At 42.7% G+C, this 112,560-nt stretch overlaps 5 protein-coding genes across 8 annotated transcripts; 2 read left to right on the top strand and 3 right to left on the bottom strand.

Moving 5' to 3' along the window:
- Nucleotides 1–15,208: 15,208 nt before the first annotated feature.
- MTG2 (mitochondrial ribosome associated GTPase 2) lies at nt 15,209–21,078 on the bottom strand. Its single transcript, XM_057400851.1, has 6 exons — nt 20,869–21,078; nt 19,350–19,497; nt 18,658–18,773; nt 17,795–18,013; nt 16,421–16,559; nt 15,209–16,019 (listed from the first exon to the last, which is right to left on the bottom strand). The coding sequence occupies exons 1-6, from the start codon at nt 21,043–21,045 to the stop codon at nt 15,625–15,627; spliced, it is 1,194 nt and encodes a 397-aa protein (XP_057256834.1). The 5' UTR covers nt 21,046–21,078; the 3' UTR covers nt 15,209–15,624.
- A 960-nt stretch (nt 21,079–22,038) lies between these two features.
- SS18L1 (SS18L1 subunit of BAF chromatin remodeling complex) lies at nt 22,039–39,288 on the bottom strand. Its single transcript, XM_057400850.1, has 11 exons — nt 39,053–39,288; nt 35,497–35,573; nt 34,105–34,189; nt 33,124–33,268; nt 29,410–29,607; nt 28,291–28,455; nt 27,282–27,383; nt 26,821–26,913; nt 25,480–25,599; nt 24,426–24,553; nt 22,039–24,223 (listed from the first exon to the last, which is right to left on the bottom strand). Exons 1-11 carry the CDS (start codon nt 39,119–39,121, stop codon nt 24,197–24,199), a joined length of 1,209 nt encoding a protein of 402 aa, XP_057256833.1. The 5' UTR covers nt 39,122–39,288; the 3' UTR covers nt 22,039–24,196.
- A 179-nt stretch (nt 39,289–39,467) lies between these two features.
- Nucleotides 39,468–44,508, top strand: PSMA7 (proteasome 20S subunit alpha 7). The gene is made up of 7 exons (XM_057400846.1): nt 39,468–39,591; nt 41,065–41,191; nt 41,732–41,856; nt 42,799–42,921; nt 43,317–43,436; nt 43,950–44,012; nt 44,273–44,508. Exons 1-7 carry the CDS (start codon nt 39,496–39,498, stop codon nt 44,363–44,365), a joined length of 747 nt encoding a protein of 248 aa, XP_057256829.1. The 5' UTR covers nt 39,468–39,495; the 3' UTR covers nt 44,366–44,508.
- Nucleotides 44,509–45,785: 1,277 nt separating this feature from the next.
- Nucleotides 45,786–57,926, bottom strand: LSM14B (LSM family member 14B). 4 transcript variants are annotated; one of them, XM_057400842.1, is made up of 9 exons: nt 57,783–57,926; nt 53,150–53,313; nt 52,662–52,797; nt 52,088–52,204; nt 50,193–50,363; nt 49,993–50,073; nt 48,824–48,985; nt 48,501–48,654; nt 45,786–47,622 (listed from the first exon to the last, which is right to left on the bottom strand). In XM_057400842.1, exons 1-9 carry the CDS (start codon nt 57,901–57,903, stop codon nt 47,451–47,453), a joined length of 1,278 nt encoding a protein of 425 aa, XP_057256825.1. In that variant the 5' UTR covers nt 57,904–57,926; the 3' UTR covers nt 45,786–47,450. The 4 variants fall into 4 exon arrangements, with proteins under 4 accessions (XP_057256825.1, XP_057256826.1, XP_057256827.1 ...); XM_057400843.1 differs by having other exon boundaries at nt 49,993–50,070; XM_057400844.1 differs by lacking the exon at nt 52,088–52,204.
- A 15,725-nt stretch (nt 57,927–73,651) lies between these two features.
- On the top strand, nt 73,652–110,502 carry TAF4 (TATA-box binding protein associated factor 4). The gene is made up of 16 exons (XM_057400820.1): nt 73,652–74,014; nt 75,632–76,720; nt 94,403–94,569; nt 95,105–95,224; nt 96,745–96,864; nt 97,202–97,324; nt 98,219–98,308; nt 99,032–99,283; nt 100,624–100,768; nt 101,137–101,251; nt 101,882–102,051; nt 102,486–102,616; nt 103,220–103,345; nt 104,903–104,959; nt 105,041–105,160; nt 108,962–110,502. Exons 1-16 carry the CDS (start codon nt 73,699–73,701, stop codon nt 109,127–109,129), a joined length of 3,309 nt encoding a protein of 1,102 aa, XP_057256803.1. The 5' UTR covers nt 73,652–73,698; the 3' UTR covers nt 109,130–110,502.
- Nucleotides 110,503–112,560: the final 2,058 nt, after the last annotated feature.

Genomic DNA, 112,560 nt, shown 5'->3' with positions numbered 1-112,560 from the left:
ATCTGCGACATAAAAGCTATCAAACAGAAGCATGTAACCTAAACCTCCTGGACTACAGTCTACCTGTTTGCAGACCTGACTTTTTCCCTGTAAATGGGAGGGGTTTTTCCTTGCACTTTTGATATCACACGTATGTGATGATACAGAAAGAGAAGAATGAACCTCAGAAAGAAAACACTAATTTATCATTATTGCTACAGCAGCTATAGCTGTCATCTAGATCCCCGTGCATGTGGTGCAATGGATGTCCCTTCTGCTCCCCAAGAAGGGCCCAATCTCTGCCCTAAGGAGTTTACAGCCACTCAGAGGCATCAAGCATCCCGAAGCACCCTGCTGGCATTCCCTCCTTCCAAACTGATCTGATTTCTTTGTGTCCAGCCACACATTGACCAGTGCTCCCCAGCACATGGGGAGCTGTGCAGCAGGAGCAAGCCCAGCCTCTGTCCCCACAGGAGCCCCGAGGAAGAGGGCTGCTGCACCTACATGAAAGGTGCCAGCAGGTTATCAGCTTCTCCAGAGTCTCCTTCATGATCTCCCAAAGACATTTCAAAATCCCTTCTGCAGGATCCTAAAAATGCTCTCTTGGCAATGTGGTACCAAGGGAAGTGAATCTTGTGCTCCTTTTCAGTTAGTTTCAGACCTCACCGTTTTAGCAAGTTCCAGAACTCCTGCATGCTTCCTTTTAAAACACATCATTTGAACAGAGACCTGGTTGAGCTGAGCCAGGCAACACAGGCATCAATTTCTTTATTTTTAACACTTTAAAAGCAGTCAACTAATTCCACAGGCAGAGCACCACATTCCAGACCCCAGTGCTTTAGCCTCAGTCTTAACAGAAAGTCTTGTGTGTTTTATCTCTTCTTCCTACCTCATGCTTCATCACATTTGCCCATTTATCCTGTAACCTCTTTGGGAGGCAAAAGACTTCAACCACCCATCCCTGTTGGTACTGCTCAGTGACATAGTCATACAAATACATAATTAGTTGCCATAGAAAATCCTCATATGTAACAGTACCATACAGGAAGCTCAAGATCTTAAGCCTGAAAACCACATTTACAAATGGAAACCCAAATGCTGTAAAGTAGCACCCAAAAGCTTATGGTGTTGTGACCGCCATTTACACTTCACTGTTGTAAGCAAACTGCTTTTTGGCTGCTGCTAGGAATAAAAGAAAATGCTATCCAGCTTTCTCCCAGTGATATTTGTTGAGTATCGATCAGTATTGTGACCTGAAGTCGGGTTTAAAAGATGTTTTGTGTATGTGACATTTCAGTCTTGTGACACGTTCAGTCAGACCTTTATATATGGGTTAAAATATATCCTTTGAAGTGTAAGTGTACCAAGACTTGGCAGTCTGTACTGTCAAGCCTGCTTGTACCTTTCCTTGTGTCTTCTACCTTCCGAAAACTCCAATAAAGTATTTTTATACAAAGCCTGTCAAATATTTTATGGTAAACAGAGTGGAAATGATACAATCCCACTGAAGGCAAAACATCCATGGATTTGCCTGAGGAAACAGTTAAAGCCTATACTTTTTGCTGAAAAATAGCTCCTGAAACAGCTGAGTTCTCAGACCTCTGATGAGCAGATTCCTGACAGCTCTAAGGGAGTGATGAGTGCACAGCACTTAAACCTTTCCACCTTTTGTGCTTTACCAGAGCATGTTGCATGCAACTTAGATCTGGAAAGGCTACACCAACACCGACTCTTCCTGTGACTTACAAAATCCACTGACCTGCTGTCCTGGGTTCAGCAGTAGCAGTCATTTTTCTCCTTCTTGGTAGTTGGTGCAGTGCAGTGTTTTGACTTTCAGCCTGGGAACAGAGCTGAGAACAAGGATGTTTTGGTTTGGTCAAGGACTTTGTGAGCCTCATGCTCTGCCAGGGAGGAGGGGAAGCTGGGAGGAGGCAGACAGGACACCTGACCCAAGCTAGCCAAATAGGTATTCCATACCACAGCACGTCATGCCCAGGATGTAACTGAGAGTTACCCGGAAGGGCTGGGAGTGCAGGGCTGGAGGAGGCATTGGTCAGAGCTTGGTCGGGCTGGGGGGGGGGGGTGTTATTGGTCAGCTGGTGGTGAGATGTTGTATTCTCTTCCCTTGTTATTTCCTTTATCATTGTTATTACTGGTGGTGGCAGTAGTGATTTGTGTTATACCTTAGTTACTAAACTGTTCTTATCTCAACCCGTGGGAGTTGCATTCCTTTCGATTCTCCTCTCTGTCCCTCCAGGAGAAGGGCGGGGAGTGAGTGAACGAGCCCTCTGCCTGGTTTTAAATCACGACACCTGCCTACAAATGACAAAGTCATAATGTGAACAAGGTCCCAGTTTCCAGCTGTGGTTCTCTTCACTTGGTCATAAAGTAGGACCAGATAGTTCAGCCTGATGCAAAGGAAAGCTACTGACTGTGTTCCACCTTAACTAAAAGGTAGAGAAATTGTTGTCTTTCTATTTTATTTCTTTTTTAATCTGGTGTTAAACAATGGTCCCCTACTTCATGTTCTAGAAAAACAATTTTGTTTTCTTCTTTTAATGACTCTCCTGTTTGACCTTTGCTAGATCAATGGAAGGTGTTTGAAATACAGTAGAGGCCAAAGAAGTGTAAAAATGATAGTGAATTGGTTGCAAAATAGGCTCCATTTCATATGCGGTCTTCCATCATTCAAAGAGCCAGCTTTCTCCAGTGGGAGATTTTATCAGCTTCTGAAGTCATACCCACGACACCTGCTCCTGTAACCACAGTCTTTTGCCCCTAATGACACAAAAGCCTGTTTCTTGTGCCTTCAGAGCACATATCTCTTTGACATTTCTGCTCACCAGTCCTCAGCACGATTGCAAATAAATGTTGGTTGCTACTCATGGCCACCAGTATTCTGATGCTACAGGTAACTACTGAAAAGGCAGAACAGGTACCAGTTGTTTAATAAAGCTGGATAGGATTGCAGGATAATGCAAGGGGGATTCCCTCCCTTCTCCCCTTCTGGGGAGATTGTTTTCTCACATAAATACCCCAAAACATAACCAAAAGCCCAGGAATCTCATTAGCACAGACACTTCCGCTACTTAGAGAGACAGAAAACTAAACAGGAAAAATAAACGTTCATCTAAGGAAACTCTTGCTGCTTGCTGTGGTTACCAGCTGAATCTCTGACAGACCAGACCTGAGAATACCTTCCAGTCCCCAGGTTTGTTAGCTCCGACTAAACAAATGAATGAACAAAGTACTGATCAGTCTTTCCTATACAAGACATTTGCCTGAGCAGGGACAGGTAATTGGGCTTAACAGGAGAATAAACCAGGAAGATGCAGAAGGGGTGGTTTGGGCTTTCTTATTTCCTCCACATTCCAGTACCTGTCAAGAACACAATGACGTTACTGCACAAGAAGACCAGAGCCAAGCACAAGGGACCATGTACCAAGTTACTTTAGTAGGCTTTTTTCCCCCCCCTCTTTCTATAGAAAGATTCTTATAGAATCATCAGATCAGTTAGGTTGGAAATGATCCTTAAGATCATCAAGTCCAACCTTTGCAAAGCACATTAATATTCCTGCCTCCAGAACTGGTTTTCCTGCACATGATGGGCTGAGCCAGCAGATGCTTAAAAAAAGAGTTTCAACTGTTTGAGCCCTGAACATGCCTTTTTTCCAGTAGCCTGAGCCTCCCATCTCAAATTCTTAGCTTATGATGAAGCATTTACGTACTGAAAGCAAACAACAGGTTTTCCTCTACATCCATTAGCAGTAACTTTATTCAAAAGTGGTAAGACCAGCTTTGAATGTCAAGGTGACATTGCAAGTACACAGACTAGAAATTCCTTTCTTTTACATGTTCACACAGTCAATAAGCTGAAGTTGGAAGCAAAATACCCAGTTTTAAGAGCCTCACAACATTCATAATATTCACAGAGAGATGCTGGAGGCTGGTTTTGCTTTCAGTGATGCATAAGACCAGGCTGTACCTGTACTGATGTTCACATGCCATCCACACAAGCACCATGCTTCCCTAGAGTCCCACTAGTGACAGCAATATATTTCTGTATAATTTAAAGTCCTAATGGTACTTGCCTCTGAGCTTTCAGAATGTGCTTTCAGTCTTAAAGTCCTTTCCCAAAAAGTGAAGAAATGGATACGTGAGCTTTTTACACAGTATTTTTATGGTCTCTGACCTCCATATGGGCAGAATTACCTCAACTTGCCTGAAAGTAATTTTATTCATCGGAGCTTTTGCAGGGAACATACTTCTATTCCTTCCTGAAATAGGAGCTTTTGCCTTGCCAAATAAAGAAGAAAAATAACTACTTATGCCTGGACATGAGGTCAGGCCAGAGCCTGGGTTTCATACTGAAAATGTTATGAGCTGGTTTGAAGTTTCAGAGTAGTTGATGACTAATTCAAATATGCTTAGAAGACTATTTGAATTCCACTGATTTTTAGTGTTCAGAATATAAATGTCTATATGCATTTGGAAGAGGCAGGGACTGGGGAGCTTCTAGGCATAATCAAGTTATGAGATGTGAAAATGCATTACTGTTAGACGAGGTGGCATTCTTGGCAACTAGCATATGTATATTTTTTGATAACATACCTGCTAAAAAATGCCTCATTCCTATTGCCCAGACATACACCAAGCAGGCAGGACCTGTTCTCAAAACTCATGGAAGAAGACTTGCTGTAATTATGAATACGCATCTAATATCTGTGGAAGCACATAGGCTTCCACGCAGAGAAGAACCCAGCTATTGCCAGGGAGAAGTATGCAATTTATGCAGGAGTGAAGATAAACAATGTTCCTGCAGCTGTAAATTGTACCCAGGAGCTTTTTAAAGAAAGAGGCTTGTGATTTCCCACAAGACCTGTGCAGAGGTGATGCCAGTTCGCTCCTCTTCATACAGACCCACGCTCCATTAACTCAGAGGATGTAAAGGCCACCAAAACGAGGTCTGTGGTCCCTTCACTGAGCACCATCTGCGTATCAATAAGCTATCAAAGAACATTTTTCAGCACAGCTATAGTAATGCTTCCTCCCTAATCACCAGTAATGAGAGATCTCTTTACACACATAGAGGGACTTTGCTCCCACAGCCTCTTTCAGTGCCCTTCCTCAATTACCATGCCTTAGTTTTCTCTCCAACCTGCAGTTATATAAATTGCTCCATTGTTTCAGAGTCATCACTGAAGCTTCATTAGCTCAAGTAGGAAGCTAGAGATGAAGAGAGAACACAAGAAGGAGCTTTTGTTGAAAAACACCTGTCTGGGATAATTCATGGATTTGCCAAGAGGGATGGGTTTAGAAATCAGGAAGATATGATTATATTTTGATTTGAAAGAATACTGATGGGTTTTATTCCACAGTTGTAAATCAACATTCATTTTCATAGCAGAATTAGGATGGAAAGACAATAATATCCTTGCTAGAAGGAAGTTTAACAACATGATTTTGATGAGGGAGGATTAATTTTTCATAACCCCAGCTCCCATGCAGTGACACCAGCACAACTTTGCAGTACAGACCTGGTCTTGAAAGAGAAGAACTCACTCTGCAAATGGATGAGACACAATAAGGAGCATTATTATCCTTACTTCTGATGGGGGAATTGCAGACAAGAACAAAACCACTTTGCTAACTGCCCTGGCTGAGTGCCACAAAAGGGAAAAGCTCTCTTGATTTCTAACGTCACAGAGCTAGTCTCATGCAAGATGTCACTGATGCCCTTGTGGATAGCAGGGAGCTCACAGCACTTCTGTATTCCCTTAACTTTGACTTAAATCTCCTTCTTCCCTCCTTACACACTGTACTTTTCTGTCAATACAGTTGTATTTGCAGAATTAAGGGGTTTTGTAAAGTAACTAGGAATTCTGCAGCGTAAGAGGCATTGTCTATAACCTGGTGCTATGAAATTATAATCGGCATTCATTTCAGCAAATCCACTGCTACCTGGAAGAGGAAGACTTGCACACACCCCTCAAAGGTAAGAACGCCCTGATCTGTCCCTAAACCTCTTGTTGTGAGCTCAGGAATGCTGATGACTCATTGTATCACCACAATTTTTACTGCTATAGTCTAGGATGCATAAGCATTACTTATTACTAGGTATTTACAAGCCCCCCATTTTTACTCCATAATTTACAAGCTTCCTGCACAGTCTGGGTACAAAAGGGAACTATTATTTAATCTAATTAACAAACATTAGAGGTAGAGCTACACATGCACCTTTGTGGGGGAACAACACTGTTATTTTCCCATTTGTACAATTCTACAACCTGAAATGGCTTTTTAAGTGAGTCAGATGCACCAAGCCAGACTTTCTGTTGTGTTGTAAAGGCTTTTCTTGTACATCAAACACTTGGCAACAACTCCTAGGACCTCCTGCCATAGCATGCAATGATTATACATGAAGGATGGCAAGGAAAGGGTAGGTAGGGTGGTATGTCCTACAAATAGCACTCCTGTATCCCTCCTGTGCATGTAAATGCATAACTCATGATAAAAATAGTGTTTATAGGCAGACTGTGCCCACAACTGAGGAGTATGCTCTTTCAAGCACAAAAATGCACCTGACCTTTGAATGATTTTAAACCCAGTATCCTAGGATTTAGCAACACAATTAACACTGAAGAAAACTGACTGTGAAGCAGTTCATGATCTCACTCAAAGTATCTCTGAGCGCTCACAAACAACAGTTCTCTCTAGAAGAGAAGTGACAGCTCCCGCAAGTGTTTTAGCTGGCAAGTGACAGCTTACACACAGCTTCAGTCATTAGAAGCTGTTTATTTAACAACAATGGGAGTTACATACATAATTCCTTGAACATGAGGTTGCCCGTACACCCTGCAGTGATCATCAATTGATGGTGCATTGACAAGGCAGAGCAATTACCCTCCATTATGAAAATAATTTATACTCTGAGAAGCACAAATTTAACAGACCATTACAGCTAAAGTGCTCCAATACAGTTTGTATTCAAAATACACTGGGGTAAAATAATATGGATAATACCTGCATGAAGCTCACATGAAGTGCTCTGAGAACCAGGAATTAGGCTGTTATTCAAGAGCTTCCATGAACATTATAAGGAAGACCATCCTTTGTTGCTGCTGTTACTACTTTTAATCAAACGAAGGCTGCAAAGTATTTTACAGAACTATGTAGACAAAAGAATGCAGATAGATAGTAAAAAAAGGAAAGACTGAAGCCAAACAAGCATGGATGTCTGTCATTGCGAGAATATAGCAACAAGGTAAATACAAATAATTTCAATTAAAATAGTTAGTATTGAAGCTTAACCTGATCTGCCCAGAAACCAACCATGTCCTATGCTGCATCCCAAGAGCATGAGCAGGTCAAGGGAGGGGATTCTGCCCCTTTGCTGTGCTCTGGGGGGACCCCCCCCTGCAGTCCTGATCCAGCTCTGGGGCAACAGCACAAGAGGGACGTGGAGCTGTTGGAGCAAGTCCAGAGGAGGCCATGGAGCTGCTGTGAGGGCTGGAGCAGCTCTGCTCTGGAACCAGGCTGAAAGACCTGGGCTGGGTCAGCCTGGAGAAGAGAAGGCTCCTTAAGGGGAGACCTGAGAGCAGCTCCAGTGCCTAAAGGAGCTACAGGAAACCTGGAGAGGGGCTTTGGACAAGGGCCTGTAGGGACAGGACAAGGGGAATGGTTTTAACTTGCCAGAGGGGAGACTGAGATGAGCTCTTAGGCAGAAGCTCCTCCCTGTGAGGGTGCTGAGGCGCTGGCACAGGGTGCCCAGAGAAGCTGTGGCTGCTCCATCCCTGGCAGTGTTCAAGGCCAGGCTGGATGGGGCTTGGAGCAAGCTGCTCCAGTGGAAGGTGTCCCTGCCCATGGCAGGGGTTGGAACTGGATGAGCTTTAAGGTCCCTTCCAGCTCAAACCAGGCTGGGATTGTAAAACCTCAGCAGAGGACAAAAATGCTGAACAAATCCCTTATGAAGTTCTCACTGAGAATAACTCAGGAGACTGAAGTAAGCAGAACTGTTTGTCTATTTCACAAAGGTAAAGAGCTGAAATCCCTCAGAACCTCCTTCTCAGAAATCCCACATGCCTTTTACCTCTGCTATAAAGTGATCACCTCAAGAAGGGTTTCCAGGAACATGGGTCTTATAATAATTTCCTTTGAAAAAACTAGAAATACAACCTTCCTTCTTTCCTCTGTCGAGATGCTGCCCCAGCTGAAGTACTGAACAGAAGACCAAGAACTGGGAAATCAACTATTTATGGTTATTATGATCAACTCAATAACAATGTCTTCACTCAGCAATTAATTCCCATTCCCAATTAATGAGTACCATCACTGTGCACCTCTTCAGCAGAGTGCCTTTCAATCACCATTTGGAAATAGGAGCAGTTGCTAATCAATATTAATCACAACTGTGGCATGACAAACCCTCAAATCAGCAAGTAAAACAACAGCAGAATTGCCTCCTCCACACCAAAGCAACACAAACCCCAGTTAGCCTAAATGCTACTTGTACAACAATCTCTGATGAGGTAGCTGTGTGCTGGCAGGATCTACCAAACTGCCTCAGAAAAGCAGACACATCAACTAGCAAAGACAAGAACAAGCATGAAATGTTTCCTGAGAAAATCCAAACAAGTTCCCTTATTTATTCAGTCACATTTATGACCCTCTGCAATTATTTTCTCCATTAATAGATAAGCACTCAGCCTTTACCAGCATGAAAGTGGGAATACAGCTATTTTTGAGCCTGACTATTCACTAAAAGCAGATTTCCAACTGCGCACTCATTCATCAACCTGGTTAGTTAAATGTAGGATTGGGTTTGTTCCAGACTAAATACATTAGGAAATTAACTTCTGCAGCACTAACTTAATTTAGTCTTAATATTCCATTCTAGAACTGCTCTGTGTTGATCACTTTCATCTGCCACTTCAGCACATTTAGGAAGCATTTAAACATCCCTATCTTCAGAGCATTTAATGAGTGATCATCATTTATATGGATTAGTAACACCAGTTAATAAACTGCACACATTTCGTATGACAATTTGGTATTTGTCTACAAATCCAGTTTTATTTACTGTGAAATAAATCCTAAACACCTTCCAGAAAAAAAAAACATTAAATTCAAAATTCCTGAAATCCAGTGGGATGTGGCTTTTCCAGCCTGGCGAGATCTGGACCTCACTCTGTGATTCAGTTTCGGCCAGTGAAAGAAGGTGAATAAAAGTAACAGAAGGCACAGTGTGTTAAAAAAAAAACAAATTAAAAAGAAGGTAGGATGTAAAACACATTTTCACCCCTCAAAGCCATTTTCCTAATGGTGATAAATTAGTTAATGAAGCTTGAAAATGTCTGTTGAGATAGAAACAGCAATGACTTTGCTTAGCAAAATAAAATACATGTTTTTACACCTACAGTTCCAGGGGCCATAAGGACCTCACATGGCTGGAATGGGACTTAACCCATCACACTCCAAACCCACAGCTTCACAGAATCACAGACTGGTTTGGGTTGGAAGGGACCTGAAAGCTCATCCAGTTCCAACCACCTGCACAGGCAGGGACACCTTCCACTAGAGCAACTTGCTCCAAGCCCCTGTGTCCAACCTGGCCTTGAACACTGCCAGGCACTGAAGTTACTGAATGCTACCAGGTTTTGTTTTCCTGTCCCAGTAATTGCTGCACAACGCTTTTAAACTTCCATTCCATGTCTGCTGTGGGGGTGGGTAAGTGAATAAAATAACCATTTTCTAAAATAATGCAGTAAAAAATTACTGATTTAATACAATGACCTTTACCAGGTTCTTTTTTAAATGTGATAAATGTGTGTCCTGTCTGGACAAAGCAAAGTAGCTGCCCAAACATATCTCCCTGATTTGTAACAGAGGAAAGCAACAGGAAATGAATAGCCACAAACCAGTATGATTTCATGAATAAGATAATCAAAATATGGATACTTCATCCGTAATATCACAGATGTCTTCTTGACAACCAGTGTTTTAGCAATTACATTGCCTCATGCAAATGCTTTTCTTCATAAGCATTTTCCACTTTTAGTGGAAGATTAATTTCTCTACATTTAGACAGTGAATATCCAAGTTCCGTCAATGGCTGATTAGTGTGTGTACAAAGGATGTGCGGGGTAGGGATTCACATGCCTTGGGAAAACAGTGATGCTCCAATCTCAATGGTAGCTAAGCACCAAGGAACTGAATGTCAAGGTTCAAATGAGAAATATTTAAAGCTTAGCCCAAGCTTTTCCACATGCTGAAACTGATCCCAAGCCATAGATGTTTTGTAAAACATTGACTCTTACCTCCACATTAATTATCAATTTCTCCAGTTACAGAGACAAAAAAAGGCACCAAAGATTTCAATAACAAAAGATAATTTGTTCTGCAGTTAGTTCTAGTCCTGATTTTCACTCTGTGCTAATAAGCCTGGATCTAAGTGCATTTCTAAAGTGTGCATTTTAAAAGGTGATTTTGTCTGTATAAAACATTTTCAGCATACATGAATAAGCACAAGGCTCTTCATGGTTTGTGCCTTATTTTACCCAGTAATCACAACATCAAATAACAGCATTTGAACATACTGCAATGCTGCTTTCAGGTTAAAAAACTCCCAACAACCTGGGCCTTGGTCACCACTGCATTATGCCAGAGTCACTTCAATCAAAATTAATGGAATGTTACCAGAATAAAAGGGATTGTAACAAAGTAACCAGCCACAGCCATTACCTCTTACTGAAATTCAGCATGCAAGCTTGAGTTTGTTATTAAACCATGATTATATGGTGTAGTAGTATGGATGGTCTTTTCAGAAAGACTAAACTCATCATTCTGGAGATACACCTGTAATACAAAATACTTACACCCTGGTGATATGACAGTATAGCAATGAGCAAAGAACAGAGCCTAACGAAGGAATGCACACTTCAAGGAGTCAAAGTGAGGTTTCATATAAACAAGGGCAGAGAAAAAAAAACCTCTACAACCCTGTTGTTAAGGAATCAGATATTGTTAAGGCCTCCTTGGACCGTTCTATTTTCATCAGGAAAGAGGAGATGAAAAATTATTCTCAGGGGTAAAATCAAGGACAAACACAATCTCAATATTAAAACAAGACTGACAAAAATCTCTGTGCCTTTGTCCTGCCAGCTCTGTTTTATGCCTCAGAAAAATGAGCACATACAACATCATAAATTTCAGAACTGCACAGAGAAATATCAGAAGCGCAGCCTGAAAGCAGATTTGTTCATTATCAAGAGCTGCAGAATCATCCCTTATCGTTACTGGCACACATTTGTAACCTCCCCTCCAAATATTAAAAACTCCAGTCTTTGCAGACCTCTGCAGTGCTGGCACAATCAGGGGGAACTTTCTAATGGGGAACAGCACTGGAAACTGCAGTGTGGAAGACAAGAAGAGAACTAAGCTGTTCTTTAAAGGCCAGGCACTTATCAACATTAGGATGAACTCTAGCAGTATCAGGATGTAGTTTTAATCTATACCAAAGCCATTTTCACAGTGGCAATCTTGCTACCAGTGAAAGTGCATTTTACACAATAATGACAGTTGTAAGGAATCAAGTCATTGTCTTTTAACTTCCACTGCAGAGCTCACAGGCAACACAACACATGAGCATTCCAGCAGTCATTCAGTAACTCATGAAGCTGTACATCTGCAACACACCTAACCTCTCATCCCAACATTAACCTTACAGTACAGATACTATCCAGTGAGCCCAGTTAGCAGTATCCAGTGGAAGACAAGACAGCAAAGGCATTAGGTTGGTATTCTGTATCCAACAGCCTGGACAAACGTGCAGACTATGGCAAGGTCCCATCTATTAGCACCAGCATCTCTGGTTCAGAGACATGCCTGTAATTTGAATCAATGTTTTAAAACAACAGGTTATGAGTTTTTAACCATGTTCAGGTCAGAGTCCCTATTCCCTTACCACCAATTGACTTAAAACTAAAAAATCACTATGAAGGGGCTTAATAAATACACATACAATAGTGAAAGAGATTTCACTTGCAATGGAAAAAGAAACCACCTGCCCTGGAAGCAGGGTGGTGGTGTTAGGCCATGCTCTCCTCCCAGCATCTTGCTGCACTTGGAGCTTGAGCCACCAAGTGCAAGCTCAGGAAGGGTCTCATTTTTATTGCTGTCAGTTCAATCCACCACAAACACATTCTGATTCACTTTTAAATATATTCTGTAATCCAAAATAAAAGGGCTTTACAAAACCATAAATAAAGCAGATTGCAAAATACACCACGCTTAAACAAACTGACTCAGTGCTCTAGTTAATGTACTGCAGTGAGCCCTCAATATCTGTATGTTTAAAGTGTGGCCCTCTATAATGCTTTTTTTTTACATTAATATTTTCTTTTTTTCTGCTCAATTGATACCACCCACATTTTTCATGAATTTACAAAGAGGGAGAGGACTGCAAATAAATACAAAAAACCCCACAGTTAGCACTAAAATACTGTTATGATCATGTACTAAAAGATGTATTGAAAAGGTGAGCACTAGAACTGTAAAGCACTAAACAAAATCATGGCTCAAGCTTCACTAGGAAATACAAAACAGACAGGACTTCAATTCACATTAAAATAAGGCTTACTGTCGGCATGGGAAATAAAATCCCCCATCTCTTGCCTCTTGTCAACTTGAAAAGCAAGGACCGCAGCAAAGGTTTCAGCAGAGGAAAGCAAAAGCTCCTTAAAGTCATGCAGAAGAAAGCCACCAAAACTTCCCCAAAGCCTGAAACAAAACAAGTTCACACACCTCAACCAACAAAATAGTGGGAAGAAATCCTACAGAACACGGTTCTTCTCTGAAATGATTCATCATTCTCCCCCTTAACCTGGTTCTTTTTATTCTCTGGTCCTAGACATCAGTTTCCTTCATAAATATCTCATCTTCAGCAGAACCAGAGGTTAATCCTCACTACCTCATCATTAGAATTGCATGCAAGAGATCTTCATGCTAAGCCCAAAGGAGTACTGTGGAGAAATAACCCAAGCTATTAACTCAGGGCTGTGCTGAGCAGCACACTCCCATTTGCCATTACCACAGGGACCTCCAGCATGAGGTCAGTTCATTTGGTATAGCTGTGTGTCAACTACAGTAAGTTCAAGCTTCTACAAGCAGTTGTTCCAACACTAAAGCTTGAGCTGTTTGGTGCTTTTCATCGACAGATGAAGGAGTGTGTCCTACGGTAAAGCTTCTCTGAGCCCTGTAAGCATGTGGTTAGGAACTTGGTGCTGTCATCTCAGAACAGATGGCTGAAATTTTCACAAAGAAACCAATTACATGATCAATTGGAGCTGTCTAATAACCTGCTGTTCTTTTTGCACATCAGTACACATAACACTCTCCACTCTACAAACTGAGGTTGCATGAGCACTAAGAAGGGTGAAAGCTCCTGTGAGTACAGTGTTTATAAGAGCCCCTATCATTTTCAGACTGCCAAATACTAAAATACAACCAGAGAGATCACAAAGAGTTTATAGGTGTCAAATGTTCTGCAAAAAAGCTGCACCAGCTTTTGTGTTCAGGCCATCTTCTCTTAGTTTTATTAATTGTGTCTGAAAAACATGTAGCAATAGAAGGAAAAACAACAGCGAAGCCTAAAAATGCTGCACAAAACCAAACAAGGCAGAACTGAATGTTAACTTCTATATAATTCAGTTTGGTAAATGCCAGGGATGAAGCAAGTATGAAACAAAACATGAGAATGACTTTGGAAACTAATATTAAATCCCATTTTTTTCCCCGATTGTGTTTATACCAATATCACTGCTTACAATGCATAGATTACTTTCCACACCCGATCACAGGTAGAAATACTCAGAATGTGAATTTAGGAGAGGCAATAGCCTTTCTTGCCCATGTTTCTGTTTAATAATTCAGGTATTTCAATCAACCTTGTGCTTTTTCAGAATAAAACTCTGCTACTCTTAAGAAAAAGAAGGGTTATGTACTTTCTTTCTTACACAGGCAAAGTCAGCTCTAGTTCATAACCATAATAACAGAGCTGATCCCAACGCTCATACAGCAGGAGAGTGAAGGCTGAGCTTTAACTCAGAGATTGAACAACACTGCCCCTTCCCAGCCGGAGGCAGGCAGGGGAAAAGCTAGTCTGTTAAGGATGCACCATTCAGAAGCATTAGGGTACCAGATGAAATCAAAGTGTGCAAAGTGGTAGAAGCGGAGAGAATTAGCCCCTTCACTGCAGCGTGCAGAAAGAAGTTACAGACTACAGCAGACTTCTTCTTTAAACTCACCCAGTAATTCCCACTACTGCTGATACAGTAGAAAATAGCCAATTGTAGTTTAAACATAATGAAATCCTTACTTGCAAGCCAACAAAACTCCATCAAAGATAAGGGACAGGTGCATGTTTTATTATGTACCAGACTGTCCTTAAAACTATTGTATTTCCTGAAAAACAAATCCCAAAGCCAAGCTCACAAACCTCTTTCTATTTTATGATGGTGTTGGTGAGTTTACTTTGTACTTCATTAATGTGACAAAGTACCTGCAAGGTCTATAATTCCAGACTGCTGGTGCAGAAGGCAAAGTTAACCTGCTTTAAAAATCAAGAAACACATAAAAGCTCAAGAACAATTGTTTCTCTTGGCTACTTCAGTATTTGTGTCTCAGCAGTCCACAAGTCTGTCAGGGCCCCTTATGAAAAAGCTTTGATAAATACTGGCTTTTCACTATAAAGATAATATTTCACACAAAACACAATGGGAGTACACAGAAGCAGCTCGTCTTTTAGCATGAGGAGAGGGCAAAGACTCACTGTACTAAACAAAGATTTCTGAATTCCTAAAAACCAACATTTAAAAACAGGACCCACAAAATGACATAGTAAAAAATAAAAGGGGGGGGGGGGGGGGCAGAGAACTGTGTATTTCTTTAATTTGGGATATTTAAGCCTATTTCTCAGAACATTGCTTGAGATTCCTTGAGGAATCTGGAAGAAAAAGAAACTGGAGTACTCAGAAGTGAGTCTCAAATGACTGTCCCTGGTTAGTTTACAGAGCCAAGTAGCTGCTACCAGCATTTAAAGACAGTTAATTATTCATACTAAGGAGAAAATCATTTTAATGATTAACTGCAACTGTTTCACACTTCTCCCCCGTAAGACACAGAGCAGCTGCACCTCCTCTGAGAGCACAAAAAAAAAAAAACAGGAGAAGAGTTTAAGAGAAGACGACTAAAAGTGGTTATGGGACCACCTGATTTTTATTTCAGACTTTTTGATTAGTGAAAAGGAGGAACCACTTCACTCTGATCCAGAAAGCAAGGCAGCAGCTCCTGCAGATCCTGAGCTTCAGTCGTTTCTACTAGACAGTACTCTCTTCATTCCATAATTAACCATCCAATGCCAAATGAGATCCACATTTCCAATTCAACACCCAACATGATTACAGTTGTCAAATTTTGTTGTAAAACACCTGAGACATCTCAAAGAGGAACAAACATTTTCGCAATGCAACAGCCCAGAACAACTCCAGATGCTGGGTCCTTGCACTTAAAAAACCCAAACCACACAGATGCAATCTAATCGAATTATGGGGTTTTTCCTCCTTCCAGTACAGTTCTCAGTTCTGGTTCCTACCACTTGACTGGGCTTTCCCCTCGTGACTGTTCTGTCTTCACATAAGCATCATACAGTTCTCTCAAACAAAACAACAGTTCCTCTAGGTTGTCTCCTGTCAATGCAGACAACGCAATGACCCGGTCAGCTACGTGTTCTTTAAGGAGTGGCAGATTGATCCTGGACTGAGCAAGGTCAATCTTATTCCCAATGACAACACAAGGCCTCTCAGACAATCCTTTTCGATACTGTTCCAGTTCATATTTTAAGTCTTCCAGCTGAATCCATGGCTGAGACACAGAGAGATCCACTACATACAAGAGAAAGCGGCAGCGTTCAATATGCCTTAGGAAGGCCATCCCGAGACCCCTGTTTTGATGAGCACCTTTTATTAGGCCAGGGATGTCAGCAACTACAATGAGAGAAATTCCACAGTGAATCCAACATATCCAACAACGACAACAAAAGATCAAACAAAAAGAAACCCCAAGCCAGTTTTTTACTGGTCAGTACAAGTATTTCTAGAATTACATCTCAATGCACCAACACCTCACAATAAGTTTAGCTGCTCTTACCTTTTAAAACACCCAAATTGAGTTCATTCCAGAGAAGAGAAAACACACATTGCTAGTTTGCTATTAAGGGCACATATAAGTGAATGTGAAATGGATTTTCAGTATTGTTTTGTTTGAAGTTCCTTAGAACCAACAAGAATTCTACAGAACTACTAAACTTACTTCTGCAGTACTGCAAAGAACAACCACAGTGACACAAATTGCCATCAAGGTACACACAGTGTACTACAGTTCTGACCTGCTACTTGCTCATAGTCGTGATAGTGGACGACGCCAACATGAGGGTTGAGGGTTGTGAAGGGGTAGGCAGCCACTGCTGGCCTGGCACGGGAGATTGCTCTCAAGAGTGATGATTTACCAGCATTGGGAAAGCCCACCTGGAACACAAATACTTATTAAAGCCAAGGTTCTGGGCTAATCCTGATAAAAACCAACTGTAAGCTTCTACAGATGTGGCAAGGTTTTTCCAGGATGAACTTAACGTTAACTTTGCATACTTAGCTCTGAAAAGCACCTTGGTTTTCATGTTTTGTTGCTCCTAAATCCTGATTTATGATAAATATATTTGCTCATGAACATGAAACAGATCCCCTTAACTTTCTTTATGCCATCTTAAGTATTTACTTTGTCCAGAACCAAGAGGGCTCTTTTACCCTGAAATAACGTTATGACACTTCATCCAGCACTTCCCATTTTATCTGTGTTTTCTAACTCCTATTTATTATTTTCCATAAGAATTCAGAATTGGCTTTGTCCTTGACTCAGTTTGGCCTATAAGTAAGACACAAGTTTGGGATTTCACAGCTCTTCATAGACTCAACATCAAAGAATTAAATTGAAACCTGGCCTTCCAGGGAGAAGGCAAGAATTTCCATGTGTCCAACCAGTCAGAGAATTACACATACTGATCCACCAATGCCAACTCTTTTCTTAGTCTCTAAATATAAATTCACAAAATTCTGCTAGACCAGACAGTTATTCTGCAGTTGTTGAACTGCTGTTATGCAGCAAAGCATCATTTTAACAGCTTTACCAGCTGGCCTTAAAACATTTACATGCTTAGATAGGAAAACTGCATAAACCCTAAATTGATTTTGCATTCATGTCTAAATAGTGTATTTTATTTCAGAGGATGTTAACCCTGGAACAAACAAAGTAAAACATTAAATATCTGTAAAGAGAAAAACATAAGGATAAAACAGAAGATGATTTGAAATTTATCAATTTTGGTTTAAAAAAAAAAAAACACAAGAAAGCAGAAACTAATTTAGAAGAACTCTCCATACTGTGCTGTTACCTACAGAATCAGCAGACAGAGCCTCCTGTACACCAGCAGCAAGTCTGTTAATCACTGATCAGTCTCACACACTGCTTTTCTATACATAGTTTTGATTTGAGCAGAAGGAGGATGACATCAAGGATCAAGAGAGTGACAGCTCTGCAAATCACTCTGGACATCCTTCTACCAAGCAACAGCAAGAAAGCATCAAGCTGCATCTCTAAACAAGCAAGCCAAGTGACTAACAAAAACGTTATCAGACATTATTTCTTCAGTCAGTCAAGTGTCATCCTACAATGCTAAGAAAGTTGAAGAACTGACAGTGACACTCACCAGTCCTGCATGAGCTGCTGTCTTTAGTTCCAGATGGAGGATCCTTTCCTGCCCTGGTTCTCCTGGAGTAAATGTTGTTGGAGACCGGTTTTCATTGGAAAGAAAAAAGCGATTACCTTTCCCTCCAGCTCCTCCGTAAGCTGCAACATACTCTTCTCCATGTTGAGTGAGGTCAGCCACAACTTTCCCATCCTCCTTAACCAGTGTACCTACAGGTACCTTAAAGAGAAGAGAGATGCCAAGTGTTAAACTGAACTTGAAGTCTGCAGCAGAACTGTCTTCAGCAGATCCCTTACCAGCCGACTTCAGATTTGTTGAAAATCATTCCTTCATATTGTCAAGATTAGGAATCCAGAAAGAGAAGTGGATTTCACAAGACACCTTCTGAACCCAAACAGCACTGGTGAGACATCTGCAGTCCATTCAAATGTTAACAGAACCATAACCCTCTTTCTTTCAAGAAAGGAGAGAAAAGCAGCCTAAGCACAGTAGTGAGTTGAGAAACATACTGCCTCTCATAACCAAAACAGGCATGCTGGAGAAAAAAAAGTATGAAAGAAAAATTCTGCTCCCATTGAAGAAGTTCTGTGTTACGACTCCTTTAGGAGTATGACCTATAGAAGTAGAGCAAATCAGGACAGTATCTGTTTTGGCCAGATGTTATCTTCCAAAGAAGTCTTATTTTTAAAAACACCTTTACAAGCAGCTTGATCTGCCTGTGTGCCAACCAGCCCCGTCTTAGCAGACACAGCACACACAGCTCCCTGCAAAAACACACGAGATTCTCTCACAATAACCTTGAAAAGCAGCAATGTTAACACAAAGTTAACACAACAGCATGTGTTTAAACTTCATTTACTTACTTTAACATACAAATATGCACCGTTAGCTCCATAACAGTTTTTAATTCCTCCTCTCTCTCCATGGAAACCCTGATAAAAGGGGAGGACTGAAGAAAGTGATTTCATTTGCTGGTCAGCTGCAAAGCAAAATGCACATATTTTAAACAGCAGAACAGGCACAGAAGAGCAACCTCTTGACTATTCTTTCCCTTTAAAGTATTGCATGAATGAATATCCTATTTACTGTCTCAACATATGAGGTAACTACTAATATTAAGGGAAGTTAAGATGAAGTTTAACTGCCTTTACTATTTGTTTATTAACCATGCACTTTATTAAGTGGTCATTCAAAAAATCAACCATTGCAAAATGCTCTGGAAAATTCATGTTATAGATTTTGCAGCAGGGCAGAGGCAGAAGCAGCTTTATCCATCTTAAAATTTGCTCAGATCCCAGCCTTATCATAACATAATCAGGCACCAGCCACCAAAATGTCTGCAAAATACTCCGACTATGAAAATGCTTTCTAAGGCATTTATGTCCCTGTTACCACAGCTCAGGACAACGCTTAAAAAGCAAAACCATCTTATACAGAAACACCCATTTTCACATTTTTGACATTTACCATGCCTGTAGGGTTGTTTTTGCTGGGGTGGTGGGGGTGTGTTAAGGGATAAGACAACACAAAACAAAACAGATTTACTAAGTTTTACCTTTCAAAATGACATGACCCCCATCACCCCCGTTTCCACCATCAGGACCTCCAAATATTTTTCTGGGTTCACTATAAAAAGAATGTCCTCCTCCTCCTCCTCGTCCTCCAACCACATGCACTCTCCGGTGATCCACAAAGTAGCGGGTCTGGAAGAGAAGTACAGTTTATCAGAGTGATCTGCTAAGAAGTTAATGTTCTGGAAAACTCAGTAATATGCAGACTTGCTGTTCTGAGTCATGACGGGGGCCATTCAACAGTAAAAAAAAAACAAAGAAACTGGAATTCTGCTGCTACTCAGATATCAGCCAAATACAGCATACTAAGAAAAATAATTTTGCTTTTTAAGTATTTTTAAGAACCCCATTAAAAGTATGTGCCTGAGGCTATGTTGATATAACCAATGCAGCAGCTCAGATATCCGAGGTATAAAATTCACATGAAGGGAACTAACAACAGGGAAAGCATCCCGTTAATACAGTCATATAATGCTGGCAAGCAGCTCAAGGAAGGGCCCACACTATAAATAAAAAACACTCAGTAACTCATGAAAACAATCAAAAATATATACATGAACTTTTTACTTCTTTAAATTGAACTGAAATTTGCAAAAGGGGCATAGTGCATGTGTGGGAAGGATATTCTGACTGATTCACTGCTTTCTACAACAGGTGATGAAATTAAAGCAAACTTCAATCTTGTAACAACTAAGAAAAGTATTAAAGACAAAGAATAAAACACAACTGTAAATGCAAGAAGAGGGAATCTTAATTTATGCCCAACCAGTTGCTAAAAATATATAAAGAGAATTCTACGTCTTAGCACTATTTCCAACATTAACTTCAGATTTGACTGATTACACTGCACTATGTTTCAGCTTTTCTGTCAGCAAAATAGGTTTGATGATACTGACCCATCCCCAGGAAGCAGGCTGATATCCTCAAGGCAAAACATTAGATAAGTACACTCATATAGGCAGGTGAAATTGCTTACGATGGGGATGAAAAGAGATAGTATGACCTTGACTTGTGGTAACACCTGAATTCTGCCCATTACTAAGGGACTTCCTAATAATGGAAGAAGTCCAAATAAGTAATCAGGGTCACTTTAAACAGGCCAAACAGTATTTGAGGGAGGAAAAGTCGTCTTCATGTTATGATGCCGGAAAAATAACTACCGATAATCAGTTATACTGCGACCGGTGATTTCTTAAAAAGCCTTTTATAAAAGCATTTGGCACCACCACACGGCGAGACAGGAAACTAGTGCTTTAAATGGGAAGTACATAGGAAGAGCATTAGAAAACAAGATTTTCCACAGACGCTTAATTAGAAAACGAACATGAAGAAAAACGTTCCAGGGCCTGCCGTGTCTCTGACATAAAGCGCTGCGTGTTTGGCAGCTGACTGCTATGCGTGAGACACAAAACAGCCTCTTAGCTTTAAAGCTATGTAAGGCTTTTTGCTCCCTCGACCTGTGCACGCACTGCAAACTGACAGCCGACTCCCTTCAGGACTTACCAGTTTCCTTTCCGAAATGATTCTTTTTTGCCTCAGCCGCCTGTTCTTCGAGCACCTCACGCACGTTGTGGAGAAAGGCACCGGCCGGCCTCCCCTCGGCAGCGGCACCGGGCTGAGGAGAACGACTGGCTTCCACAGCGGCCGGCTGCCCAGCACGGCCCAGCACCGCGCCAGCATGGCTGGGCTCCGGGACCGGACGGGACAAGACGGAACGGGACCGGAGGGCTCCGGCAGCCGCCGGAACAGCCCGGAGCGCAGCCGCGACCTGCCCCGCCGCTGAGGGCCGAGCCCGCCCTACGGTCGCACGCAGGCGCAATCGCAGCCGCGCTGCTGTGGAGAAAGCGCGGGAAGGAGCATCCATGGCCGCGCTCCGCCGCTTCCACCCCGCAGCTCTCGGCTTCCCTTCACGCACCCGTTCGGGGAAAGCCCCATCCCGCCGTGCTCCCACAGGCCGCAGCGCTGCGAGGCTCGGTCTTGGGATCCCTTTCCTCCAGGGGCGCCAGGAGTGCCCTGCCCGCTTCCGTTTTACGGCGCTAGAAGTCGCTGTCCCCCTGGCAGCGGGCAGCGGCAATAACGCCTGTGCCCGGGCCGCCCGTGGGGCTGCGGGTGAGCCAGACCCGTGAGGAGTCCTCCCGCACCATCGGTCACCGTGGCACAGTGCCCCTGCTCCGCCCTGCATGTGAGGTGAGCTGTGAGAGGGACTTGTGAGTGAAGGGCCAAGGGGAATGGCTTTAACCTGCCGGAGGGGAGACTGAGATGAGCTCTTAGGCAGAAGCTCTTCCCTGTGAGGGTGCTGAGGCGCTGGCACAGGGTGCCCAGAGAAGCTGTGGCTGCCCCATCCCTGGCAGTGTTCAAGGCCAGGTTGGACACGGCCTTGGAGCAAGCTGCTCTAGTGGAAGGTGTCCCTGCCCGTGGCAGGGGTTGGAGCTGGGTGAGCTTTAAGGTCCCTTCAACCCAAACCATTCTATGAATTGCTCACATCCACTCGGCACACACGGAACGCCTGATCTTCACATATCAAATAATGTGAATTTGGGACGAGCTTTTGTCGTCTATAATCATTCAGGAAGTTATACCAGAGAAGCAGGGGAGAAGGTGCACCTCGAAAGAACTTCCCTGTATCTGTTGTTTCCATTCAAAACTCTGTGCCATAAGAAAAGTACCACCAACTTCATTCTCAGATAATATTTAACCTAAACAGTTTTCAAGCATTCTGTATTACAAACCAGAAAATGATACAATTAATGGAAGAAGTCCAAATGCTGGCATCACTTTGTTTCCACATTAATACATAAAAATGGACAACACATTAAATAAACATTTTGTTATTAACAATAAAAATATTAACACCAAAAATCATGTATAAATTAGGAAATAAATGTACAAACTATTTCCAAAGTGCTCTTTCAAATACATTATATACACAACATTCACGGAGTTCTTAATGTAAGACATTTCAGATTGATGTAATGTTGCTGTTTCATTTGAAGTGGTGTTCATATTCTCTCAACAGTATTTCAGTGCTTTCAAAAAACCACATAAAAGGCATATTTCCAAGCTGGCAAAGAGCAATATTGCATTCTTCTGGCTACCTGTAATATTAACATGGTAAAGAAAGCAATCTTCCTTGCTGTTCCTTGCTATTTGTATGAAAACACCAGCAGGAAAGATGAGAGAAATAAGGACCCACTATTTACTCAGTAATTAAAACTATTAATGTAGCATGGGCAGTGCTTGGACAACATTTAATAGTAAACTCTTTAGTTGTCCAGTTAAAGACTTTACAGAGAAAAATAAAAAGCAGTGAATTGGGAGATCTCTTCTTTTCCTTGTTGTCTTGGCTTTTCAAACCCCAAACTGAAATCCTATAAATACACCAGTTCAGGTAAAGAAAAGGAGAACAACCTACAGAGGGTGTATTTATATTGTAAATTTGCAGTTAATCTCATATTAAAATTGCTCACAGAGTGCGGTCATCCTGGCCTTCTGATCAGAGAAGTTTGGCCATGGTATTTCCGTCAGCACTTACATTAGCACTTCATAAGTGCTTTTTATCAACACTTCATAAGAACATATAAAACTGCCTAGAAGTGACTCACATTGTCCATACTGGCTTTTACATACCACTAGTCTTTATTCCTAAATTCTCCCTCTATAGATATTCTCTCACTGGGTGACCCCATTAATAGTCCCCCTCTCTATATGCATAACACTGATTCGCAATTAAAGCTGAATTCAGCTGCTTATTTGCCACAAAGATGGATTTTTTTTTCTTTTACTTTTGAACTATTTCTGTCAAAATATCAGAGGAAAATAAAAACTGATGGTGAACTGTAAGAACAACAGACCAAATCATGTGACAGTATTTATGGTCATACTTGTGGGAAAATCCGAACACGGGCAATGGAAGAATCAGAACTAAAGAAGGATGCCAGCCACCTGCTTGCAAAATTTGGCATGAAAATGGATATGGGAGTTACAGAATTTGGAGTGGTATATTTAAGACTGGAGTTTTGCTAGATGGTTTTCTTAGCTAAGCACAATATGAAGCAATACTGATGTCTAGGAGGCTGACGCTGCAGATATGAGAATTCCCTTCTGTTTTCCTTTCCACAGTAGAAATACCTTAGTTTACATGGATATAGAAGAGATGCCTCTAGTGATTAACATTTCCTTGAATATAGGCTTGGATCCTCTTTCTGTACCTTTTACAACAGAAATGTGGATTTAGCAGATTACCTAATTGTAAGACTTGGGCAGGTGTTACAGAAGCTGCAGTTAATTTTATCATATAGTATAGAACTGTCTTCACATAAGGAACATATCCATACCTTTATTCTTAGGAAGTAAAGAGCCATGGATTTCAGAGGCCAGCAGGTAATCTTCAATGCATTCAGTTAGAAAAAGATCAATAACCTGCCAGGACAGGATACTCCCTGTACTGAGACATGACTGAATGGCTCCGTATTGAGCCAGACTGCAGAATAACCTGGCTGTTTTCCAGAACAGGGCACAGCTGTGATCAAATGATCCTAAAGCTATTTGGAAACATCAAGAATGGGGCTAGGGAGGGGGGTAAATGAAAAACTTCTGCATTGTATCAACATACAGTACTATACACAGCACCAAATATCAAACCATTAAAGCACTGTCGTGTTACCAGTAGTGCACTGCTTCATATCCAGCATGAAATGAACACTGTTCACATACAGACGCTGCTTTGTGCTAAGGGGTAACCAACATATTACAATTAATCAAAACTGCCTGTACATCCAGTTCAAAAGATGAAGATACTATTGAAATGAATCTGGCACAGGAACATGCTCTTTTATTGCTGGTAATTTCCATATTGTCCCTATAAAAAAGAGAAATAAAAATGTTGGAGACTAATATATCAGAAGTTTACAAATAGTGAGCTAGGCAATTTCTTTTGGCCTATGAATTTTGAAAGACCCACCGAAGTATCACCAATATGCCTGTACCAAATTATCAGATAGGTTTATAGTGGAGCTAACAGCTACATCTGCTTTTTCATAGCAGAGATTTAGAAGATTTACCTGCTCATAGCCATAAGGCCTCTGTTGCTGAGCGGATGGGCCGGTCTGGGAAGCTCTGTAACTCCCGTATTGCTGCCCCTGTCCCTGTTGGTAGCTGGAATACTGTGAAGAGGCTCCTTGTGCAGGACCTGAGAAGACAGTGAAAGCTGCTACTAAGGCTTGAGGGGGAGTTCTTGTGCTTAACATAATGTAACACATGATGGTAACAAAGTAAGCTTTATGAGTATGAACTATGAGTGGGTTTTGCCCAGACCTCCTCCCCTCTGGCTTTACACTAGAAAGTGTTAGTAATAGTAATGATCTAGTCCCAGTTTGGTTAACATTGCCTCTTCACAGTCAAGTCCCATCACATCTGGGAGAGCCACCAGAAATCCCCTGCCTCAAAGCTCCGATTTAGATTATTCTGATCTCTCTGGACTCTGGTTTTGTACTGAATAGCCTGATGTTTGTATTTGGTTATATTGTACTAAATAAGCTGACAGTTTCTTTCTGATGAAGACTGAGGATACATACAAGATGCCTCTAACTGATAGGAAAGCTCAAAGACATCAAATTCGGATCTTTTTGATGATAGTGGGGAACTCTGCCACTGCTGACTTGAAGGGTTTGAAAGCCCCACACTGGTGTCCACTGCATGCTCAAGTCTCTTTTCTCCTTTCACGTCAGCCCCTCACTAAGGAATAAAACCCCTATGATGCTGCAAGAACGATTCTAAGCAAGGGAGCAGTGACTCTCCAGACTGTTGATGTTATTTTTTCCTGTCAACTGCAGAACTGAGATGTGCAGGAGGCCTGAGAATCTAGGCAGTATCCTCCTGCCCGCACTTACCAGGAAGACAACATGAGGCAAACCTGTATTTTCTAACTTTCTTTCAAAAGAGAGGGATTCAGGATAGATTCATGGAATGCGGTGCTATACTAATGTATGTTACTGCCCAGAATCCCTTCACATGCAATACCCAAGGTTAATCAAAGAAATAGTTTTCAGCATATGTTAGCTTAGGATGTGTCAGGATGAAGTACTGCAAACAGTTGGGCAGTCAGTGACTGCTTACCATATCCTTGCTGCTGTCCTGGGTAACTTTGTTGGTTTGGGTATTGCTGCTGGGAGTATGTTTGCTGTTGTGCAGCTCCCTGTTGGTATCCTGCCTGCTGCTGGCTGTACTGGGAATTTCCTAAAGAGGGAAACATTGAAAGAGTTGGGTTATAGGTGAGGCAGGTGTTTCACTGTACATGTGAGTCACGAGGAAGACAAAGACAGAAGTAGCCTTGGTCTGGAACTCAGACAAATACTCTTCTGAAAGAGCTGATGCATTTTTCCAAGCAGGATGTTTATTTCTGTAGTGAATTTTAGTTCATTTGAACAGGAGAGAGGTGTTTGTTTGTATCAGACTATACAGACAAAGAACCTGTTTCTCAAAGGATTTTTTTTACCCCAGAAGTAAACCACAGAGTCCCAAAGGTAAGGGAGCCAAGGTAAAGAGCTGGTTTCTCAAGAAGCCACCCTCCCACTGTATTTTCTCCTAGATACTGATGTTTATTCCCATACCCAAAAACACCACTTATCCAATTGTTACTGGTATGTTTTAAAATACCTTTGATAAAAACTCCATTTGCAGTATCCTGAAACAACCAAATGCACAGAGACTACACAGACGACACTGCTTTTCCTAAATGCCTGCTCACTGTATCATAATTAAGATAACATTTTGCAGCTAATTTAGACTTCAGATATCTTGACAATATCACTGAATTTATGATGTGCTACTGTTGAGAGGTTTTAGTGGTAAAATGGTAAACTCATAGTATTGATTTTCAAAGAGTAGTTTCATTTAACCCGTTGTTCTTCACCATTTGTAAGGTGAATTAAAAGATTAAAACCAGTTGGTTGGAATTAACCATTGGGCTTTCTTACTCCAGAGAATTATGACTGCCAGTTTTTGCCAGTTCTGACCCCATTTCTAGCTGCATTTTACCTTTGTCAGCATAACCATTTACTTTAATACAACCATTTTTATTCACATTATATAAACTGTTTGTTAATGTAAGGGAGAAGTCTTTTACTGCAAGAAAAGGTCAGTATCCGTAGCTCTAATTCCACCCTGCTCAGCTACAAACAAGGATCATTTTTGTAATGAATATGAGGCTACACACAAGTTGTTGGTGATCCCACACAGCTGCACAGCGTGACTGCCCCACAACACAGGTACCAACATGTGGACAGTCTGGTGTAGTCTTGGTATAAAAAATGCCATATATACCTAAATTCCATTTCCGGGACACTCCTTAAGGAACAGCAGTTAGTGATGCAGAAATTTCACTTTTCATAAGCATTTCACTAGTATTTTAGGGGATTCAGAGCTTGCTTTACAAAGATTGGCAATATATTTTCCTACCTCCTTCGTAATAGTGTTGTGTAGAGTCGTCAAATGACCTGTCATAGCTCTGCTCAGTATAGGATGACTGCTGATAGGCATAGTCACCATGTCCTACAAAGAATTGCAAAGATTTATCAGGCACACTGTTAATAGAACTACATATGTATTGTTGAATGATGTATCATAAAGCTGCACAAAGATGTGGCTGAGAAGAAATAGACTCCATAGGTAGGAGGTCAAATGTATGGGAAGGAAAGTCACATCTATGGATAAATCTCTTGCATTTACTAATCCAAACTTGGCTTCATGCTGCTTCTGAAGCAGCTTGGATAGCAGGGTGCACTGATGTGTGTGTTTATGCACCAGGCTGCCATGCCCTGGAATTAGAATTTTGTAGCATTTCACCTGGGAATGAATCATAATGGGCTTGCCACATCCTAGGACGTGGCAGTCACGGTACTACAGCTCAGAGGAGTTACCATCTGGGTAGTATTGCTGATTCATAGGTTCTGATGAGCCTTGTCCATGGCTGTACTGTTCACTGTAATATTCTTCCTGACCCATATACTGCTGCGAGGAACCTGCAAGGCAAAGACACAGAGAGCAAACTGAGTGAGCCCAGGGGCTCCTAAGGGATATTCTTATTTTCTATTCTTAATGAAGAAAACAGTGTTTACAACTGGAGAAGTGAACAAGCAGAGTATGTTCAGAGCAGTTGTAAAGATGTTACGCTCATTAGAAAAAGGAAATGGATTTGTATTTGCCAGAAAAGCTGCTTGAAATTGAAATCACGCAATGGTCAGTACCACATCCTAAACCCACTCACTTCTGTGGCAATAGGAATGGCTACATTTCATCTACTAATTGTTGTTATTAGAAAGCACAGGAATGTAGTCCATGCTCAAGAAAACAGTCAGGATTAAATAGATTTGAGTTAACGTATTAATTTGTTTCTTAGCAAAATTCACTTTATGTTAGAATCAGTCTAGCAGCTTTATTACCTCTTAGAACTTTTTCCAGAGAGGTCTTAGAGCATGGCAGTTATCCTCTGGAGTTTTCCTTTCCTTGGCCTAATTTTTCGTACTAATTGCTGGCAAACTATGTCTTCTTTGCAGAAATGTGTCCTTGTTAATGTGCCACGTTATGGCTGATCCAATACCATTTGAAAGAACTGACAAGATTCCCAGTGGCTGGAGGGAGCTGTACATCAAATTGTTCATCTTTTCTTTAGAGATATATGATCCCTTTTAGACAGAATTATGTTTTCTAAAGACCTGAAATAATTAAATAGATACATCTTGAAAATAGATTCAAGTTCATCTGATTGGCATCACACTTCCACCATCTGAGAGTTCCTGTGTTCCTGGATGGGATTCCCTGTTCAGAAATGTGACTTGGAAATTCCGGTGCCTTGCCTACCCCACAGGATGCACTGAATTATCACCAGTATAAAAATAACTCTATCAATAACCCAGTAATAGAGTTTACCTTGCTGGGAAGCTCGGTAGGGGCCCATCGGCCGCTGACCCATCATGCTGTTGCCTTGGTTGCTCTGACTCATCATGGCAATGGAGGACTGCCCCTGGTAGTGCTGGCTCCCTCCTTGTGCCGAGTTGTAATGTGACGTTGCTGCTTGCTGGTGCATCATGGACACTACAATGCACATGGAAAACACTGTTTCTAAAGGGATGTGACAGTTGTCTCCCTAGTCTCTTCAGAAGCAAGTTAAAAACCTTCAGCTAACATGCATCCCGATAAAGATGTGAATTTTCCACAGGGGCAGATGTTTTCCTACTGCATGTATTTAACTCTTCTGCACTGTAATCCGGAAAGGATGTCATTACATGGTCAGTTCTTGCCATTTGCTCCAGTTAGGTATTTAAAAATACATCTAGCTTTGGTTATTATTAGTTTATTTAAAATAATATACTCATTCTTCCAGTAGGATTAAAGAAAGAAATTAGAACTGATGCTACCTCCTAATTCATTGCTGCATTTCTTTTCTGATCAACTATTTCTTCTGCTTCCATCTTACTATATACCTGATAATTATACAGTTTAAATAAACTGACATTCTACATCTTATTTGATCTCTACATTTCTTATTGTCAGAAAGAATTCTTAAGCATTGGACATGCCACTCAGTACTCAGCAGTAAACACTTCTTACGAATGAAGAGGTTCATTCTGAGTTGCCTGCTAGTCTCTCTATGTCCTGAAAGCAGTGAGAAAGTAACAAAAAAGGGGTCATAATGTACAAACAGTAAATGTGTAATACTCTTTGGCAGGCTTTTCAGCTAGGATAAAGGGGCTTCTCAGATCCACAGTTGTGGGATTCGCTACCAGGGGCTATGGGATAGTGCTGGTGCACTTCCAGGGCACCCTCTTTCCCCCAGTTCCCTGCTAACCATAGCAAGTCAGTGTGAGTTAAAGTTCTGACGTGTGCTGGTGCCTGACACCCAGCAATTCAGAGATGTTAAAGTTGTCTTTTCCTCTTGGATGTTTGTCACCGTGTACAGAAAACATTTACAGAGCAAATTCCAGTGTGGTGAACCTCTGAGGTCACTGAAAAGTCAAGTTGGCCCAGAAGGAGGAAGAGGGAGTTTACCTGGATTAGACTGCATGTTGATGTTTGTTCGAGAGACATAATTGCCTATTGACCCCTGGCCTTGCATTGGCACATTCTGAGATGCAGGCACTGTATGGCTATAACCAGGCCCAGTTCCATGACTGCTGACAGTCATACTCAGAGAGGTCGTGGGCATGGTGTTCTGGCCTGACTGCTGCATAGACACGTGATTAGGACCTAGAAAAATTAGAGAGAGCAACAAGAATAATCTGTGCTATTATTGGCAATGTACAGTGAGCATTAAAGCCCTCATGCCCTTTCTGAAATACCTTCTGATAAGGCAAAACCAAAGAAAAAACTCCTTGTTATTAAAATTCCCTCTTATCTACAGACAATAAAACTGCACAGTTAGAGTGATCCTCCTTCTCCTGGCAGCCAAATCCAGTACAGAACTGCAGACAGGAAGACCAAAACCAGCAGCAATGCCCTAAACCAGTAATTGCAGATACTTCAGAAAACACCTGGACTCTGGATACATCCCAGCCCTCTGAAATTTGTCCTTTCCTTCCTCCTGTCCTGCTCTTGACTCCTCCTTCACACAGATAGTGACAATGGGAAGGAACAGGAGTGGCTGAGAAACACTTTGCACGTTGCTGCTTCTGTCCAGTTGCTCCATCACCAGCCAGCCCTCTTAGCTGGGGAGTAGGAAGTGACGAGGGACCCTCTCAGAGCACAAACCTGTCTCTCCCTGCCCTGAAGTTTCACTGGAAGTACCACAGACTTTCAGAAGATTAATTTCCCAAGTCACCAGAATAATCCCTGTCATTACAGTATTCCCTTTCCAGCATCATTGTATGGAACCATCAGACTGCTCCAGTTATGTCCTGAGTTTATCATGCTCTTTACTTGGAAGTATGCTTATTTTTAAAAATCCTGTTGTTGGGTAACTAAAATTGGGGGAAAACTGGTTCTTATTTTTTGTTGTTTGTGGCTGTAAATGCTTTTATGAATGAGTTTTTGGAAGTTGTTTTCATTGTGCATTGTTACTCTCTAAAATGTGATAGTGTGTATTGTTGTCTATCTAAAATTCAGCTGTATTGTTGTCAGTCTAAGTTAATGTAGGTAGAATGGAAGACATGCAGAATCCCAAGAAGAAACAGAATCATGTTGTAGTATTAGGTTCTGATATCTTAATTCACAGTTATCTAGTGTATCTACAGCCTCTGAAAAATGTGTTTAATTCTCTTAGTACAGACCTCATTAATTACTCTGAATGGTTTGTATAGACCTCAAAATGGGCAAATTTGCTGTAAATTATTATATTTTCCTCTTGTGGAGAGATACAAGCAGCATTTTCAACATAAGACAGACAGCTCTACTGAAACCAGTGGAGCCAGGTCAAGCTCTAGCTTCTGTTTTGCTCCAGGTTTTGTCTGTCTTCTAGAGCTTCTACTTCTGCTTGTACAACACAGAGCCACATGGTGTTTGACCAGAGCTAGAGCTGCTTTGTGTGAGAGATGGAGTGAAGCAAGTGTTGGTAAACCTCACCCTATGTGCGTGGGAAAACTTGGAGAATCTTGGCCTTTAGAGCCACAAAACAAAAAGTTTGACTAATTTGTGATTGTAAGGGAAAATAGGAAAGCATGGCCCAAAGTGTGTAAGTAAAAACACCAGAACAGTAGGATAAATACAAAGCACTGAACCTCTTTCATACTTTCATGGATCTAAGGCAGTTGGGGGTTGTTTTGGAAGGCTTTCTTCCTGATTTCTGAACAGTTAAAGTTCTCAGTTGAGCCCAATTCTGTCTGGAGGCAGCTGCATTTCACTGCTGGTTCATTGAACCGAATGGCTTTGCCTGCAGGGCTGTGGCAGGAAGAATCACTGACTTGGGGTTTACTTGAAATCCTGGTGGGTTGTTTTTTAGCTTGTCCCCATTGACAGAATTATCATTACAATTGACCTAGCTGCCCCTATGCAATTACCATATGTGTGGTTACATAGTGACTGTTCTACAGAGGTGATTCCTGTACAGTCCTGACTGAGGGCAATAAAGAATAAAAGGTAGCATCTTCTGTGGCTTCTTCCTTTTTCCTCCCCCTCTTACAGTGCTGTTACGTGTCCATGACAGACTTTCATCTCTACTGCCATTAGATGAGAAATCGCCACAAGTGCTAGAGCCCCTATATTGGAATTATTTCCGCATATTTATTCCTATTTCCCCCCAAATGCTGTCCAACAATTGTTGACCAATGTGAAAGAATCGCTCAGTCTCAAAGTCAACCTCAGGAATGCTGTGTCATGCATCATCACTGTGCTGACTCAATTCTGGCTGGCACAGAGACAGTAGCATTAGAGACTGGCAACCCAAGGGAGTGTCCCTAAGCCCAAGGGTGTGAGGGCCCTGTTCTCACAGCAGAGCACATGCCAGCACTGCTGCTGTTACCCAGGCTACTCAGAAGAGGCAAGCTCCTACATCCTCAGTTACAGCTCTGCTCTGAACGGTAGCTGTGTCCTCAGTCTGCTTCCCAGGGCTGGTATGTCTATGATAGAATAGCTACCACTACCCAAGTGATGGATTCTTCATGACCAGGCAGAGAATAAACTACCCTGAGACCCCCCACAACTCAGCCTGGGTTTTAGTATAAGGCTGGGGCAACATGAAGTAAACCTGCAACATGAGGTAAACTGCCCTGGCTGCTTCTGTTCTGAGGCTGGTTCTTTCAGTCAGCACTAACTTACTATGAAGAACACATAAGAAAAACCAGCAGCAATAACACTGAAAATGTAGATTCTTAGTAATATAAACCAATGTTTGACTGACTTATTATAGTAGTTATACTAGGTAATAAATCTCTCAAAAAAGAAGGCCCAGATAAATTCAGTAAGTTCACTTTACAAGCTGTAACTGTTTAAAGTAGGCACCTCATCCATTAGTTTAACAGGTACTATCAGCTTGACCACAAATGGATTTTTAAGAACTCAGAAGTCATTTCATGGCTTGCATCTGCTCTCGAATCCCCCTTCCAAAGTGATTTTACAATCAGGTATTTCTGTTCATAGGAACTGTTTTTTCTCTCTGTCACTCTGGGAAAGACCCACAGAAACCAGAACTGCCTAAAAGACTAGGAACTGCCAAATAAATATATTCATACCATAAAATGCACAGAGTAAAAACAATTGGTTTGTCTTTTGATTAGTTTCAGTTCCACAAACAAACACAAAGTATATTATCTTGTTCATGTGAAATGCCTGTGCAGGCTCTTTGGCTACGTAGTACAAGCTCTGCAAGCTTCTGTAGAGGACAAAGACTGATGCAACACCAAGTTATTGTTAGGAGGGCACATATCCTGGAAGGTCTTTGCAATCTAAAGGTTTGGTTGTGTGGTTAGCCATGCAAGCAATTCCATTTCACCCTGGCCAAACCCTCCACTTTCTAGAGAAAAATACCCCAAGATATCATTTTTCTGACTAAAAACTTGGATGCATCTTTACATGGTGATTTTCATTAGGCATTTCATGGAAAAGATGGTTTTCATTTCCCCTATAGAAACACAAAGCAGACTGGAGTCCTTGCAGAAGCCAGCATCATTATTGACTGTAGCCATTTTGTGATGATTTCAGCATGTGCCTGAAACCCCCGTATGCCTGAAAGGTGAGTTAGGAGAGATCTTTTACAGCTCTGTAAGTATATTCTGCATTAATGATTTTGTTGCCAAGCAACAGCAAAGCAGCACAAAGGGGACCAAAGCTCACCATTGCTAATCTGACTCTGCATGAGGGAGGAAGGAGGAAGGCCCGTCCCGATTGCATCACTGAGATTGCTCTGTGAATGGAGAGATTGGTTGGATGCACTCTGAGTCATTCCTCCTGGGCCCAAGTTTATGTTTTGCGTTGGTGGCTGCAAATAACAGGGAGGAGAAGCAAATGTTTGGTTAGGTTTGTAATTAGAAAAAATAATAGCCCCCAAATTAGCCTATGACTGAAAACTGCCTTAATTAAATATGTGTTTCTTTCACTTTCTGGGCTTCCTTGCCTAAACCTTTCTTCATCTGACTCCTATGTGTGAATGACATTCAGCATGACACAGAGAAGCCAGCAGGCAGCTCAGGGAAAATCTTAAAACTGTGCTTGTAACAGTTTCTGTGGCCATACTCCTGTACTTATCATAGCATCATAGAATGGTTTGCATTGGAAGGGACATGAATTTCATTTTGTGCTGGTCAGAACATAACTGCAGAAGGGAGATGCATTAGCAATGATGATACAGAAGCATGCTGGCAAGTTGACCTTTGTCAAACATAAAGCTATGCTGTATTTTGAGTTATACCTCCAGAATCAGTCCATTTAGCTGGAATAACACAATGTTTAAAGACAAACTGAGGCCCGAATGCTGAATTAGATTTTTCACATAAAATAGTGGCTTTTTTTTTTCCTGAGTAAAGAATACAATTAGAATAGGTAAAGAATAATGAACCTGGAACACATGGAGGCTGTTCAGACCTGCACCACTGCACCATTTATAGTATACAGAACTTCAGTTATGGAGACAGAGATTAACACAAATGTCCCAAAGAATGTGTTTTAAACACAGTAAAAGTAACTTTTGATTTGTTTCGGGGTCTACTTGACCACTTCAAAACTTGTAGCTGGAGAAACACTAAATAAAAGGCTTATTGACATGGATCAGTAAGAAAATCAAAGAACATTTCCGTATCTGATGGTATTGGTACTTACTGCAGGAAGCAAGGACTGCATATTCTGGTTAGAATCTGCTATTGTTGCCAAGTAAACCAGGTTTCTGTGCAAGATTTGTTGGTATCTACAGAATAAGGAGTAAAGCTCATTTGGAAAGGGTTAACATTACAGAAAATTCCAAACTTCCTTTTCTTTTTTTGTGCCATCTCTAACTGATCAGTTAAATTACATTATCCCACGTTTCAACCGTCATAATAGCTACAGTAATGAGCTGTATCTGTGCTGTCCTGCTTTTCATCAAGCATCAGCGTCTTCATCACCTCTTCTACAAATGGGTAAACCTGGAGGAGGGGAGAGGTAAAACACTCTCTCCACTGAAAGCACTTTGAGTGAATTGTGAAGCTGGGACCTCAGTCTCTGAGTACCGACACTGGGGCAGCTGCTCTAACAATTGGCCACTTCCTCTGTTTAACAAGGCTCTTAGGAGCAATGAAATTCCAGAACTCCCAAACCCAAAACCTCTGTGTTCTGCCAGCAAGCTGGGAAGAATAAGGGTTTTTTCAAGAGTGCTCCAACTGGAGTGTTTACTCAAGTAAGCACCACCTCAACCATTGATGCTTCTTCACAGTTCTCGATGAACTGGAAAAGCTCATAGTAAAGACCAGAAGGGCACCTGAAAGCAAACCGAGAGCTGTGCTACTGAGCAAAGTGAGGAGTCAAACCTCTGGAAACAGGGAGGAGGGTTCCAAGAACAAAAATGCTTTTTTAGCATGAGTTGTCTTCTGATTAGAGGAAAATGGCTGGGAAGTGGGGAAGAACAGAAAGGTGAAGCTAGAACAGTGACACGACTTCTTTAGCGAAGGGGCCTTTCTTAAACAAGTAGCTTGAAAGTACAGCCCCATGACTTGACCTTTCATGGGCAGATTGGCTGCTTTTCTGGCTGAGATTTAGCAGCTAAAGGCTATATCTATTAAATACTAAAGATTAGGAATAGTAAGCAGCGATACAAACTGGCACTTCTACATGCACATGGTTTTAACCACAGGTAACCACATGGCTGATCTTTAACACTGAATTACTTTCTGATGAAAATGTGTTATTAACTTTATACATGATTCTACTTTATTTAATGAATTAATATTATATTGCATATATAAATTTATTTAATGAATCTGCATAGAGCAAGTGGTCCAATAACCATCACTTTTTATAATTATTATAATAAATGACCAGTTAAAAATACTGTAAACACTAAATAATCAAATCCTTCAGGAAAAGCCCTCCCTTCCAAGAACAATATCCATTCATAAATACAAGTGAATCTAAACAAAGAGCCCAAGTATTCTCAATAATCAGAACTGTTCATAGGACTGTTCCTGACAACAAATACACCCAAAAGTTCTAACATGCTCCAAAACTCGTAATACTCACTGAGTACACTCTGCAGTTTTCCCCTTGCTCTGATAATCCATAATGCATTGTATTAGGTGGTGATTTTCATCTAGCATCTGCGTAAAAGAAATATGATCAAAAGACGTTACTATGAGAACCATACTGAAGTCCCATAGGTTTGTGCTGCCCCACAGTCACCTTTCACGGCAGTGGGTGTTCTGTTGCCTTGGGATGTTACAAGGTTCCTGCACATGATTTTGTTGAGTCACAAGGTTGTGTTTTTCATTCATTTATGAACAGTTCTCCTTAAAGGAATCGGTTGAAATACCCAACACAGAAGAATTAAGGGGCTTACCTTTTTTGCTCCTTCCCTGGCAGATGGATTTTGATGCTGAAGAAGGCAAATGCTTTCGCTATGAAACACCCCTGCCTCATTCTAAACCATCACTCGCCCTTTCCAAAACCGCAGATTTTGCTGACATGTCTACTTCCAAGTGATAAACACACTTTCAAGCAGTCTGAACCCACTACTTTTCCTGCATGGGACTACCATGTGCAGACTACCGAGCCTGAGGAAGTGTAAAATACACATTACTGGATCCACCGAAACCACATTTAAGACAACTACATCCCAACATGTCCTGTGGGGTTCAGTTCAGTCCTAATGCAGGGAGGACTTACAATGAAAACACAAAGTAGTTATATATCAGTTAATTTATGTTTATCAGTGGCCGCTAGCTTAGCTTCATACAATAAATTCTAGTGACTGACTTGTTCCAAGAGGAGCAGAGCCACTGGACAGAATGACCACTGACCTTTATTTCATGAACTTATAATGCAGTTATAAGCTTAAAATACCCTTTGATTTGCTTTCAAATTTCAACTACAACAGTTTGCCTCTTTCCCACAGCTTTCCTGTGGATGTGGGAGCCTTCTGAGGGTGAGTGAATGGAAAAACAACAACAGTATTCACAAATTTAGACTTGCCCCTGGCAAAAACTCACTACATAATACAGATTGTAGGTACCGCTGCTATTAAGTGCTTGTAAGATTGGGCTTTTGACCCACAGTGTCATCAGGACAGAAGAACTCTCAAGGAAAGAATAAGATGGTTTTGACAATGTGAATTAATCCAAGTTCTGATCAAAACCAGTTCTTGACCCATTCACATGCAAAGAGATTATAGGCAAATGAGCAGAGTCTTTCTGGTGCACTCTCAATCACTGCCTTAGAGAGCACAGCGGCTCCCGGTGCTTGCTTGTACTTTGCAGGTTGGGCTGAGCTTGGCTGGACCCCTCTGTCCATCACTAACTGCAGCGATCCCCTGGAGCTCCCAGCGAGGGGCAAGGAGCAGAGGCACTGCTGTGGTCTGCAGGCTGCGCCTCGCACCCTGACAGGGAACATAGGAACCCTGTCAGTCAAGGACCTGGCATGCTCACGTGGCAACCCAAGGTGAGCCTGGAATTTGAAGGGAAAATACTCCTGCCTGGTTCCCAGTGCAGCGTGCAGAATATTCACCCATCTCAGTGGAAACTCTGCATATTGAATCAGCAAAGAATACAAACGTGTCCTTTTCAGTTTCCACAACAGACATCACAGACAACGTTCCCACATTCAGTTAAGATACATATTCAATAGCAAGAGTCCAAGCAATATTACACATATCTTCCTCAGAAAAGGACTATGCTTCTACAATTAGCTGAAGAACATTTTCCTTACCAATAAAGGAATCAGGAACAGCTCTTTCCTGACTTCCTAAGTCAGTACACTTAGTAAACTCAGTAACCAAGTTCTGATTTCCATTGCACAGAAGAAACTGAAGTTTACTGTCCTGCAAATGCTGTTTGAGGAACTATTTTAAAGCATCACTGTCACTGCTCTATTGCCAACGGCTCTAACATTCTCCATGTGAAATTGATTTTATGAGCTGTTGGTACTGGAATAGTAACAGCTTTGAAAGGCTCTTGAAACTGAGCTAATAAATAAAAGTAAGATCCTTATATACCACAAATGCAAATAAGAATCTTTCAATTAAATAGGTATGTGTTCTACAAGGCTCACTTTAATACACTTTTGAAGCTTCTAGCATGGCATCTGCCCCTTTTCTACACTCTTCTGTCATTGCCCCATTTCTATACATGATTATAAAGCCCATCCCACTTCTGTGCCTTCAAGTCTCTTTCTCAGCACCATCACTTGCCAGAAATCACTGCCAACAGCCCAGCATCGACCAGCAGTCCTGAAGTAACATACCAGCAGCTGTACCCGAGACACAAGACGGTTTTGCACATTATTTGTAAAGAAATAACGTTTTGAAACTTCCATAAAGTTGATGAATATGCAAAAGGAAAGAGTTTGAAAATCCAACTGAATTACTTTGGCTGCCTTTGTCTGTGGCCACAACAGACAAAGCCCAAACTATCTGAATTAAGAACCCAACGTGGAGGTTAGGAGAAATTTATTCACCAAGACTGAAACATTTTAGTATTGAAAATCAATGACTCCACAATCCCACACGTGCTGTAAGAGCAGCACAAACGGGATCCGTTTCCAAACAGCCTCCAGAGACTCAAGCCCCCTCTCCAGCCTCTCTTGCGGCAGTTTCCCTGCCTTCATCTCTGCTCTGTCACAGGCTCCTACTGAGGGTTTGGGGTTTTCCTTAGAAGTCCTAACTGGGCACCAAAGCCCGGTCACTGATGGGGTAGCAATGGCGCTTCCCCCCGGTCCCTGCTCACGCTGGACCGCTCCGGGCACACACACACCTCGCTCCTACCGCTCCTCGCACCCGCACCCCATCCGCGCAGGGCACGAGCACGGGTGACGAGCAGCGGTGGCGGTGAAAACACGCACGTTCCTCACTGACATTTCCAGCCTCTTCGGCGCTGACCGTGACCGGCTGCGGGAGGAAGGGGCGCCGGGCATGTGCGTGCGGTCCCTGCTGCAGCCCCGCCGAACAGGAGACAATAACTTCCCAGCTGGGAGCCCTGGGCTCCGGCCTCCACCTGACACCCATGCGGAGAGCTGCTCTCCAGAGAAAACCTCTCCTAAACCTTTGTCTGTCACGAAATGTCCATAAGCACCTCGCAAATACCGCTGTGTGAGGGATGTCAGCGAGCGGTGCTCCCTCTATCTTCAGAGAGATTAACATTCCGCACCCAAATACAAAAGAAAACCTTTGCAAATTCACTGTTTTCTTTTAATTCATTTTTTTTTTAGGTTGGATTTGGGGGTTGGGGGTGCAGAAGTTGACACACCGTCCTGAATTAATCATATTAACTGCATTGCCATCTCCCAATGTATTATTGGCAGCCTTTCCCCCCTTACGAGCGGCAGAGATAACGTGCCATCCCGATTTTATTCCCAAGTCCTCCTCCGGCTCTCTCTTTGCAGCGATCTGAACACCTTTGCTTTGTTCCACCTCCTCCTCCTCCTCCTTCCCCCACCTCTCTCTCCAGCTGTCCATCTCTGCAGCCCTCGCAAATTCCCTGGTTCTCCTGATCGCCCCAGCAATCCGCCTCCTTCCTCAGCTCCGGGGGCACGGGCGGAAGAAACGGCTAAAATCCGCTGTATAAAAGCATGCTGTTTTTTTTTTTACCTTCTGGATAGTTTGCTGGGTGACCTCCCCTTTGCCTCTTGGGCGAGCAGAAGCAAAGGCAACCGACATGGTGGGGTTTTTTTATGTGGCTATAATATATCTGCTCCAGCCTCTAATAATATTGTTATTATCTGGCCGCTATTGCCGTGCAGGGATTCTCCGCAGTGCACGGGGAGGGGGGGGCCGCCGCAGATGGTACGATCTGCGCCCCGCAAAGAGCCACCGGCCCCGCACCGCCACCGCTCCGCGCCGCCCTCGCCTCGCTGCCCGCGCCGCCGGCCCGGGCCGGGGGAGCACCGGCGGGGATTTGGGGAAGGGGCGGGAAGCGGCCGCGCCGCCGCCTCCCCGCCGGCCGCACATGGTGCGTCCCTGCTGCCGGGCTTCCTGTCGCAGGCGAGCGGGTTTTGAGGGAGCGGCAGGTTCCGGCCCCGCGGGACGCAGCCATGAGCTACGACCGGGCCATCACCGTGTTCTCCCCGGACGGGCACCTCTTCCAGGTGGAGTACGCGCAGGAGGCGGTGAAGAAGGGCTCCACGGCGGTGAGTGAGAGCGGCGGGTGTGCCGGGCCGCTCGCTGAGGGAAGGCCCGCGGTGGGGCCTGCGCCTCCCCGTCACCGAGCGGGCTGCTGGGGTGAGGCCCCACGGGAGATGCCCTGAGGCGCTCGGGCTGACTTCGGGGGCTGGAGCTGCCTTAAACAGCGCCGTTTCCCTCAGTGGGTGCCGTGCTCCTGTCAGGCTCCGGCCGTGGCTGCGGGTTTTGGGGGAAAAGTCGGAAGTTTTGTGCGCTGAGCACGAAACGTGAGGCCCGGGGCAGGCACCGCGTCCTGGCAGCCCGGTACAGGCCGCCGTGGGGAGGAAGGTGCTGCGGAGCCCCGGACGGCGCTGGGCCTGTGCTGTTGCTCTGTGTGGTGGCAGTGGCTCCGTGCTTGTGCACTCGCGGGTCAGCAGTGGACTGGGAAACGTGTCAGTAAAAGCACATAGAAGTAACTTTATGGCTCCCAGCCTTCGCGTGTCCTGAGGTTTTGCTCAGTGAGGGTTTTTTTAATATTTGGGGAGAAAAAAAAAAGAAGTATTAATTTCCAAATTACAAAATACCCAGAAGAAAAATTACTGTCCTTGGGGTGGAATAAATATAATGACATTTAGTGCCAAAGAGGTGGCCTTCTTTATCTCACAGAAATGAAAAACACTGTAAAAGTGGAGCAGACATCAAATATAATCAACCTCTGCCTCTCTTGCTGAGTAGTTGGTTGGAAATGTCTGTAACACACTGACAGCCATCCCATAAGGAAAAATGATTCCCATCACCCCTTAGAGAACCACTGGGAATGAGTGAGAAAGACCAAGGGTTTCTTTTGTCCCTGATACTGGAAAAGGTATATCCAAAGTATGGATTAGGACATAGAATCATAGAATAGTTCGGGTTGGAAAGGACCTTAAGATCAGCCAGTTCCAACCCCACTCCCATGGGCAAGGACACCTCACACTAAACCATGTCACCCAAGGCTCTGTCCAGCCTGGCCTTGAACACCATCAGGGATGGAGCATTCACATGCTGACATGAAGGCAGCAAACTCCTGGCGGGCTGCTCATCAGGTTTTACTTGTTCTGACCTTCAGTGTTGTGGGGTCTGCCTTGAGCAGTACCAGGGGAACAGTTGTAGTGGTAGTTTTGTTGATCCTGCTTCTGTGGCTGCACAAACACTCTGACTGGTCTTGGGAAGGCAGGGTTGGTGACAGGAGTGGGATTGTATCTTTTAGAGCCACATAGATTTAAACGGTAATAATTGATTGTAAAACTGCACCCTGGAATCCACTGCAGGTTTTGTAACATCAGCCCTTTCCCCAGGTTGTGGCAATAGGAAATAAAATACTGGTTTCAAGCTGAAATAACACTTACAGAGTGGGGGGGTTTGTGTGTCCTGGGTTTTCCTACTAATTTCGGTGCACTCTGAAGCTCACCGAGGTTTGAGGCCCTAAAAGCTTAACTTGTTCTTCTTTTAATGTGTTGAAGGTTGGAGTAAGAGGGAAGGATATTGTTGTGCTTGGTGTGGAAAAGAAGTCTGTGGCAAAACTGCAGGATGAAAGGACTGTACGGAAGATCTGTGCTCTCGATGACAATGTCTGCATGGCTTTTGCAGGTACATGCTCCCCTCAGGGGGTTTGGAACACTTAGCATAAGTGGCTGAGAACTGTGGGAGGGAATATGGTCCCACTGTTGCTTATTCTTTGTAAACCAAGAGTAGTCTACTGTATGGATGAATATAGAGAGAGCCAGGGATCTAATGAGGGGAAATACATGTTAAAGTTCAACCAGGCAAGCTTTGCTGTGCACATAAAGCTGCTTTGTAGTTGGGTTGCTGCATAAGAAATAAAGCCAGTGTGTGTGAGAACTGAGATTGCTTTGCCAAATGCTGTCGCTCTGTCAGTAGCATTGCCATCACCTGGCTCAGAATTGTGTGTGTTCCCTGAAACTCACAAACATGAAAGCTGTGAACCGACCCCTCTGCTTGTTTTGGTGTGTTGGGTTCTGTCTGTTGCCTTAAAAATGCAGCAAACCTGAGGAAGTGTGATCGCGTTTGGTTTTTCCTTTGCTGTCACACTGACCTCGAGAGCCTTTGGAGGCAACAGGAGTTGTTGTGTTTGTGCAGGATGAGTCTGAGAATACTCTGTCGTTTCAGGGCTGACAGCTGATGCCAGAATAGTTATAAATAGAGCTCGGGTGGAGTGTCAGAGCCACAGGCTGACAGTGGAGGATCCCGTCACCGTGGAGTACATCACGCGCTACATTGCCAGTCTGAAACAGGTACGTTGGACCCCATAGGGATGCTTCAAGATACATCCCGATGAACAGAGCTCTAAACTTAAGTATGTCCAAGCCTTGTTCTACTCAGCTGGTCAAAATCAGCACAACAAAATGTGTTTATTGGAAGTAGGGATGTAGAAATAGAACAGGAGGAGTGATGACTGACTGGGTTCTCTTCCAAGATGAAGTTAATTAGCACTTGCGAGTTCTGCGCAGTGACTGTTGTGATATCATCAGGAGCACTGAGCTGATCCGCAGCTCTTATCTCGCCCTCATAACAATGGAGCTGTGTTATTGTCAGAACGTCTTCATGGCTCCTATTCATTTTTCCTCCTACTAAGCCATTGCAGGGAGGGATAAGAGGGGAGCAAATCAGTGCAGTCCTGAGTATGGTTTAGGGTTAATATTAATTAGAGCATCAAAATCTGCCCAACTGTGCTCTGTGATAAATTGTGCATTTAGTGTGTATTAAACTGCTCTGTCTGCCCCTTGGCACCACCCAGCAGCCAGGGTTGCTCCTCAAGAAATCTGGAGAGTAGCTTGGGACAGGCCAAGGGGAATGGCTTTAACCTGCCCGAGGGGAGACTGAGCTGAGCTCTTAGGCAGAAGCTCTTCCCTGTGAGGGTGCTGAGGCGCTGGCAAGGGTGCCCAGCGAAGCTGTGGCTGCCCCATCCCTGGCAGTACTCAAGGCCAGGTTGGACACAGGGGCTTGGAGCAAGCTGCTCCAGTGGAAGTCCCTACCCATGGCAGGGGAGTGGAACTGGGTGAACATTAAGGTCCCTTCAACCCAAACCAGTCTGGGATTTTAACTCTAGCAGGTAGGTTGGTAAGACCCTGCTATAAATATTTCTAGTGTTTTTTCTGGTTCATCTCCAGTGCCTGCTTCTACTCTCACAACGGTCTTAGAACTGCTTCTGAAATAAGTCTCTTCTCTTTGCTCAGAGATACACACAGAGCAACGGGCGCAGACCCTTTGGCATCTCTGCTCTTATTGTGGGCTTTGACTTCGACGGGACCCCGCGGCTGTACCAGACCGATCCCTCTGGCACGTACCATGCTTGGAAGGTGAGTTGGTTCTGCTTCGTGTGGAGATGGGATGGAGTATTTGTGAGTTAATGTCCCCTTTAAAGAGGGACTGGTGTAGGAAGGAGATCTCACTGACCAGATGGGGGTGGCTCACAGCTGGAGAAATCCTGAGTGATCAGATTGGCTGTGAATGGCAGCTGCAGCTGAGCTTTACAGGGAGATCTTGTCCTGTTTGCAACAGGAAAACCCCAAACCCACCACAAGTGTCTTTGTGTGTGACATGTGGGAACTTACACATTCGGTCTCCTTAAAAATAGAAGGGGATCACAGAATGGCTTCAGCTTATGTAATTGTACAACTCTTATTGCTTGCTTACTCTGTCAGTGAGGCTTTCGTGAACTTCCATTGTCTTTCCCCTCCCTCAACGTTTCCAGGCCAATGCCATTGGCAGAGGAGCCAAATCCGTGCGTGAATTCCTGGAGAAAAACTACACTGATGAAGCCATTGAAACGGATGATCTCACCATCAAGCTTGTCATCAAGGCACTTCTTGAGGTGCGTCCCTTTCACAGCCCTTCAGTCACTTCTCCCTGCAGGGCTGCACTCACTTCAGTGGGAATACAGGGAAATCTCCGTGCATGTCTGTCACAGGAGAGAACCATAGCAGGATCTGTGAAGCTGTTCCTTGCGGGATTAAATTCAAGGTTCAGAGTATTTGAGTAGCAGTTTCCATAGTTTACGTGGAATTTACTGGTAGTTTTCCGGGGAGGAAAACAGGCTTCAGTTCTGGGCATTCAGCCAAATGCACCACACAGGTGCTGCACCACAGGCAGAATGTTTTACTTCTGCATTGAAGAAACAGCAAATAGCAGGAGGTTGATGGTGACAAAGGGGGCTCCTGCTTGCTCCCAGAAGGAAGACCCTTACTTCTGTAGAGCTCCACTGCTGCTGGAGCAGAGTGTGTAGAGCCAGTGAGGGGAATGCTGCCCCTCTGTAGCCATTCTGACCTGGAAGGGGGTGGTTGGGAGCGTGTCCATTCATTAACTCTAACACTGACCCACTCCTAAGGTGGTGCAGTCTGGAGGAAAGAACATCGAGCTGGCCGTCATGAGGCGGGAGCAGCCACTGAAGGTGAGTGAGGGCCTTGTTCTGCTCTTCTCCCTTCCCACTGTCCCTGTTGAGCTGTGTTAACCTCCACCCCTCACCCTGCATCCTGTCCTGGCCAGAGCTTGTGTCTGTTGTTGGTGGCCAAGGAATGCTGTGTCTCCACAGGGTACCTGGGCCTGGATGAATCCCAGCTAACTCTCGTTCTGAGCGAGAGGTAGTGTTGCTGAAACAAAGAGCCCTGAGCTGTGTTAGGATCCTGAGGGTCTCCTGTGTTCCTGTTCTAGATCCTGAACCCTGAGGAGATAGAGAAGTATGTTGCTGAAATTGAAAAAGAAAAGGAAGAAAATGAGAAGAAAAAGCAGAAGAAAACAACATGATGGATGAAAGTCAATGGCTCAGCTGCTGCTTTTTAACTGAAGCAATGGGTTATTCTGTATAGACCATTGGTGTAGGCATTCCACTTGTCCATACTCTGCCCCTCGGGAGACCTACAATAAACCTACTGGGTGTTTTTTTTTTTTAAAGCTGTTAGTTTGGAATTGTCCATTCCTTGGATTTTCCTTCCCTGGGAGTTGTTGGTGGCTGCAGACCAGCAGCAGTGACCCATTAAAGGAAAAAGGCTTTGGCTCCAGTTTTCCTGGGTCACTTCATTCTGTTAATGGTTGGTCCCTGCACCCTCTCAGTTGGCAGTGCTTGGCTCGAGGGCTGGGTTAAAGCAGCAGCAGAACAGAAGCAGTGTGGAATTGAGCTTTTTTTTTCCCCTAATGCATCTTCAAATGTAAAGAGCGAGGCTGTGCCAGGGGGTGGTGGTTTCCCTCTGGGGGGCAGCACAGGGGTGTTGGGGGTGCAGTATGAGAACTGGCTGCACGGGTCCATTTGCACAGTGTGGGACAGGATCTGGCATTGGCTTGGAGTGGCTGTGTGACTCCTCTGGTTCACAATGAGGGGTTGCTGGTGAGATTGACCACCGGGAGTGACAGGCTGGTGGCTTCCCATAGCTAAATGGGACACCACCATTAAGCCATAAATGCACCAGTGCCCTGGGGCCAGCAGGAACAGTCCTAGCAGAAAAAGGCTCATGCTTTGTGAAGGGCTCCTAGTCAGTGAGCTGAGCCACAGCCACAAGTCCCCTCACTGTTCCCATGCACTAGTGACCCAGGTACAGCTCAGCTTGGACACATGCACAGTGCAGCAGCTTCCACAGCACCAGAAACAGCAACTCTTGTCTCCTGTACTGAAGCTGAGGATTTGCTGTAGAAACAAGGGGATCAACTGCCTTGAAAACAAACAAAAGGCCTTCATACAGGGAAGCTAACAGCAAAGTCACTTAGTGAACAAGTCACTTAGTGGCAGTACAACTCCATCCTTAACACTGCACATCACACTGGCTGTTGCACCAGCTGAGAAATGGAAGGCTCACAGCAGCTTCCACGGCAGCTGCCTGGTACAGCCCTGTTGTGCTGGTACAAGCCCAGACACTGAATCCATCTGTGACCACTGACCAGCAGTGCTGCCACCCAAAACAAGCTCCAGCCAAGCCCATCTAGGAGCAGGGCAATGTGTGAACATCACAACCCTTCCGGTGGGTGCTTAACAGGAGGGTGGAACAGAGGCTAACAGAGACCAGGGGTCAGCGTCTGGATTTGAGGTTTTAAGCCCTTTTCAAGTACTGTGTAAGGCTGCACAGAGCTCTGCAGCACCCTGAGCTCCAGCTTGGGTTAAGCCCTGCAAGGGCAGACCCGCAGACAGATCAGTGGTACCCAGCTCCATACAGAACAAAGCAGGAGGGCAACATGAAACATTTACATGTTTATTATAATTACAATTTACATTACTCCAAAGAGCATCCCCACTGCTATGGTCTAAGTCTTAGCAATAAAGTCCTACAAAAATAAATCCAAGCTTTGACAGTAACCTAGGTCAGCGCGTAACTAAAACTCTAGCTCTGTAAGGGGTTCAGTCGTCAAGGTGCTTTCCCAACAGAATTCCCTACCAACTGAAAAGGGACGCATGCCTACAGCAATTTAACCCACTTATTCATGCAAACAAAGGCTCCCCCCTCCCGGCCCCCTCCCCACATACAGCTTGCTAAAAACAAAAGAGAAAAAACCCAACTAAACTATTTACAGTATGGGGGATACAGAGGAAACAACTTAAACATGCCCATCGGTTAAGCTTCAGGAGATGGACTCCCATCCCCAGTTTAATGAAGACATTCCATAGTGTTCCACCACAGCCTATGAGTGTACAGAGAACTGTTTGCATTTGGTACTACCCAGGAGCAAGGTACAAACTGAAGCAAGAAGTCGGAGCTGCGGATTCCATCCCAGACAGTCAGACACTGCCAAAGCCTCCTTGTGCTGAGCACAGGAGAGATGAGTCCCACCAGGACACAACGCACTGCTCCCTGCACTGCCCCGACCCTGCAAGGAGCTCCGAGTTTGAGGAACACACGGTGCCCTTGAGCTCAAGGGAGAGCCATGGCTCTGTGTAAACCTGTAGTACCTCCACACTAGTACCAGCCAAACAGTTGTACAGTCTTTTACACTACTACATGATCAACAATCCAGTATTCCCAAGTGACAATATACACAACTCCTCAGCACCAGGAATCCATCCTTCCAGATACCAAGTGCTGCTTCACACCTACTGCTGAAACCAGCAGCACCAAAATCTATTTGGTTACTCAGAACAAAGAAATTAGAGCTGGTTTATTTCAAGTGAGCTTTGGTTCCATGTTAAAACAGCATGATTTCTTCAGGGTTCAGAAAAGGAGTCTGACTTTCAGCTTAGACTACAGCAGCCTTTGAGAGACCCAGAAAGAAGAACATGAAAGTTAATCTGCACTTAAAAAATCATACACAAAAAAAAGACACCCTGAAGAAGGTACCCCTGAACACATTCCCTCTTCCAAAGAATATTCCAGCTGACAGTTGCTGGTCCAAAATAAGTCCAGAATATAAGCAGTAGTACATGAAGTTCTGTCACTTGAGCTGAGACAGCAAACAATATGAACCATTTTCCCACATTAGTGCAGCAGTTGGGTGGTTTATTTCTATATACACTTCCATCCTCTCAGGGGAGATGTTAGAACCTAGTCAGGAAAAAAAGCAGGATTAGATTTGACGCCATGGGGATCTGCTCCCGGGAGACAGCAAAGTTCACTCCTGTGTTTCAACTGAAACGCTTGGCTGCAAAGCCTCTGCTTCAACAAAGCAGCTCTTGCTTCCCCAGACCAAAAGCCAGTCCAAGAAACAAACAGCACATTCAACACGTGAAACACCACACTGAAACCACTCCTATTGCCTTCTACCACTTAGAAGAATCAATCAGACACAATAAGGAACAACTCTTGGTGCCTCTGGGAGGCTGGAGAGCAAAAGAGGTTGCACAGAGAGCTCAAACAAGGAACAAGAGACAAACCTGGCTCGGTTTTGATCTCAGTAAAGAACTTGCCTCGAGTTACACTCTGCCAGTACCAGCTCTGTGAGTGGGTTGGTTCCGCCTCGCCGTGCCGCTGCCCCTTCCACCTCGAAAGCCACCGCGAAAGCTGCGGCCACGGAGGAAGCGGCCGGACACTCCGAACGTCTCCGTGTTGAGCTTCCTCTCCTCAGCCCACGTGGTGCGCCTGGAACTGAACCACACCGCGGTCAGGTCTGACGCCGACAGCGACTGCCACCACTCACCCGGCAGGAAGCCTCTCACCCCCCGGGTTGTTCAACTGCACGGCAGCAAGAACCGAAGTCACCAACTCGATTCCTCTGCAAAGCGTGGGTTTGCAATTGGCAGCTATTGGCTTTTGTAAGCCACTGTCATACTGGAAAACCAAACCTGGGCCTAAGAAAGGGTTGAACATGATCTTAGGAGCAGTTCTGTGACTGCTACTGAGGCAGCCCCACAGCACTGGTGTGTTTCTTCCTCAGCAGAGCCCGCCCTGCCCTCAGCACCTTGGAGTACACACTCAGAGGAAAGCTTTGCTGAAGGGAAACACAAGCCTTACACCAAGGGAATTCCACATCCTGACACCCCAAGGATGCCTGACTTCTCCAGGCAGGCGATACCATCAGCAGCCAAAGATGAAGCTTTTGTTTAACATCCCCAACGTTTAACTTAATGCATCTCCAGAGACAGAGCTGGCCTCCGCTCTGCCCCAGCTCCTGTCTGCAGGCTGCTCCACCTCTAGCACAGCCTGACCCTGATGCCTCCTCCCACAACTGAGATAAGAAATTCATTTAAAAATCAACAGGTTCAAAGCCAGTACTGGGAAACAGAACTGGAAATTCCTGTATCAGAGTTTAGGCAAGTCTGTCAGTGGAAATCCTTGCCTTTTGCTTGATCCCACTGCATGAAGCTTGGTTACTATCACTTGTGAGCCACCAACTGCACAGCAGTACTCCTTTTTGCTCATTTCCTTGTACTCTACAAGGAGCTAAACCAAGCGACATAGATTCTGCCTAGAATTCTAGGCCTAAAATTGCTTTAAAACCCAGCAGCCTTTTAGAGAACACTCACCTAGACTTCAGCTCTGAGGAAATGTTGTCAAAGAAAGACTTGGATTTATCATAGTAGCAGTTGGGCCCCAGAAGGTCCTCCTCTGCACTGCCATCATTGTTTTGAGTTGCCACTCCAGGGTCCCCTTTTTCTTCCCCCGTCTCTGCTTTGTCATCTGAAGATAATAAAGCGTATTACACTTCCTTGGTGCATACTGAAGAGCCATCTGTTCTCTTGCTCCCTCAAACAAGATTTCAGATGTAACCATGCAGTTTCTCAGCACGAGTTTCTCTAGGTAGCGTTTACTACTAGCTCAGCAATTCATATTTAATGAAGTCACAAACCTTTAAAGTTCAGTTTCTTCTTGAATTCTTTATCAAGTTCCTCTCGGTTGAATTGTGCATTTGCACTTTCAAAGTCAAAGTCACCTTCAAACTTTATTGTATTTTCCTTCACAGTAGTTGGTCTGTTTTGGCCTCTAGAACGGTTTCTGGTTCTCCTGTTTCCTGAAAGCAGGAGAGTTTAAACACTGGGTAACGCACAGGGGGGTTAAATGACTTGCTCAAGACCAGAGGAAACCTGGGTTAGAACTCAGGAGGTTCTGGCTTCCAGTCCTGTGGTTAGGCCACACCTCTTTGAAAGTAACTTCTCAACTTGGCTGTAGGAGACACATTACAGCAAGACTTTAACTGTCTGAAAAGCATTCCTAGATGGTAGTCTTAATGGTTAAGACAGAATACACTCAACGCTCCTTCCAGTGTGAGGAGGGGAAATAAGAACAAGTACTATACCATGGAACAAGGAGGGAAGCAGGGGAAACTGCCCTTCCTGTCTGCTACTCATCTGCAAGCAGGGCACTGTAAGTACTCTACAAACCTGTCATAATGGCAAAAGAGATGCAGGTCACTGGTTTTGGAACACCCACCCCAGATTCACCTACCCACAAAGGAAGCTTGTACTCTCTATTGTTGCTGGTTTCCACCTGGGGCCATCAACTCCTTTCTACAGGGCTGCCCTCAGGCAAAGCAATTCAAAGGTTGAAGTTTTGTTTTCTGCCTTTTCCCCTCTACCCCCCTCCCTTTTTTCCCCTCCTCATATTGCTTGGGCAGAAATAGCTGTTTGAACTCAATTTCACTGTCTTTTGATCTGTGCTTAAGCTGCAGCCCCGATGGAAGCAAGGGCTCCATAGTTCCTCTCACTTCCAACAGCTCTATGAATTCTCAGCAAGCTGCCCCTTCCCAGTAACAACCCTTCAGGACCCAGCAAAATCCAACTGTCACTGCCAACTCGTGGTACCAACTTTTATAACATACTTCAAATCTCTAAGGAATTCTGTCCCTGGAATGTTCTGAACCACTGTGACTCCAGAACCAATTTTGGTAGGGAAGCATCTCTGGATGCCCAATGTCTCATTAAGCTTTGCTCTCCATCTTTTGTCCAACAACCCTTGACTGAAGCTCACAATACTTGCCTTTACAGATCAACACACCTGCTCAGTGCCAGGTTAACCTACCCGATCTTCTCCTTTGAGGTCTTCTGTTCTCATCATTCACCTGCCCTTGAGTTTGCACAGGTGCTGCCTGAACTGTATCTACTGGACAAGAAGGATAAACTCAATGAAGGAGCAAACAATGAAACCCCAAACTGCTCAGTCCTGCAGCTTTGGAGGCTGTTTCAGAACAGCACGTTAAGGAAGCAGTGATGTGTACGTACCATTTGCCTTAGTGCTGCCCTGGGGAACCTGCCTCCCGTTGCGCTGAACCCCGGGGTTGACTTTCACTGGGGGTGGCTTTTGTGAATTCATGTTGTCCACCGGCCCGGTCTGGACAGCCTGTTCCACCATGGGGCTTTTGCGGACCGGGTGAACAGAAGGAAAACCAGCACCTGGAAGAGATCCCAGTGACCCAGTGCCTCTCAGCATGGGCCAACGTTACCCAAACCCTACCCGCTGCTATGGAGAAACCGTTTTGTCACCACTTACTCAAAGCCTCGACTGTTCATCATTTAAGTGGCATATACACCAGGGAAGGCACTACAAGTCATAGCCCTCCAAGGCAGAGCTTAAAAATCAGGAAATCTACCCATTTATTTCTTCAGAAGAGATAGACACACATTAGATAAGCAAGCCAGGTCAGTCTCTTTGTCAATTTATACCAAAACCTCATTTCTAGGTGTACCTTCGGATATGTAGGATTTCATGTACACAATACTTGAAATCTGAAGCAAAAAAATGCATTATTTTGAAATTGCTCAAGAAAGCTGCCCTGCTTTGTTAAAAAAGTTTAGCAGCAAAAGCACAACCACCTCAACTATATCTCATTTTGGAAGCTGCTTTTAGAAGTCTTTCAACTTCATTGCTTATTGTTAACTTTCAGACAAAGAAAACCTGAAACCAGACCAGGATCTCAAAGTTACCCTTTTAAATTCCTTCTTGGTCAAGGCCCAAGTGTTACCAAGACTTCTGTTGCTCTTCCATCCAGGCTTATTTATTCACACTACGAAACATGTAAATACTTGGTTTGGGGATACCTTACAAAGTGACAGCTTTTAGTACTCAGAAGAAACACTGCAGTCTAGGTTTAATCAGAAGTTCTGGAGTACTGCAGGGTTGTGCAGTTATACATAAAAGCTGTTTGGAAGCAAACTCTGAATTAGAGCAAGGAAAGTGAAAAGCTGAAGAGTACAAACCAAGGCACTGACACTGCTGGGTTACTCAAGTCCACATGAGATATACCCAGTAGTTAACATCATGCAGGTTCCCAGTTACTGTACATCTGGAAAACTTGCAAGGAAGACAGACTTATCCTAAGGATTATTCAATAGGACAAAGCTGCTGTCCAAGTTTAACAAAGTTTCAAAGCTTTGCCAGAATACTGAGAGTAGGTACAGAGATGGGCAAAACCAGTGAGTAAGCAAAACCAGTTCCATGCCAACACAAGCATACATGCTCCAGTTCAAAACTGAAGAAACTCATTACCATGTTTAAATGCAGGCTGCACCTGGTCCCTCTGCTTTGAGGATGGTCAGTCTAGTACCTCTACTCAACCTTTAAGTTCTCACACACAGAAGCAAGGCCCCAGCACTGTCATCTCAGCCTTACCACAACTCAAACCACTTACTGCTAGTCATGCTTTGCTAATCAGGAGTCTTGATAAGGTACAATGCCCCATCATGCATGAAATTTACCCTGACATTTCATCGACTACAGCAATACTCCTGAACCTTCTATTAGCCTAGGTCTCCAACAGAAAGGCCACCCACAACTTCAGCAGTGTTTGTCTTCCAAGCAAAGGCAAATTCCTCACTCAGTCCCTACAGTGACATACGTTCCTGAATAGGATGCAACATGTTAACATCCCTGAACCTCAGCCCCCTCCTCATACTTACACAAGAGGATCCACTGTCCTGTGCTTTCTCCTGTCTAATTGATACTTCTGGGACAGGAGGAATACTTCATATAATGAAAGGCAAAAAACCCTGAAAACAAACTAGTTTCACTAGCATTACCCACACAAGTACTATAATTCTAGGAGGGGTTAACAAGAACAGAGTGTTTGCAAGTGCCATGCAGTTCTTCCAAATATTTGGAGTCCTCAAACTGCTGTTACCCTTGGAAGAGAGCTGATGGGGCTCTGAAGACATGTCAGGCTCTGAGACAGGTTGTGGAGACGGAGAAGAACTAGGACTGGAAGCAGCTGCTGATGCTGGAGGGCTTACCAATTTCTCTAAAGAGATAGAGGGAAGAAGAGAAAGCAAAGATACATGGATAAGACACCAGGTAGTGAAACATCTGAAGGACTTGGGAAGAGATATAAGAATCTCTAGAACAGCATTAGAGTGGCTTATTTACAGTCCTCTCTAGGAATTCAAGATCTTTTTACATGTGATGGATATGTAAGGTATGGTAGGTTAGAAATGAGCTGGCCTCAACTGTTAGGTGTCCACATTACTCCCAGAAGGAAAGTTCAGCTATCTAGTTTGTTTCTTGTGTGTGTGTGTGCATGCATGTGTAAGTGAAACACAGGCCTCCATGCAGGAAGATCATTGCACAAAGTTAACTACTTCTTCACTGATGGTTACAGCCTAACACTTGGCAGGACGTCTGGGTTAGTTTTATTTCACTTCACAGTAGCTGCATACAAGGATCAGACCTTTACTCTAGCAAGTAAAGTTTTTACTTACCTAAACCTAATGAAGCTGCATACTGCTGGCTAAGTAAAGAGCTGGCTGCAAGCTGGCTGTAAGGTGGCATACCTCTAAACGGGCTGTAAGGCACATGTGGCTGAAAGGATGATGTAGAGGCAGAGCCCAGTGAAGACTGTAACAAGACAAAGTACATTTCCATTTACAGTGTCCAGAAGTCAACTTGCTTTGGCAGCGATTTTCTACTTCATACACAGCATTACTAAATGCTTAAGTAAATACTGAGAAGCATTAGTTTAACCTCTTTATGATTTTTTCTGCATTCTCAGCTAGCTCTGGCTTTTGTTGACTGAAGTCTTTAATGCTGCTATCTTAAACATTACAATGACATTCAGGAGGCTTCAAACAATCTGAAGATTCCTAGAGACACTTAACGGCCTTTATTTTCTATCAGTTCATACCAAAATCCAGTCCTTCAGCACCAATGTTTTATCACAGCTTTCTATTAACACTTCACACTAACTTACTTGAACAATGGCAGGATCTTGTGGCAGAGTATGCTGAGCTTTTGGAGGTTCACAGACAGTGATGTCTTTGATGTCACTGCCCCGAAAAATGATGTATTCATAGATTTCTTCTCTGGGAGGAGCAGGTCTGTCTGTGGGCCGGTCTTCAGTACCGAAGGATCGCACTTGAGCGGCAAGAAGATCACTATTAGTCCAGTATCACCATCACAGCATTGCTCCAGTGAAGATTTATGCAATTAAAAAGTAATATTGTAATATCTACCAATTTCAACAACAAAAAGGTTACCTCCAGACCCCTGAATCTCATCACACACATCAGTTTCCTTAAACATCAACTCCTGCAGCAGCCTGTACAAACACTTTCGTTTACACCAAGCTCTGAAAGTAAAGACCAAAGACCACTGGAGTAAAGCATCTTGCTCCAGAACTGAGAGCTTCCCCACAGCACTGCACTGCCCCATTCCCCTTCCCTCCCCAGCACCTGCCCCATGCAGGCATTCAGCCCAAGACAACTGCCGCTACAACAGACCATGGCAGAGGCCCCTGAAGGAGGAGGGGAAAAGTTAGAGCTCAAGTTTGCATCTTTGGTTTCACATATTTATTATACAGATGGAGGTAAATTTGATCAATGACAAGAAGTTCCTACTCAAATTCTCTCTCTTCCCCATGCCACTGACTACAAAGCAAGCTCAGCGATAAATCTAAACCCTCAGTGCCTACAAAGGCTTTACTCAGTCCCAGGTATCACAACACCTGACCAGGTACTAGCCAGTGATGTTATACATTAGAGTGGAAGACAAGCTGCAATTGACTGTGTGGCAGCTACCAGCTAGAAGCATAAATTAACCTGAACCATTAAAAAGAGGTCAGACTCACTGGATTGTTAGTGGAGGAGAACAGGTAGCAGTTACATGAGACACAGACATATGGAAGCTTGAAATTTCAGCCACAAGTTACAGAAGCTCAAAGTTACCAATCTAGTTGGTTTCTGTCTTCATGAGGCTTTGCCAGTTCAGATTAGCACCAGCACATTCTGGTTTGATGTATGTTTTCTGCCAACAGAAGAATTCTGTATTGGAGTTGCATCAATTGCTTCTACCAGGTTACCACTGAGTGCTCCCCCTCTCTGCCAGGACATGCCACAATTCCTGCAGTACTTTTACCCATTACAGACCTTTCACAGGCCCCTGCCCATGGCACAGGCAGATGGGCCAGCCTGCTGCAGCTTCCACTGCACAGATAGGAAGCGATAAGCAGACAGCCCTGTCACACAGACTGGGACATTACAGGGGATGGGGGGCATCACAGCCTTCCCAGAAAAAGGGCAACAAAAAGGGGATCCACTCAACTCCCATGTTGAGCATCCCCAGTATACTATACTGTTGTTAACTTACTAGGAGTGTTAACAGTTGGTCAGGGCTACTCATCAAAAGTCCTGTTCTTCGAGATGAAAAGCTGTATCCCCACCAAGCAGCAGTCAGTGCTGCAAGTAGTCATCACCTCTGTGCAACTTATCTGTGAGCTCCCAAGCAACAGCAAGCTCCAGGGACAGCAGATCAATGCTAAACTTTGTCTCTATCATGCTGATGCCGTTTAGCACCTAGGCTTACACCCAACTGGAAGGGAACTGTAACTGGTACGAGGACAAGCTGTCAGTCACTTCCTCTGAATGACTGTCTTCCTTTGGTTCCTAGGGTACAGAACCTCTCCAAGTTATTTTAGATCTCCAGCTGTTGCTTGATCATATTACAGCTGTAACCTAGTCAGCCAAAAGCAGATTATAAACTGACAGCAATGCTTGTGGCCTTTTAAACATGAACCATACCACTGATACTGCTGCTCAAGATTAGATTCCTACAGCACATAGCTCATGGCAAGACTACTAAAGCTATGCAGGGACTACTGCATAATCCCATGGATAGTTTGGAAAGCACCACATCTTCTCTGAGCATTGGGATCATCCTGTCAGCTTCCACAGAGAAACACACGACTGGCAGAGCCAAAAGCTGTTACAGCTTTACAGCTGTAAACTGGCTGGTCCCAAGGTTTCTAACTAAAAAGGAGGATAACTTGTGTCCATGTAACCAAAACAACAGTGAGGGCATTTCAGATGGCTGGAGGAGTTGAGCCTGCACGCCACTGCATTTGAAGGGTTTGACTATTTCTAGCACATCACAAAGTACAGCTTTAAGCTCCTGTGGGGGTCTGAAAGGCTGTATCCCATGAAGGGTTACAGCAACTATTGTTTACAGATGAGCAGGAAATCAATCCCACACCACGCTGCAGCTCGTGTTTTATCATAGAGTTTGTACTCATGTGCAGGGCTCTGTTGAGGAGACCTCTGAAGGTTCAGGAAGCATAACAAAGGCAACTGGCTATCTAGAAGGCAGAGCTTGGGGTTATTTCTTAAAAGTTCCAGATTCTTCAGACTTCTACAGAAGGGGGAGGACACTTCTGGTGTTCACTGCCAACAGGACAGTAATGGGCTTAAACCTCCTTTGTTTGCAATTTAAGCACTGCAAGAAATGTGTGTCTTGTTAGATGCTGAACTTAATTAAGCACATGGAATCTCCTTAGCCAGCGTTTAAGACATTGTGCATGTGTCGAGATTCAACAGGAACCAAATACAAGATCAATTGAAGTTATCCCTGCTTCTAGTAAGAGGCTGAACCAGACTCCTTCCTGAGGTCTCTTTCAACCTAATTTTTTCTTTACATCACTTGGGTGATGGAAGTCAAGAGAACAGCATTAACATTACACAATGAGGTTGTCTGAGCCTTAAACACTTGCAACTGGGGCTTAATAATGATTTACTAGTTATCTGGACAGCTTCAGCTGCATGTCAGCAATACATGGTTCTTCTAATCCTTCAGAGATCAAGTGTATTAAACCACTGTCCCCCGTTGATCACAGAGTTAATTTTGCTGTCACCAACTTTAACGTTGTTGTGTTCCTAATTCTGACATTAAATTTAGAGACGATATCAAAATTAAAAACCCCACTGAGCTAAAGCGAAAAGCAGGGTTTGTCCTGTGAAGTTTAGAGCAGCACTTTGAGTGAGCAAAACAATGTATTCATTCTCTACCTATTTGTAACTATTACTCCTTAGGCATGCCAGTTAATCAAAACTGAACATTAAGAGAGCAATAAACACAAAAACTAGCAGAAATCTTACACAGAGCATGTGCTTTCTCACGTCAAAAAGCACTTCAAGCATATCTGCCTTTGAAACACCACTGAAGCTCTGAAGTAGCAAGAGCTGAAGCTATGAGAAACCATTTCTACTTGCTGCTGGGTAAAGGTGAAGACCTCCTTGCACAGAGTAGAGGAATGGCAACCTCTCACTTGCTTTGAGTGGAACACTAACAGAAATAGCTCTGTTTATACAGTTAAATAAACAGCTATGCCCTTAGGGGGGTGGAAAAGGGAATTTGTTAAAGCTCACATTTTTAACTTCAGAATACACACTAATAGGTGTCAAATAATAACCTGCATCACATAAATGCCGTTATACTGAATAAATACTGTGGCACAGGCTGCCTTCAGGATAGCTGAGAATCAAGCAAGTCAGTGTCTGCAGCCAACAGATAATGTTTCAAAACAAAAGATGCTTTGTTTGTGGACAATCCTGATGGGTTGTTGAAGGCAACACAGAACGAAGAAGGTGTGAACTTCCCGGAACAGGGAAGAATAAAACACAGGGAGAAAGCTGATGAACATTAGCTGGAGTAGCCAAGCTGGACATTAAAAGCAGTGCAGAAACAAGATCTTATCTGAGAGACTACACAAGATAGGGCAGGCTTTTCTAAGAGTAAATACAGCAGTTCTCAACACAAGTGACAACTGAATCCAAATGACACCATTTAAGCAGAAGATAAGGATCACCATTTCTATAGGGAAACAAGATGCAAAGCTTTGATGAGCAGCCTGCAGGGTAGGAAGCGCCAGACCCACGTGCGGATGCCCACAACGTTCTGCACACCAGCTCTCAGCCTCTCCACCGGATCAGAGTCCAGTTATTGATCCCGAAAGGAACAAAGGCACATCGACAGCAACTCCGTCTTCCCCGGCGCTGGCCTGTGGCCCTGCTGGAGCCGACCACCGACACACTGCCGGGCATCCATGCACAGACAGGGAAGGGGAGCTAAACCGCGAGCAGCCGCACAAACCATCACCTTCCTGGCGCTGACAATAGCAACAGAAGCCGGCATTGCTGGCAGCCCTTCTGCATCAGAGGGATGGCAACTGCCTGTGACAACCAAGAACCCCGCGGGCCCTGCGAGGCACCGCAAGCCCCCGTGCTCGGCCCCGCATCGCGGAGCGGCCTCGCAGATGCTGACTCACGGAAAGGCAGCAGCGCCGAAAGCGCGGGGCTCCGGCCCCACCACCCCCAGGCTCGGGCCGCAAGCGCGGGATGAGCCCCAGGCCCCGCCACAGCCGCTCAAGGCGGGCGAGCTCTGGCCGCCGCTCGCCCAGGCCGGGCTCATTGTTCAGGGCACGGAGACGGCAGGCGAGGCGAGGCGAGGCGCGGCGGGAGGCGGGGGCTCCCCGCGTCCCCTCAGCGAGCCGCGGGCCACGGCGCCAGAGCCAGCCTAGGCCTGCCCGCACCCCCCCCCCCCCGCAGCCGCCTCACCCTTGGCCAGCGCCACGGTGGAGTTCTCGGTGTCGATGGTGTAGAGGATGCCCTCATAGCGGATCTGCGCCTTGGAGATCAGGCTGATCTTGCTGCCGATGTACGGCGTCCCCGAGCTCATGGCGGCGGCGCGGCCGGGCCGAGGGGCTGTGCCTGAGGCAGGAGGAGGGTCATGGCAGCGCTCTGCTCCTGGCATTGCCCGGCCGTGAGCTGCTGCCCGCTGTCACCCGGGCGGCGGGGCTTTGGTCACACACCGCGGAAAGGAAGCGGAGAGGAGGGGATCGCCTTCCAGCCCCCCCGCCCCGAGCGGGGCTCTGACGGGAGCTGTTCCCGCCCTGAGAGCCGCCGGCCGCCTCACCTCACCGCGCTGCCCGCCAGCCCCGCTGTGAGGGCGATAGTTACGGCTGCCCCCGAGCCCCTTCTCCTCCCTCCGTGGCTGGTTTGGTGCTGGAAGAGCCCTCGGTGCACACTGAGGCTCGCCCCGTGCCTTTGTTCAGCGGGCGAGGTGGGGTGGCGGCAGGTGACCCTCGGGCAGAGGCACCGCAATGCTAGGCCGCAGCTGGAGCATGAGGCGTTCAGTGCGGCGTCTCCTGGGATTTCGCCGGCGCCGAAGCCATCTGCGGGTCAATGAGAACCAACCGGTAGTGTCTGGCAGACGGGTGGTGGGAGATGGAGTCGGTGACCACCCGTGAGGGTGGACGGGGATCAGGCAGGGCAGGGTGTGCAGATCTCACTCATTCGTGTGACGCAAATGAGCAACATTCAAACCCAGCAGCTGGAGACAATGCAGCGGGAGCCATTGTCTGAGTGCAGAGAGGTTCACTGAGCGGTACGCGCCTTGGTGACGTGTACAGCAGTGATACAGCAGTGACCTGGTAGTCTGCAGTCCACAGGTTTATCTTCATGTCGTAACAACCTGCTTCCTTGCGCGCCAATGCCCGGAGAGCTGTTCTCCAGATGCCCCAAGCTGTCCGCCCTGTGACCCTAAGCATTTTATGGTGCTACTCTTTATGGTGTTTACACAGCTCGGAGGGCAGAGCTCCCTGTCTGAGCAGGGAAGACTCCTTCCTTCTAGCTCTTACAGATGCACGTGTGCAGTCTTTTGTTAAATTTTCATTGTTCTAACATGGAGTTGCTGAAAAAACCCAGGGTAAATTATTTCATATATATTAATTGGACAAACAGTATTTTTTTAATAAGAAGGTCAGCCTTTAAAGTGAATCTTTTTACATATTTAGCTCAGCCTTAAGTGTAACCTACCCAGAGCAAGAAAGAATTCCTTTTCTACCACAGTGAACAGTTCCCTTTAGCAGGCAAATTAATGGTTAGAAACTTCCCTGATGAAAAAAACTCATGTAGCTCCCCTGTATGAAGAATCTCTAGTTTAAACATGTGGAAGAGTTCAAATGGAGAGAAAATAGGGGAGGGAACCAAACAAACTGAAATGTTCAGTTTCAGGCAGTTGTAAATAATTACTTTGAATGGGAAAACCAGTATCAGTATAGCAATGCCAACAAAGGTAGAGAAGCAGCACTCCCTCTTTTAGTTTATATTCTCCAATTCCACAACAGATTTAACTCCTTATTTCCACTCTTAAAATATATCTCGGAAATGGTAAATGGGTTTTTCAGTTCAACTCATTTGTTTCTTTACGCACACCAAAATGTCACTGATTCGTAAGCACCTCTAGTTCCAGTGCTTTGTTCTGTATCCAACAAAAGGTATTATGATTGTTTTATCCTTTCTTTTTTTTTCTTTAACATCAGGGAAGACAAAGGGACAACCCCACACACAATACAGCAACGTGGAGTCTGCAGGAAAACTCAGTAAAGCAGTGTGGAGAAAGAATACTCCAAAGTGGCATGAATTATACACTGGTGAGATATGCAAACATACGGATTTTTTGTCATAATCATCATGGCCATAAATCGAGCTGCATCTGGAAGAGATTCTTGTAATGGATTTCCTCGGTATCTTTTGTTTGACAACAGTCAGAGATAACAGGTGATCAGCAAGAAGAAATATGACACCTGACATTTTAAATGCCCTCTTACTGTTATTTATTCTGCTAAAAAATAGTTCTTCATCCATTAAGTGCTGAAAAAGGGGAATGAAAGAGCATCTTTCACTGAGTGAATTCATGACAAGTGTGCAGGCCCAGGCATCCCTCATATGAACAGGGAATATTTGGCTTCATATTAAGAAGCTGACTGCAGTTCATCATGGTACTAGGAAGAGATGTAGCAATGATAGCAGCAGGCAGAGCTTTCACAGAATAGCATTTTAAACCACTGGTCTTTGGGTACAGTCAGAGTATGTAACTACATAGCTAGTTCATTTACAAAAAACCTATGTTGCCAGAACTAAGGAGACACCCATGGCAGCTGCAATGCAACTAGTGGCATTTGGGATGCTCACGTCTCATGACATTTCATAACAGTTAAAGGAACCTGTGACTTACAGCAGTGATGAAAATTTGTGGGGTGTGTGATGGTTGAGACAGCACTTACGTGGTGGCTGATGGCCATATCCATGGCAAAGTGAGCTGAACTGACACAACTGGCAGAGTTAATGACAGGGAAACACCTGTAACAAGCTCTAACTCCTGGAAGAAGTGAGACAGGCACTGGCTGCTGAAGCATCGCTGGGGGAGAGTGGGATATGTTTGCAGTTGATAGCAAAGAAGAGAAGACAAAAGAGACTAGCATGGAGAGGTGAAAGTGGAAGAGGGATTTGAATTTGGGTGTGGCAAACAAAACAGATGATACAAAGGAAGGGAGAAACATTTAAGCCCTACAGGAAGAAAAGTTAGAATCAAACCAGTAGTTCCAAAGAAAAATGTGGTAGCTGCAGGGAAGGAGGGGAAGGTCACCAAGTGCAGAACATGATTCTGTAGTGGTGTGGGGAATGGGCAGTAGAAAAGCGCCGAGGAATGAAGGAGGGATTAGAAAAGGTTGGAGAAACTGGAAAGATTTTTCAGACAAGAAGGGGAAAAAAAAAAGAGCCATCTATGTAAGTATTTTTATGCTAAATAAAGAAAAGCAGAGGAAGTAGAATAAAGGAAAAAACCCAACATGTCAACTGAAGGAAACTCAAATAGAGGGAAAAAAGAGGGAAGGAGAATGGAAAGGGAAAGAAACAAATGGAAACATGAGTAAGTAGGGAGAAAAAGAAAACTTGGTAACTTTTGTTTAGATATGTGCTTCATGCAATTAATTTCTCCATTTCCCCCAGTCTAAGAAAAAGAGCTACAATGGCATAAGTAGGAAATAGTGCTTCGGTACACTGGTTTGTCTGGCAGCTCAGGAAAAGGGGATCTCTGCTGGAAAATAAACCCCAAATCAATAGGTGTTGCTTTCTTTTTCATTCCAGAAATAAATACAGAGTTTGTAATACCTGTAATACTGCTCTGTTCCCTCTCCCCTCTCTTTCTCTTCTTTTCAGTTTTGAGTCTGCCTCAGACATTTCAATTTTGACATCTTTCATTCCACCCCCATACATCAAATTTAAAGTCAGTTTTTAACTCCTGGATTTAAATGAAATATTTTATAAAGTGTCATAGTTTTAGGCTTGTGTGGGATTCACTGTCTTAATCAGTTCCTGCACTGTCTACTTAATGGAACTGGCTTAATTCTGCATTATTCCATTGCATTTCTCAGCAGTCCAAGTGTGCTGTACAGTCAAGATAAAACATCTTTTACCAATATGGATGCAATGGCAGAGAGCTTAAACTTCTTTTCCAGACCGACAAAGTTTGTCAGTGTCAAAGCAAGACCACAATTTTGGGCATTGCTGATTATTTCCATGCTGTAACTGTATGGAATACAAAGAGATACACAGTCTTTACAAGATGTCAGTATCTAACATTAAGCTTTACCTATAGGGGTTAAAAAAGTAACATTCTGAATTGCCCACTAGATTTAACAGGCTCTTAATCTATGCTTTTTAACCAGCTTTACTATAAATACACTCACATTAAACTAGTGTATCTTTGTTTTCTTGTTGATGTGTGCATTCAATACCACTTTTCAGACTGTAGTCAGTTTACTCTCTTCCATGCTAAATCAGTTATTTTCTATGGGGGAAGTCAGTTCTTTGCTGTGATGCAAAATGATCATTTCTTCTTGTATTTGTGAAATCCAGTGCTAATATTACAAAGAAAATCTGGAGACTTTTTTCTATTTGTGCAGCACTTCCATGTGGAAGATTCAAATTCCCATGTGGGGATTCAGATTACTAGTCTGGCATCTAAACTCTTCAGTTGTTTAAATCAGGTTCAATATATCAGCTTAAATCTGTGGGCTAAGCCAACAGTGCCATCCTGACCTGCCTGGTCTTTGCTGTTTGTACCTCAGGAATCTACAGGGTCTACTTATGAAAGTTGTGCTTGATTACCTGAACCTACAGAGGTTAGAAATCACTGGGACACTTTTGATGCAACAGAGTAAGCAGGGAGCATACATTCACTTATTTTATAAAACTGAAATATCTTGGACATGTATAACATCTCTTATTAGAATGAACACAAACTGCTATTCCAGAGTTTTCCTGCTCACATCACTACGCTACAGGCACTGCTTTAAAAGCTGTGAATATGAGACTAAAAAAAACACACTCAGTATTAGACATAAGACCAAGAACACAAGCCAAAATCCTGTCTGCTCTTGTGATTCATTTAATCTTTGAAGCATGGGGGGGTGGAGCAGTTAGAGAAGCGCAAATACCTTTTATACTGAGGCTTTCTGAATCACAAAGGGCAAGGTGAAGTGATCCTGGCTAACGAGGGGGTCATTTATTCACGAATGTGGAAGCTGGAGATAAATTTAAAAGATCCTTTTATGAAGACAGCTAAATGGACAGTGGATGTGATACAAAAAAAGGTTGACAAAGCTGGAGTTTGCAGTTGGGTAACAAAAAATTGAAGAGTGAAGTCTTACAAACCAGACCTAGATTCTAAAAAAAGGTGTTTAGGCATCTATCTCCCATTCAAATGAGTAAGAGGATTCAGACCTAAGTTTAGAAATAATTAGGGCATAAAGAGAGGTAGTTGTCTATGTAGGACAGTGGGGAGCACTGAACATAGCCTAAAATACCATGTTCCATTAGGAAAAATCTCTGATTTTGTTTTGCTTGTTCTTGGGTAGCATTGCACTGAAGTGAATTGCAATTGTGCATCCTCCTCACAGATGCACTGCTCTGAGGGAATAGTTTCAAAGTGGGGTTTCATCAAGCTTTTTCAGGTATGAAGTGAGCAAAAGGTGGAGTGAAGAGCGTGCTGAAGGGCAAGTAGGAGATAATTCTCCTAAATGGAGAAAGGAGGCAAAAATTTGTCTTTGAGGGATCAAATGCTGCAGAGGATTAGTCTGCAAATAAAGATTTTGTAGGGTTTCAGGTTCATGCATTAACTAGGAGAGTAAGAATCTGTGTATTTAGCTACGTGCCCAACTTTCTAAGAGTTTCAAGAGCTGCAGAGATAGCCAATGATCTAAATCCACTTGTAGGCTGCGAAGAGGCCAAGTTACAGCTAGACTATCACAACTGACCTACTGGTACACTTCACAGGGGTGTCAGTGGAGGGACTAAGGAGCAGATGACACATTGCTCTGTGGACAGTCTTTCCAGAACAAAATCATATGTTTTGGAGAGTACAAGTTATATTCACTGCATGCTTCAGATGTCTGGATGTTGCAGACTAGCAAATTTCACCATTCCCTGTATAGAAATCTATCTTTACTAATTGGGTTTGGCTAAAATTCCAGACAGCTCAATAGCAGTGTTTCTTTAAGAGCTCCTCCTTCGCTCTCTGTACTTCTTTGTCTCTCTACAAATTATTGAACTCATTCAGGCTGTCAGTATTGAGCACTATTTCATTGACACTGGGGCTGTAATGGGGTCGAACCAAGATTCTGCTGCCCAGTTCTTGCTAGTGCAAATTAAATTGTCAGACAACATACATCACCAGGCCGAGAACATGGAGGAAAGAGCTCCATGGAGGAAAGAGCTCCTTTATTTTTTAATTCAGAGACCTTATTTGAATTAATTCTCTATGGTGGACTCTGTTCTTGAGCTAAAGAAATGTCCCTCACTTTACCTGTTTTACAAATGAACTGTAGATTCTACTTCTTCCTGTTCAGGTGGAGAATGTATCATTTTACCTGGACCCAGCACTATGCTGTTCCTTCCCTGCGTAACACCTGCTGCAGTTGCATAGCTCCAATAGCTCTTGGACTTGTTTTAAAAAGCATGTTTCAGAAATGCCTTTGAGCGTGGAATTATTAGTCACTGGTTTAGGGTGTTCTTCATATATGTTTGTTATTTTGCTTTTTAAATTAAAACTAAACAGGCTTTGGGGTTTAAAGTTTATATGTTCTAATTCAGGTTTTGGGTACAGATACCAAGAAAGGTAATTCATAGCAACAGGATGTTAGTGCACTTTCACAAAGTAATTTCTTTTTGCATGACCATAAACTGGCATTTAATCTCCATCACATTTTAGAAGCTAAACTGTCAGTCTTCACAAAAGACAGCAGTGTCCCTCTGCCTCGTCAGTTCTAACTCATGCTTCTCCTCACTGTTGTAGTATTTGTGTACACACTTTCCACATCCACCTGAAAATGCTGACATTTACTATTCCAAAGCCTTTGTGTCATTTGTACTTCAAACCCCATTTCGCTATTACTTGATGTATGACAAGTGCACTTTTAAACCACAGTTTTCTTCTGTAAAGTAGCCCTAATAATAACAGTTGAGATTTGGCATTTCAGTTTTCTCACTTAATTCATACTAACACTCTCCTTTTCTTTCCAGAGAGTGTCACAGCTTCATTTGTATTCTTCACTTTACTCAGCAGCATTCTCAGCACTTACTGTGCCCGTGACATCACCTGAGAGAAACTTCTAAAGGCTCTGTGGGACATACACTTGCTAGTAAGACATTCTGATGGCAAAAGGTTTGTGCAAGTATAACTCAGAGTGTAAACTGGTCTGAAGAATCTGAATTGTTGTTGATGAAGCAGAAGTAGAGTTGAGGGTGAGTCTGTGAGCTAGAAAAATATATCTTCTTTTATTCTAAACATAAAGAAATCTGGTATTTGCATCTGCAGGAGAATGAACTGGCAGCCCAAAGTGACTTAGTGCTGAATAACTTTTCCAATAACTACCTGAGCTGCAATGAGATAATAATGCACCAGGTCTTTAGAGGGCAAGAGTTGGTGATTCAGTCTCTGTGTGATGCAGGTGGCTCCTACTCCACCCACATATAAAAGGGGATGGTGTGGCTCCTGTAAGGACAGATGAGCCTTTGCGATTGAGAAGTTTGAAAGCAGTCAAATTGCAAGAGGCTTAAGGTTCTGTTTTCTGTGAATCCCCTTTAAGGACAGGAAAGCTTTAGGAAGGGGGCAACTGTGGAAATTTGGGTGGAAATGCTGGTGATAGTGCAGGGTAAGAGCTAGCCTATTGTATGATCATACCAACACATGGACCAGAATGCAACTTCACACAGCTTTTAAAGTCACAGGGATGTCATATTTGGTGGGTTCTTGTTGGGGATGAGGGTGTTGCAGAGATGGCTGCAGGCTGCCAAGTTGTACAATTCTACTTAGATGGCTTCATATCAAGAAATAGTAATGAATGAGTAAACTTACTGTACTGAGCAACCCACTAAACTGTACAGAGTAGCAAAACTAGCTCCCTCTTTTGGTCTGCTGGAAATAATGAAGTGAAACAAGTTCTATAGTTGCATAAGAACAACTTGACTTTCTTACACAAGAACAAATTGTCTATTGCTTCCCTAAGTAATCACCTTTCCTAAGCAAGTTGTGTTTGTTACCTGCCATTTTGTCTGGTCACTAATAAATGGTTGGTGTGCACAGATGGATGGGTTTACTGCCCTTGCTAGAAAATTAAGTAATAGTGGTGTTATACTTCATACTTCATATACTTCTGTGGTAATGGAAGGGTATTGCAAGTAACCCCATACAGACAAAACTGACAATAAGGAACAAGTTAACATAAAAAACTTGGCCTTCCATCCGAGTGTGTCATTTCCTTTGGGCTGGAAGTTTTCCCCATCTTGTATTTAAGAGATAAAATATTTGTCTGACTTGCTTAGAAACTTCTGTCAGCTGTGGGAGCACATTTTTAACTGAATTAGTGGATTCATCTGGAGTTTCAAAACTAAGCAAAAGCTCATTAAAATAATAGGGGCAAGTCCTTGAACTCTGTCTTCAACAGTGAGAATATATTTTAGGTAGTGTAAGAAAGTATCCTATAGTCTGAAATCACATCCCTAACTGTCTTAGACTGCTGGAGATTTCAGGAAAAACCACCCTTGTATAATAGTCTTTCATGCTGTGTTTTCATAAAGTCTGAGGCAGCTCACTGAAGAAGCTCCAACATGATGGATTTTAATCAGTTCCTACAGAGAAGTCATTAAAAAAATAAAACTTGGCAAAATCCTGCTTACATACTTCCTGCATTCCAAATCCACAAAATGTTTAGATACAATCTCATTTCATTACAACCAAAACAAACATTCTTTACTAGATGTCTTTCATTTTTTTCTTTAAATGATGATGTTTCCATACATCTTCTGTCTACACTGGCTTTCCAGTTCAGTGTATTTGTGTCTGGGTTCTTTATAATGCCACTAAGATTAGTAAGGTTGCTCTGAGCATTTGGCAGACTGTGAACTCGAGATGGAGTGGGGAAGATTGTTTAGTGTGTTTGTTATCTGAAGAAAACTTGCAGAAATACTTGCACATGGGTTTATTCTTTCAGTTCAAATCTACAAGAATCTGGATTTTGACACTTTTGTACCTACACTGAAAGTTTGACCAACATTTTTGTCTGTTTCATTTGGCAATTCTTATTGTTGAGTTAAAAAGTGTCTGCTCAGGAGCACACAGAACTCTCCTATCAAATAATTCCTCTATTTTAACAGAGGGTGCTGTGGGACTATTCAGGGATTTAGACAGGGCAATCCCAGGCACAGGTTGGGCAGAGAAGTGATTCAGAGCAGCCCTGTGGAGAAGGACTTGGGGGTGTTGGTCAGTGAGAAACTGAACATGAGCTGCTTCAGTGTGTGCTTCAGCCCAGAAGCCAACTGTATCCTGGGCTGCTTGAAAAGGACCATGACCAGCAGGTTGAAGGAGGTGATCCTGCCCCTCTACTCTGCTCTCGTGAGAGAGTTCTGGTGTCCTCAGCATAAAAAAGACATGGAGCTGTTGGAGCAATTCCAGAGGAGGCCACAGGGATGATCAGGGGACTGGAGCACCTCCTGTATGAAGATAGGCTGAGAAAGTTGGGGCTGTTCAGCCTGGAGAAGAGAAGGCTGCGTGGAGACCTCATAGCAGCCTTCCAGTATCTGAAGGGGGTCTACCAGGACGCTGGAGAGGGGCTCATCATCAGGGACTGGAGTGACAGGACAAGGGGTAATGGGTTAAAACTTGAACAGGGGAAGTTTAGATTGGATATAAGGAAGAAGTTCTTTACTGTGAGGGTGGTGAGGCACTGGAACGGGTTGCCCAAAGAAGTGGTAAATGCTCCATCCCTGGCAGTGTTCAAGACCAGGTTGGACAGGGCTTTGGGTGACACGATCTAGTGTGAGGCGTTCCTGCCCATGGGATGATCTTAAGGTCCTTTCCAACCCTAAGTATTCTATGATTCTAAAACACCTTTTGGTGGGGCAAAAAGATGATGATCTGAGAATGCCATCTCATGGTATTGACTGGAAGAAATCAAGCAAGCTTCAGTTCTTTGAGGAGTTCCAGTTTTAAGAGTGAAGAAGCCACCTCTGACCATAGCAGGCTACCAAGCATGTGTCTGGAAGCAACAGACCACTTTGTCCACTGTTTTTAAATTGCTGGGAAGCAGAGGATTAGAATCTAGAAGAGAAGCAAAGGAAGAAGAGGAACAGTGATCTGCACTGCTCAGAAAGTAAATAGTGAGGATCGGTGAAGAGAGTGTTAGGTATTGAGTGATGCTGGAAAGCTCAAGGAAGAACTAGAACAGCTCTGAATCAAAGAGTCCAGAACTGGAATACCAGTGTATTACCTTTTAGGTTGTTTGTTGAGGTATATTGTTGATAAAACATCCCTGGCAAGGGAATGCTTTGCTCACAGAGAACCACAGAGGAACTGAAGCAAACCCTGCCCAATTCGCCTCTCATTAAGAAGGATTTCAAATATATTCTAACAAATCCTGACTGTAAAAATGTGCAAATTGAATTTCCAGTAATGGGCCCCATCAGTAGGCACATTGTCTTGACATATTCTGTCTGAGTATCACTTGGAAATAGTGATTCAATATTGCAAAAGTTAGTCTCTTGCTGAGAGGGAAAAACATGTTCAGTTTGCCCAGTCAGTTCTAGTAACTTGCTAAATTCAAATTAATGTGAAATTGCTGAAGCTCCTTGTAGTGACCAGAAGGACACTAATCTTCCAATATTTTGTTTCCCCCATGATTCATATGGACTTGCACAAGAAATCTCTCAGAAGCTCACAGAGCTTCTGGTCAGCTTCACAGCCATCATTCTGCATGTTTGCTAGTCATCTCCATTCAGAAGATATGCTTAAAGAACTGCTAGCTGCTGGGCTGCGTAGTTGGAAACTTCCATCTTCTTACACAAGTGCTCCTTGTTCTTAATACAGTTCTCTAGCTCTTCCCCCACACATGACTCTGGATATTGATACTTCCTATTTTGGCCAGCAGTACCAAGCACGAGAGTTAAATTAAGAGCAGTTGGGAAGGAAAAAAGTATCCCACAGTGCCTTCAGACTGTAAAGCCTTGAAGACCTTTAAACAATAATCCTTTATCCCACAGTGTATTCTCTGGGCATCTTCTTTTGGGTGCAGGATGTTGAGCTGCATGGCCTTTGGTATGCCCCAGTACAGCCATACTTAAGGAACTCCCATGTGAACTGCATGTAGCATGTGTTGGTGACAGTCTTCTAACTGGCTCATAAAACCGAGACATTGCCAAGGCGGTTGTGTGCTCAGGTAACTTTGCTTTTTGAAAATCAAGCTCTTAAGTAGTCTCTAACAGATATTTTCTATGTATTTCTCAATCAGTAACCAGGTATTGTTAAATACCTTGCTTTTAGAACGAGGCTATCCTGTAAGCTGACACATAATATATTTATTCCATCATACCTCACTATAATTAAATATATTTGATGAAAAGAAGAGTTTCTTGGTTTTCTGCTCCACTGCTGGAGCTCCAGTAATGTTAGGCAGCTACAAACACTTAAATAGGTGGGTGGTTTTGCCACAGTTCCATAGCAGCACTGTGTTAGGTGTTCTGTCTGCAACACTGAATTGCAGTCAAAGCGTTGGTGCTTCTGTAGCTGTCAGAGATAGTCTAGTACACATCAGGGTAGACACTGTCCTTAAGTGGAAACAAGAGAGTAGGTAGGTGTGATTATCATCAACTACATAGGGACTGCACAGTTGCTTTCCAAATCTACTGCTCATCTATCTTTCAATGCCAAGATTAAGCCACTTTCCTGGAGCACAGCACACTTAATTTCCAGTATTAATCCCTGACTGCTGGAGGCATTAGATTTCTTCAGGGATTCACCTAAGGATAGCTGAAGTAACCAGGGTGATTTTAAGACCAATAAGCAGTATTTTGAGGTTCCAAGGAGAAGACAGCAAAGTCCACAAACTGCAAAGAGGCACTGAAGTTTATTTATCTCCACGCGCACATCGGTAATTAGACTGCATTTGCCCCTAAATTCAAAGTAAAACACTTAAACCAGGGGTATTTTTCCTGTGGATTGTCAAACACTTGTATTGCAGATGCATAGGAAGTCTTGCTGGTTTTGCTGAACACTTGTTAGTGCAGACTGACGCCTATTTGCAGAAGAATCAGCACACAGACTTTCACATCTACCAACCAGGAGCTTCTACATAGGACTACATCTTCAACCAGGGCACCATTCCTTTGTCTCCTCCTGACACTCTGTAACTCACTGGTCAGTTAAGACTCAGAGGAGCTGTGCAGAGACAACCAAAAGCGACTCTCCTTTTCTCAAACCATCTGTAGGCTTCTCTGATACATCCCTTATCACTAATCCATCCTCCTGCCACCTCTGTCGGATGTTCTTGTACTGAATTTTAGGCTAACCATAGCAAACAAGCAGAAAGAGACTTGCATTACCACTTGAGACGGTCTCTACGCCATGGTCTATATAGGTTAGCTCTCAGTGGGGAAAATAAGTATTAAATAACAATATCCTAAAGAAGCAGGTTAAAACAACTGTCAGTATTATGTTTTTCCTGTATAGCTCCTCCTAGCTTTTACTCTTTGGCACTAGAGAGAATCCGTACGTGCCTGTAGTGTTCAAGATCTTTTGTTGTAATTGCTGATGGATGACACAGCATTCACTGTATGAGACTATTTCTACACCAGCACCAATAATTACCAGTAACCCATTATCAGAACTCTTACCCAAGTTGCTATTTGATACTATTTGAAATGGAAGGTGAGCAGTGAGCCGAGAGGAACTGGATCCTAGTCCTGAAGAATCCAGCCTGGAAAGTGACTTCCAATGTCAAACAAGAGGCAGAGAGTATGAAAAGATAAATTATTCAGTAATGGATCCTACACACTTACAATGCACAAGTTGTAATGAATCTCAGTTGCTCTTGTAATTTTGTAAAGTTGTTTACCTAATATGGTAGATACACCATATGGTGCACTAAAGAGAGCGTTAGAACAAGGACACAGAGATTTCTATGCTTTTATTTCTAGTTTTGTATGCAACTGAAAACTACACTCAAGCTGTCCTAGAACGCGAGCAGTAGAGGAACAGAGGCTGCTCTGACCCCTCCTGCTGCTGGAGCTTGACGCATGTCCTCCCTCCATTGTCCCTCCGGTGCTACAGCCCAGCATTAGGCTGTACTCTGATGCCACAAGAGACAGACCTGCAGCCACTCCACAGCTTCAGGCTGGTTCAGCTTAAGTCAAGCTTTTTTACCCTTAATAAATAACTTGAGCAGATGATGTAGAGTCACTCTCCAGGTACTCAAGTTAGGAAATGTGTAGCTGGTTAGGGAATGGGACCAGACTTCTATTCTAGATAGCTCTTTGGCATGTTGCTTATAGAATTTACCCCCTGCTAAAACTAGCTATGTGCTCAAGTGTGGCTGGGACTCCCATGCCTGCAGCAGCATTCCTGCCTCGTAGGAAATGGGCAGCATGTCCTACAGTGATGTCTGTAACATGGCACCTACTGTGCAGCCCCGTAATTGGGCAAAAACTGGGGAAATGGAGTTCAAAGTCATGGAGAAGGAAAGGGAGTTTTCTTTCTCTCCCTTGAGTTTCAAATGATGACTGAGGAAAGCTCCAGAGTACAAAATGTTGGGGAACAAAAGATGAATATAAAACTTCTCAGAGGACTTAGGTGCTCCCTCTGAGTGATGCCACCTGGTGAAGCGACCAGTACCTTGGGAAAGGCTCAGTGTTGTCATTCTTACTCAGCAGCCAAAGTCTACTGCAGGTGAGGGGAGGAAATCAGAAACTAGAATAGTAATAGCCCTTACCATAAGCTGAATTTCCAACATTTTTGATTTAAAGGTATTTACTCACCCTCTTATTCAAGCTCTGTGTGTTAAGAACAGATACCTGCCAGTTTTTATGTTTGCAAACTTTTGGCAAAGAGCGTCTCCCTTGTAGACACATTTGCATATCTGGGTGCAAGGCAAGACAGCACAGTATTCCAGTGCTGTTCCCATCGCTCACAGGGCCAAGTATTGAGCAGAGCAATTCAGTTCATGTCACAGTACTACAAGTGAAGTGATCACCACAAATATGTAATGTGGGAAGAGTTGACACCCATGTTTGGGCAACTCTGAGGAATACTTTGACCTATTTAAAGCAATCCTTTCCCTTAGATAACTCAGAGCTCTTCACCTTTCAGCCTTCTGGCAGCTCTCAGACCAGTCAGATCTGGGCATTGTCAGCCAGGGCATGAGCAGGTGCTGAGTCAATCCCACTGCAATACATGTCCAGCCTCCAGTTCCGCCCTTTCCCAATTTGTAAAGCAAAGCTTATTTTACAATAGTGAAAGAGGAGGAGCTATTTTAAGCTTGATACCCCTTAATAGCTTACCACATAGTGCACTTTATCTTTCAGTTCATAGACTCCTAAAATCGTTCAGGTTGGAAGGGACCTTAAAGCTCATCCAGTCCCAACCCCCTGCCATGGGGCAGGGACACCTTCAGCTAGAGCAGCTTGCTCCAAGCCCCTCTGTCCAACCTGGCCTTGAGCACTGCCAGGGATGGGGCAGCCACAGCTTCGCTGGGCACCCTGTGCCAGCGCCTCATCACCCTCACAGGGAAGAGCTTCTGCCTAAGAGCTCATCTCAGTCTCCCCTCTGGCAGGTTAAAGCCATTCCCCTTGTCCTGTCCCTACAGGCCCTTGTCCAAAGCCCCTCTCCAGGTTTCTTGTTGGCCTCTTCAGGCACTGAAGCTGCTCTAAGATCTCCCTGGAGCCTTCTCTTCTCCAGGCTGAACCACCCCAGCTCTCACTGCGTCTTCATAACAGAGGTGCTCAAGCCCTTGGAGCATCTTTGTGGCCTCCTCCAGGCTCCCTCCCACTACTCCACATCCAGTTAATATTGTTCCAATAGTTTACTTGTGAAAACAGTGCCTGGCACAAGACAGCATTTATCCAAAGGCGGGTTGTATTTTTACGTTAACCGTATTTACTTCCTTCACGATGGTTACACAACGAGGTCAAAGTGCGGCTCTACTGTAAGGCCGGCGCTCAGCAAGACGCGTCCACCTGCAGCCAGCGCCCGGCCCGGCCCCGCCGCACCCCGCCGGGGCTCCAAGCCCAGCCCCATGAGTAGGGCCGCGGCCGGGTGCAGCTTCTCCTGCCAGCGCAGGGCTCCCTCCGAGCGCGGCTCGGCAGGGACACGGCTCTCCCCACAAGGGTTAAGCGGCAGCGGGGGTGTAACGCGCGCTGACACCGCGCGGGGATCGTCCCCAACGAGGCAGGGCCCCCGCCTCACAGCGCCGGGCTCGGAGCTGCGAGTGGACCGTTTAAAGCGGGGATCTCCCTCTCCTCACTCTCCTCCCCTCCCTTGTTTCCCTTCCCAGCGCTGAAATCCCCGCCGCCCTCCCTCCCCGGGGCTCCCCCCAGCCCCGCCGCGGCGTGCTGAGTCAGGCTGTCCAGGCCGCGGAGCGGAGCCCGCCGACACCGCGCCTGGCACACGGCGGCCACGGCGCCCAACCGCGGCCCGGCCGCACCGAGGGCCGCTCCGGGGCAGCCCGCCTCTGCACAGCGACAGAGGGAGGGAGAGAGGGAGGGAAGGAGGCGCGGGGGCCGGCGCGCTCCTCCTCGCCCGCTGCCCCCGCCCGGGGCTGGGCGTGGGTCCCGTCCGCCCGCCCGCCCGCCCCCCGGTTCCCCCCCGCGCCTGCCGGGGATCAGTTACACGCAGCTGGCACAGGTGCGGGGCGCCCTTCAGACTCGCGGCGGCGGGGGAGACCCGGCCGCAGGGAGCAGCGGGGGAAACATGCAGCCATTTTGGGCCGAGGCAGACAAAGAGCCGCAGCCACCGAGGCCTCCCCCGCCGCTCCGCCGAGCCACGGGCCGGGGCTCGGCCTCACCCGCGGCCGCTGCGCGCCGCCCCGCGCCGCCAGCCCCCCTCAGCCGCAGCCGCGCCGCCACCGAGCCGCTGGCGCCCGACTCCTAACTCGGCGGTCGCAGCCATTTGCACGGCCTTTTATAGGCGGGCGCCGGCCAATCGGCGGCGAGCGGAATCCCTCTCCGGCCGGTGATGTGAGGCTGGGCGCTTGCGCTTGCGCAGTTGGGCGGGTTGAAGTGTGTGTGTGGGGTGGGGGGAGGGAGGGAGGAGTGGAAGGGGAGGGGGGGAGGAGGGAGCCGCTCACAGGAACCCTCCAAAAAAAAGATGGCGGCGGGCTCGGATCTGCTGGATGAGGTTTTCCTGAACACGGAGGTGGATGAGAAGGTGGTGAGCGACCTGGTGGGCTCCCTGGAGTCTCAGCTGGCGGCCTCCGGCCACCACCACCAGCACCACAAGGCGCAGGAGCCCCTGAGGGCCGCTGGGGGGCTGCTGGGGAACCATGTTGTGAGCGGCAGCAGTAGCAGCAGCAGCCCTAGCCCTAGCCCTGGAGGAGTAGTAGTAGGAGGCAATGCTAATGCCCAAACAGAGAGCAGCAGCAGCAGCAAGATGGGACTGAGTGCCCCAGAGATCACAAAAGCAGGTAACATGGGCAGGGGTGGGGGGCTCTAAGGGGAGAGGGGCCCTCCCCTCCCCCCACTCCCCAGCTCCGGCTGCCTCCTTCCCTCACTGCTTTCCCCCCTTTCCCCTCTCTCCTTCTCGCTGTGGCAGGAGCGGGAGTGCAAAGGCTGGTATCGATCATATGGGGGAGAGCCTCCCCTCATCATGCCCCCTCGGTGTGTATCCGCGCCTCTGCTCCCTCCCCTTTATTTTCCCTCCTTCTGTGTAAATGCTTCTTCCCCTCCCCCTTCTCTGTTGCTGAAGTGGAAGGGGGTGTTATTAATCATGACACCTATTTCCTGTAGAGGAGGAAGCGAGGGGGGATTTCAAGGGGAGGAAGTCCCTCAAAATGCTTCCCCCCCATATCTGCCTGCCTGGATATTCCTTCCCCCCCGGCCCCCTCCCTTGTTCCAGGGGCTTGGAGGGGGCATTCGACACCTCTCATTCCTCCTCTGCCCTCAAGGGGGGGTTGTCACAACACTAGGTCCCAGGAAGGGGGGGAATTGAGGCCACAACACCCCACCTTGTACAATGTCTTCTCCCACCCACTCACACACCCCCCGTAGCTACCTGGGAATATTCCCCTTCTTCGTGCTGTGAAGGCTGTAGGGGGACAGTGCGAAGGCTGGGATGAGGGCTCACTACATGGGAATGGAGGGAAGCTGGTTTTCAGGGAATTAAAATTAATGTCTCCCCAGAATCGCTGCAATTCCTCCCCTCCCCCATTTATTTATTTTATTTTTATCGCTTGCTTTCTTGTTGCTGAAGTCTAAGAAGATGTTACAGACCCTCTGTTAAGATTAATCAGGCTTTCCTAGGAGGATCTCCTTAACCCTTATAACATGCTTCTCAGTGTCTGTCTGTCACTGTTCTTTTCCTCTTTCTGTCTCTGTAGGGCCAGGACCTGGACTGTGTGATTGTACTTGTGATAACAGCAAGCCTCATCAAGAGGCATGAGGATTATTCAGGACAAGAAGCTTCATCAGCTTGTCCCTTCTCAAACCAGCTTTGCTTTTTATTTCTTTATTTTTCAGTGATCTCAGGCTGTGGGAGCTTCAGGTCTGGAAGAACAAATTCAGTGATAAAGTGGAGGGGGTTTATAGTAACCTGCTTCAGGCCGTGCAGCGTTTCTTATCTTGCCAGCCTCATGTTTTCCTTTCACTTTTTCATATTTTGCTGTGGTTGAGCCTCCTGATCTAACTGACTTGATCTGTAGGTAACGTGTGGTGGGCAGAGGGGATTTGTCTTACTCATGTGCCTTCCGTCCTTTTGCTAAATGCCATGTCAGGCTCTAGACTGGGGAAGAGGTCTGAGGTGATCTTTCTTCTCCCTTCCCTTGGTTCATATCAAATCTGCTTTCCCTGTTTTGTCTTACTGTAATGTTGAAAGCAGTTATGTTCAAATTAATACTGAATCTGCCAGGCTTTGGTAGGAAGTCGGAGACTTCAAAAGCCATCTTCAGTTTGTGCTCTGTCCTGTTCTCTTGGCTCTGGGCAGGCAGCATGAGAGATGGAGAAGACTTGGTGACGAGGAAGAACGTTCTGTCTTCTGGACGTCTTCTCTTGCTCGTTCTCTGTTTAACCTTGTTGTTGTTTTGCAGGAGCAGGAGGAGTGCAAGGGGGTGTTATTAACCATAACACCAGGTCCCAGACTTCAGCTCTGGATGGAGCTACCACAACGAGCACCAGCACCACCACTGCAGCAGCAGGAGCATCTGAAGTCACTGCTGCTCCAGGGACCCTCAGTCAGGGCAAATCGGTGGTTATCAGCACCATGGCAACTGCCTTGTCCACCAGGAATGGCAAGATTGGGACCACAACAGTGCAAACTTTGAATGGGAGTAATGTGGTGATGAACTCTCACCATACGGGAAGTGCTGCTTTCCCTGGGACTCCGGTGACTGCTAACCCTGCTCCTGCCCCTGCTGTTGCCCCTCTTGTTAACAATGGACCTGGATCTGTGGGGAAGGGAAATACTGTTAATGCTGTCTTGCCATCGGCTTCCAACACTGTCATCCAGACGTCTTTCCTTAACACTGCTGTGTCCTCTGCATCTTCCTCCTCGCCCACAGTTATCTCCTCGCAGCCACCACCGAGCATTGGGACTGGGACACCGACGGTAACGCTTGTGCGGCCGCCGATCCATACAGCAGGACCCACAGTAGCTGCAGCTGGGGCAGCCACTCAGAATGGGAGCAATACTGTGATCAATTCAACCATCAGTGTGGGGAGTTTTCCTGCTGTTGCTACAGCCACTGTGGGATCTGGAGCTTCCCTCCAGACATCACTTGTGAACAGCCAGTCTGGTTCCACTGTGCCAGCAGCTGCCACCACACAGGTCATCAAATCTGAGTCTCCTAAAGCTATAGTCCAGGCAGTATCCCAACAGCAGACACTGGCTACTGTTGGCCAGCCCAGTACTACAGGGGGTAACATGATTATTGGGCAAACTATGCAAGCTGGGCTCTCCAATGTTGCTCCCAATCCTGGTGGGATACCTCCTGCAGCTCCTGGCACCCCCACGGGAATGGCTAAAGGCACTGCCAATACAGTGGCACAAAGTCTGCCAAGGACTCCAACAGCAACTACGAGTGGAATAAGAGCAACTTTGACTCCTACAGTTTTAGCACCTCGCTTGCCTCAGCCACCTCAGAACCCAACTAACATTCAGAATTTTCAGTTACCACCAGGTAAGCAAGAGGATTGAGGGATTTTACTTTGAAAGTGTATTTCTTGCAGGGAGGAAGGGGTCCAAATAAGATTTCTTGCTGTTCAATTGTGAGGTGTGGAAACGGGATTACATTTAACAATTAGAATTGTCTGATTTTGAGTAATAGCATAGCGGGATTCCACTACCTAGTCTGTGAATTTGGGTGACCAAAAAGTCTTTCCAGTGGTAGTAATACAAGAATAATCGTGCCTAGTATCTTTGTCAGGGTGTGAGTGTAGATGAAGCTGTAAATGGCCAAAGCCTGACCATGGGATGTTATCAAAGGAAAAGTTGCTGTTTCATTTTCACGTTAAGGCATTTTGACTTTTAAGGTGGTTTTGTCAGTAGTTCATGTAACCTTCGTGTGCTTTTCGGGTCCCTCTCTGTCCCTGCATGCCCCCAGCACCACAGAGCACTCATGAATAGAGAAGCAGCAGATACAACAGGAGAAAACTGCCTTCTTTTGCTTGAAATACCTTCAAAGTCTGACTTAAAAACTCACAGAGTTGAAGCTTATAATCATCTTTTTAGTCACTCGAGTTCTGATACAAAAGGCAGTCTTCCACTGTCCTTACCTCACCCTGTTGTGTCTAGGGTTGCAGCTTTTGTAGTAGCTAGTCTCATGCTTAGTGCTGAGCATCTCTGGACAAGGAATCTAGCCCTGAACTCAGTGGGTGAGTAAAAGGCAGGATGAGAAGCCTTTCTGTTCTAAGAGCTCTTGTGTCCCTCCTTAAATATCCTAGATTTGGAGATTTAAGATCATATATTTGCTATTATTTTGAACCAGGCTTGTCATTATATCCAGATCTACTTTTAATTGAAAATACTTTTGTGAACCTGCACATAGTTTCCTGTCTTTTTTAATAGTATATAGTAATAGCTGTGTTCTTATTATTGAGTGTTTTCAGGGCAGCGTACAAAGAACAACTGGTTAAAATTCACCGAGTGAAATTAGTGGTGGTTGGATATCACTTGTTTCAATTGGTCTTAGTAAAAACACACCTATTGAAACTCCTGAGCAACCTCAAAGCAATGCACCTGTCACATGAGGTACATCACAAACCATACGGTGTTACCCTACACCATCTTTTTGTGTAATATACTATTTATGGTATGTGATGCCACCAAGTCTGATGAAGTCTGTCAAACATTCTGTGTCTCTAACTGGCATAAATATTCCTCACTTTTTTCTAGAGAAATTATTCTCTCTATGAGTAATTTGAATGACACATGTTGCTAATTTAACAAAAACCCAGCAGTAAAACTCGGACCTTAAAATCCCAGAGCTTGATTTGAAGCTTGTGAATTGACAGACTGGAAAAGTCTTATTTATTTATTTACTGCCACAGTGTATCAAAGGTTTTTTCACGTTCCAGTCTATTGCCATGTACGCCTCCATTTTCACTAATACTGCATTATAAACCTGATTATGGGAAAAATACCACTGTGGAGTCCAGTGGGACCTTTTTTCCAGGTAGCTGATGTTTTCCAAGTGCCAGAGCACACTGAAATGTGTTACTCTTAGAAGCAGTGTTGCCTGTTCTTAAGCATAATTGGACCATAAATTGCACCTTTGGAGGTCTCAGTAGATCAAAGTAAACCAGTACAGGTTCTAAACACTGGAGGGTTTTTATTTAGCACTTTTCTTGTCTGTCCCACACTTTAAAAAATATTTATAACTTCAGAAGAATAGCATGACTCTTAAGGAAATACATGTCGCTGAATGCATAGGAATTGGGAACTGGGTTTTTGCATGCTAGGGCAGACTTAATATTGGACAGGATTTTTTTAGTGGAACAGATCATATTTGTAATTGTGTTGGTTTGCATTTTTTGTACTTTGCCAAAGTAGCCAGCTTTGAAAGTGCTTTGCATAAAGCATTTCTTTCAGAACAGTTAAGAAGTGATGGATGTTGAGCTCTTAGAAACATCTCGCAGGTGCATGTGCTACTGTTGGAGGTGCTTAGCCCTTGCAACTGCTTTAATCTTTAATAGGGCCCATGTACATTCAGAGTGAAAGGAGAATGGATGGCTCTGCTTTTGAAACTCTATTTCAAATTACAGTGTCATAGGCTGGATTTTTAAAGGATGTTTGCTAGTATGAGGCTGCAACTGCAGCACTCGCGTGCTGCGCATCTGCTGCATGCATCAAATTTACATCACAAGTTTACGTTTATAAAAGTTGCTGTGTGCTAATGAGAGTTTGTGAGACTCGGGGCTTGAAATAGCCTTGGATCCTGCACTGCACATGTTGCTTTCCACACAAAGATTTACAAACGCTTAGAAAGAAAACCTCATGGAAGGTTTGACCAATAAGCAGCACATGTTTCATAGTTATTTTCTTACCCTGGATTACTGTTTCTAACTCTGCAACACAGTTACAGTTTCACATACATGGAGAGCAGAATATACAATGTCAGTAAGTGTTATTAACCAGGGGATTGAAAATTAGAAACCTTGAAAGGTTTCAGATGGTCTCTTAAAATGCGTCTGTGGAAAACAGACTCGATCAACGCTCTTTAAAATATATTACTTCTAAAATAGTGCTTTGTATTGCATCAAAGTAATTGTGCAACAAAAAATGACCAAATCAGAGCTGTTTGAAGAGCTCATGAGCTGTAGTTATTGTGCTCTCACCTGATTCTGGCATAATGCTTCCCAAATAAACTGGAATAATCAGAGTATCTGTGCATTAAAAATGGTTTTCCGTTACTGATGTCTCTGTGGAAGACACTGTTGTGCTTACTCTTCAGGAGCCTGTGTTTGGAACTTTGTGGTCCAGTTGGACAGATCTGTGTAATGAAGGTCCAAAAGTAACCTTATTTATAGCTTCTTAGCAAAGACATGAAAATGTCGTCAGATGATTTCCTACGGGGCGGGAGCACAAGTTTCCCTTTAGACAACACTGCTTTAAAGATGCAACATCATCTGAAACTGGGACTGAAAATAAATTGTATGAAGTTCCAGCTACTTCAGGCAATAAGGTGAGATGTGCATTGTAAGAGGTAGGAAAATTGGTGAGTTTGTTAAAGCATGAAGTCAGTGTTCTGCTGTTATAGGCACTCAGGAAAGTCTGCAGAAAAGCATAACTGACAAAAAAAGCATAAAAGCATAACATGCCCTGAGATGAATCTTTTTTGCAGTGTGAGAGTTCCTGAAGTGTTTCGAGGCAGTCACTGACACATGGTAAAATCATCTTGTAAAAGGACAAACTTGTGTACTTCAGAATCACTCTTCAACATCTTATCTTCCCCAGCAATGCTATAATACAGTTTCAAAACCAGTGTCTGTGAGCTTGTACTTACTTTATCAGTATTGGCAACATAAAGGTTCAAATCTTTGCTTTCTCTTCTTTCTGATGCTTTCTGTTGTTGCTCTCTTCTGCTTTATTTTTCCATACAAGCATCTTGTCATAAGCAGGTGCCTGCTTAAGGAAGAGAGCAGACTGGAGGGAGTGCTGTAGGTGTACAGTGCGAACAATACAGAGTAGGTAGGTCTGGGCAGTGAAACTGAAATCTAGAAACCTTCACTTCACTGTCCCCCTCTCTTCTTTTACTTTCACTGGAAGTTTCTAGCACTTACAAAGGTTTGCTAGCTTGATGCTAAAGACTTCTTTTTTTTTTTTTTTCTGAAGAAACAAGATTCTGTGACTCTCAGTCTGTTTAGAGATAGCAGATAGGACAGGTTGTCTGTGGAGTTTATGTATTTCTTTTACTTCTGTGATCATGACCAGTATTCTCATTAGCAGTAACGTGGTTGTGCAGCTGTAATAGAACTCCTATCGCAGATTCATTTTTGCTTCGTATCTAATAACGTAACTTCTTTATTACTTTCACAAAACTCAGTTGGATCTGCCAGTAGTTAATGCTAGAGGATGAGACTAGGCTGCATTATTACTTTTTTTCTGGAGGGCATCTCATGTGCCATTTCTGTGGTGACTACAGGATGTTCCACTCCTGGCTGTGAAACCCATGGGGATCCTCTAAAGATATTCCAGAGTTCTGAACAAGCCTAATGCAAGTGACCTCTACAGTCAGTTTAAACTTACTGTTGGTGCTTTCTAGAAGCAAAGGGTACCTGGAAGAACATTGGTGCTGTAATCCACTGGTCCAGACATGTATCTGTTTTCATGTTCAAGGTTTTGTTCATGGCCTTAGATGCTGCAGACTTCACTTGGTGTTAAATGTAAGCTTAACTTCTGTAGAAGCTGTTGATTTTTAGCTGGTGCTACCTAGCCAAGAAGGATTCTTAACTTAAGCTTTGATTATAGTGGCTTTAAGATGGGGAAACTACCTAAGCACATACTGCCTTTACAGCATGGGTTCTGGTCCTTTCCACATGAGCAGTCATACTTCTTGAAGCTGGAGTCACTGAAAGATAACATCTGCAGGAGCAGCTCAGTTTCCTTCAGTGAGGAGCTGGGGTGCAGTGTTTTTTGGGTTACTTTATACTTGAAATATGTATCCAGAAATGCCTAAAGTAACTGGGATTATAAATAGAAGAGGAAATCTACAGAGTTCTATAATGTAAGAGATACAGAAAGGGACAGAAGAAATACTATGAAGTAGTGGAATGTAGTTGTTTCTATTTCTCACTGACTAGTAAGCGAGTTCAAACATATCCTGATTATCGTTTTCCTGTATGTATCCTGTATGTGCTGCCAATATTATGCCTGTTAACTGTGTTGGCATGGCTCTATTTGATTAAAAATAATGTCTGTATTGCACAGTGATAACAGAAACTTCTTACAGGACTTATAGTATGTTTTACTTTCAAAGGATTTTACAAAACTTAATCCTTGTAACATGCCTGTGTGGTTGGTAAATAAAGTAGTATGAACTCTGCTTTAGAGCTAGGGGAAAGAGCAAGTTAGAGAAGTTCTGACTTGCCCAAGGCCATGAGGGAATGGATATTTTGCCAGGATTAGAGCTTGGGAGCCCTATACTTGGCACATAAAGTGGTATCTCTCTTTCTGAAAGATAACTGTGGATCTCCTCTGCACAGCTCTTCTGGGTGGGGGGTGGATTTCGTGTTCAAATCGTGCATCAGCAAAAGGAACATTCTGCTTTATCTGAAATCTGCTACCTCATATCTGCCATATGTCACCAGAGTGAAAGTTGTATTTGTTCTCACTGTAGCTTTCGTGACTGAGGAATCCTGCATGCTTGGCTTTGTACCCCAAAGGACTTCAGACTTGGAGATGTGCAATAGGATTTTGTTGCTCTTAAAATGAGTGTCATGAGATGTTTTGCACATCTGAGAAGAGTGTATCTTTAAGTGATGGAAATATAATAGTGATTCTGTTAAGCTATGAAAGCTATTAACTTTGGCTACATATTGTTCAGTTCTGCTATGGAAAGTACCTTTGGAAGAGCATGTATGGATTCATTTCATATGCCTATCTACATATGGTCTTCCTGGGTTTTTTGCGTATCCCTAGGCTTATGATCAAGGTTGTTGGTCAGTGACCACTGTGAGTGCTTTCTTTTGAGCCATGCTGCATTCTGCTACTCTACAAGTTATGTGGTGTTTTGATGGTCAGTGAGCTAAATGAGTTTTCCAGCTCTGGAAATCTATGTGGGTTACTTGTAAAATGCAGCATCATGGTTTGAGGAGCACAAATTTGGTGGACTTGAATCACCTACTAAGACAGGATGCTGCAGCAAAGTTAGAAGTCTGAGGTGAAAACGCAACAGTTTGGGGCACTGGTAAGACACAGTTTATTAGGTATCACAAACTCTCCTCAAATGCAATGTCTTGGTGTAGTAAAACTCTTACTATTATTTGTCTTCTCTGTTTTGGGAAATGATATTTAACTAGAATCCTAAAAAGAGGGAATGTATAAAGTTGTTCAGGAGCATAGTTGAAAATACTGATACTAATCTAACTGGGGTTTAGCAAAGCGAAGATGCTGGCTTTTGGAAAGCTTGATTTCTGGCTCTCTGTTCTGAACAAAACAGAGCGATCAAGTACTACTAGTCTGTTTAGTAAGAGCACAACATGTTAAATGGTCTTGGTGTTTTTTATGGCTATGTTCAGTTTTTCTCAGAAATACCTGAAATCACCTTTTTAACCTGAAAATGAGTTATCTTGTCAGGCTTGTTCACTGTGTATGAATCCCTATAACTCTGCTTATCCGTCTGAATCTGCTCTTTGAATTTGATGGTAAAAAGAAGGCTTTTGCCAGTTGGAAGACCGTAAGTGTTAGCAAGATTAACTTTTTTTTTATCTCAGACATATGATCTCTTGTGAAAGATTTGAAGAGGTAGAAGCATAAAAAAAATTCTGAGAATTGTGTTTCTTATAGCTGAAGACAGTGATAGGGATTTTTGATCATCCTTAGGAAGCAGTTATCTGTTACGTAAAGCTGTATGTGAAAGAAGGCCAAACTCCAGAGCGAGTATGTGGTGCTCGCAAGTTACAAAGGGTTTTTCAGTGTGCATGGCCATATGGATGTTTCTGTGTACGAATAGATGTGTGATCCATGAACACTGATTTCCTGGTGCCATTCTGGGACTGAAGCCTCAGTAGGTCTTGATCTCTTTGGCGGGTCGCACGCAGTTGTTTGACTGAGACAGTGGCTGTGGGCATACTTGAGCTTTGGTTTTGTGCTGTTATAATTCGCTAATGCATTAACTTGCATTTGTTTTTAAACTAATGAAGGTCTTGCCTAAATGCAGGAAGTTTTGTGTTTATAATCACACAGGTTTCTTGAAAGTTGCAAAACCTTTCTTGTCTGGGTAGTTTTTTGCTGGATCAGCCCTCTTGCATACTGCTTCCTCGTGAGAGAAGGAAAACAGCTTATACAATAAGCATCTCTTACAACTATGTAGTTGTGTCAGCACTGGTGATTATACCACTAAATTATTGTGACAAAATGGCCCCATTTCCAGCTCAAATATTGAGAGAAGCATAAAAATTGTACATAGACCAGGCTGTGATTAAGGGGGTCTTAAATATAGAGTATTTTTTGGTGAAGAACAAAACCTTGATTATCATCACTATGTAATGGTATAGATTAACAATAATTGAGAAAGAGGTGATAGTTTTAACGAGTTGGTACAACTGTGTCCTGTTTGTGCAGGAAGAGCTGTTCAGCACCTCAGTAGAGCTATCTGAAGGCGTTGCACAAATGTGGATAATCTTTGCCTCTGTAACTGTTGTCAGGCTGGAAATAACATGTTAAAAAGATGAGTTTCTGCACTTATATTACCAGTGGTCGGAAAGTTACACTTTGAACATAAAAGGCTGATTCTCAGCAAAGTGCATAAATAAGCTGTAAATCCTTTCACCCAGGGACAGTGCTTTTACTGGGTATTTATACAGGATTTAGTGCAAGGTTTGACTCTGTTGCCAAGCTTTTTCTGTGGGGTTTGGAAAAGAATATTGATAAAAATTGAATAACTTTTTGTCAGTGAAGAACTCTAAATTTGACCTGTAAATATGAGCACTTTGTATCTTTTATTTTTGATGCTTTTTTCCTTAAAATGCATTTCTAAAATATTTGTGTTCTAACCAGTACCTAGGTAACTAGTAACATAAACCTTGCCTTGATATGCGATGTGATTTTACATGGCTCACATGTTCTCAGGTTTGTATTGAATCAAACAAGTATCTAATAAAAATGACCTAACTTACCATTGTAACTTGATTAATATATACATCTGAGAGTAGCTGAACTACTAAAAGCCATCAGAGTACTTTAGTTCAGAATAAACCACATGCTGGATAAACTTAGTGCAACAACTGGTGCAGATTCAGTTGGAAAAAGCATGCTCTAGATATTGGAGTATAAACAAAACCTAAGCAATGAGGTGTGGTGAGTGCTCTGGTCTGTCTTAAATGCTTTGAGGGGCAGCGAGGCTGCACTGGGCTGTCTTCATACCTTTCCTCAGTTTATTAATCAAGTATTTCTGTAAGGGAGGGTTGGATTTAGTGCCTCTCTCAGGATGTAATAACATCATGTGTGTTCAGCATAAGTGGTGGTGTGGCGAGTGGGACCAGTTGTACTCACATGAGTCAGAAGTGCCAACTCCGAGGAGTAGCGCTGTGGAATTGCAGCACCTCTGGCAAACAAGTCAATGGCAGTGACCAAAGAGTGCTGAGGGATCAGTGGAGGAGGTCAGAAGAAGAGATATGAAGTAGGAAGGCCGAACTGTGCAGAAGTCTGTTAAAAAAAAAAGCATGAGGAACTTTCAGTTTTTAATGAACATGTGCACAGTCGTGTTTGCAGTAGTATTAAGGGTGGAGTGGAAGAGACAAGTGATCATGCCTTGAACTTCAACCTCCTATTTCCTTTCATTCTTCCTTTTTTCCAGTGTATCATTTGGTTTTCTTTCCTTCCCTTGCCTCGTGGGGGAAGGGGAGAGAAGGCACTAATTATTTATAAGTGTTAGTCATAGCCAGTCATTAAGCTTAGTCATTACTCAGGATTGTGCATTTGATGGTTAGTAAAAATCAAAACAAGACTTGAATTGCTGAATTCAAGCTTACAGGTGTGAAAATACTTTCATTTCTGTGTTCAGACTCACTGGCAAAGCAGTGCTATTTAATCAGTGTTGCTATCAGCCAAATTACATGTAATATCATGTCCATGTTGATAGTTTGTGTTTGAACTCAAAGCCATGGTGTTCAATGTATCCTTAAAGCAGAGAAACTTCTAAATCATCAGTGAGAGTGATAAAATCGCCGTCTGTTTCTGCAGAGGAGGATGTGAAAGGAACATTTCCACTGATGCTGCTTTGGGTACCTGTCACTCGGTGGGACTGTGACATTTGGTCTCCACAGCTCCAGCTGAAAAGATGGCATCAGCAAAGGGTTTTGTCCCTAGCAAAATTACAAAGGGTATATACCTAGAGCAGGACATTCACAGTGGGGACTAGTTAAAGAAATGCATTTTTTAAGGGGGTTTTCATGTACTTTCTTATTTTAGGGTGTTGTTTTTTGAAGGAAGTTAATGTGGATTTAATGCATTACTCCTCATTAGTTATTGTGTGCAGACTGTCGTAAATGCAGAGTAGCTTGCCTGTTCCTGTTTCTTCAGGTGCTTGAACAGCACTAATGTTGATATACCTTAGTATAGACAAACTGTTTGCCAGAAATGAAGACTAGTTGAGTTTTAAAATCTCCTATTTAGTATAATAGATCAAAAGAATTTTATGTCTTCTATTCTCAAAACCAAAGCTGATTTTGATGTAACTGTGTTGTTTGATGTAAGTATATTGACATTAACGGTAGAGCTGAATCTGAATCACTTTGAGATCAATAACTAAGGTTTAGCTCTTGATAGCGTTTTCCTCAGTTCTTTCTGCAGCAGACCAAAGAGAGCTTTGTGTGGTGACTGGGTTCCAGTTTGACAGAGCACGCTAGTGTTTCGGCTTTGTATGCTTGACTAGCAAGGAATGTTAACACACACTTTCAAGGAATCCAGCTTTCCAGAAAAGTCAGAATGGTTTCAGATCACAGTGTTGTTGAAGTGTTTATCAATTGTTGCCATATAAAATGACACATTTCCCAGAGCACTCCTTACACACCTTTTCAGTGAGCAGGTAAGATTTTTTCCATATGGGATTGGTTAAAAACAGCAGCTTTTTGGCACTCCAGCACGACGTTGTTTCTTTAACTATATTCTTAAAAAACTTGTGAAGGAATACTTTACCAGTGATTCATTTCTTCACTTTTTATACAGTATAGTTGAGTTCTGTAGTTTGAAACTGAATTATTGCATAGTAAGAGTAAGCAAAAGCTTAATGAAGCTTTCAGTTTCTTGGACTCCTTAGGAGGAAAAAAAACAAAGGCAGTTTTTACAATGTGAAGTTGTGTGTTTGGTCTGTACAAAATACATTTGCTGTGCGCTGCAGTCAGGGTTCTTGATGATTTGGGGGACTTATCTTTCATCTCTGCTCACCATAATCATAAATCAGCTGTTCAAGAATTAGAGTTTCACATTCCATAACTGTTAGTTGTGATCCGTGTGTGCAGATCAGGCATGTGGAGAGAGCGAGGACAGGCAAAGGGAGTGCTGTAGTAAACTAATGCTGTACCAAAACTTTTAGGCATTGTATCTGGGTAATACGTGTTTTTATTCCAGAGTGGTGCGAGTTGGAAAGTGCAAGGACTGATGTGCTTTTGCAGTTCTGTAGTAAATTCTTGTCCAAAACTCTGTGCTGCACCAGTCTTCACTATCGTTTAACATGTAGTGCCCATCTGGAGAGTCTCCAAGTGGTTTTTACCGGAGATGCTCTGAAGCAGCACCTGACAGTCATGTTTTTTTCATGCCAAGTTTAGCTCACCCTAAGCTCAGCAGGGGCTGAATGTTCAGCAGGCACCTGTAAGATGTGTTGGGCATAGTGTGCACTGTGTGCTCTCAGTACCACTGTGTGCAAAAACTTGTGTTCCTTGCTTTAGGGTGCCCATTGCTCTGAAACAAGATGTGAGGGAATCTGGCACAGTGCCTCAGGTCATTCCAGGGTGCTGGACAGCTCTGCAACTGCTGCCAGGTTTAGGGCCTGTAGACCTGCAACTTGGCATGGAACATATCTGCTACTCATGTTTGCACAGGCTGACCTCACCAGCAGGACAGGCACTCTGGAGCAGGTGAAGTCGTGCACAGTCATGGGCTCATTTTCAGCTAGTTGGTGTGTAGGAGCTGATGCCTGCACTATGTCGACTTCTCTGTAAGTGCTAAGGTTATCCTTTTTGAGCTATGACACCTTTATAGAAGTCACAAACAAAACACATTTGTTCATGAAACTCAAGAGCCAGGATCGCTGACAGTGTTAAAGACTTTGGCAGGAAAGTTCAAGTAAACATGTCTTGGGGTTTTTGTCTGGATTTGCTGTGCGGCACAGATCACCGAAGGTTCTAAGCATCCAAACTTAGTGCATCCGACCTGGTGGTGCGAGTCTCTCATCAGGTACAAAGTAATGTCTTCAGTAACATATAATCCACAGCTTTGTTACAATTTAAAGTTCTGTGTTGTTCCGCTTGACTTGTAACTGTTTCTGATGAGTTGATGTACAGGTTGTCCTACATGAGCTGCTGCGTATCTGCTGGTTTCTTAGGGGTGCTGCTCTTTGACCTAAGTGATTCTATATCTGCTAAAAGCAAGATTCCCTTAATTGCCCAGATTTTCATGGAGCTGCAGTGGACTGGTACTTTGACAGGTTCTTCCCTTTCCTTCCAATAGAGTGAGAACTTTTCCAGGCAGGTCAGTTATCAGATGAGGAGGAATGGTGATTGTTGGACCAGGTTATCATTTCCTTTTCTGCAGTAAGGGACACTATCATATCCATCATTTCTGCTGAGAGTTCTTCCTGTGGTTTGTATAGGCAGTTATCCTTTTCTCTAGCTGTCTCTATAGCTTTTTTGTGTTGGCAAAATCTTAGAAACTTTGTCCTTTTATAAAGGTTTTGTCATTCCATCATCTCTGTATAGCCTGATCCACCCATCTACAGAGCATTGACTCATCCTTTTTGCTTTATCTGGCTTTTGTGGTGTATATGATATCAACTTGCATAACCTTACACACACTTGCTTTCCTTTTTGTGGCAACAGAATCTCTTCTGATGATACAGAAGGGATATTATTGTAAAGCTTTCTTCTGCTAATATGGCACAGCAGCTCATGATTGCTGTCAGGGTTTTTGTCATGTCAGATGTTTGCAGCATCTTGCCACAAATGAATATATGCTTGAGAGCTTGAGGCAGAAAGAGCTTTGACGTTAAGATAACCTCTTAGTGAACTTCCCCGGAAAATCTAGTTAGGGTTTGAACATTTGTCAGATGTCAGTGGATTCTCTGATCAATAACTCTCTTTTCTAGAGAAGTTTGTAAGGTCTTTGATTTTCTACACCTGAAGCATCAAACCTTTAGTTATTCTTTCAGGTCTGGACATTCTTTCTGAATGTGTGTGTATTGAAGGTGATTCTTTGCTGCCAAACAGTTCTTTCTGACCCTGACTGTTTTTTCTCTGGAAATAAAGTTCAGTTACTTCTTTACTTTGAGAAGAAAATTTCCTATGGAGAAGGGAAAAGGGATTCTCCATGTGATTTCAGGGTCATACATTCATTAAGTCTTCTGTCATGTCTCAGCTGCTAAAAAAGAGGACTTATTAAAAATCTAGGTTCCATAGTAATAGCTTTGAATTTCTGTGGATTAGACCTTGAGCTACATGGTGGGTAATGAACAGAATGTGTAAGCTTGAGCCTTCTGGTCTTCAGTATCTGTATCAGAAAGAGAGATTTTGTCACTTGGGCTTGGGTAGGATACTGTCTGTTTTGTACTTCACAGATGCAAGAGTTCCATTCTTGCTGGTATGCCCAGTGACAAGCATGGGCAAGTTATGAATGCTCCATCCCTGGTTGTGTTCAAGGCCAGGTTGGACAGAGCGTTGGGTGACATGGTTTAGTATGAGGTGTCCCTGCTCATGGCAGGGGGGGTGGAACTGGATGATCTTAAGGTCCTTTCCACCCCTAACTATTTTATGATTCCATGATTTTTTTTTTATTGTCCTCATAGATGGAAGGACCATAAAACCGTGGTCCTTGCTAACTGTAGATGAAGCCTTCCAGTGTATGTCGCCTATTGTATGAATCAAGTCCCTGAGAAATGGAGCAATTGTTATGAGAGAGGCTGAGATGTTGATATGTTGCTGTTTGAGTGGCTTCCTACTATGTGTGCTTGTCAGGGGTGACAAGTGGCTGGACTCTGTATTTCCTCAGAACAGTAATCTGAAGAAGTCTGCTGTATCTGTGGAAAGCTTTAACTCTGTCATCAGGGTGTCCAGCCCTAGAGATATTATTAATCTTGGTTCACCGTCAAAACCAGGTAACAAAACAGGGCACTTTTGGGTTTCTGCACCAAGAAAGCTGTATGTCTCAGGAGTTACCAAGATAATCAGAATGCTCTGCAAAGGCTACAAAATACTATTTTATTCTTCTTCCTTTATTATTCTGATAATTCTATTTTTTCTCTAGTCTTTGCTAAGCCAAGAGAAAAAGGAAGAGGAAAACATGAGGAAAAAGCCTGGTTTTTGTTTTTCTGACATGTCATATGGCCAGAGCTCTTTGCTTTTTATTCCAGAGCATGATTTTACATGTTTTATTAACCAAAAAACCCCAATCAACCAACGAACAAAAACCCCACCCCAAAGCACAACACTTTGTAAATGGAAATGCCCTTAGCAAATGGAAATGCAAACATCAAGAGGCAAAGATGACACAATGTAGCATCAGGCAGCTCCATTATGTAATAATGAACTTTTCCATCCAAGCACTCTAAAACAGGAGAGATCCGGGAAGGTCTCCACAGCATGAACACGTGAGATGACTGTACAAGTCTTTTTGGGATGAGGAGCAGTCCAACTCAATTTTGTTAATCCTTCGTTTGGAGCTGTGATGAATCGTTTAATTCAAACTACAATATGAATCTTTCTGGATTCTCTTAAGCCTCTAACTTCTAACAAAAAATGATAATTAATTTTAATAGGTTTTTCAATGAGAGACTTGGAAAGAATGTTTGAGTGTTTGCCTTTTCAATAGTGAATTTGATTTTACAGTACATGAGATCAGACCTTCTAGGAAAAAGAAGGCAAGGAGAGATTTAAAATGGCCAAGTTTTAGTGTCACCTTTTGGTAATTGACCGTTTCCAATGATCCTTAATAGCTGTTTGGTCTCAAAGAGCAATTCTTCAGTGTCTGGAACAAAAAACTGGATGGTAAACTCGAAACAGAAAGGTATTTCTCATCCTTACTTTAAATGCAGCAGCCTATTTAATTAGGGAAGTGAGATACCTTGGTACAACTCTAGCTGCCTTCTGGTACCTTGTAGTCACGTCTGATCTGGTTCATAGAGCATTTGCACTCTTCTGCATTGGAGTTTGAGGTTATGATACTCTAAACATTTAAAATACAAGTTTTGGATCATAAGAGAAAGAATTGGTTGGGTTTCCTTTACACACAAGGCTGTGAGTCCCTCCTTTTTTCCATTGCAGTGAATGAATTAACTGAGAGATGGATAATATATGTATGGAGAGAGGGGGCTGTTACAGTCCTACATCGACTTTGTTTAGAAGTGGGAAATAAATGAGACTTTCTTTTTAATTCTTAATCAAGTGAGCTCCACTGGGCTCTCTGAACTTCACTAAAAATCTACTTAATGCTAGCTTGGATGTAGGTTTGGGTTAGGGAATTTCTTTTTTTAGCTAATTGGGTTGGAAAAGAGTCTGTAGTTGGGCTGGGGAGAGAGAAGCTGAGAGAGAAGCTCCATCTCCCTTATTAAAGACCTCTCAGCAAGGCTGGAGAGGTGTGAAGTGTGGAGTCAAAACTACCTGTCTGCTGATGAACTTCTGCACTGGAATTTCAGTAACAAACTTCATGATCTTTTTTACACCTTTTCTGAAATCCCCCATGTATTAACAAGGTAGAAATAAAACATCTTCTAACATCATACCAGGGTTAAGGTTTATGCAAGGCTAGTCTGCTGTTTGTGTTTATATGTAGCCCATTCAATGTGCCCAGCAATTTGTATCAGTAGTAAACCCTAACTTAAAGACGTATTTGAAACTGTATAAAGTGATAATAACACTGTATCAAATATGAAGGCAGTATAAAAGAACTACTTAAATAGGGACACATATGAATGTAGCTTTGGAAGAATTTCTTCTTTATTACGACTTTGGTACCTGGGGGAAGGATCAGACTTCCTAGAGTTACAAATCTCACAGGTTCATGCTCGGAGTCAGGGTTTGAATTACAAATGATTGTTTTGTCTGGCTGCTGCCAAAAATTGAACTTTCTTGGTGTGTTTTCTAAAGCTCACATTAATATGCTTTTCAACTGTCTGTTTCAGCAGTTGTGCTATGTTAATGTGTAGGCATGTTCTAATTTTGCATGTAGCTCGGGGAGAATGTTTCATTGTTCAGGCATTGTGCTTGCACTCCAGGGGTAGTCAACCTGCACTCTGTGGTTATAGCCGTTCTTTTTTCCCTGTTCCCATTCATGTTTTGGCAAGCAAAACAACATGCTGACAGTAGTGGTGTCTCAAGGGGTGTTTGTGCTGTTGCAGGGCTCTGACATGAAGTGTGGACCCGTTCTTGAGCCTGATGCTTATATTGAGCTGGAGACTGAACAAATAGTGTAGAGCTGTGTGCCAGTGCCTGATGCTATAAAGGTTCTCATATACAAGTAAGCTGCTTTGGGTTGGCTCTTTCAGGTAACTTCGGTTACTTTTGCACTGAGAGAGAAGTCTAAAAACCAAACTCCCCCCTGTCATAGAGTCATAGAATAGTTTGGGCTGGAAAGGACCTTAAGATCAACAAGTTCCAACCCCCCTGCCATGGGCAGGGACACCTCACACTAAACCATCTCACCCAAGGCTTCATCTAACCTGGCCTTGAACACTGCCAGGGGTGAAGCATTCACAGCCTCCCTGGGCAACACAATCCAGTGCCTCACCACCCTAACAGGAAAGAATTTCCTCCTTACATCCATCCAATCTGTCCCCAAACCCCAAACTAGAGTTAGCATCACTTCTGTTGCTTCTGGAAGGAAAAAAATATATATAACTCACTGAAGAATTGGGATGGTACATTAGCCCTAGAATATCCTCGGGAACCCCCAAAATGGTGAACTTTAAGGAAAAAGTTTCTTATGGGATGTCAATATAATTCTGTGATGTTTAAGGGCTTCTGAAAGCACAGGCATGTATAGTGACATTGGGCCTTTTCAGTTGCTAGGAACTATATGGTAATCAACAAGCCTTAATATTTGGCACAGGCTTGAAACCAGCTCCTCTAATCAGACTTCCACTGTACTGATATTTTCAGTTATAATGCTGTTGAAGATTTCCACTGATTCAGTGTTTAACTTCTTCAGCTGATTGTTCTGAGGGATGACAAAGATGGGTAACATGAGTTCATTTCCCAAGATTTTGTCTTTGCATATTGGAAGAAGATGCCAAGTTCTGTTTGTGCCGGAATGAGCTGGATGTAGTAGCAGGTCACTTTCTAGTCCTTAAACTATTGAATTTATCTGCTTTTGGTCAGTAGCCCCCTCCCCATAGTGTGAGGCTGATAGTGAGAAAGTAGTAATGGTTCTGATGAGCAGCTGACAGAATCGAGCTCTGTATTCACAGTTGATGTATGGTGTACGTCTCTGCTGTTTTAATGAAAATGCTTCTCCCTACGTAAGTTACAGGAGAAAAAACCTTTGTGAAATGGTTTGGAAAAGGGCTTTTTCTGGAGTTGGCAGCTAATCTAAGGGTATTTATTTCTACAGTCTGCAGGATGATAAATAAGCTTTCCCCACTCCTCCTGTCCTACAGAAAAGCAGTTTGAGAATATTTGTTTCTAGATATAACTGTTGCCCATAGCACATCACGGTCCCACCTTAACACTTCTAAATAAATCCCAGTGGAAAGTCACAGGTGTCACATAAACTACTTCAATGTCTCTGGGTGACTCTGCTTCATTAAAAGAGAGATAATGCAGAGATTGTAAGGAAGAAACTAGGGATGAATCAACTAATGTAATCTCGTTTTCTTTTGAACTCACTTGTGTAGAAGGCAGTATGTGAATTCTTGCAGTTTAATGCTAATGTTCAAACAGTCCAAGAAGATTGTTGAAGGCATCATCTGTAAATGTTTCAGCTCTTCATCTGAAAAGGAAAGCAAATGAAGTCTTGATTTTTTTGTAGTCATGCTCTGAGATGGCATAGAACAGATCTCCAGGTATTGTTGGGGCTTTTTATTCACTGAATAACACTTAAGAAAATCTGTTTGATTCCAGTAGTGCCTCTTGGTTTTCCACGGTGAAGTTTCCTCCTGTAGTTTGTTGCTCAGAAAGGCTAATTTTGAGTGCTCAGTTCGTTTCCTTGGTGGCTTTTTCAGAGCTGATGAGATCCTGAGTCTTTCATGGACTCACTGAGGCATGCTGAATGAAAACACTTCATGTGCCTTCAAGAAAGAGAGTCTGTCATCTGAAAATCTGCCTGTTAAAATCTGCTTCTCTATAGCTACCCAGTGGGGTTAAAGGTATTGATCTGAGTGACTGAGCAGGGAATGACTGCCTCATTTCCCTCTCCATTTTATTTCTCTTTTGGGGTGTAACATGGCATGATGCAGTCTGTTGCAGATGCACATGAGAGAGATTATGATTTTATAGCCACTTTCATTACTAAATTTGTTATGGGAAATTAATTTAGAACTTAGACAATTGTGTTCCTGTTTATGGTGAAGCCTATGTTTGATTATATCCTCCCTTTAAAGACAGACTAATGGGCATCTTGCCTAATGGCAAGACTTTCCTCTATTTGTAGTGTTTCATAAACCAAGCCACTTAGTAAAGAGCAGGTAGGATTTTTACATGGTTGGTAAGTTTAACTTCCAGTCGCGTGGAATTTTTTGATTGGGGTGAATACGACTCATTATGTGTTCTGATGTGCACCATAGTGAGTTAGAGTATTTCTGTAATTAAGCTATTCTATACAAAATATGATGATGCAGCTGGGTATTTTGCTTTTATCCTAAATCCCTGTTATTAGCTGTGTAGTCCTTTAACGCTGTATCAGTTCCATATGTATCCAACTTGGATAAAAAAAGCTGCAAAAAGATGGTTTTCATATTTGAGAAGGATGCGTGTTTCTTGACCAGTTTCTTTATTAACAGGCATGGTCCTTGTGCGTAGTGAGAACGGGCAGTTGCTGATGATCCCTCAACAAGCCTTGGCACAGATGCAAGCACAGGCACATGCCCAGTCTCAGCCTCAAAATACTATGACTCCTCGTCCTGCTACACCTACCAGTGCTCCTCCAGTGCAGATATCCACAGTGCAGGTCAGTGCAGTCATTTGTAGTGTTAAGAATGGTTCAGGCTTTTGTTCCTGTGAAGAGTACACCAGAAAGGAAGGCAAGATGTTAGTGATTTGAAGAAACCATTGATCAAACTGGTGCTATCCAGGCTTTTCCACATGGCATAAGCATTGCATTTTGGTCCGAATTCTGTTACAGTTTGTCTGTTATTCATCAAAACTTTTTCTACCTAGCTGAATTACATTAAGTTCAAAACCACTTGATATAAAGGCCGTTCAAGACCATATATGGTTAACGTGTACAACTCTTTTCCCCAGAGAATCATTATTCTTTATAAGACTATAAAAGAAAATAGTGGATATGGGTATATGTACACTGAGATCATCATAGTTGCATGAAGTTCAGGACTAAAAATCCTTCTCTCAGTTTTATAGTGGTCCAGATGTGTTCTTTTGTATCTGTAATAATGGCAACTAGCCAGAGACACAAAATGCTAGATAAGATAGATTAGACTTAAATATAGGAACTAATGTGTTTGGCTTTTTTATCTGTTGTCCAGGCTCCAGGAACGCCAATTATTGCACGACAAGTGACACCAACTACCATTATCAAGCAAGTGTCTCAGGCTCAAACAACAGTGCAACCCACAACAACGCTACAGCGTCCTCCAGTTGTGCAAGTGAGTTTGTAGAGAAGTAATGTGTCCATGAGAGACCTCAGTTGTTAAGATTAGCTGATAACCTGCTTGAGACTGCCAGAAATACAGGAAATACAATTGCTAAGTGCATGGAACAAGTATCTTCTGGCTTACCCTTTCTAAAACATTTGCAGATCTCAATTTACTGTATCTTTTAGATATACAATTGTTTTTATTACTACCATTTATTATTTCATACTGTACCTGTATGCATACATATTTAAAGATGTCCTGTTATTAGTTCCTATAATCACAAAAATGACTAAAATGAAATAACTATGCTTTCTGCCTCAAGAAAGTGACACTGATTCCCTGTAGTCCTCCGAATTGTGCAGCAAAATGTACAGTTACAAACCAGAGTGCACTGGTAGCCACAAGTCACAAGTGGTGCAAGTTTAAAACGATGCAGAAGTGTGAAATTCTCCACATGGCTTCCAGGCAACAGTGATACAATATGACTGCTGTCGCCTAATTGTTTTCATTCTGCTTTTTTCATCCTGTGAGTAGACAGGATTAGAGAGTTTTAATTTAAAACATGCAGGTTTTGCTGTGCATCCAGTTAACCCTTTCCCCCTCAGAGAGCCTTTGCCTATGGCAGCGATCTTTCTAGAGTTAAGAGTCCATTTACCTGAGTTGTCTTAATTTGCACTGCTGTTATACTGGACAAAAGGAAGTCATTCCATCTGCATATTTTGTGCTGTAATGAGCATACCATGAACTTCATTTATCCTGATTTCAATAAATGAGACAAATCAAATCCTTGCTTCCTTTTCTGCCTCCCAAAATACCAGCACAAGTTTGCTTTGGCAGCGCTGCAGCCTCTTTTCTTGTACACCTTTATAGAAAGAGCAAGTTTACAAATGAGTTGTTAAAATTCTGAGTTAGCTTTAGCTTGCTGAGAATCACTGCCCCTCTGGTAGGGCTGTCATTAGTGATCAGACTGTGGTGATGTCCAGGAATGAACTGTGTGCATGGAAAAGCTCTTGGTTGGAGTGTTGATTCTTTAAAAGTGTTATTCCTAATTTGAATTACTGATCTGTGTACAAAAGTAGAAAAACATTTTGTCCCATTGCTCATGAAAAAGATCTTGGTAAACCTGAGCTGCTGTTTCTCTTGGGCTCCTTATATAAATTCCTCCCTTTGGTGTGTAAGGGAACAGGTTAAAACAAAGCTATTCTGTTCACAGAAACTTAGTGCTCATTGTAATTGTTTGAAACCACAGGGTATGGTTTTGAGGGTATGTGTATGGTATTACTTTGCATTTTATTGAGTAACCAAAAATCGTGGAGCTCTTAATCAACTTTCAGGATTTCAGTTTCACTGTGTAGTGTTTTGTGCCATCTGGTGGCTCTTTCTTTCCACTGCAAGATGAGTAACTTCTTTTTATAGCAGCTGTGAAAGGTGTTCTACTGTCCCGGGGCTCAGTTTTCTGTTTGATGGCTCAGGAAAACAGCGTTTGGTGCGTTCCAAGTAACAGATTGTTATGTTTGTATTCTCTGCAGCCTCAGATTGTTCTGGGTGGTACTGCACAAACAACTACGTTGGGGACAGCAACCGCTGTACAAACTGCAACTCCTCAGAGAACTGTGCAAGGAACGACGGCGACCTCCACTGCAGCCACAGTAAGTTACTGAGTGCATTTGGGATCTTCCTTTGTTCATTCACATATACATATGTGCATGTGCCATTTATAAAATACATGGTGTTTCCTGGCTTCATTAAGAACCATAATTTTCTTAAGTTTTGGTAACAAAAAAGTATACAATGCATGCATATATGAAGCAAAATGATAATTTCAGTCTGATTTTGTCTGAAGTGGTGGGGGACACAAATCTGTAAGTAATACTCTGCAGTTATGAACTAGAGAAGGACTTTATTTCTCAGAGTACGTAGTCAGATCAGGGGTTATAAAGTGTTTCTCTTCTCTTCTCTGACTGTTTCCTTTTCCTCCTGTAATAGGAAACTATGGAAAATGTGAAGAAATGTAAAAACTTTCTGTCCACGTTAATAAAACTGGCCTCATCTGGAAAACAGTCTTCAGAGACTGCAGCTAACGTGAAAGAATTAGTACAGAACCTGCTGGTAAGGAAAGTTCTTTAAAAGCTGAAAGAAACAGTATCTGAGAGAAATCAAATTAAAACTTTGCTGCTTCTGAATTAAAATATATGCATGGGTTTTCCATTAAGCTTGTAAATGACACATTACTGCTCATATTAATGCATGAGAATGTGAGTTAAATTGTAGTGTGGGTAATGTAAATGGTATAATGCAGTAGCTGAGTGTAGGAAATCACAAGCTTGTACAAAAAAGTAGTATTATCTGAAGCTAATGTAAAAACTTGACATAATTAGTATTTATAGAGTGAGTACTAGTACAGCTTAGCCTAGTTGTTAGCAGCCTTTAAGTCAAGGTAGATCTGTGTGTTCCAGATATGACAACCTCTGGTTATCATGTAAAACAAGACCAACATTTGGAATCTATCTTCCCATCAGGGATATACATCTGCTTTTGTGAGAGACATCTCCCTTCTGTGGGAGACAAGGCCAGTTTGTGCCTGGTGAGCACACTTTAGCCATTTGAAATAGAGGAGCTATAGTACATCTGGAAAAGAGAACATCAAAGATGGGGTTGCCCACAGCAATTGCTGGCTGACTGCAGGTCATGTGAAGTATTCTTGCTGGTTCCACCTGGCTTTTGATCTAGGGATAGGACATTCCTGTAATGGTGACAACTGAATACATTTCTTAAAATTGACTGGAAGACAGGAAGGAGAAAAGGAAAGATGGGACTGTAGGTCTTACTGGTTGAAATTTGTAGTAAAAATAGTTACTACCATAAAGCTATTGTCCCTCACTGGCTTTCGTTACCAATAAAGCCACTTATTTACAATAAATTAAGTCTAATGTTTTTTGTGTGTGTTGAATATTATAAAGTTAATTTCTACAAGCTCATTCATTTGGGTTTTCTGCTTTGAAGGATGGAAAAATTGAAGCAGAAGACTTCACCAGTAGGCTGTACAGAGAACTTAATTCTTCACCTCAACCTTACCTTGTGCCTTTCCTGAAGGTAATTTGTGTTCACTAGTCTTTATATAGATTTGTGCTTATGTGTCAGCAGCAGTGAACACAAACACGTCTTTTATCAGTATAGATGGAATTCCAAAGTGGTGTAAATGGAAGTTTTAAGCAGTGCCTGATTAGACTTTTGCTCCCTTAAAAAATATTTCTGTCTCTTGATTCCAAGAGTTTGTTAGTATGGCTCATGGGCACAGTCAATAATGTAATTTCTACCGTAGTGTCACATCATAGCTCTTTTGAGAGATGACTTTTATAAGCAGTTTCTTCCCATAGCACCAAACCTGCGAGTTGATTTATTATCCTCTTTTTAGTTCTGGAAAGAGAACAAGAGATTGAATGATACAGAAAACTACCTTCTGGGCAAATTCTAACTGTTTGCATGTGCTGTATATCTGTTTGAAAGATAAACAGGAAATATGTCACCTCTCAATAATAAATCCCATTTGTCATAAATTTTATGGTAATTTGACCCATTTTGGAATAAACATTACTTTGACATTTACAATCTGAAAATGAGAGGAAGTACCACAGCACTGTATAGTAAGAGTATTGACTCTGCTGGACTAATGTGTGATTAAGGGATATAGCTTTAGATGTGTGTTGATATTTGCGAGTTCTTGAATGCTAGTTCAACCTTGAACTCTTCATGAGGATGAGGACAAAAATTTAGGATTAAAACACTCAAGCAAATTCTTTCCTTTCCTCTTTTCAGAGGAGTTTACCTGCCTTGAGACAGTTAACACCAGACTCTGCAGCTTTCATCCAACAAAGCCAACAGCAGCAGCCAACAACGCAAGCAACGATAGCAACGATTCCATCCGCAGCGGTGCTGCTCAGCTCCTCAGTTCAGCGCACAGCAGGGAAGGCAACTGCAACTGTAACAAGTACTCTCCAACAACCTGTCATCAGCCTAACTCAGCCTACACAAGTTGGTGTCAGTAAACAGGGGCAGTCTGCACCACTGGTATGTGAGCTGAAGTGTATCATGTGTTATTGCACATGGGGTTTTTGCCTTCTTCACCTTAAATGAGTGGTTTAACTCAGAGATCTTCAACTTCATCAGAGAAGCCAAGGAAAAAAAAAAAGATTTAATTTAAAATCCATTCTTAATTAAAGTACTATATTATTTCCTATTTTAGCATGAAATATTGGCACATTCTCTCAATCACTGCCTATCCATGAGAGAGCAGTGTTCTGGAGGATGCTTCATTTCCTATTCCATAAGTCTAACAACAGATTACCCCAGAAGAGGAGAAAAGAATTTCTCAGGCCTGGATATAAACCAGATAAGAACAGTATAATGTACAGCACCTTTTTACCTTTCTCACAGCAAAGCAGTGTCTAGGGTGTGTATTAATTAATACACATTATTAAATTACTAGGTGCTTTTTGCTACTTGGTAGTTCAGCGTTCCATGTAGAACGTTCAGCATTCATCTGAGCTGCTCTGTCCAGAAATTTCATATAAAAAGAAAAGGAGAAATCTTTTCAATCCACAAATATTTTTTTGCTTGCCTAGAGAGAAAACCTAGTGATTATATTGCTCTTACTGCCTTTATAACCTAGGTATTATAGAAAGAGGTTAGGAAGGACCAGAGGAAGGGAATAAAAACCGAACGTTCATTGGTGCTGGATTTACAAAACAGCTTGGCCTTTAACTCTGCAAGTATTTCTTTTGCTACTTTTTCATATATTTATAGAGATGGAGCTTGCAAAATAGGCAGTGTTGGTAGATTATTTTACAGTAGTTTGAAAGTAAATTTCTGAAAACTAGTTGAGGTCGGAAGACAAGTTTGCATAAATTGCTCTGAATAGCATTGTGCTGTAACTGAGTTCAAGTTCAGAAGTGGTATGACTACAGTTGCCTGAGCATCTAACCTAACAATCCAGTAGTACAAGGTTACAGGGCTACAACTTATGCTGATTCTGGATAAAACAGCATATGTAGAGCCAGCTGTATTATCTTTATTATCTCTCTTAGTTCTAGGGTTTGTTCAGGCAGATCCAGTTTGCCTCTGAAACCACATGTAGAAAGTTTTAAGTGGACCTTTGTGATTATAAGTTTTTCTTTTTTATAGATTACTTATTTCTTTTTTTTAATCACAAAAAGTGGAATATTAGTTTTCCTGTAAGGTATAATTTAGATAAACTTTTCAGTACCTTAAAACAGGCTGTTTCTCGATCAATGAACAGATGCTCATGACTCACAAGTCTGATTGTTAAGGTTTGTTCTTACCACCTGATTATTAGCGTTAGTTATTACTCAGATTGCTTACCATTCTTTTTCCTTATTAATTATTTGCAGGTTATCCAACAGTCTCAAAAAGCAGGGGCATTGATAAGGCCTCCACAGGTAACGTTGACACAGACACCGATGGTAGCACTGCGGCAACCACATAGTCGTATTATGCTCACTACTCCTCAAATTCAACTGAATCAACTTCAGACAGGTAGGAGGTTAAGATACTCGGTAGTATATGCTAGATTTGATACTATTCACTGAAGGCTGGTTTATGAATGTCAGTGCCTAAGTGCCCTGTAGCTGTGTGATGGCTGTTGTACTGCTGCTAAAATCTTCAGAGCTTAGTGCCATAGTGGCTGGGGATACACATCTGTGAAGGCAGCATCTACAGACAAATTGTTTTGGAACCAGAGTTGTGTGGGAGGGTCCTGTTTTAGATGAGTGAAAATGCTGACAGAAACTGTTGACATAAAGTCTTTGTGCCAGATTTATTGCCATTGCTAGCTGTGACCGGCTTGTAAATCTGAACTCTGATACAAATTTTATGGAGTACAAATCTTGTCTTTCTTCTTGCAGTACCTGTGGTAAAACCAGCAGTATTACCTGGAAACAAAGCTATTGCCACTGTTTCAACACAACTAGCTGCTGCTCAGAAGAATAAACTGAAAGAACCTGGGGGAGGCTCTTTCAGGTGAGGACCCCTGTGTCTATTTGTGCTTGTGCTGCCTGGGCAGCCTGCTGAACTCAGTGGGAATCTTTCTCTCTGCTGCAGAGGTGCTGGACTGAGCTGTGTGAACGCTCAAGAACTATTTGGATTTTCAGTGGGCAGGTTTGCCACCTTATTAAAGACTTTAACAACCAGCTATGGGCGTAGTTGTGCCAGGCTGGTTATAATATTTAGCTATCAGAAAGGATAAATATCAAACCTTGCAAACAATTCCTGCCTGGACAAGCAAGTAGAATTCATGCCTTCACTCCTCCCAGCTCTGCTTGGGTTGTCCAGATGCACAGCCTATCTTAGTGCTGAGTGCAGTTTATTACTGTTTAGTGGTAGTGATGTATCTGGTCTCTTGCTTCTCAAGTTGCTCAAACATTACATAAGAAACATTGAGAGAACAGTTAGGAAGTAGAAAACTACTTCTAGTGCTCTTTAGAATAAAATTGTTAGCTTTATTTATTGTATAATAAAAGCAAATAAAATGGAAAAATGAGATAAAGTATTCAGGTTTATTGGAATTCATCATATGCAGCTGTGGTATTGCAGAAGTGGGTGTAGATGAGCACTAAATGTTATGATTAAAATGAGTTTTCCTTTCTTAAGGGATGATGATGACATTAATGATGTTGCATCAATGGCTGGAGTCAACCTGTCGGAAGAAAGTGCTCGGATACTGGCAACAAACTCTGAACTAGTGGGCACATTAACAAGGTCCTGTAAAGATGAAACCTTCCTTTTCCCAGCACCTTTACAAAGAAGGATATTAGAAATAGGTATGTTATTTCTCTTGAACTTTATTAAACAGATTTCATTAGTCTTGGGTTTGATTGAAGGCATTTTCTATTGAGATTGATTTGAGTAGATTGGAGTTGCTGGAGTTATTACCTTTTGTGTATTCTGATGCTTGTGGACAGTCATTCAGCTTATGGAAGCAGAACATTGTTAAGGGATAGCAAACCAATAGAAACCATTGCCTTCTAAAGTGATGGCAATGTAACATCAGAATTCCTGGACCTGGTTAAAAATTCTCACTGTTTTAACTGAGAAGGCATAACAGAAATAACACTTGTTTTTATAAAATCCAGAAACACTTCAATCCTATTTATTTACTAGTTTAGAGTTAATAGTGGAACATGACTGAGGTTAGCCACATGTTTAGCTGTACTGTAAAATAAGTTTTTACAACTTTCTTCTGTTCTGATCACAGGTAAAAAACATGGCATAACAGAAATCCATCCTGATGTAGTTAGCTACGTATCGCATGCTACACAACAAAGACTACAAAACCTCGTGGAAAAATTATCAGAGACTGCTCAACAAAAGAATATTTCTTATAAGGTAACTGTATTTGATTGCACAAATTCAGCAGAGTATTATGTTGGCTGTAATGCCCGAGCTCGGGTATTTTGTTCTCTGAATTTAGGTTGTTTGTTCTCTTGACTGATTCATCGTACATTAAGATATTAGTATACATGGATTACCAGAACTCTTCAGCTTGCATGTACAAAATATTTTAAAATCAAACACAGAGAAACTGTGCCCTTCCCCTTTATGTCAAAAATTTAGAGTCTGAGTGATTGTACAATCAGGCAGATAACAGCGCTGCTTCGATTTCTCAAGAGACTGCTGACAGATGGGTGTTCTTAATAGATTCAAATGCCTGAACAGTGTTTAAAGAAACCACACAGCTCTGTGAAATACGTTCAGGAAGCTAAAGCTGTGATGGTATTAGTTTTGAAGTCAAAATCTGATGATTCATGACTAGAACAAAATGCTTTTAAGAATCTTAGCTGGTTTGACTGGTGTGAATACAGACTTGCAATTTGCTTGAAGAGGACAAAGTGAACATTTGAGCTTTAAATGTGTAAGTAAGTTCTACAGTACAGTACAAGCTAACAGCTTTAAGAAATGTAATGAGAAACATCTTTGCCATGTTTTCAGGATGATGAAAGATACGAACAAGCAAGTGACGTTCGGGCACAGCTCAAGTTCTTTGAACAACTTGATCAAATAGAAAAGCAGCGTAAAGATGAACAAGAAAGGGAAATTTTAATGCGTGCAGCAAAGGCAAGTGCTTGGATTTCACACATGTTTGCAATGTGTCAGTTTTGACATCAGAGCTGCAGTTTCTTTTCATTCTGAAGTGCTTGCAGTAAAGGGGAACACTAATCTTCAAAGATGGAGCTTGATGAGTATGTTCTTTAGCTAGATCTCTGTTCTGCTTTTCATGGTGTAAAGCATGTGAGACAGCTTCTTTGCCAGTCTTATCACATGTTCCCTATTCAAGTAGGTCTTAAACCTTAGTTTTTGCACTTTGCTTTGTGGAAAATATGAATTCTGTAGCTTGATGGTACTCATAAATAGAATAGAGACATTACAGGTGTTTTGGAGACCAGAAATGGAATCCAGATTTTTTTCTTTAAAAGTCACAGAAATACAAAAAATAGGAAGCAGTTAACATAAGAACAAATGTAAGCTTTAGACTTTGAGGTTTTACTCAGTGACATGAATATAGGATGAACATGACCTAGCTGGGCAGAAGCACTCTAGAAATAATTCACAAAACAGCCTAAGGGTTCTGTAGGGTTTGTGATACAGTATGATCACTTAAGTTGTGAACCAACATCTTCATTTTAGTTGGTTCCTGTTAGACCTGAGCTGGAATGCTCTATCCAGATTTTGAGCCCTATGCAAAGTAGACTTCAGAAGGAAAGCAATTTAAAGGTCTAGGAAATGTGACCTGTGAAGTCAGATTAAAGAGTAAATCCATTTACTTCAGAAGAGAAAAGACTGGGGTGAGACATAATTCCTCATGAATTTGTTTTGCATATTCATATAATCTTCATATTTGCAGATTCATATAATCTTCATATAAGCTTAATATTCTGAAGGAACTTGAGTACTGAATTAAAATAATTTAATTTGGTCTAAAGAATGTATGGATTTAACAGTCAGGATTTGTTTGAATATAGTTAGTCTTGAGAGAGTACTTGAGACTGTCTTGAAGGTCTTCCTGTTTTCTGTTTAACTTCTTGGAAAAGTCAAGAAACTAAAAGAATTGAAATTCAGTGTCAACTAAGCAAAAAGTAATTGGCAAATAAGTGTTAATAGTATTAGACAATGAAGTGAAATGGGCAGTTGCTAATGTAAATGGTCTGTTGGTCAGTTGTTCAAACAGGAGTCTGACTGATGTGTAGGTGTAGCAAAAAGATATGTTCTTAGTAAGTGCATAATTACACAGGAAGGGGAGGAATTTTTCCAAAAAGTGCAGGTCTGATTCCTTCTTTCATATACAGCGTGTGTGTTTCAATTCACAGATCTCTGTAATTCATGTCTTGTCATGGTTTTGAGGTGTAAATGTTTAGCTATTGCTTTACTGTTTTTAACAAAGCTGGAAAAAGGGATGCTTTTTCAAACATAGATACCTGAAACTAAGAAAAGCAAGACTGCTTTTAATTCCTAAGAGCCATTTTCCCCTGTTGCCCTCTCTGGCAGTGGCATGTATTCTCCACTTCCTGCTTTAATTTAAGTAAAATTTTTGTATGCTTTGTAAAACTTTAACTGCTTTTGTAACCAAATTAATTTTTCTTTCTTTTTCTCCAACCATGTCCTTTATCAACATAGTCTCGATCTCGACAAGAAGATCCAGAACAACTTAGGTTGAAACAGAAGGCTAAGGAGGTGAGTGTTCACCTTAACACAAACTTTTATCTTGGGAATTGAGAGAAAAATAATTCACTGTACTTTCTCTGGCACACACAGATGCAGCAACAAGAGCTAGCACAGATGAGACAGAGGGATGCCAACTTGACTGCATTAGCTGCCATTGGTCCCAGGAAGAAAAGGAAAGTAGATTCACCGGGATCTGGATCAGGGGCAGAGGTACAGTGTAATTGTAATCTTTGGGTTTGCTGTATCAGCCTCTATGAAACCTTTCTGTTCAGAGTTTTTTTCCCTAGTTGTGGATGCTTTGAGCAGCAGAAGTGTATTTTTGTGTTCAGATTTGCTTGCTTCAAGATCAGGCATCTGTGTACGGTATGGGGAATAGAATTTGAGTTGTCATTTCCCTGTTTCCTCCTGCAGTGGAGGAATGTTAGAAAAGCCATCTCTGTTCTCTCAGGTCTCTGCTGGTTTTGGACTTCCGTAAGTTTTGGAAAGAGATTGTTGTTGTAGTTAACCTACTTAAATAGGAGTGCAGAGTAATTAATGCTGCTGAGGTGGGTGCAGTGGTAGAATTGAGTCCCTGCTAAATTTGACAGTAGGAGCTTCAGGTCATAAGAACTTTGCTAATTTCTTTCTTTAGCTGTTGATTTGCCTTAGTTTTAGTATCTCTACAGCAGATCAGTTTGACCAATTCCATCTGATAATGATGTTTTTGCATCCTTTGTATATTCTACTGTTCAGTCTGGCCTTTTAAAAATTTCTCTGTAGACTAAGTATCATTGTGCTCAATATTTGATTAGTTTAGCGTTAATTTGGGTACATTGGTAAACTACCTGCTGTATTTCTAAACAAGTTACTAAACATGAAATGCTATAGAGTTGCTTTCTGCATGGAAGAAATATGGGATTTCTCTAGTGTTTGAAAAGAACAAAATCTTCTCAAAACTTGTCATTTATAGGGACGAAAGCTCTCTTCAGAATTTGAGGATTTTTTTCCCTGTTTCTGATAGCAATTATCAGGATAATAATAGTCTAATAATTCTGATTATCACTCCCTGGGCATTCCCAATTTTCAGTGCTAAAGCATTTATAGTGTAGAAAAGCCTTTTGTTTCAAAAGAATCCACCTTGGTTTATACTGAGTTACTAGAAGAGATGATTTACATGTGCTTGATATATGAAACAGTGGAGAACAATACTAGTAACTGTTATTTGTATTAACAAATACAAAAAGAACAATCAGGCCTCTCTGGAGCATCTTCTAAAGTAATTTTGAGTTTGAAATTTATTAAAATGCTTGTTACTAATAATAAGACTTATGAAAAAAATAAGTTGAATTGCTGTGTTAAAGGTTTATAATTATGGCTTAAAATTATAAAAATTGCTGTATGTGGCACTTTATAAAGATAGATGTGGATATAAATGAAGTCATCTCCGAGGAACATGCAGAAGTATCTCGGGCAGCATTAACATTGGCATTGCTTCCTTCTGCAAGTGCGAAGTTAATAGTCTGTTAATGTCATTTAAGTTATGGAATGTATTTTTACATCCTCTGTGAGCACTTGGTTGTATTTCATCTAAATCTGGCTAATTCAGTTATCCCAGATTAATCACTCACTGGTTAACCAAATAACTTCAGGTTCCCTGGAAATCTCATTGTTTTGTCTGTTTAATTAAGAACCAGCTGCTTTTGATCTAATGCTCACAGCTGTGCCTTTGCTGCTGTGTCACTTGACATTTATAAATGGAGCTCCACTTGTCACCATTTGTAGGCAGTTTGTCGTTCAGGCATATTACAAGAAGTGTGGAAAATAAGGTTTGTCATTACTTAGGCACAGATTTGTAAATGGAAGCTTTTGATGTCTAGGAATGCTGAATCTTAATTGCATGTAAAATTACTTCTAAGTAGTAATTGTACTGTTTTGTTTCAAAATCCAACAGAACAGGTTGCTGTCAGTTTATGTCCATGTGACTTTATTGAAGGTTACAAGAAAGGTTCTTAACTTATTCCATGCCTACAGGAGCAGCATAGTTCCGTGTCTTTAAAGACTCCTGCTATTTATCTTTGCATCTAAAGTATTATAATCTACATAATAAAATCAGGGTTGAGCTTCTACTAAAGAATATTTAAATCTCCAGAATTTAGAACCCCTTCCAACCATTCTTTCTTGTTAGTAGCCATATATATTTGAGAAAATCTAGTTAGCATCCAGTGTTCTCCTGCATCTTCTAACTAACTTGTAGCGAAATTGATGGAAATCAGACACCTAAGTTGTACAAGTCCCTTAAGATACCTCTTTGAAAATCCAGCCTTTAAACCCTTCTAACTATACAGGATTTCAGTGACTTGATGCTGGTGGTTCAACAGAAGTCTTACTTCAGTGTTAGTGGCATGATGGTACAAGAATACAATTTCCAGCCCAAGCTTAGATCTAGTGGAGTGTGTTTGAACCTTCTGGTGTCATAAGTTCCCTTAGTAAAGAAAACATTATTCTAGTAAATGAAATTGGAGGAAAAAAGAATCCCTAGCTAATCCACAGAAGTATAACCTGTTCCAGATAACTCAGAACACCATTATTTACATAAATATAGAAAGAGCAAGGTACCAACAAAAGGCAACTGCCAAAAAAGATTCCCGACTTTAAAATTGGTGGTGGAAGCCGCCTTCCCGGTCGCTGCATGCCATCTGCTGGTGCCTGCGCTTTACTGCTGCAGGGATGCTGCTTCCCAATGGGTTTGGGTGCTGGTGTTCTGAACCAGGCTGCTCTTTGACTGTCCTTGCTGGACTGTGCCCCTCTTCCTACCAGAAAGTGTTTCTGTGCAAGTGCACGGGATGTGATCAAACCCAGGTCTTCAATGGAAGAGGCACCGTGTCACTGGATAGTGTTCTGCCAATTCCAATGGCTGATGACTTTAAAGCACTCCTGGAATCCCTTGCTTGTATAAAGGAAAGCATAGCAAGCAGAGTTGTGTTAATTGTGTGTATCCTATTGGGACTGTGTGTTCTGCAAGTGAAAATGCATTGAAGCTAGCCCAACAGAGCTTTGTAACTCCATCACTAGGCAGTGCACATCTAAACAGCTTAAAGTATGTGGGGTTCTCTAAAGATATCAGATTATTTTTTTAAGTGACATACCATAATATACTACTTATCTTGCCACTTTGTGTGGGAAACTACCAGTGCGTACCAGAGATGGCTGAATGACAGAGAATGAATTCAGAGATCGTTAGAGAATGTCCGTGTCTAGAATAGCTGCTGCTTAATATAATCCTGAGTTTGGCTACCATTGTCACTGAAAGGAGAGCTCATGGCACCCTGCCATGAAAAGCAAGGTGGAATCTAGTATGTTATTCAAGACAGGATCCAGGCAATAGGACTTGCTTCCCACTTCAGAACACCAGGGCTACCCTTGGGATCTGTCTGCCAGCATTGGGAAGAACGCTATCTCTTTTTTGGTTGTTTGTTTTGGTTATTTGGACTGCTTATCTCTAGTGCCTTCCTAAAGATAAGAGCAGTGCTTTGGATTTGGCTTTGTTTGAGTCTATTTAATGCTACTGAAAGCTTCTGATTGTTCAGCTATTGTTTATAACTATTAAAAAGAAATCTCTGCTCTGGTAGCATACAGCTACTGCTTGGTAGCTTCACATACATAGTCCCTTAGTTCTTACCTTGTGTGTTTTCTCTGCAAAGTTGTGGAATACCTGGGGGCACTGATGTAGAATCGTAGAATCATAGAATGGTTTGGGTTAGAAAGGACCTTAAGATCATCCAGTTCCAACCCCCTGCCATGGGCAGGGATGCCTCCCAACAGACCGTGTCACCCAAGGCTCTGTCCAGCCTGGCCTTGAACACTGCCAGGGATGGAGAATTTGCTGCTTCTCTGAGCAACCCATCCCAGTGCCTCACCACCCTCACAGTAAAGAGCTTCTTTGTAGCTAGCCTGAACTTCCCTGTTTAAGTTTGAAGCCGTTACCTTGTCCTGTCACTGCTGTTCTGATTTACCTGTTCTTCTCCTTTGCAGGGATCTGGTTCAAATGCAGCAGTCCCAGGCGGCTCTGGAGTCGGAACAACCAGACAGTTTACGCGACAAAGGATAACGCGGGTGAACCTCAGGGACCTCATATTTTGTTTAGAAAATGAGCGAGAGACAAGCCATTCACTATTGCTATATAAAGCATTCCTTAAGTAATGGAAAAGATCAAGGTATTTTTGACGGAGAGACGCCTGAGGACATTTTTTAATATATTTACAAGTTACGCCTTTTTGTAACAAGCAAACGGGATATTGTTTAAAAAACAACCACCTCTTTACATGGAACAGTTTTATATTCCTGTTTATAAATAAACTCTTCAGTATCAGAGAAATACATTTCTGTAACAGTGAGGATACTTACAAGGCCTGTGGAGACTATAAAAGGACAATTAAATTTTAACTCATCTCTTTGATTGAGTGGCCTTCTTGCCAAACAAGCCATATATAAAGACTGATGGAATCGTTTAGCAAATAACTAGCTACCCTTTGTCAGCCCTGTAGCAGTTTCGACATTAATTGTGCATTTTAGTTCAGTTTTATTCAACTAAATCAAGTATATAGGCATATGTCTACAGCAGATGACCTCATTTCATTTAGCTTGTTTTTTTAAAGTCAGTTAGCAAAGCAAACTGATTTTTTTTTTTTAAAGAATATTTATCTTTTCCCCCCAAATGTTCAAAATCTAGAGGGATATACAGTTAATTTTAAACATAACCTCAATTTTAATCACATTATTGCTTATTAGAGGCCCTGAAATCCCATAAAGGAGGGTTTACTTCTGAATGTTTTAGCAGCATCTGTAAAAATGCATTTTTATTTGCTATAGTTTGTAAAGCTGTAAAGTTAAAAAAGGAAAAAAAGGAAAAAAAGAGAAACCTTTTCAGCATAAATATATTTTACTTGCACTGTGTTTTTTAGCTAAAGTGAAAGCTTAGATTAAATAAAATCAAAGTCGGGAGGAATCATCAAAAAGACTGTTTCTCAGTGTGAATCAAGTGTTGAAAAATGGTTGGTGTATTTTGTCAGTAATTGTACATAATTTTTGGCACATAACATAAAAATGGCTATGTAAACTATAATTATTTTGCTAAAAGACTGTATGCAAGCTGTGGGCCTACTTTAAAGATGTCCAGAGCAAAGTCCCTTCTTTGTACCTATTTTTTTATTACAAATATACTAATTGGTTCTTTATATTTTCAGAGGTTATTGTATTAAATTGTCTATTGATAGTACTTTTATGACTGTAAATACTTTGGCTTTCTTTGTGTGAACTCTCATGGTAGAATTTAACTCTCTTGCGTGTAAACTGAATGCTGATCAGTATTTTTATCAACACCTGACAACTGTTACACCCCTTTTATTTTGTCTTTTAGGAAATCCTGTCTTTCCATTTTTTTTTCATGTAAATTTTGCACAGTTACTTGTTCATATGTAAATATTTTACTTTCAAAAATGAAGTTTTTAATTGCTATTGTTTTATATAGGATTGAAAGAAAATTAACTCCTTTATTAAAAACAAATTTATCTGTATTTGCTAATGTATTTTTCTCGCTAAATCTTTTCTCCTCTTGGATTTATTTGTCTTGGTGTAGTAAAAGATTAGTCTGTCTGAGGGGATGCTGTTTCCTAAGGATGCACTTTGGGGGGGAGGGGGGTGTTTTACACTGTTTTGTCAATTTGGGGGTATATAACTTTATGAATCTTGACATTTCATTGTTGTCTGAGGGATCTTGGACTAAGATCAATGGGTTTCGTTTATTTGATTTTTATGTTTCTGAAGAGATCTTGAAAGTATTTTGGGTTTGTTTAGTGAAGGTTTAATAAAACACCTTCTCCTTGAGGGCAGAGTCTGCTCCCTCAACCACAGTTAACTACAGTGACTTCAGAAGAAGGTGTGATATAAACCACAGACTTCAGAGCACAGCTATAAAAGGATATAATCAGGGTTTGGTTGTTAATGTGAACATGTAAGAAGGTGTTTTAATGATGCTCTGTGCTGAAGGTTTACCTTTTGGTTTGGGTTTTTTAATCCCTTCTCTCATGGGTAACTTAAATAATAATTCACAGTGGTGGGGGTCTAATCCTGCTCTTAAATAGACAATCATATTAATTTGATCATTACTTACAGACAAATCTATCTACAGGCACCAATCACTGCTATTGATGTGGTCCTTAGATTGGCACTGACTTGGGCAGCATGAGGAGACTGTGGATTAGCCCATAACATGATGGACTCACTTGACGCCATATATGACACTTACTTGAAGATTTAAATTGTTTGTAAACCCCAAACTGTCTTCCAAACTGTGTAATGGTATCAAGTGGAAAGAAACAACTTTAACTTTTGGCCAAAGCATTGTCATAGCCTTCAACTGTTGAAAGTGTTGGTTTAAATGTGAATCCCCATTGGCCATCCAAGGACCAAGCACAGAGTCTATGAAGCTGTGGCAGGTAAGCTGGCAACAAACTGACCTTCAGGTGCTGCTTCTAGGAGCAAGCTGGGGGTAAGTCATGTTTGAACAATCAAAGTTATTTCATGGTGTGCTGTACCTTGTGCTCCCTCTTCAGTAGAGGTTGTAGCTTAGAAATATGCTGGAGAGGCTATAAGAGTTGGGAGAGAGCTGTAAGCCCATAGTGTCTGCTTTTGTTTTATATTACACATTTTTGAGTGCATCATCAGCCCTTCATGTAATTTTTCTCATCTTTTAAAAGCTTTTAGACTGAAAAGCTGATAGCATCCATCTCATCCAGTAGTTTAAATCCATGTACCTTTTGACTGGGATATTGGCCATGGTTTGTACTGGAGTGAGCACTGCCTCATGTGCATATATTGGGGAGATATTTTCATGGCACATCTGTTGTTGACTTTCATCCTCTTTGTCCAAAGAGTGAGGCAAATTCGTGTTAGCACCCTCACAAGTGGAGGTGAGTGCGTCGAAGACTGCCACAAGAGGGAGGCTCACTCCATGTGTGTGTCTATGATGGTTTATTATCCCTTCCCTTACAGCGCTTTCAGCTCTGTGCCAGGCACAGGTCGCTTCTCTCACTTGTAAGTTTGCCAGTATTTGTGTGTGTGTGACCTAAAGGCTCTCAACCCTGTTTTACAGAACTCTTGGCTATATTTTTAACACCTTTGATAGATAATGCTGTCATGTTCCTCAACTATAATTCCTTTGCTGGCACCAAAATTCAACAGAACAAATGGGATACAATGAGGCATTCTGATTTCAGCCTGTTTTTCAAGTTTCACAGGTGTGTAATTAAATAGATAATTTTTTAGGGAAGCTATTAAAATACATACTGAGATGAATGAATGCTCTGATCAATGCTATCAAATCCACAATAATTAAGATTCATGTGATCCAAGAAGTTTCCCCATCTTTTTAAGGTTGTCTGAATGACACAGAATGCTATAAGAAGTGTCATGCAATGATAATTTAAACCATTTTCTTATGTTTGCAGTTATTTGTCCATCTGCAAGGAAGGCTGACCCTTTGGGGTAAGTAGGGTGGGAAGGCAGCTCAGATGGGCACAGCTGTAAGGCAATGTCAGCATTAATGCTGCTCTGGAGGGTGAATGCAGACCCAT

Source organism: Pezoporus wallicus, unplaced genomic scaffold (genome assembly GCF_028554395.1).
Source record: "Pezoporus wallicus isolate ANWC-B61680 ecotype Strahan unplaced genomic scaffold, APGP_CSIRO_Pwel_v1 contig_11133, whole genome shotgun sequence".
Lineage (NCBI taxonomy): Eukaryota > Metazoa > Chordata > Aves > Psittaciformes > Psittacidae > Pezoporus > Pezoporus wallicus.
The sequence above is the reverse complement of the archived record's forward strand: the minus strand, read 5'-3'. Positions and strand labels throughout refer to the sequence as shown.

Excerpts from the sequence above, each read along its gene's own strand:
- TAF4 (XM_057400820.1), top strand. The coding sequence starts at position 73,699 with ATGGCGGCGGGCTCGGATCTGCTGGATGAGGTTTTCCTGAACACGGAG. Across the intron at positions 94,570-95,104 it reads TGCAGATATCCACAGTGCAG|GCTCCAGGAACGCCAATTAT; the intron begins GTCAGTGCAGTC and ends TCTGTTGTCCAG. Across the intron at positions 100,769-101,136 it reads ACTGAATCAACTTCAGACAG|TACCTGTGGTAAAACCAGCA; the intron begins GTAGGAGGTTAA and ends TTCTTCTTGCAG.
- MTG2 (XM_057400851.1), bottom strand. The coding sequence starts at position 21,045 with ATGCTGGCGCGGTGCTGGGCCGTGCTGGGCAGCCGGCCGCTGTGGAAG. Across the intron at positions 18,774-19,349 it reads GGGTCATGTCATTTTGAAAG|CTGACCAGCAAATGAAATCA; the intron begins GTAAAACTTAGT and ends TTTGCTTTGCAG. Across the intron at positions 16,560-17,794 it reads CAGCAGCTCATGCAGGACTG|GTGGGCTTTCCCAATGCTGG; the intron begins GTGAGTGTCACT and ends TTTGTGTTCCAG.
- SS18L1 (XM_057400850.1), bottom strand. The coding sequence starts at position 39,121 with ATGTCGGTTGCCTTTGCTTCTGCTCGCCCAAGAGGCAAAGGGGAGGTC. Across the intron at positions 26,914-27,281 it reads TCAGCAATACTACCCAGATG|GACATGGTGACTATGCCTAT; the intron begins GTAACTCCTCTG and ends AATTCTTTGTAG. Across the intron at positions 25,600-26,820 it reads ACAACACTATTACGAAGGAG|GAAATTCCCAGTACAGCCAG; the intron begins GTAGGAAAATAT and ends TTCCCTCTTTAG.
- PSMA7 (XM_057400846.1), top strand. The coding sequence starts at position 39,496 with ATGAGCTACGACCGGGCCATCACCGTGTTCTCCCCGGACGGGCACCTC. Across the intron at positions 39,592-41,064 it reads TGAAGAAGGGCTCCACGGCG|GTTGGAGTAAGAGGGAAGGA; the intron begins GTGAGTGAGAGC and ends AATGTGTTGAAG. Across the intron at positions 41,192-41,731 it reads TGTCTGCATGGCTTTTGCAG|GGCTGACAGCTGATGCCAGA; the intron begins GTACATGCTCCC and ends CTGTCGTTTCAG.
- LSM14B (XM_057400842.1), bottom strand. The coding sequence starts at position 57,903 with ATGAGCTCGGGGACGCCGTACATCGGCAGCAAGATCAGCCTGATCTCC. Across the intron at positions 52,798-53,149 it reads AAGATCCTGCCATTGTTCAA|TCTTCACTGGGCTCTGCCTC; the intron begins GTAAGTTAGTGT and ends GTCTTGTTACAG. Across the intron at positions 52,205-52,661 it reads TGCAGCTTCATTAGGTTTAG|AGAAATTGGTAAGCCCTCCA; the intron begins GTAAGTAAAAAC and ends CTATCTCTTTAG.